At 40.4% G+C, this 144179-nt stretch overlaps 3 protein-coding genes and 1 non-coding gene across 6 annotated transcripts; 3 read left to right on the forward strand and 1 right to left on the reverse strand.

Moving 5' to 3' along the window:
* Positions 1 to 490: 490 nt before the first annotated feature.
* GEMIN5 (gem nuclear organelle associated protein 5) lies at positions 491 to 54052 on the reverse strand. 2 transcript variants are annotated; one of them, XM_064366554.1, is made up of 28 exons: positions 53887 to 54052; positions 52935 to 53095; positions 51763 to 51944; positions 48060 to 48211; positions 47462 to 47578; positions 45353 to 45485; positions 44418 to 44583; positions 43226 to 43438; positions 42176 to 42261; positions 39403 to 39485; positions 37414 to 37550; positions 35358 to 35431; positions 34457 to 34638; positions 29640 to 29779; positions 28470 to 28641; positions 24521 to 24748; positions 22314 to 22427; positions 21514 to 21636; positions 19428 to 19523; positions 18888 to 19025; positions 16800 to 16947; positions 12940 to 13059; positions 11884 to 12094; positions 9823 to 10074; positions 7040 to 7202; positions 5851 to 6352; positions 1911 to 2007; positions 491 to 1320 (listed from the first exon to the last, which is right to left on the reverse strand). In XM_064366554.1, the coding sequence occupies exons 1-28, from the start codon at positions 54050 to 54052 to the stop codon at positions 1153 to 1155; spliced, it is 4524 nt and encodes a 1507-aa protein (XP_064222624.1). In that variant the 3' UTR covers positions 491 to 1152. The 2 variants fall into 2 exon arrangements, with proteins under 2 accessions (XP_064222624.1, XP_064222623.1); XM_064366553.1 differs by having other exon boundaries at positions 47462 to 47581.
* Positions 15790 to 15893, forward strand: LOC135270673 (small nucleolar RNA U13). The gene has a single exon (XR_010338815.1). It is a non-coding gene; the product is annotated as a small nucleolar RNA U13 (small nucleolar RNA).
* Positions 54053 to 55938: 1886 nt separating the features above from the next.
* On the forward strand, positions 55939 to 78099 carry MRPL22 (mitochondrial ribosomal protein L22). Of its 2 annotated transcripts, none has more exons than XM_012449937.2 (7): positions 55939 to 55998; positions 56077 to 56125; positions 64321 to 64456; positions 69257 to 69322; positions 70010 to 70087; positions 72286 to 72355; positions 77808 to 78099. In XM_012449937.2, exons 1-7 carry the CDS (start codon positions 55971 to 55973, stop codon positions 78017 to 78019), a joined length of 639 nt encoding a protein of 212 aa, XP_012305360.1. In that variant the 5' UTR covers positions 55939 to 55970; the 3' UTR covers positions 78020 to 78099. The 2 variants fall into 2 exon arrangements, with proteins under 2 accessions (XP_012305360.1, XP_012312296.1); XM_012456873.2 differs by having other exon boundaries at positions 64339 to 64456.
* A 43779-nt stretch (positions 78100 to 121878) lies between these two features.
* Positions 121879 to 125508, forward strand: KIF4B (kinesin family member 4B). Its single transcript, XM_012450435.3, is given in 3 exon segments — positions 121879 to 122863; positions 122866 to 123494; positions 123496 to 125508. Coding segments are annotated over 3 exon segments (3624 nt in total). The 5' UTR covers positions 121879 to 121881.
* Positions 125509 to 144179: the final 18671 nt, after the last annotated feature.

Here is a 144179-nt window from a genome sequence, read left to right on the forward strand (position 1 = left end):
TGGAGTCTAATAATCCAAAGGTTATCTATGCAAAATCAGGAATATGCATTTTTCTCTAAAGAGTATCCGTGGCTTTAATCTGATTCTCAAAAGGATCCTATGATCCAAGAAAGTTTAAGAACCATTAAAACAGTAATTTATTCCTAAGCTATTTCACTGCCATCAATCCATTTCTTTTTTTTTTTTTTTTTTTTTTTTTTTGAGACGGAGTCTCGCTCTTGTTACCCAGGCTGGAGTGCAATGGCGCGATCTCGGCTCACCGCAACCTCCGCCTCCTGGGTTCAGGCAATTCTCCTGCCTCAGCCTCCTGAGTAGCTGGGATTACAGGCACGCGCCACCGTGCCCAGCTAATTTTTTTGTATTAGTAGAGACGGGGTTTCACAATGTTGACCAGGATGGTCTCGATCTCTCGACCTCGTGATCCACCCGCCTCGGCCTCCCAAAGTGCTGGGATTACAGGCTTGAGCCACCGCGCCCGGCCTAGTCCATTTCTTATAAAACTGAAGGGAAAACACATATTTGAATCACTTCTTCCAAAGCTTTAGTAAGTGATCTGTTCAAATAAGCAATTACATAAAACAAAAAAACCAAATTTCCAACCTAAAATTCAGACAGGAGAGTCAACATGATGGTTAAGGCCTATTTCATATTCAAACTTCAATCTATGAAAGAGTAGAGGGGGAAGGTTCTCTTCTTTCAAATTAAATATTATAAAAACAATTTAAAAAAGATAGTCATAAAATGCAGCAACTCCATCTCAAGCATGACATGTTTCTGATCAGATGAAGTATTTATAAAGGTAACTTGTGTTTTAAGCACATGACATTTTGGGTGATGACAGAAGTTTCTCCTCTTTGGGTGAAACCTGCATAAGGCTTCAGAGATGACCAACACTCTGCAGGTGTTTGTTCTGAGTAACTACTGCTAGTTTTTCATGATCTTCCCACCAGGAGGAGACTACAATTGAATCTAAAGTCAGATCCACTGTGTCTATTGTTAGGTAGAGTTGATTCAGACTTAACCCTCATTTGTATTCTTTTGGATTACTGCAAAAACATCAGGGACCAGAGTGAATGTCTGGTGAGGTGTAACTGCAGAAGTGAAAGGTGTCAAACATTTTCAATTTGGCAGTTTCTTCAAGGTTGTGAAAATTCACGTGCAGAAGGTCTGGCAGTGCCTTTCGTAAGTTTTAGTGTTGCCGTATTTCTGAAGGAGCTCTTGGGCCTGCTGCTGCATTTCCTGGCTCAGACAGTCAGGAAAGTGGGACCTGATGAGAAGCAAGACGAGGCAGCACTCCAGCACATCTGGGAAGGGCCAGGCCTGAAAGATGACAAGAGGATGAATAAGGAAACGTTTGCAAAAGAGCAACAAACACCTGTTCAGAAGGCACCAGTAACTCAGGTTCACCTATAGACACTTCTTGGACACAGCTGAGCCAGTTCTCTCCTAAGGCAATGTCCTTTCTCTTCAACAGTTACTCCAAGGAGAGACGACACTCAAAACTGGGATGGCTACTGGGATGTCCTTCTCAATGGCACAATCTTTTTCTACAGCCCTATGTAACTCAACCCTTAAAAATGGTGCTTCTATTACTATTTGGGCCCACAACCAGAAAGACCTGTCCATCTGTAAGCTATCTAACACGTGGCACCAATTTAAATTTTATTTACCTATTAAATGTATTTGGTTTCTCTGAAGACTGAGGTATAAAACTGCTTGTGTGATCAATAATGCTACTCTCACAAAACATTTCAGCTAACCAAAGTAATTGGATTCTGTATTTTTAAGCATACGAATGGGTAGACATTTTAGAAACTGAACAGAGAGGTAGATGACCTATAAGAATGTGGCATACTCAAGTGATAACACAAAAAGTAATGCTTTACCAAGTGAACTGCTTTAACTCTTACCTTAACACTCTCAGGAAATTTCGCCATTCTCTCATTTGCCTCTGTAAGCCTTTTGGTTAATTCAGGCAGAGAAAGTGGCTCGTTTTTCTCTTCTTTACTAGTGAAAAAAATAAAAGGTCTAAGTCGTATGTCTTGCTCTGGGTAACATTTTTCTCCTATTGTTTTTACTGTGGTAATATATATGTAACATAAAATTTACCATCTTAGCCATTTAAAAATACATAGTCCAGTGGTTTTATTATTTTTATTTTTAAAGATGGGGTTTCACCATGATGGCCAGGCTGGTCTCGAACTCCTGACCTCAGGTGATCCACCCACCTCGGCCTCCCAAAGTGCTTGGATTACAGGCGTCAGCCACCACGTCCGGCAGTCCAGTGGTTTTAAACACATTCGTAATGTTGTGAAAAACAGCCCCACCATCCATTTCCAAAACTCCTGTTTTGTAACAAAATCTGAAATTTTACACCCATTAAACAGTAACTTTCCATTCTGCTTCCCCAGCTCATCAACCTCATTCTACTTTCTGTCTCTATGATTTTAAATATATACATATTTTTGAGATGGAGTTTCGCTCTGTTGCCCAGGCTAGCATGCAGTGGCACAATCTCAGCTCACTGTAACCTCTGCCTACCGGGTTCAAGCGATTCTCCTGCCTCAGCCTCCTGAGTCGCTAGGATTATAGGTGCCTGTCACCACGCCCATCTAATTTTTGTATTTTTAGTAGAGACAGGGTTTTACCATATTTGTCAGGCTGGTCTCGAACTCCTGACCTTGTGATCTGCCTGCCTCGGCCTCCCAAAATGCTGGGAATATAGGCGTGAGCCACCGGATTTTGAGTACCTCATGTAAGTGGAATTGTACAGTGTTGTCTTTTTGTGACTGGTTTATTTCACTCAGCATAATGTCCTTCCTTTGTAAGGCTGAATGACATTCCATTGTATGTGGCATCTGCCACATTTTGCTTAGCTATTCATCTGTCAGTGGATACTTAGGTTGCTCCCATATTTTGGGTATTATGAGTAATGCTGCTATGAACATAGGCATGCACATATTTCAGAACATATTTCAGACCCTGCTTTCAATTCTTTTGAGTGTATACCCAGATGTGGAAGTACTGGATCCTATGGTAATTCTATCTTAAATTTCTTGAGGAACTGTTGCCAGATGGTTTTCCACAGTGGCTGCATCATTTTGCATTCCCACCAACAGGGCACAGGGTTCCACTTTCTCTGCATCCTCCCCAACACTTGTCTGTTTCTTTGACAGTAGCCTAATGGCTATGAAGTGCTATTTCACTGTAGTTTTCATTTGCATTCCCCTAATGATCAGATGTTGAGCATCATTTTCTGTGTTTACTGGCTTTTTACAGAAATGTCTATTCAAGTCCTTTGCCCACCCTTTAATTAGGTTATCTTTTATTATATACCTGGGTAACTTTTGTCTGTTATTTAAAAAAAATTTTTTAAATTTAAACTTCTGCCCGTGACATAGCCCTCAGGAGGTCCTGAGAACATGTGCCCCTGCCTGGGTAACTTTTATCTCATTTTATAAATAAAATTCCCTTGTCACCTGGGTTTTTAAAAATTCAATTTTTTTTTTTTTTTTTTTTTGTAGAGACAGGGTCTTACTGTCAACCAGGCTGGTGTGAGTGGCATGATCATATCTCACTACAGCCTCGAACTCCTGGGCTCAGGTGATCCTCCCATCTCAGCCTCCTGAGTTGCTGGGACTACAAATGCATACCACCACACCCAGCTAATTTAAAAAAATTAATTTTTCTAGAGACAGGGTCTCAATATGTTGCCTAGGATGAACTTGAGCTCCTGGTCTCAAGTGATCCTCCTGCCTCAGCCTCCTAAGTAGCTGGGAATACAGGTGTGAGCCACCATGCCTTGCTCTGCCACCTAGCTCTGTATCTCTCATCTTTAAATACAGAAACCAACTGGGCATGGTAGGTCATGCCTGTAATCCCAGCACTTTGGGAGGCTGAGGTGGAAGGATCATTTGAGGCCAAGAGTTCAAGACTAGCCTGGCAACATAGTAAGACCCCATCCCTAGAAAAAAATTTTAATAAACTTAGCTGGGTGTGGTGGCACACGCTACTTGGGAGGTTGAGGTGAGAGGATTGCTTGAGCCTTGGAATTTTAAGGCTGCAGTGAGCTATGGTTATGTGACTATACTCCAGCCTGGGTGACAGAGTAAGAACTGTCTTCAAAAAAAAAAAAAAAAAAAAGCACACCTAAAAAACTGCCTAGAGTATAGAGTAACTTACTATAGAAGTGACTCAAATCTGACTCATGGATTTCAATGGGAGTATTTTTGGAGGGGCTTCAAAGCTTCTTAGTTTAATTTTTTTTAAAGTTAGTAATAACAGCTGTAAGTTTATTGATTATAATAGTTACGATGTTCTACGCCCTGTACTAAGGGATATAATCAATGTAAAATGCATTCAGCATAATAGCCAAGTCATAAGCACCTGTACTCCCACCTACTCGGGAGGCTGAGGCAGAGCAGTTATTTGAACCTGGGAAGCAGAGGTTGCAGTGAGCTGAGATTGTGCCACTGCACTCCAGCCTGGGTGACAGAGCAAAACTCCATCTCAAAACAAAACAAAACAAAAATTGTTACTCACTATAAACCTCAGCAAAGTACGCTGTAAGAAAGCAAATCCAGCTCCATAGTGATTGGTGACTGGATCCTTCCACCTGGCCTCTACTTTCTTTTCTTTCTTTTTTTTTTGACAGAGTCTTGTTCTTTCGCCCAGGCTGGAGTGCAGCAGTGTGTTCTCGGCTCACTGCAGCTTCTGCCTCCAATGGAAGTGATTAGGAAGTGACAGGATTCCGATTATTTGGGACTTTTCTCAGTCCAATGGCAAGTTTTGCATACTACCCTTTGGGTGTTTTGTTATAGTATAGAACCATTGAAAAACAATGTTTTTCATTAATGATGTAGTAATGCAACTTCACATTTTATATGATTGATTTTTTGGGGGGCATCTACTGAGCACGCAATGGTAAGATTTTAATCTATTAATACTAACAATATATGTAATTGTGTGTCATTCTCAAAACCACCAAAGGTAGGAGCTGGTATCGTCATTTGTAGATGAGGAAACTAAAGCTCAGAGACATTAAGAAACTTGCCTGAGTTCACTTAACAGGGTCAGGGTTAGAATTTACATCTGACCCCTAAAGCCTGCGCCTTAGTTATTACATTTTGCTGCTTTCAAGTGACTTGATCAGTAGCACCATGTACTAATTCTGACCTAATTACACGAGAATTCAACAGGGTTATTTTTCTTTTTTTAATTTTTTTGGAGACAGGGTCTTGCTTTGTCACCCGGGATGTAGTACAGGTGTGCAACCATAGCTCACTGCTGTAGACTTGACCTCCTGGGCTTAAGTGATCCTTCTGCCTTAGCCGCCTAAGTGGCTGGGACTACAGGGTACGTGCCACCACACCTGGCTTTTTCTTTTTTAGATGCAGTCTTGCTCTGTTCTCTGGGCTGCATTGGTATGATCTTGGCTCACTGCAACCTCTGCTGCCCAGGTTCAAGACCTCAGCCTCCCAAGTAGCTGGGATTATAGGCCCGTGCCACCACACCCAGCCAATGTTTGTATTTTTAGTAGAGACAGGGTTTCACCATGTTGGCCAGGCTGGTCTTGAACTCCTGACCTCAAGTAATACACCCACCTGGGCCTCTCAAAGTGCTGGGATTACAGGCATGATCCACTGCGCTTGGCCTGTTTTTTTTTTTTTTTTTTTTTTTTTTTTTTGTAGAGACAGGGTCTTGCTTTGTTGCCCAGGCTGGCCGTGAACTCCTCAGCCAAGTGATCCTCCTGCTTCAGCCTCCCAAAGTGCTGGGATTACAGGCGTGAGTCCCTGTTCCTAGCCAGCAGGGTTATTTTTCATTCTGTCTTGTACTTGCCTCAGTACTTACCACTGGCTCTGAGAACTGGAGAGGGGCTGCTCTGCTTCTAGGTCCGGTTCACTCTTATCAGGACCATTTGCTGTGGATTTACAGAGTTGACTCTTCTGGTGTTGGCGGATCATTTCTGCCAAGGTCTCTTGGACTTCAGCAACAGTTCTCTGTGAGTTTTGGAGACTGGCATGCTTTTCTGAAAGGAGCGCCTTAAATGTGCTCAGTATTCGCTCACCTTCTTCTGTGAGTCTCAAGTCTAGTTCTGAAGGCCTGCTTGGCTCTGGCTGAGAAGTTTCAGGGCCAGTTTCTTCAGTGCTGATAGTGTCTAACTGCTGGCTTGGCTCAACAGAGAGTGTGCTGTGACCAGGCCTCACCCAGACACTGGAATTTGGGCAAGGCCTGGAGAGAGACCACCAGAATTCATAGAGATGCCCATAAAGAAAAAAGGCCTCCAAACTTTTGAAAGCTGGTATGGCAGGGGATTGATGGTCACCCAATTTGTCTTTTAGGTGGTCACAGCCTAGGAAAAGAAGAAAAAGATTTTGGGTCGTGTATTTCTCTAGTTGCCAGAAATCTAGCTTCCTGCCCTTATGTTCTACTTCTTATCACCCAAGAAGCAGACTCCAAGAAAAAAGGTAATGGTGTGATCCACAGGGCCACATGCCTTTCCACCAAGAGACAACTGGAGGCTAAACATTTCCTGGCTTGGGATAATGTTCTCATTTCTACATCCTGGGAGTCATTCAAAGCATGACAGAGTATTCCATTTGTTCTACTGAAGACTCTGGGGCCACACTGAGGTAAGATCACACTGTCTCTCTGAAAAATCACAATGATTTTGTTCAGTGACTGACTGCAGCTCAAGGAATGTCTATCTTTTTGCTGTTCTTTTCTGTTCTTACTATTCCTATTTCTCTTTCCCTTAAACTGACTGTGTGGAAAGTGGACAGGAGGCACTGAGGGGGTAGGGCCAGGTAAAGGAAAACAGTGTGGTTGCTCTTAAGAGTGTGGGTAAGAGAATTCAAACTTTTTACTAAAATGACACAGCTGGCCAGTCCCCATCTTTTTTTTTTTCTTTTTCTTTTTATTAGCTATACTGCATTAGTCTCCATCTGTCAATAATCTAGGTATTCTCAGTGCCATACCACTAGTGGTGGTGATGCTGTCCATTAAAGTGTGTGCCTCAGGCAGGGGAGGAGTCATTTACCGTCAGGGAGAAAGGCTGAGTACACTTCCTGCATGATGGTGAAGCTCCCTGAGTCATAGCTCCGGACCACTGCCCGAAGGAGCGCCTGCACAGCCTCGTCCCAGGAGGCCATCTGCTGGCTCAGCACTGCCAGGGTCAAGTCATGGCAAATGTGAATCAGGAGCTGGAGGGAGAAGCCAGAGTCTGAGTTAAACATCCTCCCATAGTAGGTGCCGAGGATGCCACTAAACTGTTCCTGTTAACCACAGATGGAAACAAGTACACACAATTCACACTTACGAAAGTTCCTCATCTCCACCACCCATTTTTGTTTGCCCCATCAGAAACTCTCATGTCTGGCTGCACAGCAACACACACATGCCGCTGTTAAAGTCTGTTCACACTGAGGAAACACCTTTACATTTGCATTTAATTAAAATAAAAAGTGAGTTTCTAGAACTAAAAGCTATAATTAAAAACAAAATAAATGCTAGGTGCAGTGGTTCACACCTATAATCCCAGCACTTTGGGAGGCCGAGGTGGATGGATCACCTGAGGCCAGGAGTTCAAGACCAGCCTGGCCAACATGGTGAAAGTCTGTCTCTACAAAAATCCAAAAATTAGGTGAGCATGGTGGCATGCATCTGTAATCCCAGGTACTTGGGAAGCTCAGGCAGAAGAATCACTTGAACCTGGGAAGCGGAGGTTGCAGGGAGCCAAGATCGTGCCATTGCACTCCAGCCTGGACGACAGAGTGAGACTCTGTCTCAAAAAATGAATAAATTAAATAAATAATTAAAACAAAGCTTGGAGTATAACTAAGAAAAATGTGATCAATTTTAAGTATGTAGTTTGATAAATTCTGAGAAACACATATAGTTCCATAACTACCAGCAAAATCAAGACAACATTTTCATCAACTGAAGATACTCCCACTGGCTCCTCTGCAGGCGATCCCCTGGCCCCACCCCAATGGCAACCACTGAGCTGGTTGTTTTGTCACTTTAATTTTGCCTTTTCCAGAATTCATATAAATGGAACCACAGAGTATATGGTGTTTTGTGTCTTTAATGCTTTCGAGATTCACTGATATTATTTGTGTGCCAGCAATTTGTTCCTTTTTACTTTATTTTTCTTGACACAGGGTCTCATTCTATTACCCAGGCTGGAGTGCAGTGGTGCCATCTTGGCTCACTGCAGGCTCTGCCTCCCAGATTTGAATGATCCTCCTGCCTTAGCCATCTGAGTAGCTGTGATTACAGGCTTGCACCACCACACTCGGATAATTTTTGTATTTTTAGTAGAGATGGGGTTTTGTCATGTTGCCCAGGCTGGTCTCGAACCCTTGAGCTTAAGTGATCCACCCGTTTTGGCCTCCCAAAGCGCTGGGATTACAGGTGTGAACCACCAAGGCTGGCGCTTTTTATTGTTAAACAGTATATGGTATTTCATTGTACAGACACAATACAGTTTGTATATCCATTCAATAGTTGATGGACATTTGGGTTGTTTCCAGTTTTGGGCTATTGTGCTAGGCTAAGCTGCTGTAAACCATTTGTGTACAAGTCTTTGTGTGGCCATCTGATTTTACTTTTCTAGTGGAATATCTGGGTAGTAGAGCTGCTGGGACATTTGGCATGTGCATGTTTAACTTAATAAGAAACTGCCTGGCTGAACACAGTGGCTCACGCTTATAATCCCAGCACTTTGGGAGGCCAAGGCAGGTGGATGACCTGAGGTCAGAAGTTCAAGACTAGCCTGGCCAACATAGTGAAACTCTGGCTCTACTAAAAATACAAAAAATATTAGCTGGGTATGGTGGTGTATGCGTGTAATCCCAGCTACTTGGGAGGCCGAGGCAGAAGAATCGCTTGAACCTGGGAGGCAGAGGTTACAGTGAGCAGAGATCGCACCATTGCATTCCAGCCTGGTCGAAAGAGTGAAACTCCGCCTCAAAACAAACAAACAAACAAACAACAAAAAACAAAGAAATTGTCTGTTTTTCAAAGTATATACCATTTGAGAGGTCTTGGTCCTCATAAATCTAACGTTGCCCCATTTTAAAATGAGGGAAAGAACTATGCCAGGCATAGTGGTTCATGCCTGTAATCCCAGTATTTTGGGAGGCTGGGGTGGGAGGACTGCTTGAGGAGTTCGAGACCAGCCTGGGTAACAGTGAGACCTAGTCTCTACAAAGAAAAAAAAAAAAAGTAGTAGGTATATTCATAAGACAGATACAGCAGTTAATATAAATCAGCTGATCTCTTTATATCAACATGGATAGATTTTTACAAACAATAGCTTCTGAAATAAGCAAGCTGAAAAATAATACATGTAGTACTGACACAGGAGTTACCTTTGGTGAGCTAAGGAAGCAGTGAAGGGCTGAGGAAGGGAACAAGAAGGACTTCAACTTTACTGTACTGTTTTATTTTAAAAAGTCCTCAAATCAAAATACAAAATGAAACCAGAAAACTCTACAAAGTAAAAATGACAAAATGTGAACATCTATAAATTCTGGTTAATGGGTATTATATTATTCTGATTTTCTATATTTTTTTGACTTTTTTTTTTTTTTTTTAAGGGAATACTGGCTGGGCGTGGTGGCACATGCCTGTAATCACAGCTACTTGGGAGGCTGAGGCAGGAGAATCACTTAAACCTGGGAGGTGGCAGTTGCAGTAAGCCAAGATCACACCACTGCACTCCAGCTTGGGTGACAGAGCAAGACTCTGTACACTCAAAACAAAACACATGGATTAAGGAAGTCTTATTAATGTCAAAAGCTGGTACAGATGGCATACCTGTTTGGAGGGCGTGTTATTTGTAGCAGATGGGTACTTGATGTTCTGCAGCTTCTGAAAGGCTTCCTGATACTGCTCAGGGGTGTGAAGGTTGAAGATGCTCTTCCACACTGCAGTCACCCTCTCCACGAAAGGCCCTTCGGTGCCTGTGGTCCAAGTGTGATAAGAGGAGGAGCTTTTGCCCTCTGAAAGCTGCTTTTCCTCTAGATGCCTGAACAGTAGCTCCAGAAGGCAAAACACCAATCTCTGACCCTGCAACGGAACAGCAAGGAAGAGAAACTGTTATACAGGGAAAGCACTTGGATGATCTCGAGAGCTCTCTAGAGTCCTTCAAAGTATTTCCCTTTTTATCTGCAGCAACCAAAGCACATTAGTGAGTCATGCATGAGAAGGGATAAAAGAGGCATTCTGACGGACATTTCCCAGGTCCCTTTTAGGGAAATCTATCCTTGGAGCTCTAAAAACCATTTTTCTAGCATGGAATCCCAACTATAGCCCTATCCACTATGATTTAAGCCATACATAGACCAGCCACTTAAGACTTGTAGCCTAGTTTGAAAAAACATGGGCTGGGCTCATCAGGTTCTTTCTCCCTGCCCAAACTTTGGACTCAGGAATAAAAGCATAATGGGCCAAAGGTGCTGGAACAGACAAGCTTTGTAGATCCAAGAGCTGGTACAGGCATTAGGGGCCATGTCCAAATAGGTTTAATAGAGTAAATCAGCTGGGAGAGAAGAAAACAGAAGCATAGAGAGAAGCCCTAGAAAATCTATTTTCACTAGATTTTTAGTTGCCATAAGATTCCTTGTATACCCCTATAACAACATCTTCTCAGTTAAGCTTGGAAGGGTCTATGTTCCACATAGCCAGTATAGCCCTTATCAGAATATTTAGCATGTGCTTATCAGAATATTTAGCATATGCTTATTAGGTTTTCTTGCATTGTTAAGGATGCTGTTTAAGAGAAAAAATAAAATGTTAAACAGTCATTCTGGAAACTTTTTTTGGTTGTGGATAAATTAAAATCTCTCTAGACTTGGTCATTTTATAAATAATGCTCAGTGGCATTATCTTTTAGGGTGTCCTATTTTTGCCTCCATTTTTATTCTGCTCTTCCCAGAAAGCTACCTCCCCATGTACCATGTTCCTTGGGCTCTAAATATTCAGCTAAAAACCATCTTTAGGCCCTGTACTCTGCTAGGGAACAAAGAACTTAAAAAAAACTCGTCAACATCTGATAAAGTTATCTAAAATGAATCAAATGTTTACATGTTTTGGAAACTAGGCAAGAATGCTAATGCTTTAATCTGTTTTGATGTGTCAAAAAGGCAGTGGTAAGTTACTCATTATTAACCAGATGGGAACCAAAAAAATTTAAGAAATAAGACATTTCTATTTCCCCACACTTTTCTCTTTGTTTTCTAGAGACAGATTCTCACTCTGTCGCCCAGGCTGCAGTGCAGTGGCATGATCGTGGCTCAGTGCAATTTCTGCCTCCTGGGTTCAAGTGATTCCCCTGCCTCAGCCTCTCAAGTAGCCAGGATTACAGACATGTGCCACCATTCCTGGTTAACTTTTGTATTTTTAATAGAGACGAGATTTTGCCATGTTGGCCAGGCTGATCTTGAATTCCTGACCTCAAGTGATCTGCTGTGCCTGGCCCAGTTTTTCCTATAGCTTATAGTTAACAGGGGTGTTACAGGTAGAGTTCCACGATTTCTGTTAGAGGCCAAACATTCTCTCTTCAAGGAAGATAGTGCTGATAATATCAATGAAGAAACCCCAGACTGCCAACCCAAGGCCTGGGCTGACTAAAATCTTCACAGGTGTTTTGTACAAACAGATTAAGCAATGGGAATTACTGTGAATGACCATACTATCTCTTACTCCGAATATGGCAACTAACAAGCCATAGTACTTCAGTGGAATAGCATGGCCAGGGCTTGCTGGGCCTGCCAAATTGGCACAGCTTGTGCAACTGGGTTATTAACTTGGATTTGACTAGAAAAGGATTTGGGACACTTCGGACTTATATACTAGGAGATAAGATAACAGACTGACCTGTAGACTTGCATGCAGCTTCAGGGCTTCCTGGGCTCCCACCCAGTTGTTGGCTAGAAGCAGCTCTTGGGCACATCTGAGAGTCAGGGAAGCAGACAACTCATCCTCTCCTACGATGCCAGCCAACTCTGCAGCCGTTCTAAGTGATGCTGCATCCCCCTTTTTGGCCAAAACTTTGGCTGCATCATAGGCAGAAGTGGCCCCTAAATAGCTATAATATGAATAAAAATGTGAACAAAATGTCATAAACAGATCTTTTATTCCCACTCCCTAGAGGATGCAATCGTTTCTTTCTGTCCACTTTGCTGCATGTGCCTTCCTGTGGTCCCAGGTATGTCACTGCCCCTGGTTGTTGCTGTGAAGGCTGAGGCCGACACAGCTCAGCAGAGTGTATGAGAAACAGTATCATACAGGTTAAGGACATAAGGAAAATGAGAGGGAATGACTCCTCTTTGGGTTCAGTTCAGCATGGGCTGAGGTTCCTTTATTTGATGTTATAAGAGATCATTAGAAAAATGCGTACTTTCTGAATCTGCTACTGAGGTTTCTTGAACAGCTATGGTGATTTTTTTTTTTTTTTGAGACAGTCTTACTTTTGTCGCCCAGGCTAGAGAGCAGTGGCGCGATCTCGGCTCACTGCAACCTCTGCCTCCCAAGTTCAAGTGATTCTCCTGCCTCAGCTTCCCAAGTAGCTGGGATTACAGGCATACGCTGCCACACCTGGCTAATTTTTGTATTTTTAGTAGAGATGGGGTTTCACCATGTTGGTCAGGCTGGTCTTGAACTCCTGACCTTGTTATCCGCTCACCCTGGCCTCCCAAAGTGCTGGGATTACAGGCATGAGCCACCAGGCCCAGCCAGTTATGGCGATTTCTATAAATAAATCAGGAGGTAGTTCCTGATGAGTCTTATGAAACTGGCTTGAATATACATATCTTTTCAATAGTTTCTTGCTGCTTCACCTCCACCTCTAAACTTATTACTTGTATTCTTGTCCTGCTCTTCTTGGCAGAAGCTCTTCTATGTTGGATGCATCCCTCCTCTCCTCAGGCTTACCATTTGGCTGCTACGGCATAATGGCCATCTCTTTCTAGGACGGTTCCCCAGCTGAGGTACAAGTCCTTCAGGACTGGGTCCTCTGGGCGCAGCCGGGCCTTGGCAACTGCAATAGCTTCCCTAAAGGTAAGAACAGACACTTTAGCCACTCTGAAAAGGCTCCTCTGTGTATGGCCCTAGTAGTGGCTGCAAGACAGGACCAACTATCCCTTTTGCGTTGTCTTTATTGTTCCAACTTCCTTTAAAAAACTGCACTTGCATTATATAGACAAATGAAAAACATATGCTGCGTTTGTTTCCTCACTTAGATCAGCAGTTCTTAAACTGTGGCATGCGGATTCCTAGGGGTCCTCAAGACCCTTTCAGGGTATTCATGAGGTTAAAACTATTTTTTAACAATGCTAAGAGTAAGTTATGTGCCATTTTTTTTTTTTTTTTGAGCTGGAGTCTTGCTCTGTTGCCCAGGCTGGAGTGCAGTGGTACAATCTCAGCCCACTGCAACCTCTGCCTCCCGGGTTCAGGTGATTCTCCTGCCTCAGTCTCCTAAGTAGCTGAGACTACAGGCGTGCGCCACCACACCTGGCTAATTTTTGTATTTTCAGTAGAGACAGGGTTTCACTGTGTTAGCCAGGATGGTCTTGATCTCCTGACCTTCTGATCTGCCTGCCGCGGCCTCCCAAAGTGCTAGGATTACAGGCATGAGCCACCGTGTCTGGCTGTGCCTTTTTATTTAAAATAAAAAAACCTGTGTTGACATTTGCAGTGATTGTGCAAAAGCAATGGTTGGTAAATTCTGGCATTTAAAAAAGAAGGCAGTGGCTCTTACAGTGGAAAAAAAGGATGAATGCACTCGACAAAGTAGTAAAAATTACTAATTTTACTAAATCCCTCAAGTCCAAAACACGTTAACATTCTGTGTGACAAATGGGAAGAACATTTTGTGTTCTCTGCTGCATTCCAAAGTAGGACGATTGTCTCTAAGAAGCACCTGTATTAATGAATTGCAAGCTACACTGGCTGCTTTTTCCACAGAACCTCATTTCTTCTTTAAAAAAAAAAAAAAGACTAACGTAAATAACAGTTACTCAGTGTGGGGTATCTGTCAGATGTTTTTCTCAAAAGAAAAAAAAAATGAACAAAGTAGGCCTACCACTTCAGAAAAAACAACCAACAGTATTTGTTACTAATGACAAAATGAGTTTTCTAGCAAAAATTAGAATTTTAGAAATCTTGTACCTACCACTTGTGAGCTTGACATTTTCCCTTAAGTTAGAATTTTTCTGATGAGACTGATGGTGATAATAAGGAACATGATACTTTAGGGTATTTTATAATGAGATATGTTAACATTCGGAAGATCTGTACAACTCAGTAAATGAATATTTTTCAAATGACATACAACTGCTGAGGTGTAGCCAACATAAAGCTGTAGCTGGAAAAAAGTGTTTTATTAGATGAAAGTGATCTAGAGAGAGCAATATCTTGAAAGTATTTTGGGACTTCTATTTCCAACCATGATGGAATAACTGGGACCAGACCTACCTTCCTGCCATAAAACTAAAAAACTGGACAAAATATCTGAAACAACTGTTTTCAGACTCTGCAGGCAGCACAGGACTGTTATCCCTAAGAGAACAGAAACTAACAACGTGAGCCCTATCTTGGCACTGGCTTTCTGCCTAAAGCCATTTTCCTAAGGAAAACCCAAGCAAAACCTCAGCAGTCTCTGACTTGAGCAGAGGAAACAACGGAAATCTGAGGGGCAGGATACTAGGAAGGAGGAAGCTGTCCAGACAAAGATATCCACAACTCTGCCTGGGGATCCCAGTGAGTCTTTGGCCAAATTCAAAGCCATATGTACAGGAAACTCCTTAAGTCTAAACAAAGAATGACTATGGAATTGTAAGCTGAACAATTCCCAGACATTACTCAGGACTTGGAGACATCTGAGTTTGGATTTGTTGAATGCATAAGGCATTCCATAAAGATACCAGAATGTAGGAGGTCCAAACTAATTCTAGAATATGATAAACTTGCCCTGACAAAGTATAAAAACAAGCCATGAAAAGATCAAGCTGATGCCCAACTTTACTACTTGCCAAAACAAAGTTCAATACTCTCTATAGGAAGACAACAAAAGCAAAGCAGGGTAGAACAAAAAGAAAATCTTGACCAAGTGCGGTGGCTCATGCCTGTAATCCCAGCACCTTGGGAGGCTGAGGCAGGAGGATCGCTTGAGCCCAGGAGTTGGAAATCAGTTTGGTCAACACAGTAAGACTCCGTCTCTACAAAAAACTAAAAAATTAGCTGGACGTGGTGGCACGTACCTCCTGAGTAGTCCCAGTTACTCAGGGGGCTGAGGCAGGAGGACTGCTTGATCCCAGGAGGTCAAGGCTACAGTGAGCTGTGACTGTGTCACTGCACTCCAGCCCGGGCAACAGAACAAGACCCTGTCTCAGGCAAAGAAAAAAAAAAAAAGAAAATCTCACCAAAGCACATCATATCAAATTACTGAAGAATTATTGATGGAGAAAAAGTCCTAAACATAGCCAAATAAAAAATACAAAATAACAGAGATAAAATCAATGCAATAGCCAAGTCAAACACAATGCAAGCCAAGACAATGAAATGACATCTTTGAAGTGCTGAAAGAGAAAAAACTTCCAGTCTAGAATCCTATACCCCGTGAAATAATCTCGAAGTGAAATTATAGACTTTTATAGAAAAAAAAAAAGTTGAAGTTCTTCAGGTGAAGGAATTGACAGCAACTGAAAACTTGGACCTACATAAAGAATGAAAAGTGCTGAAACAATAAGCTTGTAGGTAAATGTAAAAAAATGTTTAAAGAAGATCCTTTTGTAGTTCATGAGTATGATGATTGGGTGTTCACACGCTTGTGTGAGATGTGCCACCCTTGGACCTTGTTACGACGTTGGCACATTACCCATCTGACTTGGACTTGGAAAAAAAATATATTAAAAAAAAAATTTATGAAAAATGTTTAAAGAGCCTGTGAGGCAGAGGTTGCAGTAAGCTATGATCTTACCGCTGTATTCCAGCCTGGGCAAAAGAGCAAGACCTTGTCTGACGAAAAAAAAAGCATCAACTGTTTAAAGCAAAAATACTAATAGTGTAATGTGTGGTTATAACATGTATCTAATATACCAAATACATGAGGAAAGGAGAAAGAATGGAGGAAAAAGTATACTATTATATATAAAAAGCGATATAATATTATTTGGAAACAAACTGACAAATTAAAATACTCTACTAAAAATACAAAAATTAGCTGGGCGTGGTGGCATGAACCTGTAGTTCCAGCTACTCAGGAGGCTGAGGCAGCGGAATCGCTTGAACCCAGGAGGTGGAGGTTACAGTGAGACAAGATTGAGCCACTGCACTCCAGCCTGGGCAACAGAGTGAGACCCTGTCTCAAAAAAAAAAAAAAAAAAAAAAAAATTACTCAGGCTGCCAGACATAGTGGCTCACACCCATAATCGCATAATCCCAGCTCTTAGGGAGGCAGAGACTGGTCTTGAACTCGGGCTCAAGCGATCTGTCCACTTCGGCCTCCCAAAGTGCTGGGATTACAGGCATGAGCCACGGTACCTGGCCAATGTTATATATTTCCAAAAGAAAAGTTAAACTTGAGAGTACATGAAAAGTTTTTGGGGTGTCTGGCAAGATTCAATTTCCCTTCAAAGCTGGGAATTAAAAAGGGAGTTCCTCTTGTAACAATTCATTAAGCTGTTCTTTTGTTTTATGCTATTTCTTCTATTTATGTTACTTTAACAATAGAGAAGTTTAGATCATTTTCACATTATGTCCAAGTATTATCCCAACTCTAAGACCACACAGACCTGTAAAAATGGTTTGACTTGAGCAGCGCCACAGCTTCATACACTTTGTGGATGGAAAGTAGGTGAGAAGCAGCCTTGACATACTGATCCTGAAAACATAGCTGTTTGGCAAAAGCTTCCACAGCCCAGAGCCACACGTGGTAGCCAGCTGAAAAAATAAAAGATAGTGGTTAAAAAAAAGTTGAAGAAAAAGTAAAAACAAAACCAAGTACATCTGGGTTGAAAAAGCCTTGTTTTCAGTCAATGCATGCAGCCGAACATTTAGATACCAATTCAGCTACCATTATGGATCATCTGCTTCATCTACACATTCTGAAACACCAACTGTTTGATTATGTAACACAAACAAAACAGTACAAAGTTGAAAAGATACAGAAAGCAATGTGTGAGCACAGTTAGATAAATTCCAGTAATCAGAATTGATGAGCCAAAGGTAATATGCTTACATGCTTTTTTTCTTTTGAGACAGAGTCTCACTCTATCGCCAGGCTGGAGTGCAGTGGCGCGATCCCGGCTCACTGCAACTTTCGTTTTCCGGTTTCAAGCAATTCTCCTGCCTCAGCCTCCCGAGTAGCTGGGACAACAGGCACACACCACCACGCCCGGCTAATTTTTTACACTTTTAGTAGAGACGGGGTTTCACCATGTTGGTCAGGATGGTCTCGATCTCTTGACCTCGTGATCTGCCCGCCTCAGCCTCCCAAAGTGCTGGGATTACAGGCGTGAGCCACCGCGCCCGGCCTTTTTAAATTTTTTTATTGCTGAGGTCGTGCCCTGTCGCCCAGACTGGGTACCGTGGTGTGATCATAGCTCACTGAAGCCTTGAAATTCTGGGCTCAAATGATTCTACCGCCTCAGCCTCCCAAGTAGCTGGGACCAGAGGCACATGCCACCACACCCGGCTAATTATTATTATTATTTTTAGAGATGGAGTCTGGCTGTGTTGCCCAGGCTGGTCTTGAACTCTCTGGTTCAAGCGATTCTCCTGCCTCGGCCTCCCAAAGTGTTGGGATTACAGGCCTAACCCACCAACGCCCGGCCTCTTTTTTCTTTTCTTTTCTTTGAGACAGGGTCTTGCTCTGTTGTTGAGGCTGGAGCACAGCAGCACAATCATGACTCACTGCAGCCTTAACCTCCCTGGGCTCAGGTGATCCTCCCACCACAGCCTCCAAAGTATCTGGGAGTGCAGGTACATGCCACTATGCCCAGGTAAGTTTTGTATTTTCTGTAGAGATGGGATTTTGTCATGTTGCCCAGGCTGGTCTCAAACTCCCAGGCTCAAGCAACCTGCCCACCTTGGCTTCCTGAAATGCTGGGATTATAGGCATGAGTTACTGCACCCAGCCTTTTTTTTTTTTTTTTTTTAAAAGAGACAAGGTCTCATGATGTCAGGACAGAGTACAGTGGCTATTCACAGGCACAATTAACAGTACCCTATGGGTTTGAACACCTAGCGTTAAGCAATCCTCCTGCCTCAGCCTCCTGAGCAGCTGAGGACTTCAGACTTGTGCCATTGCATCTTTAAAATTTATTAGACATGGCCAAATTGTCCTTTGAGAAATTCTCACCAATTACGCTTTTGCCATTTAAGTGTCAGTGACCTGCCTTTGTTTTAAAGGGGTTGGGTTGATTTATTAGTTTGTCTATTGCTGCAAACAGGATTAGCTTTGTGCCTATTCGTAAGTGATTCTTTTTTTTTTGAGATGAAGTCTTGCTCTGTCACACAGGCTGGAGTGCAGTGGCACAATCTTGGCTCACCACAACCTCCTTCTCCAGGGTTCAAGTGATTCTCTTGCCTCAGCCTCCGCTATAGGATTACAGGCATCTGCCACCATGCCTGGCTAATTTCTGCATTTTAAGTAGAGACACGTTTTCACTACATTGGCCAGGCTGGTCTTAAGCTCCTGACCTCAAGTGATCCGCCCACTGCGGCCTCCCAAAGAGCTGGGATTACAGGCGTGAGCCATCATGCCCGGCCTTCGAGAGATTTCAAGCTTAAGACTGATACTGCTAAGAACCATCTTGAGTGGATGTATCCTAGAGATGATGGAGCTGCTGTTGAAAAGAATAAACAAACAAAAACCATACCCGCTGGTGCCATAGCCACAAGGTTGTCTGTCAGCTCCCCTCTTTCTGCTGCAGTCTGGAGAACACCTTTGAGGTCTCCTTTCCAAAGCATAAGCTGGTGAAATAACTCAGGGTGGCCATTTTCTAAGTGACCTTTTCCTGTTTGAAAGAGAGATAAAGTTTGGAAGGTGTTTCAGAAACATCTGTCACTGACTTGTAGAAAAACAAAGGCAAGACAGAAGAGAAAGTGAGCTCCTAAAATATGCAGTCACTCTCTGATGGGTTTGTCACCTACCAGAGTGATTACAATGGGACCTGAAGCCCACTCGGTCACTGTGCACTCACTCACCTTCACTTGCACTCAGAGTGAATGCCGTATGTTTAGGATTCTATGATGATGCAAGGGACATATCAACATGTAAGTCAGGGAGCTCAAAACCTAGTTAGTTGACATGTAAAACTAACCATTATATAATATCAGAGGATTGTAGCTGTAAAAAAGGTGCACACAAAATTTAAGTATACAGATGGATGAGATTATGCTGACTGGATTTGCCTCACCTTCAATATCAATCATTCTGTACAGGGTAGCCCTGTCTGTGAAAAGCCCCAGATGAAATCTTTCCTCAAGATCAGCAGACACATCTTCATTCAGCTCTGTTAATTTAAAAAGGCAAAAAAAAATCAGATGAAGTCATTACATAGGTTACAGTTTTCTGTCCAATAACGTCTGAATATATGTCTGGAACACCCACTTCAGACACTGAGAGAATCAGAGCTCTAACAGAGACTCCTGCAGTTATGAAGGGAGCAATACACAAAAACACTTAAAATGTTAAAAGTGAACCCGATCAGCACGTATTTAAGTGCTGTAAAAAACAAGCAAAGGGCCAGGTGTGGTGGCTCAAGCCTATAATCTCAGCACTTTGGGAGGCCAAGGCAGGCGGATCACCTGAGACTGGGAGTTCAAGACCAGCCTGACAAACATGGAGAAACCCTGTCCTTACTAAGAATACAAAATTAGCTGGGCATGGTGGCGCATGCCTGTAATCCCAGCTACTCTGGAGGCTGAGGCAGGAGAATCATTTGAACCTGGGAGGCGGAGTTTGTAGTGAGCCAAGATTGTGCCATTGCATTCCAGCCTGGGCAACAATAGCCAAACTTTGTCTCATAAAAAAAAAAAAGAAAAAATAAAAGGCCAGGCAAGGTGGTTCATGCCTGTAATCCCAGCACTTTGGGAGGCCGAGGTGGGCGGATCATGAGATCAATAGATTGAGACCATCCTGGCCAACATAGTGAAAGCCTGCCTCTACTAAAATACAAAAATTAGCTGGGAGTGGTGGAGCGCGCCTGTAGTCCCAGCTACTCAGGAGGCTGAGGCAGGAGAATTGCTTGAAGCTGGGAAGCAGAGGTTGCAGTGAGCCAAGATCACACCACCGCACTCCAGCCTGGTGCCTGGCGAAAGAGCAAGACTCTGTCTCAAAAAAAAAAGCAAAATGAAATTAATAAGTAAATGAAAGTCCTTAGTATTCACTGGGACTTACTACAAGAGGATTCAATATTCATCCTTTGCTTTAAAAATAAAGTCAACTGAGAAAGTAAGGAAAATAACGTGAAACTATAAGGTTAACTATGTAAGTTATAGGAAGTCATCACAAAGCTCCAAAGAGAAGTCTATGTATACAATAAAAGCATAAAACATCTCCAGCAAGACACAAGAAACTGATAATAGTCTGATCATGTAATACAGACAAAACAGTACAAAATTAAAAGGAAATAAAGAAATGGAAGCCCAGGATAGTGACTACCCTTGTTAGGGTGAGGGGAGACAGTAAGTGGGAGGGAGGATGGTCCTTCCATTCCCGGGGAGGAGAGACAGGACTGGGAGGGAGATTTACTTTGAAAAAAATTTTAAAAAATTGGCCCAGGCTGGCCTTGAAGTGATCCTTCTGCTTCAGCCCCTTGAACATCTGGGATAACAGGCACTGTGCCTGGTGAGATTTACTTTCTTTTTATACTGTTTCAATTTCATTTTATTGTGTGCATCCCTTTTCCACATGTCAACTTCAAATTAAAAAAATAAAGTTGCTCAAATATCAAGAGTGGGAATTAAATGAAGATATTAAGAAACAAAAATAAGAAAACCCTTCAAAACAAAACTTCTAAAGCAAAAGTTTCCATCAAAAGTTTTTTTTAAGGAACTGCCATATTATGTGTGTGTGTGTATATATATCTATATATAGTATATATATTCTTATGTATATTTCCAATAAGGAAAAAAAATTTTTCTCCACAAGGATATTGTACAACAGGGAAAAATAGTTGAAGGAATTTATTCGTGCTGAGATATTTAAGCCAACATACCAATTCTGGCACACAGATGGCTGGGAGCAACTAGATTTAGAATGAAAGCAGAATACTACATCTCAAAGGCATGGCAGTACTGATAGTGGGTCACAATGGGGACTTTGGCAGCAGGGTGTTGGGGTGCAGGGATGTGGAGGGAAGGGAAGGCTGGAAAAGAACATACAAATACAGAAAACAATTTTAGACATTTCTCTGGGCATTCATTCAATAAATAAGTAAACATCTCTTATATGCCAGTCCCAGAAGACTATGGACGGGCCAAGGAAGTACATTTTTGTACCTTTGGAGTGCTTTGCCATTGCTAATACCAAACAGTCCTGATGAAGCTCCTCTTTGGATCTGTGGTCCAGGCTTGTACTCAGGGGAAGCATGGAACGAGCTTTTCTCTTCTTGACTAAGGTTTCTGAAATGTAATGAAAGTACACACTATCTGAAGGAGAGCTGATCAGAAACATAAAACGGGAATGCCTATTGTGTGAATGTAACCTACTGGCAGGATGCCACGGGCACAGAAAGTTCCCCCTCCTAATAAAGAAGCTTCCAAAATAAATTTGCTGGGGACATTGTTCACAATATACACAAAAATGCTCTTGCTAACATTATTAACAACTGCAAAACATTTCATCAAGTGCTAAAAAAATTCAAGGGTGTGACCCAAAATGGAAGGCCGGGTGCAGTGGCTCATGCCTATAATCCCAGCACTTTGGGAGGCTGAGGTGGGCGGATCACTTGAAGCCAGGAGTTCGAGACCAGCCTGGCCAACATGGTGAAACGCCATCTCTACTAAAAATACAAAAATTAGCTGGGAATGGTGGTGGGCACCTGTAATCCCAGCTACTCAGGAGGCCGAGGCAGGAGGTGGAGTTTGTAGTGAGCCAAGAGCATACCACTGCACTCCAGCCTGGGCGAAGGGAGTAAAAAGCCCGTCTTAAAAGAAAAGAAAAAAGAAACATAATCAGAAAACCTACAAATACTGTAAACCTAAAAAAAGAAACAAGAAACCACACTGCTTTTTGACAGTAGCATGTAACATTTAGGCTGCTTTAACAAAATACTGTATTTTAATTACTAGATACCAACCTGGCTTCTCTTTAGGTGATTCCTTTTTCAGTAAAATGACTTTGTTATTAATGGTGACTTTTGACTTTTCAAAGCTTGAGGAAATTGGAGTGCAGATAACTGGTTCCCTAGAAACTACATCATGGGGGAAAAAAGAAAAAAATGTTGAGGATAAAAAAAATACAGAATTTCAGTTTTTAAAAATTTAGAGCCATTCCAAGCTCAGCAATGCAATCAATTCATCTATTACCAAAACTTTTGAGATAATACACATTAGAAAGGAAGTAGGGGTAGTTTTCCCTTCCCCACCTCACAAACTAGGTGTTTTCAGGAATCTGTGAGTCTATTACTTTGTTTTTTTTTTGTTGTTGTTTTTTGAAATAAAGTCTTACTCTGTTGCCCAGGTTGGAATTCAGTGGTGCAATCTTGGCTCACTGCAACTTTTGCCTCCCAGGTTCAAGCAATTCTCCTGCCTCAGCCTCCCCAGTAGCTGGCGAAAACCACCACGCCCAGCTAATTTGTATTTTTAGTAGAGACGAGGTTTCGCCACCTTGGCCAGGGTGGTTGGTCTCAAACTCCTGACCTCAAGTGATCCATCCGCCTCAGCCTCCCAAAGTACTGGGATTACAGGCATGAGTCACCTTACCCGGCTTACTTTGAACTTTTTTTTTTTGGTTAGCGATAAGGTATAACTCTGTTGCTCAGGCTGAAGTGCAGTGGTGTGAACACAGTCACTGAGGCCTTAATCTCCTGAGCTCAGGTGATTCTCCCCTCCTCAGCCTCCCAGAGTGGCTAGGACTATAGGCACAAGCCATTATGCTTGGTAATTTTTATATTTTTTTGTGGAGGTGGGGGTTCCCTATGTTGCCTAGGCTAGTCTCAAGCTCCTGGGCTGAAGCAAGTCTCCTTACTTGGCCTCCCACAGTGCTGGGATTACAGGCATGAACCACCATGCCCGCCTTACTCTGAACTTTGACTAAGGAAAAAGCTTCTAACCCTCCACAACTTTATACCATAAGCCAAGAAGTTTCTACACTTTGCTCAAGCGACAAAGCACTTTTTACATTTTCAGGTCATAAAGTACTAATTGCATATTTAATTATACTAACAAAGAGTAACTTTATAATAATAAAGAATATTAGATGTATGCAATATAGTGTCACAATCCTGAGCACAGGAACTTTTTAAAAACCACTTGTTGATCCATGTTTTGTATAGCCATTTTGTGAAAGAAAGGCTCTTTAAAAAAAAAAAAAAAAAAAAAAAGCCGGGTGTGGTGGCTCATGCCTGTAATCCCAGCACTCTGGGAAGCCGAGGCAGGCGGCTGGGACTAGAGGTATGTGCCACTGTGCCCAACTAGAAAAAGCATTCCGATGGGCCAAAATAATAAACCTATTAGGCTTTTTGCTCTTTATTTACCCCAACTATGTGTCTAACAGCAATCCCTTGGGATAGAGAGCAACTGGGATGCCTTGTATCATATATACTAGACATTTTAATTCTGTCACATCAATATATTCTGTTTTAGAATTAAGCATGAGTCATTGCTTCTACTTATACTGTTTGCTATTTAATCATTTATTTTAACAGGGACCAGGTATTTAAGGTAAATGTACAAAATTTTAAAAGTGCCAAAATTTTTATCTAATAACAGTTTTTTTGGTCTTTAAACTAGAAATAGATTATCATAAATTAGTGATGGAACGCTGTTTTGTGAGAAATCTGAGAACCACCACTATAGCTTACCTCACCAGAAAAACCTAGTAAGCACTTACACATTTTTTTCTGTGAGAAGACAGAAAGCCAGGTATAAACTCCAGGTAAGAGGAGTGAGAGCTTGCAAGTTCCCACAGTGGTGGTAGCTTCTAGGTCAGACATTGTAAGATACAGTGGTTTCTTTCAATAAATGTGGCTAATGATGTCATACTATTAAAACTTTTCTCATGTAATTTCCTATGTACACAACTATCTCAGCTTCACTTTGTCCCACGGTTTTACCTTGCCCAAGTTGAATAAGAAGTTTCCTCTATAGAAGTTTACTATTTCCAACCCAAACATCCACTAGAACCCCTTTAAAACTTCAAAGATGTTTATTTTAGAGACTTGAATAAAGCTTGAAAAAAAATAAAATGGGAAGGTCTGAGATAGCAAAGTTTCAAACTGAGTAAGGACCTAGCTTAGTTTCCTAGACATGAGATCCTAGTGATACACAGGGTTCTGCCACGTACCCGCTGGAGCCAGGCCACAGGGTAATTCTGGCTCCCGTGCTTCCTCCTCCCCTTCTTGGTCTGACACACCATTCTCAACAGGTCCCGAGTTCTCCTTCATGCTTTCTTCTTCATTCCCATCTATCGATTCCAGCTTTACAAGAGTTCTCAAGGTGGGCTTTTTCTTCTTTTTGGGCTTTGGCTTAGGTTGAGAGAGTCGTTTTTTCTCTAATTCGATACTTTTTTTGCCTACAGGAATCAAAATAAAGAAGGAAAGACTAAAATGTACATTCCTGGTTAAAAGCACTCTAAAGGTAAACTCCAATACCTCACTACTCTTTAATAGCATTTTTACCCTTTCCCTTCATTCCCAATGAACTTTTAGAGTTATATTATCATAATATTAACCAAACTCTTTTGAGATTTCATTAAATCATAAACATTATGCCCAATGGCACCCAAATACTTCAGTGTGTATCTTATGAACAAGGATATGCTCTAATATCACCACAGTACAACTATGGAAATCAGGAAATTAACATAATACATTACTGTCATCTACTCCGTACACTCTACTTAAGTTCTGCCAATTTTACCCAGATGTCGTTTATAGCGAAAGGAATCAATTCAGGATCACACAGTACACTTGGTTGTCATGGCTTTCTGCTTCCCTTCAGCCTGGAACAGTTAGTTTTTTTTTTTTTTTTGAGACAGAGTTTCACTCTTGTTACACAGGCTGGAGTGCAATGGCGCGATCTTGGCTCACCGCAACCTCCGCCTCCTGGGTTCAGGCAATTCTGGAACAGTTACTTGCATGGTTTTTCTTTGACTTTCATAATTTGGAACTTTGGAAGATTACAGGACAGTTATTTTGTCCAATTTCCCTCAATTTAGGTCTGCCAGACATTTTTCACTACCAGATTTAGGGTACGCATCTTTAGCTGGAATGCACATTAGTGCTGCTATGTTCATCCAGGGCAATCTATGAGGTAGCAGCTTATTTTTATTTGTCCCATTTGGTTTACTTTGACCACTTGATTAAGGGAGTGTCTTACAGGTTAGTCCCTAAAAGGGTATTTCTCCTGTTTAACTACTAAGTATTTGCATCTACTAGCTTTAGTATTCACTGATGTTTCTTGATTAAAAACTGTTACCATGATGACTGCCAAATGGTGAATTTTTTTCTTTTGAGACAGGTTCTTGCTCTGTTGCCTAGGCTGGAGTGCAGTGGCAGAATCTCAGCTCACTGCAGCCTTACCTGACCTCCCAGGCTTATGCAATCCTCCTGCCTCGGTCTTCCGAATAGCTGGGACTACAAGTGTGCAACACCATGCCTGGGTAATTTTTGTATTTTTTTTTTTTTTTTTTTTTTTGCAGATATGGGGTTTTGTCATGTTGGTCAGGCTGGTCTCAAACTCCTGAGCTCAAGTGATCAGCTTGCCTCCCAAAGTGCTAGGATTACAGGCATGAGCTACTGTGCCTGGCCCAAAGTGTGAACTTCCAATTCCAACATTTCACTCTACATTCATTAGTTGGCATTATACCACAGGGAAGAGCTTGTGTTTCTCTCCATTTATTTAGGCACTCATTTATTTATTATATCAGTCTGGACTCATTAATTCCTCCAATACTGTTATATTTACTTTTTAAAGGTTTTTACATTAACATTTTAAGGTTTTTATCCTTTGCTTATTTTAAAATCATCTTTGAGATGTAATATAAAATATATCTACCTTTTTTTTTTTTTTTTTTTCTGAGACGGAGTTTCGCCCTTGTTACCCAGGCTGGAGTGCAATGGCGCGATCTTGGCTCACTGCAACCTCCGCCTCCTGGGTTCAAGCAATTCTCCTGCCTCAGCCTCCCGAGTAGCTGGGACCACAGGCGTGCACCACCATGTCCAGCTAATTTTTGTATTTTTTAGTAGAGACGAGGTTTCACCTTGTTGACCAGGATGGTCTCGATCTCTTGACCTAGTGATCTACCCGCCTTGGCCTCCCAAAGTGCTGGGATTATAGGTGTGAGCCATCGCGCCCAGCCCCATACCCACTTTTTAATACTTTGATGAGTTGTGACAGATGTATGCAGTCATATAACCTACCCACCACCACAATTACTTTTGCACCAATCTAATATTTCCATCAAACCTCTTTGTGGTAAGATATACCTCCTGCTTGAGCCCTAGTAATCACTAATCTGCTCTTATTGTGGTTTAGTTTTGCCTACTGAAGAATTTCACATACTCTGGGCGCAGTGGCTAATGCCTGTAATCCCAGCACTTTGGGAGGCCAAGGCAGGCAGATCACCTGAGGCTGGGAGTTCAATACCAGCCTGGCCAACATGGTAATCTCTATCTCTACTAAAAACACAAAAAATTAGTTGGGCATGAGGCATACATCAGTAGTCACAGCTACTTAGGAAGCCAAGGAAGGAGAATTACTTGAACCTGGGCGGCAGAGGTTGCATTGAGCCAAGAGTGTGCCACTGCTCTCCAGCCTGGGTGAGAGTGAGACTCTGTCTGAAAAAAAAAACAAAAAACAAAAAACAAAAGAATTTCACATCAACAGAATTATACAGTATGTAGTCTCTTGTGCCTGGCTGCTTCTGCTTGGCATAATGTTTTATCGAGATTCATCCATTTCGTTCTTTATTAGCTGTTATCTTCTTTTTATTGCTAGGTAGAAGTCTACTGTAGGGATACACCACAATTAATTCATTTATCTGATGACAGACATTTGGACTGTTACCAGTTTTTAGTGATCAAACATAAAGCTACTATGAGCATTCTTTTACAAGTCTTTACGTGGACATATCATTTCATTTCTTTGGGTGTGAATTTCTAGTTGTTTAATATATTCTTTTATTTAAAATTAAAAAAAATTTTATTTCACAGAAACAGTGTCTCCCTATATTGCCCAGGCTAGTCCTGATCTCCTGGGCTTAAGCCATCTTCCTGCCTCAGTATCCCAAAGTGTTGAGATTATAGGAGTAAGCCACCATGTTTGGCCAATTTTTCCTATTTACTTTTATTTTGTAATTTTTGGTACAGATGAGATCTCGCTGTTTGTCAGGCTGGTCTCAAACTCCTGGCCTCAAATGATTCTCTAGCCTTGGCCTCCCAAAGTGCTGGGATTATAGACATGAGCCATGTGTCCAGCAGTTGCTTAATATATTTTGTCTAGTTTTCTGGTTGCTTATGGCATGTCTGATACCAATAAATCTTTCTTAGCTAGAAATGGAATTTTCCTCTTATTTCTTTTCAACTACTGTCTCAGATTTGGTCAGTGGGAACCTCTTCAAGCTGTCTCTTTTGTCCTTTTGACATGTCTCCTTAAGTCTTTGAGTACTGCCTTTTTCTCTAGCATAAGAACATTTCAGTTTCAGTTTGTGTTTTTCCTGTCCCAGCCTGGAACCAGCCATTTCTCCAAGAAGCCATGGACACTTTTAATGGAGAATGACATTTAGAAACCATGATCTGGGCTGGGCACAGTGGCTCATGCCTGTAATCCCAGCACTTTGGGAGGCTGGTGGGTAGATCACTTGAGGCTAGGGGTTTGAGACCAGCTTGGCCAACATGTCGAGATTCTATCTCTACTAAAAATACAAAAAAATTAGCCGGGCATGGTGGTGTGCACCTGTAGTCCCAGCTACTAGGGAGGCTGAGGCACAAGAATCGGTTTAACCCAGGAAGCGGAGGCTGCAGTGGATCAAAATTGTGCCACTGCACTCCAGTCTGGGCAACAGAGCAAGACTCTGTCTAAAAAAAGAAACCAAGATCTGAGTGCTAGGTATGCTCTTTCCTATTGTAGGTGGTGCTGTCTCAAGCCCTCGTGGCTGCCTTCTTGCTTAGGCTCGGACCCATGCCATACTGACACTAATGTCCTGCACAAATGTATTCCTTGCTCAATCCTGATGAACTCAATTATTAAAAGAGGGAGAAAAATAATTAGATAAGCCCTAGGTTCTGACTGACCTTGAGGAGGCCGGGAATGATCTTGCATGGAAGTGAGCCACTTGTACACACAAAAGTCATCTGCCCCTGAATAGATGCAGTCTGGATCCAAAGGAGACCACGCCACACAAAGCAGTCGACCTCGATGTCCTCGGAAATTACACAGGGGTTCTTCCCGGAGAGTATCCCACACCTAAACCCAAAAGTACAACCGAATAGACATTTTCTGGATATTCTATTGTTTGGGGGTATGTTTTCTAATTAAAAAATCTGTGGCTTCTTATTTCCTCATGTGATTTGGAGTTTTCTCTTAGAAGCTCAATTTCAGGAGAGTCCTATTTCCTGTGGGAGGCTTCTGTGCTCTGAGATGTACAGGCATTCCTATGGCGATGATTTTGAATGAGCTTCTACTGGTGTCCTATGGATTTCACTGTCTCAAACCTACACTGTATGTTAACTTTTGGGCTTGAGATTCTGGTATTATGAAGAAAATAGCCCATAACTAGTCCGGAAATTACAGTTCTAATTTCTCTTAGGTTATTCTGTTGTCTCCAATTCCTTGAGCAATTGGCCAATTTCCTTTCTATTTCTTGAATTATTCTGAACTCAGTTTCACAGAAGGCAGCAATTTGCGGCTCCTAGCTTTGCGCAGTTAGCTCAGTTACAACTCAACACTGAGAGACAGAAATATCACAGATGTTAGGCCTCCAGCTCCTAATGTCTATTCTAGTTCTGATATCCAGAAGTCCTCTCTCATAGATCTGGCTTGGCATTTCATCTTTATTTTTTTAGAACTTGGAGGTTTCTAACTTACCAATTTATTATTAAAAATGTTGTGATTTTTAGCCACCATTTCAGTGTCTGAACAGAAGAGGTACTTTGTACATCATGTTAGTCCACCATACTGATAGTGAATCAGAAAGAAATCTGTCAAAATGTTAGAGTTAGCTAGTTCCTACTGATACTTTTCCCTTCATCTAAGAAAAAAAAAAAAAAACCCAATCCAGTCTTAGCCTGCTAAAGGCCCAGCTATGTGGAATGAAACTAAAATGCCTCTTAGAGCCCAGAATATCTCCTTCTGTAGATGATGATAATGGGGGAGGGAAAATCTGTTCACAACTAGGGGAAAAGAAGAAAGAGTTTGTTAGAGAATATAGTGAAGGACCCACAGGGACAAGGACACAATAGTACCTGGGCTGTACCATCATAGGAAGCAGATACCAGCCTTCCATCATGATGTGGGCTCCACGCCACACTTGTAATCTTGGCTGTATGCCCTGAGAGAGTCCGGTAGGGCTCTGTAATGGTCACTGGAGACTCAGGGCTGCGCTCTAAAAGGCAAGGGAAATATGTCACTGCTAACAGTAACAAAAAACAAAACAAGCAAAAAGCATAACCAGGAAGGCATGCACATGGCAAGAATCAAGATTTTGCCATACACTTTCAAGGCGATTTTTTTTTTTTTGAGACAAAGTTTCCCTCTTGTTGCCCAGGCTGGAGTGCAACGGCACAATCTCAGCTCACTGCAGACTCCGCTTCCTGGGTTCAAACGTTTCTCCTGCCTCAGCCTCCTGAGTCTAGGTGATTTTTAGCAGGCAACACTGTTAGTTACTAAGAGTGTGGGCACATCCATAGTACTTAGCATATAAAAGATTACCACAAGACGTGTTAGCTCTCATTATCACTTACAGGATATTCTAGCTATAATGTATAATCTGAATATAGAAATGAGAAAATACCAGACAAATGCAAAATGAGAAAGCATCTACAAAATGAGTGCCTATCTTCCTCAAAAATGTCATGTAAGATTAAAAAAAGGCTGGCTTGGCCAGTCATGTTGGCTCATGCCTGTAATCCCAGAACTTTGGGAGGCTAGGGCAGGCAAATTGCTTGAGTTCAAGAGTTCAAGATCAGCCTGATGAAACCCTGACTCTACAAAAAATACAAAAATTAACCAGAGGTGTTGGCATACACCTATGGTCCCAGCTATGTGGAAGGCTGAGATAGGCAGATTGCTTGAGCCTCGGAGTCAGAGGTTGCAGTGAGCTGAGATCGTGCCACTGCACTCCAGCCTGGGTCACAGAGTGAGACCCTGTCTCAAAAAAAAAAAAAGGAAAAGGAACACACACACACACACACACACACACACACACACACACACACACACAGCCTAGCCAGGCGCGGTGCTGTGCGCCTGTAGTCGCAGCTACTCGGGAGGCTGAGGTGGGAGAATGGCTTAAGCCCAGGAGGAGTTGGAGGCTGTGGTGAGCTATGACTGCACCACGCACCACTGCATTCCAGCCTGGACAACACAGTGAGACCCAGTTTCTAATAAATAAATAAATATATAAATAAATAATTCTTAAAAGGCTGAGAAATTATTATAGATGAAAGGAGACTAAAGAGACATGACAACCAAATGAAAACAGGTCATCCTGCGTTGGAATCTGCACTGGAGAAAAAAAAAAATCACTATTAAGGACATTATTGGATCAACTGACACAACTAGAATATGGGTGTCAGATTATTTTACCTTTTTTTTTTTTAAAAAAAAAAAAAAAGAGATTAGGTCTTACTTTGTGGCTAAGGGTGAAGTACAGTGACACAATTATAGCTAACTGCATGCAGCCTCCAACTCCTGGGCCCAAGGGATCCTCCCACCTCAGCCTGTGAGTAACTGGGCCATCATGTTCAGCTAATTTTTTTTTTTTTTGAGACAGAGTTGTGCTCTTGTTGCCCAGGCTGGAGTGCAGGCTCACTGCAACCTCCACCTCCCAGGTTCAAGCGATTCTCCTGCCTCAGCCTCCTGAGTAGCTAAGATTACAGGCATGTGCCATCACGTCCAGCTAATTTTGTATTTTTAGTAGAGACAGGGTTTCTCCATGTTGGTCAGTCTGATCTCAAGCTCCCGACCTCAGGTGATCCGTCCGCCTTGGCTCCCCAAGTGCTGGGATTACAGACGTGAGCTACCATGCCCGCATGTCCAGCTAATTTTTAAAACTTTTGTAGAGCTGGGGTTTTGCTACATTGCTCAGGATGGTCCTGAACTCCTGGCTTCAAGTGATTTTCTTGCCATGGCCTCCTAAAGTGTTGGGATTACAGGCATGAGCCACCATGCCTAGCCTAAACTATTTGTTTAAATTGACAAATAATAGTTACATATATTTTTGGGGAAAGATTAAACTATCGTATATTAAGTTATACCAACAAACTGATAATGGGTAGGAAAAACTACGTAAACATATGCACACAGAATAAAGCTAATGTGACAACACATTAAAAAACTGTTGAATCTATTAATAGGAAAAAGTATATGAGATTTCTTTGTACAATTCTTGTAACTTTCCTCTAAGTCTCACTTTTTCAAAATAAAGAAGGTAAAAATTAAATGAATGGATTCTGGCAGTTTTCTTCCCTTCTCTATTATTTAGTAGATGTGATGTAAAGTGGATGATTAATTTGGAATCCCAATAATAATCATAAGATCAGAATCAGCTAACATACGTTTATTAGTTAGACACTGTCTATTATTTACCATTTACACGGTCTATTATTTACCAGAAAAATGTATCTATATTTTAATACTTTTTCCATATTGCTTTTAATTCAGGAGAGTCACTACTAGAACCAAAAATATTTTTTCTTGTTACAAATAAGATTCTTAGAAAACTAATGGAAGGGCCAGGTACAATGGCTCACACCTGTAATCCCAGCACTTTAGGAGGCCGAGGTGGGTGAATCACAAGATCAGGAGTTTGAGACCAGCCTGGGCAACATGGTGAAACCTCGTCTCTACTAAAAGTACAAAAATTAGCTGGGCATGGTGGCATGTGCGTGTAATCCTAGCTACTCAGGAGGGTGAGGCAGGAGAACTGCTAGAACCAGGACCCAGGGGCGGAGGTTGCAGAGAGCCGAGACAGCGCCATTGCACTCCAGCCTGGATGACAGGTGAGACTTTGTCTCAAAAAAATAAAAATAAAAAAGTTACTGGAAGTAAATTCTAGAGAAGTGAAGATGTCAACTACTTTCACTATGGCTGAGAGCATGTTTTATAGCACTCTGAAAACAGTTCAGTATCGGATTATAATTTCTTCATATTAGGAAAAAAGTAATCCCACTTCATTCATATTTAAAAATGGCTCTTCTGACCACCTACTATGGTTTTCCCAGGTGCCGAAGGGGCCTCAATGAAATTTAAGATTCCTTATGGAGGCCGGGCGCGGTGGCTCAAGCCTGTAATCCCAGCACTTTGGGAGGCCGAGGCGGGCGGATCACGAGGTCAAGAGATCGAGACCATCCTGGTCAACATGGTGAAACCCCGTCTCTACTAAAAATACAAAAAATTAGCTGGGCATAGTGGCGCGTGCCTGAAATCCTAGCTACTCAGGAGGTTGAGGCAGGAGAATTGCCTGAACCCAGGAGGCGGAGGTTGCGGTGAGCCGAGATCGTGCCATTGCACTCCAGCCTGGGTAACAAGAGCGAAACTCGGTCTCAAAAAAAAAAAAAAAGATTCCTTATGGAATAAATCATACCCATATGGAAGTTAACTCACTAGGCGTGGAATAGCACTTGCTAGAACACATACAGACTCTGCAATTAGATACTCTGAGGTTGAATCTAGGCTCTATCATATATTAGCGACGATACTTGCTTGAATAGCTAAGTTTTCTGGGCCTCAGTTTAATCTTGGGAAAATGAGGATAACAATACCTATCACCCTCACAGGATTTATGAGGATCAGGTGCAATCAAACACAGGAATGAGGTATGTGTCCTGTGTTTGTGTTTAACACTCAAAAACTGCTGGAGGGAGTATTAAATGGCATAATGTTTTTAGAGAGCTGCTTAGCAATAACTATAAAAAAAACTACATCCTTTTACCTAGCAATTCCACTTCTAGAATTTTCTGTATGAAAATTATTCATGTTCATGAAGATATATGTATAAGGCAGTTTATTGTAATAGTACTTAAATTGTAAAAAAATGTAAATAATTTGAATGTCATTTAATTGTGAAATGGATAAATTATGGTATGTCCATATAATGGAATAAACAGATAATTAAAAAAAAAATTTTTTTTTTGTAGAGGAAGGGTCTCGCTACATTGCCCAGGCTGGTCTCAAACTCGTGGTCTCAAGCTATCTTTCCACTATGGTCTCCCAAAGGGCCAGGATTACAGGCATGAGCCACTGTGCCTGGCCGACAGATATCTGTTAATAACAGCAAGATTGATCTTTAATGTACTGACACAAAAAGATGTCCATGATAAATATTGTAAATTTAGAGGAAAAAACTGCAAACAGTATATATTATATACAGTGATTTCTTTTCAGCTAGGGACAGAAGATTATTCTTTCATACAAGTACACAGAGGTGAAAACCTATTAATATATACTAACATATATACATATGTAGGCTAGGACTTTATTATAAAATCTAGAGAAAATATGCAGCAAACCAATAACACTGGTTATTGAATGATGAGATTTTAGGGGAAAATCTCATTTTTTTTTCCGCTCTTTTTTGAGATAGGGTGTGCTGTGTCACCCAGGCTAGGGTGCAGTGGTACAAATAGAGCTCACCGCAGCCTCAAACTCTTAGGATCAAAGATCCTCCCAGTTCAGCCCCCCAAGTAGCTGGGACTACAGGTGTGCACTTCTAACCTGGCTAATTTGTTTTTTTATTTTTAATTTTTTGTAGAGACTAAGCCTCACCGTTTAAAATAGGCTGGTCTCAAAATTCTGGCCACAAGTAATCTTGCTGTGGCCTCCCAAAGTGCTGGGATTACAGGCGTGAGCAATTGTGCCTGGCCAACTCCGTTTTCTGTTACCATTTTTGTTACGTTCAAAAGGATTTTAAAATAAGATGAATCTATTACTTCGAAACAGAAAAAACAGTAAGAATAATACTTATTTTAATGTCAAAAATAAAGTAAAAAGGGACAAAGATTAGAATGGAAAGTAGCTGAACACACAGTATCATATCCAGTATGAAAGAAACCAAAGTTACCTATGACAGTCTTCAGGTTGTGCACATAAATGACTGCATTGTTGGAGCCAGAGGCCATCAGATAGCTCAGCTCTGGCTGGCTGCCATGCTCATGATGCCAGCTAATGGTATTTACAAGCTTGTGATGCTGTTGGATAGTACAGATCAGTTTCAAGTTGGGAACCTGAAATATTTCTATTGTTCTGGAATAAGAAACACATCAAAACAAGAAAGATGGATGATCAAATTATAAGTTAGAATGCAAACAGTAGCTCCCTCACTCCATCAGCCAAGGAAAGATAAGGTAGAACAGGATAACCCTCTCTCTCACTGCAAAGGTTATTCTCTCATTAAAAAAGTCAAGTATAAAAAGTTATTCTCCAAAAAGCATATTTAGCTTTTAAAAATTCTAACAATATCCTAAATATTCTTTATTTTAAAAAATGAAACTTTTTAAAATTTCAACTTTCCACACTACCTCAGTGTAACAATCTCCTAACATTCTAACAATGCTTGATGAAATTGTGTTCATCAGGCATTAATGACAAATAATCACAGGGAGAAGCTAAAAGAATTAACAAATCAATGGCTGAATTAGGACTGTGTTACTATGATTAACATTGGACAGGGCATAGACCTAGAAAGCATTTCTGACTAGGCTTACTTTAAAAAAAATGGAGTGAGATTTAGGCAGTTCAACATGCGAGATGACCATTTTGTGAGGCACAAGACAGACAAAATACAGTGTAGCCAAATACTCTCAATGGACTGCACTTCTGGATCAGCAGAGGATATCAAGAATCATTGAAAATGCCAAATACAACTGGGCCTCCCCAGCTAATATTACAGATGGCATTAGTCAGCTTGTGATCAAATACATGTGCATTTGCAAACTTTTTATCTTAAAGAAGCAAATACATACCCATCTTCATTGCCAAGAGCCATGAATTTGCCATCTGCTTTCCAACTGATCTCTGTGTGTATAGGCAATTTGTACTAGAAAGCAAAACAAACCAATCTTGACTCTAAACATATCTCACAAATCAACAATGACAGCATGAGAAAAAAAAAATCCCTAGAGTTAAAAAAAGTTCTAATTATACAACAGCTATTCTTGTAAATAATCTACATAATTACTCAAAGGATAACTAAGAACAAGCATTCTAATTCTCATTTCCTAACTGGGCCAAAAAAAAAATAATAATAAGAAAAAAAACCCCAAGGCCAATAAGCACTAAATGTTTAAAATGCTTAACCTGGTGAAACATATTTAATTAAACTGATCTGTGCCCATCGGCTTGAACAACATGGGAACCATGGTCTTAAACAAAAACTATATACACTCTCTTTGTTTTTTATCCCTTCAAAGCTTCTTTCCCTAAATCATTCCCCTCTCATATCTATATGCTGGTGTTCCCTGAATCATTCTCCTCTTATATCTATATGCTGCCTGGGCCCTCTTCTCATTTGTCTCTTTAGTCCACATCATGCATACCCTCAGCTTCTTCATTTATCATTATTGTGAAGGGATTCCAAATTTCTATTTCCAGCACAAACTCCTAGTATGAACCTCTGATCCATATATTCAAGTGCCAATTAATTAAAAGAGTCTTAGAACAGGAATCTTGTCTCTTTTATTCACTGCTGAATGTTAATGTTTAGATAAAATTTAAGACAATGAGGGAATATGATCAATCAATATAATTCAATTTATAATTAAATATTACTTTTACACTAGCCATACAAAAGTAATGAGCAATAATATAAAAATGCTCATTTGGGCTGCGTATGGTGGCTTATGCCTATAAGCCCAGCACTTTGGGAGGCTGAGGTGGGTGGATCACTTGAGAGCACAGCCTGGCCACCATGGTGAAACCCTGTTTCTAATAAAAGCACAAAAATTAGCCAGGCTTGGCATACACCTGTAATCCCAGCTACTTGGGTGGCTGAGACATGAGAATCACTTGAATCCAGGAAGCAGAGGCTGCAGTGAGCTGAGATTGCATCACTGCACTCCAGCCTGGGTGACAGAACGAGGCTCTCTCTCAAAAAATAAATAAATAAATAAATAAATAAATAAATAAATAAAAATACTCATTTGAAAGGGTAAGGAGGCCAAAACGGGTGGATCAACTGAGCTCAGAAGTTAGAGACCAGCCTGGCCAACATGGCGAAACCCTGTCTCTACTTAAAAATACAAAAATTAGCTGGGCGTGGTGGCCCAAGCCTGTAGTCCCAGCTACTTGGGAAGCTGAGGCAGGAGACTTGCAAGAACCTGAGAGGAAGAGGTTGCAGTGAGCCGATTGTGCCACTGCATTCCAGCCTGGGTGACAGAGTAAGACTCTGTCTCAAAAAAGAAAGGGCAATGACATCTCAACATTTAAGGTCTGACTTTAAAAGACAGTTCTGGTGCATACTGACAGAATGATAATGCAAACATGATTATATGTGGGAATCTGGGTAAAGGATATAAGCAAATTATGTGTATTATTTTTGCAGCTTTGTGTAAATCTAAAATAATTTTACTAGAAAATTAAAAATAAAGTGACAATTTTGTCTTGAGTAAAGCACCATGCAGTTGCATTTGGACACTATATTATTGTTATTTTTACCACAGTATCACTTTGGTGAAAGTGGTTGGCCTGAAAAGAATGCTTTATACCTAAGACCTGAAAAGTTTATAATAAATCATTACTGCAATTGAGACAAACCTTTTCTGTTTCAGTAGTTCTTTTCGTTTTTTGCCTCATACCCACTGTCTGAGAGGTACTTCTTTGTTTTAGTCAAGGATAAAGACTCCTAAGATATATGTTATAACTCATAAATTCACACACAGCCTTATAAGAACGTTTAAGAAAACTGACTTAGTATGATGATGGTGACCTCTAATAAAGGCATTTATTTTTCAAGATGGGAAACCCAGAGGGATCTGTGATGTAGAAAGATCAAGAAAAGACCTCAGGAATACAAGAACTCACTTTGATTGAATTGCTGTCCCTGATGAGTTTGTTGATGTCAAAGGCCTCTCCACTAAGCTTCCAAGGGTTATGCTGTAAGACAATTCCTTCTCCTCCACAGCTGTATAAAGCAAGGGAAGGTCTGTCTCCTTCTCCTCCTGTATGAAACAAGAAAAGAAACCTTATCAGTTTTGTACTTCACCAGCTTAACTATTTGTTAGTATAGTATGACCATATCATACTATGAGATGTTTTAAAGGAATTATATATTTGAGGCCAGGCACGGTGGTTCATGCCTGTAACACCGGCACTTTGGGAGGCCAAGGTGGGGTGGATCATCTGAGGTCAGGAGTTCGAGAACAGCCTGGCCAACATGGCGAAACCCCGTCTCTACTAAAAATACAAAAATTAGCTGGGCCTAATGGCTCACGCCTGTAATCCCCAGCTACTCAGGAGGCTGAGGCAGGAGAATTGATTGAAGCCAGGAGGCAGAAGTTGCACTGAACTGAGATCATGCCATTGCACTCTAGCCTTGAGACTCTGTCTCAAAAAAAAAAATTATATATTTGAAACATTCTAATACATCGGAATAAATGTATTAGATTCTTTTTTTCCATCTGAACTGTTCTTTCCATCTGAACAGTTGTTGAGAGCAGAAGTAAAAAAGGTATACTACTGTAATTCTAGGCTAATTTATATGATGCAACATATTTGCTTTAAACATTCTTCTGGCATTCTTAATAGTAGGGGTCCAAAAGCTGGAATCAAAAACAAACATAGATGTTCTGAAAGCAAGGCTTTTGAGACTTTGCTTATTCTTTCAGAAATGAGTACTCTTCGGGAATTACATAGCACAGTAGGATTTTCTATGTCTTATTAAAAGGAGCTGTCGTCAAAGCAGTGATTTCCTTAGTATCACAACAATCCTCTTGTTAATTTTTAAGAAGCAAACAGTGATTCTGGTGGGTTTCTCCAAAAGCAAGTTTTACTTTTACCACTGCTAGATCACAAATCAAATATCTCATAAATATGTGTTGAATAAATGAACTACAAATTCCAGTGCTACTCGAGTTCTGAAAATTTACACTACTTCTCTATGTAATGCAATTCCTATAGAAATTTACAATTGTTTCATCATAGATGGTTAAGAAAAGCTTATCAGAGACTTTTGATGAATATACTTATTTAAAAAGCTAATAGAAAAGACTCATTACTTTAGGAATAAGAAAAAGAAAGACACCAGGCGTGGTGGCTCATGCCTACAATCCCAACACTATGGGAGGCCGAGGCAGGTGGATCATGAGGTTGAGAGATCGAGACTATCCTGGCCAACATGGTGAAACCCTGTTTCTACTAAAAAATACAAAAATTAGCTGGGCGTGGTGGTGCATGCCTGTAGTCTCAGCTACTTGGGAGGCTGAGGCAGGAGAATCGTTTGAACTCGGGAGATGGAGGTTGCAGTGAGCTGAGATCACGCCACTGCACTCCAGCCTGGCAACAGAGTGAGACTCCGTCTCAAAAAAAAAAAAAAAAAAGACTGATGGGCTAGAAGAGGGAAAGGGGCAGAATGCTGAATTAAAGGCAAGAGATCATTTCAGAAACTTTAAGTTTGCTTTTACGGTGGGTGAAAACAGATATTACTCTGTTGGTATACTGAAGTAACATTCTTATTCTGACAAAATTAAAAAGTGACAGTAAGTTTTAGTGAAGAATATTAGACTGGGTATCAGGACCCAGAATGATAACTATACACACAATGAAAAATTTCAGCTAAAATAAAGAAACAATGCTTTAGTGAGTTTGGAGCTTATTATGGGTAAATGTTTTCTCCCAGCAATTGTGATTTATTACCTACCACTACTGCCTTCATGAACCCCTGGAGACATAAGTAGTCCACATAAGCAGTCAGTGCACTAGACCAGTTATGACTCTCCATCTTTAATATTTTAAGATTAAACTGAAAGAAAGAGAATATTCTCATATTTGTTAAAGAATTTCTCAGACACTTACCAAGTGACATTGAGGGTACTAGTGGCCCCCAGGCTAAAGTATATACAGTCTTCTTATGATATGTGCTAGAAATCTGTGGAGGCCTTTAGAAGAGGGGGAGAGAAAACAACAGAGATTTAAACAAAAAGGCATAGTGAAAAAACAGACCATCTTTTTCTAAAAGGTCCCCATTATAAATGTAACTACCAATAATTGGAGAAAAATCATTCAACAATATCTTGCTCCAGATAGCTGATTGTAAAGAAGCAGTTAATTATTATGTAATATTTACATTTAAATATTTAAATATCAAATAATATTTACTATCAAAATGATTAAGTCCCAAACATATTTTATCCCCCTAAAAATGTTACTCTTACCCATCTAGCTAGAACATATATTATCACCACCCAAATGTATTCACTTTATAGTCATGCAAAAGATAAGAAGTCATTTTAGACTTTGTGCCATTAACATCACATTTCTTAAACTGAGACAAGGTTTCAGGGTAGAGATATTTTCAGTTTGTGATTGTCTTTTAAAGGCACACTCTTAAGAGTATTTTTGAAGGTTGCTGTGGTCATAGTGATCAAATAATGATATTATTGTGGTGTGACATGCTAGTAAAGAATGCCTAACTTTGTAGGGAAAACAATCAGAAAGCACTGTTATTGAGTGATTGATTGAGATGGAGTCTTGCTCTGTCACCAGACTGAAGTGCAGTGGCACGATCTCAGCTCACTGCAACCTCTGCCTCCCTGGTTCAAGTGATTCTTCTGCCTCAGTCTCCCGAGTAGCTGGGACTACAGGCCCATGCCACCACACCCGGCTAGTTTTTTGTATTTTAATAGAGATGGGGTTTCACAATGTTGGCCGGGATGGTCTCGAGCTCCTGACCTTGTGATCCTCCTGCCTCGGCCTCCCAAAGTGCTGGGATTACAGGCGTGAGCTGCTGCATCCTGCCCCTGTTATTTCTTTTAACATAAATTATCATACATTCTTTGTATGATTTTAGAATTCCAGAGCCTATGAATAATTAGTGGCTGACTTACTTCCACTTATCTGATAAAGTTATAGTGATCATTCTAGAGAATGAACCAAAATTTCTAAAATAAATTTATACTTTATAAACAGGCCAATTTATACTTTAGCCTATTTCTAAAATAAACAGAATAAGCAGTTCTGGCAAAATGCCGCCTAATGATTGCTCTAGAGCAATACCCACCCCTCCCTGGCTATTACATGGCTTTTGTACTGTTAGTGTGAATATTCAGCTCATAACAGCCAGGAGGTAATAATTTGATAGAATTAGCAATTTCATAACAATACAGGGCTATTTAACAGTTTTAGCTGATTAAAAACAGTGTATTTTAAATAAATCTTTAAAACAGTATTTCTTTTTGAAAGTTAAGGAGAACAGTCAACTGCACATAGGTTCTACATAAGTACTTCAAGAACTGCATATAAAAAGAACAGCTCTGGCAAGGTGCAGTGGCTCACGCCTGTAATCCCAGCACTCTGGGAGGCCAAGGGGGGCAGATCACCTGAGGTCGGGAGTTCAACACGACCATGACCAACATGGAGAAACCCCATCTCTACTAAAAATACAAAATTAGCTGGGCGTGGTGGCACATGCCTGTAACCGCAGCTACTCAGGAGGCTGAGGCAGGAGAGTTGCTTGAATCTGGAAGGTGGAGGTTGTGGTGAGGACAGCTTTGCAGTATCATAAATGATTTTCACTCAGAACTGAATGATCTAAGACAGAGGTTGCCCAATCTTTTCCGTAAATATTTCAGGCTTTCTGAGCCACGTGGTCCCTGCCACAACTACTCTACTCTGCTGTGGTAGTACAAAAGCAGCCAGACAGAATGTAAATAAAGGAGTGTAGCCATGTCCCAATAAAACTTTACTTATAGACACTAAAATCTGAATTTTATTTAATCGTCATATGTCATAAGATACTGTTTTGATTTTTCTCCAGCCACTTAAAAAGGTAAAACCATTCTTAATTTGTGGACCATGGTTCACCAATGCCTGGTCTAGAATGGTGTTGTCCCATAAGGTAGCCACTAGTCACAGATGGCTCTTGTGCATTTAAAATGGGGCTGGCGTGACTGAGGAACTGAATTTCTAATTTTATTTCATTTTAATCACTTTAAGTATAAATAGCCACACATGGCTACCAAACTGAACAATACAGGTTTGGATTCTAATCAAGCCTCTACAGCAGCAGTGTATAATAGATACACAATGTAAGCTATATATATGAACTGTATATGTAACCTAAGTTTTCTAGTAGCAACATTTAAATAAAGCAAAAGAACTGAAATTTTAATAATGTATATTATTTAACTCAGCACACCGCAAGTATTATTTAAAATGCAATTAAAATAAAATATTTAATGAGATTAAAAAAATTTTTTTTTAAATATTAAGACTCGGAACTCTGGTGTGTATTTTACACTTACAGCACATCTCAGTTTAGACTTGGCCCCTTTCAAGTGCTCAGTAATCACCTGTGGTTAATGACTACTATTAACGGACAGTGTAGCTCTAGACATAACTTCCAGTTCATACAAAATGCAGGCAACATGGAAATGTGTTAGAAGCTACCACAAGGAGATAACTGACAAGTCCAAAATGTGGAACAGTCTACCAAGCAACTGATTTGTAGTCTTCAAATTGAAAACGCAATGTTAGGAAAAGGATAAAGTGAGGCATTATTCTAGAGCAGGGGTGTCCAATCTTTTGGCTTCCCTGAGCCACAATGGAAGAAGAATTACCCATTTCTTACTTGTTGGAGTAGGTGTCATACAATCCTACTTTTCCATCATCAGTTCCAAAAGCTAAGCAACCTTCCTTGGTTGGGTGCCAGCAGAGCTACAAAAAAAAAGAGTTTCCAAGTGAGAATATAAGAAATGGGGTATATAGTTAAGGGAATCCTTACATTACCCTTTAAGCATCTAAAGGGAAAACTTTCTTGCTCTGATTTCTTCATTATTTAAAGGAGAAAAAGGGATATTAAAAATAAAGTCAATGTCATCTGTAATCTTTCATCCAAAAAACCGACTGCAGATTTTGTATCTCTCTTTCTAGACATTTTTGTGAATAAACTTAGATATACACAATTGAAAAAACCAAATGGGTTCAAATATGTAAATTATGTGCATTATACACTGTCGAGTGGGAATAAAAGATTCCGGAAGAATTTGGAAATACAGTTCTATTAATATTAAATAGTTTACAACATTTGAAAAGATATATCATAAACCGTCCACAGTGGTTCTCTGGGTTGTGTAAGTAGGGTACTGGAGTGAAGGGTAGGAAAAAAATGTTTGCTTTCTCCTTGTTTGTGTTGTTTGGTTTTCTTTTTAAATCACAAAAATTTATTACTTTTAGATTCAATAGCCAAAAGTATCATTTTAGAGAAAACCAAAAAAATTACATACTGTTTTGTAACCTGCATTCCATGTTTTATAACTGACATGTTTCATAAATCATTTATAATACTTTTCCACATCAAGGAAGAATCTATTATTTTCAATAATCTGATGCCATTCCAACATGTGGTTATAACTTAACATATTCTTTATGAACATACAGTTAGGCCATTTCTAATTTCTTACTATTAGAAAAAATGCTGAGATGAACAAAACCTTAATAAACTCTGAATTTGGAGAATAATGGGTTTGCTTACAGGGTCCTTCTGCTTTCCTAGTTTCAAACTTCATTGAAAATACTTTAAAACGTTTTATTCTCAACGGAGCTCATTTAAATGAACAGGCATAAAAGAGAACTATTTGAAAAAAAAAATTCAAAACAAGCTCAAAAAAGAAATCCTTACCGCTGTAACCTTGGACTTGACACCTTGCCAAAAACTTTTCACATCATAGTTGTTCTTTATGGAGAGTGTATTCCATACACGGATCATGCCATCCCCAACACCTATGGCCAAAGAGCCTATGTCCACAGGAGAGAAAGCCAGGCTGTATGCAAACCCACCAAGGGAAGGCAGGGTCCAGCAGCAATCCAGGGTGGCCATGTCCCAACATTTTACCTGCAAAGATTAATAGTAAGGGCCTAAACATAAAAGAGAACAGAGAAATAGGAAAAAGAAACAGATACGGGATAGGCTCAAAGAGTGGGTAAGGATATTGTATGTCTTCCAGTAGGAACTGAAGAAAGCACTGCTAAGAAAAAAAAAATCAGTAATAAATTATGTTGCTTAAAAGGATCTTAATATATATTTATTCCCAAAGATTTCAAGTGAATTCAGGATTATACAATTAATAAACCAGAACCCACACCTCCTGTCTCCAAGTTCAGTGACCTTTCCATTCTATTATAGTACTGGTAACCTCCTCATTTGGCAAACTCTAAGGAAGAAGATGGCCTCAGCACAGTGGAAAAATCAAAGAACTGCTCTCTCAAAAGGCAGAACATCTTATACCCAAGGAAGGAGGAGTGGTAAGTTTTTAGTTTAAGAGACAGGCTTGGGAGAAAACGAAGGCTACCAAATAAGCCTAGCTTAATTGCAAAACAGTAAGGTAATAGACTTTCAAATAAAGTCAATTCTCTTGGAAAGATTTCTATTCTGCTACATAAACTGCAGACTAGGATAAACTATAGCATAAGGACTTAACATAGGGTGTCCAATCTTTTGGCTTCTTGGGGCCACACTGAAAGCAGAATTGTCTTGGGCCACACGTAAAATACACTAACACTAACAATAGCTGATGAGCTTGAAACCATCCTAAGCTGTGGATTGGACAAGCTTGACCTAACACATCTTTCCATTGGCAAAATTACCCTTCTTTATTATGTCTGCTCTAACAAAAAAGCATTTTGGTGGGTCTTCACATTCTCCCTACATCTGAACTATTGATATATTCCATGCTGATCTATAGCAGTAACTCTAAAACTGGAGTAACGGTTGGGGTATTACTACTTGATAGGTGGTTTGAAAAAGCCCTCTAATCCCACCCAGGTTGTAAACTGATGCTCTACAATGCTGAGTGAAAATAAGCAGTTCTTACATCTCTATCCATTGATGTAGAAAGTAGTAGCTGTTTGTCATCCTCTGTTTGTAAAGGACATAAATTAAACACAATTCTTGAATGATTTTGCCCTTCTGATGAAGCACTAAAGAGGGTGTATTTCCGTCTCCAAGACTGAGTGAGATCCCATTGCAACAGTTCACCTCTATGAAGGGAAAACATAAGCATTAGTTCTTTTACAAACAATCTGAAAACAAGTGACTGCTGAATCACAGAGTCTAGGCTCATAGCTGCAAAATGATTTATTGTCTTTTAAGGAGAGAAAAATTGCATATTCTGAAATATACACAAAATATCTCTGGGAAGGCTGGGTACGGTAGCTCATATCTGTGATCCCAGCACTTTGGGAGCCTGAGGCAGGAGGATCGCTTGAAGCCCAGATCTCAAGTCCAGCCTGGGCAACAAAGTGAGCCCCTATCTCTACAAACAATTAAAAAATTAGCTGGGCATGGTGGTGCACAGTTACTTGGGAAGCTGAGGTGGGAGAATTACTTGAGCTCAGGAGGTTGAGGCTGCAGTGAGCTGTGTTTGCACAACTGCACTCCAGTCTGGGTGACAGAGCAAGACCCTGACAGAGAAAGACTCCTCTTTTTACATATGAAAAGACTGAAGCTCAGAAAAATAAAGGGACCTGCTCAAGAATACAAGGTAGCAAGTGGCAAAGTGATTCTGAAATTTAGTTCTGACTTCAGAGTCCATACTCCTAACTGCTAGACTATACTTATTTGATCTTTTCACAGCTCTGTTAGTTGACAGCACAGGCATTGGTCTTAAAATTTTTCCATTTTAAATGGCCCATCTTAATACAAGCTTTGGCCATTACTTTCTGCATCTACAAAGAGAAACCTAGGAGTCTTTGAGACTAAATAGAAAAACAAAATATATCTAAGAAAGCACGACCCAAAAAGACTTACCCAAAACAGCTAGATATCAGCTGTGATGGCTGATTGCTGGGCCAATGGAGTGTCAACCAAAGGCGCTCTTTAACAGTTGGGTCTATACCCCCTCCTCTTCTCTTCAGAAAGGGCAATTTCAAAATCATCACCCCTGCAGATTAAAAGAAGGCCAATGGGCACTCAAGACAGTGAAACTAAATGCATGAAGTCACCAGCAGTTCACAATACTCAAATCTGTGCTGTAAAAGCTTGTTAGTTTGGTTACGTAGAATTCAGATCTCATTCTCCTATGGTTGTTTTTAATAGTTATAATGTTAACCATTATAAATAGTGGTTAATACTAGTCTAGCTACATTCAGGTCAAACAAGCTTCCATAGGTTATCTTGACAACCTCAACATATTAGGAGTATTTTTCTTGTCTGGGAAAATGAGTTCCCAAATAAAACTGAGAATCCAGGTAGTCACACAGCTCAGTTGTATACCCAAAAGTATTACAGTGACATAACTCCAAACTGAAAAGGATAGAGGTTGAGACTACTATTTCTAGTTGGCAAGAAATCCAACAAAGAAGAAAAATTTGGCAGTCAACATGCTGTGCTGGGGAGTACATCCACCTGACACGCTTCTAATCACTGTTTTTTAAGCTGTATTATGCATCAGAACCACAGGTGGAACTTTAAAAAATACATACGTCAGGGCCTAACTCCTAGAGATTCTGACTCTGTAGATCTGAGGTGGGGGACAAGAACTCACATTTTTTTAAAAACTCTCCAGCTGATTCAGCTGCACAATCACAATTGAAGGCCATTATACTACACATCTCTAAGCCTAGAGGTTCCCCTTCTGGAGGGATCCTCAGCCTCATGTTCCTACTTGGAGTTTTGCTGCAGTATGTACAAAAGTAGTCTATAAATCTTAAAAAAGTTCTGTCTTCCAAAATTATACCATTAGTTACCTGCCACTGATGAAGCCTGGACTACAGGCCAAGCACAGTGATACTTGCTTTACATGCACTAATGCATTTGGGTAAATATAAAACTATCATGGTTTAAAATAAAGTGGGAAGCATATCTATGTTCATAGTACATTATTTAGAATAGTAAAACATGGAAGCAACCCAAATGTCCATAAGTGGATGAGTGAGTAAGCAAAATGTGGGACATACATACAATGGAATACTATTCAGCCTTAGAAAGGAAGGATATGCTGACATATGCTACAAAATCAATGAACTTTGGGGATATACGCTAAGTGAAGTAAGCCAATCACAAAAAGACACACCATACGGACAATTTCACTCAAAGGAAATACCCAGAATAGTCAAAATCATAGTCATAGAGCAGAAAGCAGAATGATGGTTGCCAGGGCCTGGGGGAGGAGGGAATGTAGAGTAGAATTCTGGAGATGAATGGTATGACAGTTGTACTTTATGAGTGTACTTAATACCACTTAAATGTACATTTAAAAGTGATAAAGATGGCAAATGTTACTTTCCACCATAGCTTAAAAAACTGGGGAAAAAATAAAATGAAGAAAGAGAAGCCCTCTAGAAAGAGAAACACAAGATTTTTACTATAAAGGTTATATTCTATAATATACTACAAATATTCACTCTGCCTAGAGTTTCTCTCAATTTTTAAACTTAAAAAGTTCTGTTCAAAGAGAAGTTTGGGAAAGCTAAATGACTGAGGGGCTCTATAATTTGGATAAACTGAGCTTTTACACATAATTCTATGCTGAGTGTATGTAATTTATTCTGCATTTGTGCATTAAAAGCTCTAACTCTTGAGATCTTTCCCATTTTCCTGGCCTAGGCCAGACCATGTTCTAATATTCCTGTTCTTACTACAAATAACCTGCTCTCCATGCCAAACAGTGACCCTTTTATAAAGCAAGGGGTCCTTGTCTTCTCCTGGAATGCATGGGAAACATTCATCTCTAACGCCCGATGTTGGGAGAATAGAGATCCAGCCCAGGCTCAAATGAGGAAGCAGAATTCTAGACCAAAAAGTAAAGAACTGCTCTCAGAAAGATGACACACCCTCAGGACAATAGGACAGAAGAAAAAAACCTCTATTTCCACCAGATCAACATAGGTTACATCACAAAAGAAACATCAATCTTACCTCTGCCTCTCGAACAGCTCCAGATTCTAATGGTTTGATCTTTGCTCCCAGTGGCTAAGTAGCAGCCATTTGTTACTGGTGCTTGTGCTATAGCATTCCCGTTGGTAATTTCAGGGTCTTCTATGAGAGAGATGGCAATTTTGTTTTTGATTTGCATTAAACATCCACTTACAAAAAAAATTTAGTTTGCAAGAGTTCCCAAAATGTAGCTATCTCTTTCATAGGTCTGAACTATAAAATTTGAAGTTTTAGGTATAATTAAAGTGATATAATTTGGCCATGTGCAGTGGCTCGCGCCTGTAATCCCAGCACTTTGGGAGGCTAAGGTGGGTGGATCACTTGAGGTCGGGAGTTTGAGACCATCCTGACCAACATGGAGAAACCCCATCTCTACTAAAAAAGCCAGGCACCATGGCACATGCCTGTAACCCCAGCTACTCAGGAGACTGAGGTTGCAGTAAGCCGAGATCGTGCCATTGCACTCCAGCCTGGGCAACAAGAGCGAAACTCCCTGTCAAAAAATAAAATAAAATAAAATGATGTAATTCTACTCGCTGTTCTTCAGGTCTAAAGAGTACTGAACTTAAACCATCTCTACCTGAAGTTTCCTCTTGGTTTATGGATAAACAATCTTCACCAGGCAGGGGACACCAGGCTATGGAGTGGATTTCATCATCATGGCCTCGAAGCCTATGAATAACTTCTCCTTTCTTACTGATGTCAATTATAACCACTATGCCATCCTTGTACCTAAAAAACAAGTTAGAAATATTACTCAAAAAATGAAGACAGAACAGGGTCTCTAGTAAACATTTTGGCTTAGAGTTATCATTGGTGCATTCCTTAAAGTTAGGTGCATTCAGGGTGGCAGAGGAGGAAAGAGGACAAAAAATAATTTTGTTTTTTCCTTTTTTAAAAGTGCTCATCTTAGGCTTCTTGGTTTTGTTAAAACCCTCCTCTCTATGATCAAACCCTTGGCACTAGGTAATACTGTGTATGTTGCCTGGTACAAAGCTCACAGTGGAGCATGATTTTGTTCTAAGGGAACTTCCATAGTTTTTGCTAGGTATGTGCCATGCCAGGCTATTTTTTTGTAGAAATGGGGTTTCACCATGTTGCTCATGGCTGGTCTCGAACTCCTGGGCTCAAGCAATTCACCTGCCTTGGCCTCCCAAAGTGATGGGATTACAGGTGTGAGCCACCACACCAGGCCAACTATTCTAATTGGGATAACTGTGTCCTAATCCATTGGAAAATCATCTTTATTTTATAAGTGATACTACTTTTTAAACTGTAACTTAACAAAAGTTGCAGAATTCTATACTCTAGACCTCCATATTCCAAGGTTGTCATTTTATGAATCAGAAGAAACTGAGAAATTTTAATAGCTTTTTGAAAATAAATTATTTCAGATACATAAAAAAGTAATCTACCACCCTGCCTAAGAAAAATAATTACCAGTAGAGCTGAAGTCCTCTGTACATTCTACCTCAATCAAACCTCTCTCTTTGCCAGATCTCGTCTTCTCTTCTATTACCAGAGGTCAAACACTATTTGTGAATTGTGTATTATATCATTCCTAGCCTTTCTTTGTATATATTACTAAATAAGATACAGATTTTATATGTTTTAAAACTTCATATAAATGCTATCATCTATTTTCCTGCAGCTTGTTTTTCTCACTCATTCTGTTTGTGAGTCATCCATGCTGATACACGTAACTCTACTTTCTGGCCAATCATTACACTATTGTATTAGTACCTCACTGTGTGAATATACCAAAGTTTATTCATTTTCCTTTTGAAGGGCTTCCATATTTTACAACAAAAAAATACTCTTAATGTTCATGTATACATCTAAGACAATTTCAGATTTGATGTCTTGTAATTAAACTGCCAGGATGTTAAGATATATGCATCTTTATTAGAAAGTACAAGCTGGGTGCAGTGGCTCCAGCCTGTAATCCCAGGACTTTCAGAAGCTGAGGTGGACAGATCACAAGGTCAAGAGATCGAGACCATCCTGACCAACATCCTGAAACCTTGTCTCTACTAAAAACACCAAAATTAGCCAGGCGTGGTGGTGCTCGCCCGTAGTCCCAGCTACTCGGGAGGCTGAGGCAGGAGAATTGCTTGACCCCGGGAGATGGAGGTTGCACTGAGCCAAGATCACGCCACTGTACTCCAGCCTGGTGACAGAGCGAGACACTGTCTCAAAAAAACCCCACAAAACTGCATTCTACAAAGTGGTTTTACCTATTCACACTTCCTATACATTAGAGCATTTGACAGGGAAAAATACCAGTACAGCTTTATTTTTGAAAAAAGAAAAATAAATACTAGAGTATTCCAATCTTTGAAGACCAGTACTTTGAAAACCACCAAGTTATGCAATCTAATTGTTAACAGATCAAGCTATTTAGAAATCTGAATCAAACTTTCTGGGAATACTACTCTTCTGAAGATCCTCGCCTGACCCCTGCCTACTACCTTTCTGTTCATTTCCTCTAGCACCCCTACTGCCAACACTGCTCCCACTTCACAAGACTGCCGATCCAGTCCCCTTCCGTTTTCACTATCACTTACCAACACCTGTCTTTCTATATTTCCCCTCACCCCATGCAGCACAGCTTTCATGATCCATCACTATCATCAACCTTTTTTTTTAAGAGTCTCGCTCTATCACCCAGGCTGAAGTGCAGTGGTGCAATCTTGGCTCACTGCAACCTCTGCCTTCCAGGTTCAAGAGGTCCTTCTGCCTCACCCTCCTGAGTAGCTGGGATTACAGGTATGCGCCACAACACTTGGCTAATTTTTTTTTTTTTTTTGAGATAGAGTTTCACTCTTGTTGCCTAGGCTGGAGTGCAATAGTGCATCTAGGCTCACTGCAACCTCTGCCTCCCGGGGTCAAGTGATTCTCCAGCCTCAGCTTCCCAAATAGCTGGGATTACAGGTTTGCGCCATCATGCCCGGCTAATTTTGTAGTTTTAGTAAAGATAGGGTCTCTCCACATTGGTCAGGCTGGTCTTGAACTCCCGACCTCAGGTCACCCACTAACCCTGGCCTCCCAAAATGCTGGGATTACAGGTTTGAGCCACTGCGCCTGGCCTTATTATCAACTTTAAAAAATATCATTACAGCCCCTGAATCCTCCCTCAAGAGTATTTACTCCATAAAGCCCCAAACCTGGCTGAATCCAACCATCTCCTTTCTCAAACAGTTTGGGTTTACTTAATTATGGCCACAATTCTTTGTTTGGCACAACAGTGAACACTGGGCCTACAATTTCCCTTAGTACATTCATTTTCCTATTCTCTTTGACTGTTTTCATACCTTCTTCCCATATCCAGTTTTGACCCCATGCTGAATTTGATTCTACCACTCTCACTTATGTCTCATTGAGAAAATCAGAAATCCCAAAATGGAATACCCTGTTCTTCCAAATACATTTACAAACCTACCTGCACCTATTTCTATATTCCCAGTTGTTCTTTCTTCTTGTCATCTGAATCCAGTCCCCTCTTGACTTTTCACCATCATTCCTGCAACAAGCTCTCCCTCTTTTCAAGCCTTACTTCCATCAGCATAAAAACAGGTCCCTGGCATCTCCCATTTAATACTCCCTTAACCCCATCTATCCCCTCTGGCTTCATGTCTATGCACACTTTTACAACAAACTTCGTGAAAGGGTTGTTTCTTTGTATACCTCTATTACCTTAGCCCCCAGTCTTTCAAATTCACTCCAATCAGAATTTCGCCTTCAACATTCTAGAGAAATTGCTTAAGTCTTCAAATTAGAGAAAATGGACATCTTTCAGTGAGAAGTACATGAACGGTGAAGGAAAGGGGAATGTCCATCCTGGTAGCTCATGTGAAACAACCTTGTTGATCAATGAGGAAACGGATCCCAACGTCACATTGCTTTCCCAATCTAGAGGGAGCGCTCAGAATCAGACAAACCGAGCAAAGTCATCTGACACCTGGGAGTTCATGTTATATCAAAAGGCAGCACAGAAAGCGAAAAAGGTGAAAGAGGACACTTCTGACATTTGAAGGTTGACTACAGGAGTTGGACACGAAGAACCAAGAAAGTACAGTACCATGGAAAACCAAGGAAACAAAAACAGAGTGGCAGAGACAGTAAGGACCTGGAGGAATAAATAATGCTAAGGAGTCAGGGGGACTGGTTAACAACTGTAGATGGTTTTCTTTGAGGAATAAAAGGACAGGAGAAGGTAAAGAAAATGCAAAACATGATCATACACAAACAAAAATCTTCAGTACGGATGGCACAGTACTTACCCAATGGCTACTAAATCTTCATGATGAGGTGAACAAGTAAGACAGAAAATTGTCCTGGGTTCTATAAAGAGGTGCTGGCTGTCATTTCTGTTAAACCAGTAACAGAAAACTACTCCTTTTTCATCCCCAGATACTATTAAGTCCTTTACTCGAGGAGACCAATGTAATGTTGATATCGTATGCTTTAAAACAAAACAAAAATTTGTTATTGTCAATGCTAAAGTTTTACTTAATTTTTAACTTGTATCACAACCCAGCATAATGCTATGTACATACATTAAAAGTAGTTAATACTTAGTAGTATGTGTAGAGCAACATGATATTAACAAAATAGTGGGAAGATTTAGACTACAGGGGATCAAATAATCATACATTTTTTTTTAATAGCTTAATGCAAAGTTCTTACAAAGATTAAGTGGGTTTTTCTTTTCCCTTGTTCTCTCAAAAGGCAGGTATATCAAGTAACTATCTAGTTTAGAAATGAGTTTAATTCACTCATTTACAGTCTCTATCAGAAGTCTATTTATATCAATAACCAGAGGGTAATTGTTGTTGTTGTTGTTTTTTGAGATGGAGTCTCACCCAGGCTGGAGTGCACAGCGTGATCTCAGCTCACTGCAACCTCTGCCGCCGAGGTTCAAGCAATTCTCCTGACTTAGTCTCCTGAGTAGCTGGGATTACAGGTGTTTGCCAGAGCACCTGGCTAATTTTTCTATTTTTAGTAGAGATGGGGTTTCACCATGTTGGTCAGGATGGTCTTGAACTCGTGACCTTGTGATCCATCTGCCTAGGCCTCCCAAAGTGCTGGGATTCCAGGCATGAGCCACCGTGCCTGGCAGAGGGTAACTGTTTTAGACTTCTTGGGCCATACCATGCCTGTTGCAACTACTCAATTCTTACAGCATTAAAGCAGTCATAGACAATACTTAAATGAATTAGTGTGGTTCTATTCTAATAAAACCTATTTGCAAAAATAGGCACAGAGCAGTTTGCCAACCTCTGGTTTGTATGCATCTCCTTTCAAAAAAAGTTGAGACAGCTTACAATATAGAGTCTTATCTAATTAATGAACACAATTATAAGTTACTTTGCACAGATGAGCTAGCTTGAAACCCAAGAACTCTCAGCACAGACATATAAAAACGGTCTGAGAAATCAGTAAGCCATGGTACCTGATGGAGTGCATGTTCTGTCACAACTGTTTTTGTCTCTACATCCCATATTTTCACAGTCCCATCGTCGGAGCTGGTGGCACAGAGGTTGTACTGACCAGGGTGATGAGAAAATGTGAAGCCAGAGACCCTCTCGGTGTGTCCCACCAACTCTCCTATGACTTCAAGTAAAACCAGATGTTAGATTAATCGAAGTGCTATCCAAGTTTCCTGGCAGAATCATACTGTTGTTGGATGATGAGTGAGCAGATACTTTGGAGTTACTTAACCCATGGTATAACCGAAATACCGACGGACTCACAATCAGAACTCCCAAGTGCTGATATTATTGGCTGTGCCACGTGACTTCGAACAAGTCTTTTTGAGCCTCAGCTTCTCAACTGTGAAATGAATGTTGATATACCTTGCTGTGCTTAGTTCAGAGGCTGGAAAGCAGCTCAAATAATGTGATAGCGACTCTTATTTAGATCTGGCCAGAATAAATTACCTGACACATCATATCCCAAGGCACAATCAAAGCCTAGTTTGGAGCCTGAAAACATCTGGCTCAACCCATTCATCTTAATGAATGTCACACGTCGAAGGATCATGCATAGGGCCTGCAGCTGTAGTCAAGCCCCCAACCTCAGGAAGGCTCCCGAGGGGCTGGCGTGCACCGGGCTGGGCGGGGGAGCCCTATAAATGGTCGGGACTGTACAGGGATAACTTTTCAGTCACCAAGCGGTCCCACGTGGAAGCTCCAGAAGGCGGGACCACTCGGCCACAGCATGCTGTGTAGCTCATTCTGGGGACCAGAAGCAACTCAAGTTTAGTGAATGTGGGCTGACTTTTCTCCTAGTCTGGACCTCAGTTTCCCTAGCTGTAGAAAACAGGTTGGCTGGAGGCGTCCACTCGGCGCCCCTGGGGAGCGTGGAAAGGGCAGGAAGGCTCGGGACCAAGGGTGGTGAGTTACCTCGAAACGGAGGTGTCCCAGGACTCTTCCCTGCGCCCGGGCCCACGCGGACAAGGAAGACGGAGGTCCGTGCGGCGAAGCCAAAGAGGCCCCCGGGCACGGCATCGCTGCAGCGGGCGCAGTACCAGTTGGGGGAGGGCGGCAGCGTCCGCGGCTCCTGCCCCATAATTACAGGTCGTTGGAGCCAAGAGAAGCAGCTAAGAGAGACCGCTCGCAGCCTCACGCTTAAGCCGAGCGGGTGTGGGGGGGCGGGGTAAACTCCGAGCCCCGCCTTCTAGGGCAGTCGCTACGGTGCGCGCCGAGGCCCAACTAGCACCGCGCGTTCCGTGCTCGCTGCCGCCGGGCTGGGAGGGGCCTGACCGCGTGCGCTGCGCTGGCCCTACGTACCTAGCCCGCCGGAGGAGGTCCGCCCCAACCCTGGCTGGGGTTGGGTGTTGCTTGAGCACAGCCCAGAGGTTAAGCATTTCACTTTCCACAGGAAGGCACAAAATTAGAGGATTAGACTAGTGGAACCACCGCCCCACACTACCAGTTTACTCTTTGGACTTGTTCAACTACTACGCGTTCACTGTTTTTTGAACGCTCTGTGCCAGGGCATTTCGCTAGTTGTGGAGGTGTTTTAAAGGTATGCACAAGGAAACACTTAACAAAAATATGGAGCCCGGAGGACAGGCTGGAGTGAGCTGTGATTGTGGCACTACACTCAAACCTAGGCAACAGAGTGAAACCCTGTCTCAAAAAAATAAACAAAAATATGAAAGTACAAATCTGGAATTAAAAAGGGAAAGAACAGTTTCTGCAACTGGGTGGAAATTCTGGCTCTGGGTTCTGGGCATTCAAAGATGAAAGAGAAGCAAATGGAGTGACTCGATTTGCTTGATTAAGAGCTCTGTGAAGGAACCTGTATGTGGTAAATGGTGTGAAAGAAAGTTTCCTTCCAACTAAAAAATGCTAAAATGCTCAGATTGTGCACTACTTGTGTGTTGCTTATTTGCATTGGGTATCTGGCACTCCTGCGTATGTAGCAAACCGAAATCTGAACTACCCGTCATTAATACAGAGAGGTCAAATACATATATTTGGCTACATCTAGGGGCACGAGCTTTGGAGACACGCTAGCTGCAGATTGATCACTGGTTTGCCGGTTGTTAGCTGAGAGACTTTAACCTATCCTAAATATGTTTCCTCATTTGAAGAAGGAAAATGATAATCCATGCCTTGTTGGATTGCTGTGAGGAATAAATGAGATTTGGTGAAATACCTGCCGGATATATGGCAATAAATGCCCGATGAATATAAACTCATTTCCTGGAGGTCAACCAGATTAGTAGGGATTAGGACAGCATACATCATATTCGAACTATTTGCTGTTTAAAAGAGATTTTAGGCTAGGCTTGGTAGCTCACATCTGTAATCCCAGCACTTTGGGAGGCAGAGGAGGGTGGATCATTTGAGCCCAGGAATTCGAGATCAGCCTGGGCAATTTGACGAAACCTAGTCTCTACAAAAAATACAAAAATTAGTCAGGTGTGGTGACGTGCACCTGTAGTCTTAGCTAACTGGGAGGCTGAGGTGGAAGGGTGGCTTGAGCACGGGAGGTCGAGGCTGCAGTGAGACTAGGTCATTGCCACCGCACACCAGCCTGAGCGAGAGAGAGATCCTGTCTCAATAAAATGAAATAAAATAGCTTTCACACGATTTCAACTGATCTTTATAGCATGCTTGTGCCCTGGAGTTAGTTATTTCTGAGAAGAAAACTGAGGGCCACCAGATTACGTGGCTTGTTCACGGATTCTGTTCCCCTACGCCTTTCGAGTTTGTGAGTTCGGGCTTCACAATTTTTCTGAATCCAGGTGAATTTTCGGAAGCCCACGCGCTTTCGAACTTTATTAATTCATTCATTCCCAAGCCAGGCTCGCCTGATCACACCTTGAGTGGTGGCGCTTTGCTCGCGATCTTCGTGACAGCACTGCAGGTGTAGGTAGTGCCGCGGGGAGAACCCCACAGGAATTCCCGAGTATTGCGCATGCGTGCTGTCTAGAAGGCGCTTGAACTCGGAGGCTTCCGTAGCGGGAGGGCGAAAGATGGCGGCGGCAGTACTGGATCAGCTGGGTAAGGATTTCTTAGTGCTTAACTGGCAGAGGGGAGTCCGCATGGAATCTGAGTTGACGGCTTGTGTTCATGTTGCAGGTGCGTTGTGGATACAGAACCTGAGGAGCCGGGGGAAGCTGGCCTTGGGGTAAGTCTCTCGCTTCGGAGTTTCAGAAGGGCCCAAGGCCTCTTCAGTATTCTGCCAGTTGGTAACTGAGCGCCTTTGTGCCTGCTTTAGGCTCTGGGGCTACTGAGGCGAACGAGACAGCCTGAGTCTCTGCTTTGTTACCCTGTTTTTCGCCACCTTATTGCATAAGCCCTGCAGGGATCAGGGGTACCCATTACCTAAGGGCCATTGTAAATGCGTTTTCTGAACGTGTACTGTGATCTTTCCGGACAAGGTTAGACTATTCCATCTCCATATGGAAGCGTCCAGCTTTTCTAGTTATCCCTCTGGTTACTTGCTTGCGTGGACTGGGACTGTGTTGTGGACAGCCGTGGTTTACATCGTACCTGACATTGTGTTTAGCGCTTTATATGCCTTAACTCGTTCTCATAACATTCTACGAGTAGGTACTGCTATACCCATTTCTCAGACAAGGAAATTGAAGCCCCCAAGCGTAACATAACTTGCCTACTGCCACTCAGTTGAAGGAACTTTTGAAGCTTTATACTGTACTCTCTAGATCATTCTGTAGCCTTGGGACAAAAGCATTCTTTAAATGTTAGGGTAAGTAGTCGCTGTTGCTCCCCAAAAATTAATTTTAAAAAAATCAGTATTTGAAAATTGATAATCTGATTGTAAATTTTCTGTTCTGTGCATTTGTTAGCATTTATTTTGGTTTAGTTCATAGGCTTTGGAGACGGATGAGTTATATATGAATCCACTTTTTAACTTATTTTGGAAAAGTTACTTATTTATTTATTCATTTTTGCCCATCTCCCCTCCCGCCACGTTATTTACTCTTTATAAGCTTCAGTTATCACTTATATGATATGAGAGTAATATTAGTAACTATCTCTTAGGTTTTAAAAAAGTTTAAAATTTTTATTTACTTATTTTTTGAGATGAGGTCTTACTAAGTTGCCCAGGCTGATCTCAAACTTAAGGACTGAAACGATCCTCTTGCTTCAGCCTCCTGAAGTGCTGGGATTATAGGCACATGCCATGCATGTAGCTCTAATAGATTTTTAAAATGAGGTTTAAACAAGATAATGCATATGAAGTATTTAGTATATTTATGGCATATGATAATCCCACTCTGAATTCCAGTAGCCACTAATGTTTCTATTATTTTAAATTATTACTGAGTTCTGAATTATATTTAACTCTTTTCTAGGTTCTTGAGTCCTAGGGGGATAAAGAGGTGGGCTAAAGAAGAAAATAGGAAGCACTAGCTCTTAGGATTTGTCTATATGCTTCCTAGATAATCTTCTATCACTCTGCCCCCAACCATGCTGATTTACTTACTTTTTCTGAATATACTGTGCACTTATATGCTTCTTGGCTTTTCCTCCTATGCCATCACATCTTGTCCATAGCAGCAGTCCTACCCATTATTCAAACCTCTGTTCAGATGTTTCCCCTTCAGGAAGTTTTCTTAAGTCTCTCTAAAACGGAAAGAAATTAGTTTTTCCTTCCTTTTAGCATGCGTGCCTTCTATAATGTCTTCATGTATTTGTGTGTATGCCCTTTACTAGCTTGTGTATCTTGGAGAGGTAGGGGCATTTATTTGTTGTTGTAGCTCCAGCATAAGGTCTTACACAAGTTAAATGTTTTGATATTGAGTTGAATTGTCTTGCACCAACTTATATTAAGAAGCTCTGAGCAAGAAACTTAAGCTGTTTGCCTTTAGTCTTCCTCTATGTCTTGATAAAAGAGTGTTGGATTTTGCTAGATAATCTCTAAGGCTATTTGCAGTTCTGAAATTACTACATAATTTTGTGAATCCTTATTTTGGATTTTCTGGTGGGGAAAATGACCATAAGAAAACTAAGTAGAAAGGTATAAATAATGTTCTTGATAACCTTGTAAAATCTTAGTGTATAATCTAATTCAATGATTAGAAACTTTTTTTCCCTTTTTTTAGGAGACAAGGTCTTGCTCTGTGCCCAGACTGAAGTACAGTGCTATGATTATAGCTCACTGCAGCCTCAAACTCCTGGGCTCCCACCTGAGCTTCCTGAGTAGCTGAACTGCAGATGCATGCTACCACACCTGGCTAATTTTTTAATTTTTTCCTAGAGACAGAGATCTTGCTATGTTGATCAGGCTGGTCTCTAACTCCTAGGCTCAAGTGATCCTCCTGCCCTGGCCTCCTAAAGTGATAGAATTACAGGCATGAGCTGCCTGGCCAGTGATGGGAAACTTAATTGTATATAGGCCCCAGACTAGAAATGAATAAACTAAGGGAAGTTGTCTATGTAAAATGAGAGAGTGGAGGGCCTATGGCAGTCAGTAGAGTGTATTCCTCATCTTAAAACATTCAATTGGGTTAAGAAAAGTGCTGCTGACCAAATAAAACATTTCTACAGAATATATATAATCTTCTTTTAAAATTTCTTTTTTCGTTTTTCAAAGACAGCATCTTGCTGTGTCACCCAGGCTGGAGTACGGTGTCATGATCATAGCTCACTGCAGCCTTGATTCAACCTATCCTGCCACCTCAGCCTCCAAGTAGCTGGGATCACAGGCGTGTACCATTACACCTATTTTTTTTAGTTTTGGTAAAGATGAAGTCCTGTTACATTACCCAGGCTGGTCTGGAACTCCTGGGCTCAAGTAATCTCCTACCTCAGTCTCCCAAAGTGCTGGGATTACTCTGCAGGCTATATTTGTTAGCTGACTGACAGTTTTCAGTTTTTGAATTCCATGTCTCCTATTTTACTGATGCATGCATTTGAGAAGTTTTGTGACTTACTGAAGGTTACATAGTTAAATGTCAAAGTGAGGATCTAAACAAAATATTTTCTGGGACTACAGGTGCACGCTGCCACACCTGGCTAATTTTTGTATTTTTAGTAGAGATGGAGTTTCACCATGTTGGCCAAGCTGGTTTCAAACTCCTGGGCTCAAGTAATCTGCCCACCTCGGCCTCCCAAAGTGCTGGGATTACAGGTGTGAACCACTATGCCCAGCCAAAAAATAACTTTTTTAAGAGATAGAGTCTCACTGTGTTGTGCAGGCTGGACTCGAACTCTTGGGCTCAAGTGATCCTCCCACCTCAGGCTTCCAAGTCTCTGGGATTATAGATGTGAACCATCATGGCTGGCTGTACCACCCTTTAAACTGGGCATATCCTCTTCAGCTTTCCTCAGTTTCCAACCATGTGTAAAATTTTGGCCTATTTACACTCAGTCCTCTTACCTTACCTGTCTCTGTATTCTTTCATTCGTTCTACAAATATGTATTTAGTACATATTTGAGCATCTGAGCAAACAGCATTCTGTACAGATAGAACAGTAAGTGCAACAGCTCCAAGAAACCATAGCTGGTGTTGTCAGGAACAATGAGGGAAAAGAGAGGGATAGTGATAGGAGATGAGGTCAGAGAGGAAGGAGGAGTCATCAGTCATATAGAGCCTTATTATTTATTGTATACTTTGGCTTTTATTCTGAATGAGATGGGAAACTATTGTAAGGTTTTGAGTGTAGGGGTAATATGGTCTTACTGATGTTTATGAGTTGTTCTTTCTGGCTGCTGTGTTGAGAGTAGACTGGGATGGGGGTGGGGAGGAATGATGGAAGCAGAGACCATTGGATATTTCAGGTGTGAGATCATGGTAGCTTGGATTAGGGAGGCCAGGAGGGTAAGTGAATAGTTAGATTCTGGCAGTATGTTAACCACAGATGACAGATTTTGTTGATGAATTGATATGAGGTATGAGAAAGAAGGGTGACACCAAAGTTTATGAGCTGAGCAACTGGAAGGGTTACCATTTACTGAGCTAGAAAGACTTCCAGAAGGGCAGGTTTGGGGAGTATATTAGTAGCCCAGTTTTGGGTTTGTTAAATCTGAGCTGTCCAATAAGCATCCAGGTGGAGATATGAGTAGGCAGTTGGGTATATGAGTTTAGAGTTCAGGGAATGGCTGTAAATTTGGGAGTCATCAATGCATGGATAATGTTTAAAGCTGCAAAGCTGGTTGACTTCACCAAGGGAATGAGTGTAGATAGAAAGAGTCTGAGGATTGATTACTGCATGAGGCAGCCAACATTTACAGACCAGGGAGGAAGACAAGGAAACAACAAAGGAGACTGTGTGGGTGTGGCCAGAGAGGGGAGAAGAAAACCCCAAGTGTCCTGGAACCCAATTAAAGAAAGTGTCTCAAGGAAGAGCAAGTGGCCAGAGATACTTAGGTCACTCTCAGATAAGGATTGATAATTAGAATTAGAATTAGAATTTGTCTGTATTTTCTATTTTAAGGTTGCTTCATTTTGTTTTAATTGATTCCAGCAATTGGCCAGGAGAAAGCACATAGGAACTTTTGATTTAATATTCTGTACTTCTAAATTAAGTAACCCATTTGGAATAATACTTTAATTTAATTTGATTATAGTAGTTTGGTGTTTGCTTGATAATTCAGTTTATGAATTGTTTGAGTTCTGAAAGTATTAAGAATTCAGAAAGCTTTGGCACTATTAATTCATCGTGTGTTTATGAAGCATCATATTTAATTCACCAAATGTGCATTGAAGATTTGAAGAGCGCATACTGTGCTAGGCGGGTACAGCAGGTATGGGCCTAATTCAAGAAATCTTTCAGATTGGTTTGTAGTCAAGGAGTTCATGTTTCTGTCATGCTGTCAGTGACGAGGTTAGAGATAGAATTAAAGTTAGGAGGGACCCTATAGATGATATAGTCCAATTCCTCTTTTCACAAAGAAACCAAAGTCCAAAGAGGTGGCAAACATAGTGTACCCTACTCACGGATTACAACTACATAGAAACACAAACGTTTATGATTATAAACTTGAGAAGAAAGTTTGAAATTGTATATATAAAGCTTACAGTTCACAGGACTTATTTGGAGGGTAGGGACAGGAGAGATTAACTGTTAAAGGGCCTAATTATATTTTATTTTTATAAAATAAATTTTTTTAATACCCTTAAAAAAATGGACTAAGTGGCTCACGCTTGGAATCCTAGCACTTTGGGAAGCTGAGGCGGGCAGATCACATGAGGTCAGGAGTTTGAGACTAGCTTGGCTAACACGGTGAAACCCCATCTCTACTAAAAATACAAAAATTAGCTGGATGTGGTGGCCTGTAATCCCTGTAATCCCAGCTATTTTGGAGGCTGAGGTGGAAGAATTGCTTGAACCCAGGAGGCGGAGGTTGCAGTGAGCCGAGATCGTGCCATTGCACTCCAGCCTGGGTGACAAAAGCGAAATTCTGTCTCAAAAAACAAAACAAAACCCCCCAAAAACCCAGAGGCAAGGTCTTGCTGTGTTGCCTAGGCTGATCTTGAATTCCTGGCCTCAAACGATCCTACTATCATGGCCTCCCAAAGTGTTGGCATTGCAGGCGTGAGCCACCATACTTGGTCAAAGGACCTAATTTAAAAATAACACTAGCCATCAGTGTTTATCATGGGCTAGACATCGTATGATGCACTATATTAATTATTAATTAAGAATTAAGTAGTTATTATCCTCCTCATTCCATAAGTAATAATACCTAAAATTTATTGAGCCCTTTGTCAGGTTAAGTATTTTACTTGCATTTGAGCTTGTTTAGAAGGCTATGAGGTAATTACTATTATTCTATTTACTGATGGGAATACTGAGACCCAGAAAGTTTTTTGACTTCCCCAAGGCCATTCACCTAGTAAATTAGAGTTAGGATTTAGACCCAGGTCTGCTTGACTCTATAGCCTCAGCTCTCATCACCTGGCTTACAATTTCATTAGGAAAATACGCCTGCATACATCATGTATCCTAATTTTGTGCTTTTCAGTTAAGACATTGGAACCTAAATGTGGATGGCAAAGGTACAGATTTTGTTAGGTATTTTGATGGCACTAATCTTGATATTAGGATATGAGGTAGTGAACTTGAGGTAAAAATGATACACTAGAAGAATAGATTTGTTTGAGTCTTTTGTCTAAATTGCTTGAAGACTAAAAACAAAGGCTTTGTTTGCCAGGTAAATCATCCAAGTTGCATATTTGTATGAGAATATGCCAATATACAACCACTTTGAGCATGTAAGTCTGAGTTAAATGTTTACTCAGTATCCACATACCAGACATTGTTCTTAGTGCTGGAATACAAAGAATGTCAGACTTGTCCTTTAAATGCTCAACATCTGTACACTTGGTACAAGAACTCATTCTGTTATAGCAACTTATGATAGTACAGTAATCCAAGTCATTGCTGTATGGCTAGCAAGAACAAAGTATTAAGACAATGAGAGAATCAATATCAGAGAAGGGATCAGGTGATATTTCATAATGAAGTGATATTTGAGCTAGAACTTAAAACAGGATAAGCAGTTCATTCAGGAGATAATAAGGCAGGAGAAAACAATTTGAGTAAAGGCTTGTTCAGGGAAGAAGGAACATCTCTATGGCTAGGCCATAAGGGCAGGTTGGGTCTAGATTATGAAAGGCCTTCTATGTCTTGCTAAAGAGTTTGGACTCTGTATTGTGGGCAGTTGGGAAATACCAAAGTTTGCTGTGTCAACTTTTTATTTGGATATACCTAGACATATACAAAAGTAGACAATATGGTGAACCTCCATGTATCTGTCACCCAACTTCAACATTTACTACTTATGGCCAATCTTATCTGTAACCTCTACTCTCCCTCATCATATTTTCAAACACTCTCCCTCAGGTTCAAGTGACTTTCCTGCCTCAGCCTCCTGAGTAGCTGGGATTACAGACATGTGCCACCACGCCCAGCTAATTTTGTATTTTTAGTAGAGATTTCTCCATGTTGGTCAGGCTGGTCTCAAACTCCCGACATCAGGTTATCTGCCCGACCCAGTAACATTCATTTTAATTTACTGCTACAGGGTTTGCTCACTATCCCATCCACTGTTATTTATTGACTATATATTCTAATTAGATTGGAGAAGAGGTAAAGCATTTGAGAACTATTTCAGGGGAGGCATCTGTAAGACTTGGTAACTAGCTCTGGCAGGATGAAAATGATTGGGAAGTTCAAGATAAACTCTAACACACCATTCAAGAATTATTTTATTTAATGATATAGGGAAGTAGCAGATGCTGGGGAAGTAGCAGAAGATGGGAACGGTAGAATGACTAGTTGTACATTATTAAAGCAGATGAATTGTTGGGGAAGAGGTCAAGGAATAATGAATTTGGGATTTTCATCATCAACTCTCAGTCCATTAGTTTAGCGTTTAAAGACAACCACTCTAGCCTCAATGACCTTTCCGATATTTTCCGATACCTAACAAATTCTGACTCAGTCACACCTCTCCCCTTACTTCTCAACTTTGTACCTCTGCGTAGATGATATATTTGTTGTTGCCCCATTCCTCTGACGATTAGTATATTAGTCCATTTCACACTGCTATAAAGATACTACCTGAGGCTGAGTAACTCATAAACAAAAGAGATTTCATCGACTCATAGTTCTGCATGGCTGGGGATTCCTCAGGAGACTTACAATCATGGCGGAGGCGAAGGGGAAGCAGCACCTTTTTCACAAGGCAACAGGAGAGAGAGACAACGTAGGGAAACTCCCGCTTTTAAACCATTCAGATCTCTTGAGAACTCCCTCACTATTATGAGAACAGCATGGGGGAGACTTCCTCAATGATCCAGTGACCTCCCACCAGGTCCCTCCCTCAACAAGTATAGATTACAATTGAAGATGAAATTTGCAGGGCACATGGAGCCAAACCATGTCAATTAGGATGTTGTTCAAGATTCACCTGAAGTCACCTCTGAAATCCTCTGCTGTTTCCTGTACCTTAGTTATGTGGGTTTATATTGTCTTTTAATTGTTTTGTGTATTTGTCTTAGTTACTCAACAAAGTTGGGCAATCTTACGGGTCAGATCAGAGAGCTATTATGTCTTCTCTAAATCTTTGTTAGGAGTGGTTGACTTAAGAAGACAGTATTATTGGCCAGTCAGGGCAAGAAATCTTGAGTTAATATCTATTAACTGTTTGACTTATGTGTGTTTACTTTGTCTCTTGTTATCCTCCAATAAACTGGCTCTTTGTGGTGTTTAAAAGTAGTCTCTATTAATGAGTTCCTCTAGAATATTTCCACTTGTGATCCTTAAATTGTTTTCATCAAAATGGAGCTGATAATGGTTCAGAAGATATGTAAACTCTACAAAAAGGTTGTGTCTATTGTTTTATAGGCTTCTTTCATTTCACAGTGTTTTACCTCAATCATATATCCACACAAGTGCTGCTCTTGACATTTCTCGAAAATGGGAGAAGAAGAATAAAATTGTTTATCCACCACAACTGCCTGGAGAGCCTCGGAGACCAGCAGTAAGTTTGTGGGCAGAACTAATCTCTTAATTCTGGTAGTGCTCTTACTCTTAAAGTGATTAGTAATGATTTATTATTCTGTGTTAAAAAGATAAAAATTATATAACAGTTGGCTCTAATTGACATAGAAGATGCAATAGATTTATCTCTTCGATAGTTGTAAAAGATTGTAATTCTTTACTTAATTGTTTGTCTTTACTTAACCTCCTGGATAGGGACCTTAACTCTAAAACTAAGCTAAGAGTTTAAGACATACTGATTTTTGACTCTGAGTGGCTTGCTCATGAGTTCTTAATGATGGAGCATGTGGAGTTGGCAAGAATGACTTACTATTGACCAGTGTTTAAATTATGTATATGATTTGCTAGTGCTATATATTTGAGTATAGACACACTGTTTTTTTTTTTTTTTCTTTTTGCGATTTGAAGTTAATCTTTGGGTTCCTACTGGAGATTTATCTTTATCTGCACAGAATAAACAAATAGCATTTCAACTTCTGTGTTTTGTCAGGCCATCACAACTTGAAAGATTTGTCAGTCTAGGCTATTAAGTTTGACCTCATTTTGTTTATTTATTTTGTTTTTATTATTATTATTATTATTTTGAGACAGAGTCTTGCTCTGTCACCCAGGATGGAGTGTAGTGGCGTGATCTTGGCTCACTGCAACCTCCACCTCCCAAGTTCAAGTGATTTTCCTGTCTCAGCCTCCTGAGTAGCTGGGATTACAGACGCCCACCATGCCACCCAACTAATTTTTCTATTTTTAGTAGAGACAGGGTTTTGCCATGTTGGCCTGCTGGTCTCCATTTTCTAATTAACCAAAATTTACTAAATGAAATGTTACATAATTGCACAAATACCGTAAATAAAAAATTTCCTGTAACTAATGAACTTTTTTTGCTTCTTACCTGAGCTCTTTGAAATCAGGTATTAATTGAAAATTATAATAGTATTTGTCAAGTCCAGAACCTAACAGCACAATTATGTTGTGTGGTCCTAATATTTTTAGATATTAAGAAAATGTACTTTAGGATATACTCCAAGTGGCAAAATTCATAGTTGATAGTATGTCATCTGCTTAACTCTAGCAAATGATGAACACTATCAATCCAGTAATTTGTGTGTTGTATTTAATAAACTATTTTGATTAACTTTTTTGTATTATTTATTTTTCTATACAAGTGCCTGTGGGAAGACATTTGATTTAATTTTATATAGGTATTTTGGAAAACCTTAATTTCTCTATTTTGCACAAATTTTATTTCAGTAATCCTTTGGGGGACAGATTGTGATATTTGGGAAATACTGAACATTTTCTGACTTCAAATAGTATTTAGTAAATTAATATTGGTTCGTCAGTTGTACCTGTTATGGCTGGGAAGGCTAATATCCTTCATAAATATCTAACTTAACTGGAAATAATTTATTCACTGACCATATAGTTCATAATACTGTGCTATAATGTACAATGTCTCCCAGACTTTACAATGTGCTAGCTACAGCCATTATTAAAATTAGTTTTATCTCTAGCTGAAAAGAAGGCCAGATGATATCTACCATTCGACCTAATTGTGATCTTCTGCATTAGAATATATAGTCAATAAATAACAGTGGATGGGATAGTGAACAAACCCTGTAGCAGTAAATTAAAATGAATGTTACTGGGCTGGGCAGATAACCTGATGTTGGGAGTTTGAGACCAGCCTGACCAACATGGAGAATCCCCATCTCTATTACAAATACAAAATTAGCTGGGCATGGTAGCACATGCCTGTAATCCCAGCTACTCGGGAGGCTGAGGCAGGAAAGTCCTTTGAACCTGGGAGGCAGAGGTTGTGGTGAGCGGAGATTATGCCATTGCACCCCAGCCTGGGCAACAAGAGCAAAACTCTGTCTCAAAAATAAAAAAAATAAAAAATAAAAAAAAGAATGTTACCAATTTAGAGTTGTTTTAGGCTACTCCTAATATTCTTAAGACTAACTTCCTAGTTTAGCTAGCACCAATTTCCAAAGAATATAGATTCTTATGTAGATTTTATCTTATGTGGGGCTTCATGTAAAGAAAATGAGCCAGAGAGAAATTAAAGGGCTTTCTTTATGATAGTTACACCTTGTTAATTCGGGTTTGAGTTTACTTTTGCAATGTCTTTGAAAAAAGCTATGTTAAATAAATGAAAAGTGTAATAAGACTATGTCAGAACTCTTTGAGCTACCATTTCTTATTTTTCCTCTTTTTCTTCACTCTCCCAACAACCATTTCTATATAAGACATATTTCTAATTTATGGATTAATCAGCATATTGGTAATAATACATTAATGTGAATCTGAATCTCATAAAACTCTTGTAAGAATTTTTTTTTTTTTTTTTTGAGACAGAGTCTAGCTCTGTTGCCCAGGCTGGAATAGCATGATCTTGCTTCACTGCAGCCTCCACCTCTGGGCTCCAGTAATTCTTGTGCCTCACCTTCCCGAGTAGCTGGGATTACAGGTGTATGCCACCACACCTGGCTAATTTTTGTATATTTAGTAGAGATGGGGTTTCTCTATGTGCCCAGGATGGTCTGCAATTCCTAGCATCAAGTGATCCACCCACCTTGGCCTACCAAAGTCCTGGGATTATAGGCGTGAGCCATTGCACCTGGCCTAGAACATTTTTTTTTTTTTTTTTTTGAGACAGGATCTCACTCTGTTGCCCAGGCTAGAGTGCAGTTGTGCAGTCATGGCTTACTATAGCCTTGACCTCCTGGGCTCAAGAGATCTTCCCACCTCAGCCTCCCAAGTAGCTGGGACTGCAGGTACGTGATACCATGCCCAGCTAATTTTTATATTTTTAGTAGAGATGAGTTTTTGTCACGTTGCCCAGGCTGGTCTCAAACTTCTGGGCTCAAATGATCTGCCTGCCTTGGCTGGCCTTCCAAAGTGCTGGGATTACAGGCATGAGCCACAGCACCTGGCCAGAACTTTTATTAGGTAACACTTTTTCCTCATTCGAATTATTATATGCATTTAAAAATAAATTGATTTATTCAAAAGTTATTGATTTAGACATTTCATAATTTACACATACATTTACTTCATTTGAATAACTATTTTATGTATCCTATCCTCACTGTATCTAATTTACTGTATAGGTCAGTTAATGGCAGAGATATATAACTAGGCCTTCTGACTTCTAACTTTGTTACTTTATCTATTTGCCTGATACTTATGTACTGAGGCTTTGTCTAGTTTATCTTTAGAAAGTGCCCTTAGACATTTCACCTGCCCAAAGTAAATGCTGAGGTTTGTTTTTAGTTTTAGAAGAGGATGATTGAGTAACTTTCACCTTTCTTGTAAACACTTCATTCCATTTTGCCATCCTCTGGTCAGGAGTATAATTTTTTATATTTATAAAATTTGAGGGTAATCATACAAAATTAAGGCTTAAAGATATCCTGCCACAAGAATGCACAAATTAAAGGGTCTCTTCTATGTGAAAGATTTCATCGAGTGGATTAATTTTTGCAGATTATTATTATCAGTCATGACAGTTCTTTCCTCTGCCTTGCTCCCCGGGACTTACTGCTGAAAATGTAATTAGGCTATTGCTACAGTTTCAGGCTGTCTGCTTCTTTTACAACTGAAAAGAACTCTGCCACATATTAAAAGATGACCGCTTGAGAAAACTCTGCTCTTTCTGAGACAGAGGTTGAAAATTTCCAGCAGGAGTCAAGAGTGTTAGAAAGTTTTGTATTTTTAGTAGAGACGGATTTTAGTAGAAGTGGGTTTAGAAAGTTTTGAAACCTCCTTGCTATAGTTTCCCATAACACATGTTTTCTGATTTTTTTTGAAGTGGCAGTATGGTATAGTAGTGGGAAGAAAGTGGGTTTTAGAGTCAATAGGGGAACTTTTGAAAGTAGATGTGCTAGACATTGTATCAAGTATATCATCCTTCTCTGTTCTTTAAATTCCAACTTTGTCTCTTGCAAACCTGTGGTCTTAGACAAGTCACTTGATTTCTCTGATTTTTGGTTTGTATATAAAATATTTCCCTTCTCAACTCATAGAGTTAGACTAAATGAAATAGTGAATGTGAAAAGTGCTTTTTGAACTATACATTATAATTAAACAGGACATATGTACCCCTTTAGGAGATAATAAAAGCTAATACTTGCTGAGAAGTTACCATGTGCCAGGCACTATAAACTAATTTCTTGAAATAGGTTATTTTATTTCCTTCTAATTATTGTTTTAAGAGGTAGATACCATTATCTTTCTTTTACAGAAGAGGTTAACTAGCTTGCTCAAGATTATGTAGCTAGTCTATGGCAGAGTTAGGACTGAAATCCAGGCAGTCTGATTTTAGAACCTGTTCTTGACCGAACACCTAGAATATTGCCTTTTCACATGAAAACACTTATTTTGTCCATTTTGCCATTTTTCTCCTCATTAATGAACTTTTTTTTTCTTGTACTTTTTCTTTAGTTCTTTTAATCAGCTAAATTGTTTCAAGATATTTTCATTTAAATCTTTTAGTATTTCTCTGGACAAAAATGTTGCGGGTGTTGACACAAACCAGCCATTGTACAGTTTCTGTTTCTCCCTTAGTAATCTTTTAACATAGTGAGACTTGGGAAAAATACAACTTTGTGTAGGGGAAAATAATCTTTAAATTCTTAGTAATATTTCTATTTCTTGTGACAGCATTTTCTTTAGGCCTAGAAAGTGAAAACTTTAATTTTTAACAGTATATGTTACTGTCATTTTGCGATAAACCTGCTAAAATTTTTTTTCTGTTCTTTGTTTTCCTATTTGTAAGGAAATCTACCACTGTCGAAGACAAATAAAATACAGCAAAGATAAGATGTGGTATTTGGCAAAATTGGTAAGCTACAGTGACTATTACCATATGATAATTTATGAAAGAAGCTATGAATTCCCCTCCCCACACCTCACCCCAGGCTTTGAAAAATAAAAAAGATTTATGAGGAATATGATACACTTGGTAGGTAATCAAAAGAATGATTGTTCAGAGATGTATGATTTTCCTTGATTTTCACCTTTTTCTGAGAAACTAAATCATATTGGATAGATAGATACTAAAACAAAGGCATCAGGAGTTTGGCTATAACCAGAGAATCTAGGGAACCTGCTTATTTATCTGTAAACTTGATTCAACCTATTTTTAAAATGTTGCTTTTAAGTTTTTTTCCCTAGGAAATGAAATTTATAGATGAGGAAAGACAAAAGCAGCAAATATACATGTAATACATTTATCCTATAGGAGAAGGAGATGCCTTTAATGCCTAGTCTAGTTGTTACCAACCTGTGGTCTTTCTCTGTCATGTTTGTTGACTTTTAATGTTATTGAAACTATTACAGTCTAAGTTTTATGGCTAAAATGTTTGTTTCATTTTGACTTACAGAGAATAGTGTCTTCTCTCAAGCTTTTCTTCTCTTTGGGTTCAGTTCAGTGTTTTTACAAGTTATTCAAATTATGTAAGGCGGTCATGGAAAACATTGACTTTGTAAACTGATTTATTTTCTTTTGTCTCCCACCTTTTAATTCTAGATACGAGGAATGTCTATTGACCAGGCTTTGGCTCAGTTGGAATTCAGTGACAAAAAAGGGGCCAAAATAATTAAAGAGGTAAACTTATAAGATTGGGTGTGGTAGGGAATGGGGAACTGGGGAATGCAGCTGACTTGCAGTTATTAGTAAGCTTAGCCTAAATCATGAATTCCCTGAATTTTCTGTTGTAAATACATACTTTATATCATACAGATTTAGGGTGCTCAGTTTATTAAATGTTCATATACCTTAGGAATGTTTTGTGCTTTAGACATTTATTTCCTGAGATGCTTTTATTTCCACCAGATATTTATCTATTTTTTACTCTTTATGATGTGATAAATCTTATTTTTAATGATTTGGGGCTTGGTGCATATATATGTATACATATATGTATGCATTTGTGTGTATATATGTATGTTTGTGTATGTATATTACTTGTTTATTTCTTTATTTCTTTGAGCAAGGCTGAACTTCAAGGTATATTTTTTAGAAGATTTTTTTTTCCCCGTAAAGGAGAGTTTTTATAACTAAATGATTTTGTAACTAAATGGAAAGAGCCCTGGACTGGAACTCAAGAGACTTGCACTCTAGTCCTTTCTCTGATATTTTTCTTTTGACCGTGGGCAAGACAAGTAACCAGTTTCTATTTTTCTGACCTAAACTATGTGGGATTGGATTAGATGATCCCTAAAGCTCCTTCCAACTCTAAATGTAGCTAATTCACTAGATACAAATGTGCTATGGTAATTGTGATGACTCATTGTAGGAACATGAATATTCTTTTTTTATTACATATATATTTTTATTTTTTAATATTCTTGTTTCAAAAAACTGTATTGATTATTGTTCCTTACCGTCTATGGATATCAGCATTATTTTCTATATTTTCAGTTAATTCTCACCTAAAGTCAGTTCTAACCTTTCAGTTTAATAGTAATAGTTAAATAGTTGAGATTGATAGATTCAGACTTCTAAAAGGTTCCTTTGTAATGCTGTGGTTTTACTATATTTAATTCAATTCAGAATGCATTTACAGGTATTTGTTGTATACCCAGCCTTGTACTACATTCTTTATCTTTTAAGGAGTAAAAGATCTGGTTTCTGTTACTTCTGACAATTGTCCTATTTTTACAAAAATGTGTTCTGGAGAAAGTTAATTCAAAATACTTATGGAGAGTAAATCTGATAATTAACCTCTCCAAGGAAATTACTATATTAGGTGTGATTTTCTCTACTTGTCTGATGTTAATGGTTACTTTGCATCCAAAGTTTAAGAATTTTTATTTTATTCTAGTTTTTAATTAGATTTTTGTTTTTTAGAGGCAGGGTCTCACTCCATTGCCCAGGGCTACAGTACAGTGGCACGATCACAGATCACTACAGCTTTAAATTCCTGAGCTCAAGGGATCTTCCTCCTTCAGTTTCCCAAATAGCTGGAACTGCAGGTGTGCACCACCACGTCCAGCAATTATTTTTTACTTTTGTAGAGATGAGCTGGTCTTGAACTCCTGGCCTCAAGCATTTCTCCTGCCTCAGCCTCCCAAACTGCTGGGATTATAGACATGAGCCACCATGCCTGGCTAAGACTTTTCAGTAAGATTAAGCTATTGAGTTTCATGAACTTTTTGTTTGTTTTTTAAGCTAGGGTCTCTGTTGCCCAGGCTGGAGTGCAGTGGTGCAATCTTGGCTCACTGCAACCTCCACCTCCTGGGTTCAAGTGGTCCTCCAGCCTCAGCCTTCCAAGTAGCTGAGATTAGAAGTATGTGCCACTACGCCTGGCTGATTTTTGTATTTTTAGTAGAGGCAGGGTTTTGACATGTTGACCAGGGTGGTCTCAAACTCCTGGCATCATGTGATCTGCCCATCTTGGCCTCCCAAAGTGCTGGGATCACGGAGGTATGAGCCACCGCATCTGGCCTTGGGAACTTTTTGACAAGTTTCCGATTCAAAGTCATAATGTTCCTTATCAAGGGTATTGCTTACAAGTGGTGCTATCTCTTCTTAGAGCTTACACATGTCATTTAAAACTTAGTAGGTTGGGCTGTGTTCTATGCATTTACTTTTTTTTTTTTTTTTTGCATTTACAATTCTTGGTCTGAGGAAAGAAAGCTCCCTTCTCCTTTGTACTCGTATCATTTGACATGCTCTTTTTAAAATTGACTATGGAAGCATGTGATTAGCAATCATAGTACAGAGATAATGAGAGATGAGAAACATAATTCCATCTTACTTTAGGGTTAGCCATATAAGTGCTTTTCTTTTTCTTATTTAAGGTTCTCTTAGAAGCACAAGATATGGCAGTGAGAGACCACAATGTGGAATTCAGGTCCAATTTATACATAGGTAAGATTTTTAGTATTCTTAGCATTAGAAAATGTCTTCCAATAGTAATGCCATATTTTAAATCTAACAACATTCTTTAATGTCTAACTCCTCAGGGCTTGGTTTGTCAGTGAAAATTGCTAGAAATGGCTTATTCTTCAGCTGTATGCATTTCAATTTTAATTAGTTATACATGACAATAACTGTACTGTTTTACCTGTTCTGTAATGAGATTGAGATTATAAAGCTAATTGCTAATAATTACTAAATAATAGATACCAAGACTGGTACATAGAGTGGTCCTTTAATTGTAATATAACAAATAGTATAACATGTTTTTAAAGTTTTCAACCAGAAGGAGGTAAATAAAGGATCACAGGTGCATTTTAAAAATCTTTACTTATAATGTGCCAAGCCAGTGCCTAATCCATAAAGGTGTCCTGTAATTTAACCTTCCAGTTATCAAAATGGAAGATCTGTTGAACTATAAAAGCCAAGGGGCCTTGGAAGGCTCAGATGACCCAGATGTGTTTGTTTCACTTTGTTATTACATCCTGAAGCATTGGCTCTGCTTTTTCATGGTTGTTCCACATCAAATTAAATTAATATAAGTTAAAATGCTTTGGGAAGCATGATGTGCTGTACAAACGTAGGGAATCTTTTTGCTGCAGACCTTCACATAGTTCTTTTCCGAGAAGGAGATAAATGTTTATTAGAAAGCTCTCTTGCCCCTTCCCAACACCATGGGAAAGTGGAGCAGTGGTTGGAGTTACTGTTTTCTTCTCACTACAGCAGCAATTACTCCTAACCTCAGCAGTTTTACAATCGAACGAAGATGTTGATGTTGAAGCAACATTTTCTCAAACTGCCGTACCTACATATAAGCATTATTTTACTTAAAGCTGTTTTAAATTCAAGATATGGGGAGGCCGGGCGCAGTGGCTTATGCCTGTAACCCCAGCACTTTGGGAGGCTGAGGCTGGCAGATCATCTGAGGTTGGGAGTTTGAGACCAGCCTGACCAACATGGAGAAACCCTATCTCTACTAAAAATACAAAATTAGCCGGGCACGATGGCACATGCCTGTAATCCCAGCTACTCCAGAGACTGAGGCAGGAGAATTGCTTGAACTCGGGAGAGGCAGAGGTTGTGGTGAGTTGAGACTGCCATTATACTCCATCCTGGGCAACAGGAGTGAAACTCCATCAGAAAAGAAAAAGAGAAAAGAAAAGAAAAGATGTGGGGAACAGCTGCTCTCCAGTTGGGGGAGAAAGGGCTGAATCATTACAAGGGGAACTAGTTGTATTTTACAATTTTTCAATATTTAGAGTAAAAAAACATTTAAATTCTACTTTTTCACATAGCGTCTCTGCTGGTTATGTTAAAATGTCAATTCAGCTCACCTGGAATTGATGCTGGCCACCACACCTCCTTCTGAAATTCAGATTAGTTGATTTTCAATTGAAATACCTTGTTTTAAAGCTGAATCTTGTATAATTTTATTCTGATACATGCAGAGATGCAGAGGGAAATTAAAACGACAACTCAGAAGATGCAAGGCCATAGTAGTTAAACATAAGCATTTTCTTTTTCTTTCTTTCTTTTTTTTTTTTGAGATGGAGTCTCGCTTTATCACCCAGGCTGGAGTGCAGTGGCGCGATCTTGGCTCACTGCAACCTCTGCCTCCTGGATTCAAGAGATTCTCCTGCCTCAGCCTCCTGAGTAGCTGGGACTACAGGCACTTGCCACCCATGCCTGGCAAATTTTTTTTTTTTTTTCTGAGACAGAGTCTCACTCTGTCGCCTAGGCTGGAGTGCAGTGGCGTGATCTTGGTTCACTGCAGCCTCTACCTCCCTGGTTAAAGTAATTCCCCTGCCTCAGCCTCCTGAGTAGTTGGGATTACAGGCACAGGCCACCAGGCCCAGCTGATTTTTTTGTATGTTGGTAGAGATGGGGTTTCATCATGTTAGCCAATCTGGTTTTCAACTCCTGACCTCAGACAATCCACCTGCCTCGGCCTCCCAAAGTACTGGAATTACAGGCGTGAGCCACCGTGCCCAGCCAGTCATAAGCATTTTCTTTTGGGAACATTATGAATAAATAATACTGGGGAGGGCTTAGAATCATTGGAAGGGATGAGGAGCAAGACCATTTGCTTAAAACCTCTTAGTGATTTTTCCTGCTCTGTGACTCTGAATATCGTATCAGATTTAATTGATTTTATGCAGTTTCACAGGAGTATGAGATTCTTAGCTGATAGACTTTGTAGTGAACTTCAGATCCAAATGAAATATGATTTGTCTTTAAACCTTTTTAAATAACTATCTTTAAATCCTTTTCAATAATTATAGTAAAGAGAGATAGGATAAAGAGCTTAATCCTTTTGTTCCAAATGAAGGAGCAGGGTCCACTGTTGCCATTAAGCAAAAATATGCTTAACCAATCCTACATAAATGGCCCTTTATTTTATCTTATTTTACTTTTAGATATGATGAATTGCTCTGTCACCTAGGCTGGAGTGCAGTGGTGTGATCACAGCTCACTGCAGCTTTGAATTCCTGGTCTCAAGTCATCCTCCTGCCTCAGCCTCCTGAGTAGTTGGGACTACAGGCACATGCTGGCATACCTAGCTAATTAAAAATTTTTTTTTATAGAAACAGAGGTCTCATTTAGATGCCTATGCTGGTCTTGAACTCCTGGCTTGAAGCAATCCTCTTGCCTCAGCCTCCCAAAGTGTTGGGCTTACAGGGATGAGCTACATCGCCTAACCCTTTAATCCAGAGTTCTTATGCACATTTTTGCTGAAAAATCTCTGCCCTACCTATACTCTCTTTTCATCTACTTCTGTGTTGATCACTTTTCTTAAGTAAGGTTAGCAAGTTTGAATTTATGATTTAAAAAATTTTTATTTACTAAGTATTTGAATGCCTAATTCCATAACCAAAAGAGATGAGTATCCTCAGGAAGAGTATGATGTATCAGACATTTTATCCTGTATTTGCCAAGCTTCTTCAGTAAGAATTATCTTGAGGTTGTTATTTAAAATATAGATTCCCAGGCCTTGGCACAGACCCACTGGATTTGAAACCCCAGTGGAGAGGCCTGGGAAGCTGTTTATTTAATAAATACACTGTTGATTCTTACCCATAAAATATGGGAAACTGATTTATCTTATTGTGTTCTTGGAAAAGGCCTAGACATTTCATTCCATAGACTTCTCTTAGAGTTTTGAAAGACTAGTTACTTATTGGATACTATTTTAGTTCAGCAATGGTTCTTTCAGTACCTCGAAATAAGAATAGGCATTTTAAAGAAGTGCTTTTTCGATAGCTTGTATTCTCATTATATGGTAATTCTTTCAAATGCCTGTCATTGGTCTAAAGCTAATACCTGGTATTACATGACCACGGATTTAGAAAGTTCATTTCCTTTTTAAACTTATGATGACTAATGATGCTGTGAATAGGCCTTGACAAGTGGACATGGACCAATAAAATGTCACTGCCTAGTGATTCATGGCATCTAAAGTGAATCACTTTAGGGAAAGCGATCGTCTGACTTTGTAGATCAGTCTTATTGGCTAAGAGTGATGAAGGTGGGAGGGGAGGGCTTCCTTTTTTTTTTTTTTCTGAGACAAAGTCTTGCTATGTTGCCAGGCTGGAGTGCAGTGGCACGATCTTGGCTCACTGCAACTTCCAACTCCCTGGTTCAAACAATTATCCTGCCTCAGCCTCCTGAGTAACTGAGATTACAGGCATGTGCCACCATGCCCAGCTAACTTTTGTATTTTTAGTAGAGATGGGGTTTCACCATGTTGGCCAGGATAGTCTCAATCTCCTGACCTTGTGATCTGCTCGCCTTGGCCTCCTAAAGTGCTGGGATTACAGGCGTGAGCCCGTGCCTGGCCAAGGGAGGGCTTCTGATGTTACAATTTCAAGATTTGTATTTACCTAAATACTACTAATAGGAAATATTTGCTATGTGTATATATACACACTTATTTATTTATTTTGAGATGGAGTCTTACTCTGCACCCAGGCTGGAGTACAGTGGTGCGATCTCAGCTCGCTGCAACCTCTGCGCCTCTGGGTTCAAGCAATTTTTGTGCCTCAGCCTCCTGAATAGCTGAGGCTACCAGCATGTGTCACCATGCCCAGCTAATTTTTATTTTTTTAGTAGAGATTGGGTTTCACTATGTTGGCCAGGCTGGTCTCCAACTCCTGACCTCAGGTGATCCACCTGCCTTGGCTTCCCAAAATGCTGGGATTACAGGCATGAGCCACTGCACCTGGCCTGAAAATATGCAGTATTTTAAGTTCATTACACCTGTTAGGCATTATCTGTAGAAAAACACAGCTTTTTCTCATTTTTGAGATAACTTAATGTATTCTTTCATTCAAAAAGTATTTGAGTACTTTCTGTTTGCATACTGTCCACATTAAATAGGTTGTATCTTTTGTGTCATTTTAAAACATTTAGCACTTGTAGTTCTTTGACAATAGTATTTCTTTGGAAGAATATATACATTGTTCTTCTGAATTATAATAATACCATATATACCATTAATATTATATGTACTTGAAAAACTTTGAAACTTATTTCAGAATTTGAGCAGATTTACCAGAGATCTCTGTATTGAAAAAATGATATTAATTACCAGGTGATGTATTTCAAGATCATTTCTTTTTCTATGGATCGTGAACTTTTGGGGCAATACAAAAAGAGTACAGTTTGGTTGAGGAGGTGACTTTTACAGGTGAAGCACAGATGCTTATAAAGACAGCATATGATTTGAGACCAAAAAGGGTAATACAGACAAATGGTATTGTTGGAGTAGAAAAGAAAAGGTCAATTTGGGTTAGAATAGTTATAGAGACTTTCTAGAAAAAGATTGGCATTTGAAGATAGGCTTTTGGGAATCTGGAAGCATGTCCAGGAGAAGAGCAGATTTTTAAAGCAGGGTAGCCATACATGCAAATGCACATAGGTTGGAATAAGCAATAATAGTATAATAGTGTGGTACAATGAGGAAAACAGTGTGAAGGAAGTAGGAGTTTGTCCTAGAGTAGATAAAATGGGAAGGGTAGATTGGGCCTATATTCCAGAGAACTGAACATGGCAGGCTGTGCATTTGGTTCAAACTATGTCAAAGAGGTTTGGGTAAGAGATTGTGTTTTAAAACTACTAATGGTAAGCAGTAGTTTTGAAATTGTGCTCTGTGGAGTGTCTAGGAGTGGGACAGTTGATACCTTGGTCACCACTATATCCTTGGAGCCCAGGATAGAGCCTGCTACCCAGTAGGAACTCAGAAATGTTTGTTGAGTGACTGGCATAGTTTTGGGTCTTTCTTGGCCTGTTTCGGTGAGCTCAGGTAATCTCAGAATCCAGTCAAGGAAAGGACAGAAATTGCTCAGCTGATCAGGCTTGTTGATAATACTCACTTCCTGTAATTCTCTTTTTCTTCCTTGTCTAGCTGAGTCCACCTCAGGGCGAGGCCAGTGCCTGAAACGCATCCGCTACCATGGCAGAGGTTACTATGGGATCATGGAGAAGGTTTATTGCCATTATTTTGTGAAGTTGGTGGAAGGTCCCCCACCTCCACCTGAGCCACCAAAGACGGCAGTTGACCATGCCAAAGAGTATATTCAGCATCTTCGCAGCCGGACCATCGTTCACACTCTGTGATGGGGAGATTCAGACTCCACAGTGTATATATTTTGCCATTTATTTTCTAAAAATAAAAATTGAAGACAAATGCTTTTTAAGATTTGTCACTGAATTATTGAAACAGTATATAACTGCTAGTATGAATGTTTATAAGGCTTTGCCCATCTCTTTTGAGCCCCTGGGCACATTTGTCTGCATTTGTGACTTGGAAGGGGAGATCAGCTTTTTTTTTTAGTATCGAACATAATAGAATTTATAAGTAATACCATAAAGCAGACAAAAAGAGGCATACATATTGAAAAGAGTACACAAAATCATGATGCATAGGACTGTCTACTAGGTAATTCAATCAAATAAGCAAAAGATCTATCAGAACTAATAAAAATTATGTATAAGTTGAAATTTTCTGCATTCAAACATCAACTGCCAAAACTTGACTAAAAATATAAAGCTAACAAGATACAATTCAAAATGAAAATAAAGCAAAAATATAAAATACTAGAAATTATTTTAACAAGGGATACATAAGACCTGTATGAAGAAACTTCAAAACTGTAATGAGAAAATTCTAGGAAGACTAGAATGAATGGAAACAGAACTTACAAATTGATAAATGTTATCAAGTAAAGATATCAGTTTCCTCTTAAAATTTATATATTTAACTCACTTCCAGTTAAAGTACCAATAGGATTTTTTTTTTTTTTTTTGATGGCTGTAATTTAAAAAGTTGGTAAGGGATCATATAAGATGTTCAATTAGCTAGCTAGGAACAGGCGGAGGGCAAATCAAGCACTAAGAGATGTCTCAAAGGAAACAGAGTGATGAATAAGGTTACTGTCTCCATGTACCAGCCAAGAACATCTTATGGGATATTCAGTGTTTCTTAATAGTCAAAGGCAGGAAATAGAATGGAGAGAGACAAGGACATATTGACGCTGTTTTTTCTAGAAGTATTGTAGTATTGTACTGGGGGCAGAAGTTTTAACAACTAATTAAAATATAATTAATATTATAATAAATATGTGTTAATAGATCAAAAAAGCATCATGATAATACATGAACAGGGTTTTAAATATCCCTAACAGGGTCCCAGGTAGAAGAGTGATGAAGATAGTCCTGGAAGGTGAGCCACTGTGTGCAAAGATGCAAAGCCTGAGAAAGCCTGTTGCAGATTAGATCTCTGTTGCTGGAATTCATGACTGTAAATGGTAGGGCGAAGCTGGAAATGCAGATCAGGTCTAACTTACGAAGTGCTTTCTTGCTATTCTAACAAAGTATGTTTCAAATATATGTGTGTATGGGTGTGGGAGGCTGTATGTATGCATAATGTATGAACAAAAACTTAAAATGCACAGTCTTTTAAAAATGCCACCAGGCAACTTGTGCCAATCTTTTAAAAATTGTGAATGTTCTATATATTTTTAAGATAATACATGTTATCTCACTTTTGAACAGACATGCTCTAAGGAGTAGGAAATACGTTGTTTTACCAAGAGATTTTTTTTAAATTGTATTTTAGGCTCTGGTGTACATGTGCACGTCCAGCATCCTGCAGGATTGTTGCATAGGTACATACATGCCATGGTGGTTTGCTGTCTCCATCCTCCTGGCTCTGCCCCTCCCCACCCCCCCCCCCAGTCACCTACATCAGGCATTTCTCCCAGTGGGTTTTATCCCTCCCCGCCCACCCCCCTGCTGTCCCTCCCCTCCCCTCCATCCCCTCACCTAGCCCAGTGAATGTTGTTTTCTTCCCTTGCCCAAGTGTTCTCATTGTTCATCACCCACCTGTGAATGAAAATGTGGTGTTTGGTTTTCTGTTCTTGTGTAAGTTTGCTGAGAATGATGGTTTCTAGATTCATCCATGTCTCTACAAAGGACACGAACTCATCTTTTTTTATGGCTGCATAGTATTCCATGGTGTATATGTGCCACATTTTCTTTGTCCAGTCTATCATTGATGGGCATTTGGGTTGGTTCCAGGTCTTTGCTATATAAACAGTGCCACAACGAACATATGTGTGCATGTGTCTTTATAATAGAGCTATTTATAATCCTTTGGGTATATATCTGGTAATGGGATTGCTGGGTCAAATGGAATTTCTATTTCTAGGTCCTTGAGGAATCTAGAAATTCCTGTCTTCCATAATGATTGAACTAATTTACACTCCCACCAACAGCGTAAAAGTGTTCTTTTTTCTCCACATCCTCTCCAGCATCTGTTGTCTCCAGATTTTTTTAATGATCGCCATTCTAACTGGCATGAGATGGTATCTCATTGTGGTTTTGATTTGCATATCTCTAATGACAAATGATGATGAGCATTTTTTCATGTTTGTTGGCCTCATATATGTCTTCTTTTGAAAAGTGTCTGTTCATATCCTTCTCCCACTTTTGAATGGGTTTGTTTTTTTTTCTTGCAAATCTGCTTTAGTTTTTTGTAGATTCTGGATATTAGCCCTTTGTCAGATGGGAAGATTGCAAAAATTTTTTCCCATTCTGTTGGTTGCTGGTTCACACTAATGATTGTTTCTTTTGCTGTGCAGAAGCTCTTAAGTTTAATTAGATCCCATTTGTCTATTTTGGCTTTTGTTGCCATTGCTTTTGATATTTTAGTCATGAAGTCATTGCCTGTGCCTATGTCCTGAATGATTTTGCCTAGATTTTCTTCTAGGGTTTTTATGGTGTTAGGTCTTATGTTTAAGTCTTTAATCCATCTGGAGTTAATTTTTGTATAAGGTGTAAGGAAGGGGTCCAGTTTCAGCTTCCTGCATATGGCTAGCCAGTTTTCCCAACACCACTTATTAAACAGGGAATCCTGTCCCCATTGCTTGTTTTTGTCAGGTTTGTCAAAGATTAGATGGTTGTAGATGTGTGGCATTACTGAGGCCTCTGTTGTGTTCCATTGGTCTATATCTCTGTTTTGATACCAGTACCATGCTGTTTTGATTACTGTAGCCTTGTAGTATAGTTTGAAGTCAGGTAGCGTGATGCCTCCAGCTTTGTTCTTTTTTGCTTAGGATTATCTTGGTTATGCCAACTCTCTTTTGGTTCCATATGAAGTTTAAAGTGTTTTTTTCCAGTTCTGTGAAGAAGGTCCATGGTAGCTTGATGGGGATAGTATTGAATCTATAAATTACTTTGGGCAGTATGGCCATTTTCACAATATTGATTCTTCCTAACCATGAGCATTGAGTTTTTCCATCTGTTCGTGTCCTCTCCTATTCTTTGAGCAGTGGTTTGTAGTTCTCCTTGAAGAGATCTTTTACATCATTTGTTAGTTGTATTCCTAGATATTTTATTCTCTTTGTAGCAATTGTAAATGGGAATTCACTCATGACTTTGCTCTCTGTTTGTCTGTTGTTGCTGTATAGGAATACGTATGATTTCTGCACATTGATTTTTTATCCTGGGACTTTGCCCAAGTTGCTTATCAGCTTAAGGTAGTTTTGGGCTGAGACAATGGGGTCTTTTAAATATATGATCATGTCATCTGCAAATAGGGACAATTTAACTTCTTCTTTTCCTAATTGAATGCCCTTTATTTCTTTTTCTTGTCTAATTACTCTGGCTAGAACTTCCAATACTATATTGAACAGGAGTGGTGAGAGAAGGCATACTTGTCTAGTGCCAGTTTTTAAAGGGAATGCTTCTAGTTTTTGCCCGTTTAGTATGATATTGGCTGTGGGTTTGTCATAAATAGCTTTTATTATTTTGAGATACATTCCATCGATACCTAGTTTATTGAGAGTTTTTAGCATAAAGTGCTGTTGAATTTTGTTGAAGGCCTTCTCTGCATCTATTGAGATAATCATGTGGTTTTTGTCTTTGGTTTTGTTTATGTGGTGGATTACATTTATAGATTTGCATATGTTGAACCAGACTTACATCCCCAGGATGAAGCCTACTTGATTGTGGTGGATAAACTTTTTGATGTGCTGTTGGATTTGGTTTGCTGGTATTTTAATGAAGATTTCTGCATCAATGTTCATCATGGATATTGGCCTGTAGTTTTCTTTTTTAGTTGTGTCTCTGCCAGGTATTGGTATCAGGATGCTATTGATCTCATAGAGTTAGGGAGGATTCCCTCATTTTATATTGTTTGGAATAGTTTCAACAGGAATGGTACCAGCTTCTCTTTGTACATCTGGTGGAATTCAGCTGTGAACCCATCTGGACCTGGACTTTTTTGGTTGGTAGGCTATTAATTGTTGCCTCGACTTCAGACCTTGTTATTGGTCTATTCAGGGTTTCAACTTCCTCCTTGCTTAGTCTTGGGAGTGTGCAAGTGTCCAGGAATTTATCTGTTTCTTCCAGATTTACTGGTTTATGTTCATAGAGCTGTTTATAGTAATCTCTGATAGTAGCTTGTATTTCTGAGGAATCAATGATGATCTCCCCTTTATAATTTTGTATTGCATCTTTTTGATTCTTCTCTCTTTTCTTATTTATTAGTCTAGCTAGCAGTCTGTCAATTTTGTTGATCTTTCCAAAAAAGCAGCTCCTAGATTTATTGACTTTTTGAAGGGATTTTTGTGTCTCTGCCTCCTTCAGTTCTGCTCTGATCTTAGTTATTTCCTGTCTTCTGCTTGCTTTTGAGTTTTTTTGATCTTGCTCCTCTAGCTCTTTCAATTTTGATGATAGGGTGTCGATTTTAGGTCTTTCCTTGTTTCTCATGTGGGCATTTATTGCTATAAATTTCCCTCTAGACACTGCTTTAAATGTGTCCTAGAGATTCTGGTATGTTGTGTCTTCATTCTCATTGGTTTTGAAGAACGTTTTTATTTCTGCCTTCATTTCATTGTTTATCCATTTGTCATCCAGGAGCAGTTTGTTCAGTTTCCATGTAATTGTGCAGTTTTGAGTACTTTTCTTAATCCTGAATTCTAATTGATTGTGCTGTGGTCTGAGAGACTGTTTGTTATAATTTCTGTTCTTTTGCATTTGTTAAGGAGTGATTTACTTCCAATTATCTGATCAATTTTAGAGTAAGTGTGATGTGGTACTGAGAAGAATGTGTGTTCTGTGGTTTTGGGGTGGAGTGTCCTGCAAGGTCTGTTAGGTCCGGTTGGTCCAGATCTGCATTCAAGTCCTGGATATCCTTGTTGACTTTCTGTCTTGTTGATCTGTCCAATATTGTCAGTGTAGTGTTAAAGTCTCCCACTATTGTCGTGTGGGAGTCTAAGTCTCTTTGTAGGTCGTTAAGAACTTGCTTTATGTATCTGTGTTCTCCTGCATTTGGTGCATATATATTTAGGATAGTTAGCTCTTCTTGTTGCATTGATCCTTTTACCATTATGTAATGCCCTTCTTTGTCTCTTTTGATCTTTGTTGGTTTAAAGTCCATTTTTTCAGAGACTAGGATTGCTACCCCTGCTTTTTTTTGCTCTCCATTTGCTTGGTAGCTCTTCTTCCATCCCTTTATTTAGAGTCTATGTGAGTCTTTGCATGTGAGATGGGTCTCCTAAATACAGCACACTGTTGGGTCTTGACTTTTTATCCAGTTTGCCAGTCTGTGTCTTTTGATTGGGGCATTTAGGCCATTTACATTTAGGGTTAATATTGTTATGTTTGAATTTGATCCTGCCATTTTGTTACTGGCTGGTTGTTTTGTCCGTTAGTTGATGTGGTTTCTTCATTGCATTGTTGTTTTTTACTATGTGGTACGTTTTTGCAGTGGCTGGTACTGGTTGTTCCTTTCCATGTTTAGTACTTCCTTCAGGAGTTCTTGTAAGGCAGGTCTTGTAGCGACAAAATCTCTCAGCAATTGCTTGTCCATTAAGGATTTTATTTCTCCTTCACTTATGAAGCTTAGTTTGGCCAGATATGCAATTCCGGGTTGAAAGTTCTTTTCTTTAAGGATGTTGAATATTGGCCCCCACTCCCTTTTAGCTTGTAGAGTTTCTGCGGAGAGATCTGCTGTGAGTCTGATGGGCTTCCCTTTGTGGGTGACTCGACCTTTCTCTCTGGCTGCCCTTAGGATTTTTTCCTTCATTTCAACCCTGGTAAATCTGACGATTATGTGCCTTGGGGTTGCTCTTCTTGAGGAATATCTTTGTGGTGTTCTCTGTATTTCCTGGACTTGAATATTGGCCTGCCTTGCTAGGTTGGGGAAGTTCTCCTGGATAATATCCTGAAGAGTATTTTCCAGCTTGGATTCATTCTCTTCGTCACATTCAGGTATGCCAATCAAGCATAGATTAGGTCTTTTCCCATAACCCCATAATTCTTGGAGGCTTTGTTCATTTCTTTTCACTCTTTTTTCTCTAATCTTGCCTTCTCATTTTATTTCATTGATTTGATCTTCAGTCTCTGATATCCTTTCTTCTGCTTGATTGATTTGGCTGTTGAAACTTGTGCATGCCTCGTGAAGTTCTCATGCTGTGTTTTTCAGCTCCATCAAGTAATTTATGTTCTTATCTAAGCTGGTTATTCTAGTTAGCATTTCGTCTAACCTTTTTTCAAGGTTCTTAGTTTCTTTGCATTGGGTTAGAACATGATCTTTTAACTCAGAGAAGTTTATTATTCACCTTCTGAAGCCTGCTTCTGTCAATTCATCAAACTCATTCTCTGTCTTATGTTGTTCCCTTGATGGTGAGGAGTTGTGATCCCTAGGAGGGGAAAAGGTGTTCTGGTCTTTGAAGGTTTCATCCTTTTTGTGCTATTTTTTTCCCATCTTCATGGATTTATCTCCTTTTGATCTTTGAAGTTGGTAATTTTGGGAGGAATCTCTGAGTGGACGTCCTTTCTGTTGAGGTTGGAGCTATATCTTTTTTGGCCTGTAGAGGCACTGCTGGGCTACCTCGGATTCAGTCAGGTAGCTGGGTGGGTGGTCTTCCCCTGGGGTTTGTTTGCAGGTGAAATTGGCCCCGCCTTCCCAATGGCATCTCTCCTTCCCTGAGCTCGATCTTCCTGGTTGGGTCAAACTGGTGTATTCGCTGCCAAGCTCTCTGGCACTTAGGCTTCAGTTTGAGTTTTGTGGGGGGTGATGGGGCCTGCCAGGCCTTATGACCTGTTTCCCTGCTTTCAACTCTGCCTCTTTCTGTGGGATGGGTTGTTCTGCCTGCTGGCATTAGTCCAAACTTCTGCCCAGGTGCGGCCAACAACTTATGGTACCAGGCAGGAGCGGTGGCTCAGATTTGCATCGACAACCCATGGTGCCCCTCAGTCTGGCAGGGTTCTCCTGGACCGTGGGTTGCAGGAGGGATGAGGTAAGCACAGGATCCAAATCGGAGCACTGAGTGGGTGAAGTCCCCCGACCCTCCGAGTGACTGCATGTTCCAGGTGGGGACACATCCCGCCCTATCTTGGTTCATTCTCCCTGGGCGGCTCTTGCCCTGCTTTGGCTCCTCCCTTGGGCTATTTTCAGAGTCCTCCCAGTCCCCTTGGAAATGAACCTGGCACCTCACTTGGAATCGTGAAATCCTGTAGCCCTCTGCGTCTCATTTGCTGGGAGCTGCATTCCAGTGTTGCCTCCTCTTGGCCATCTTGGCGCCGCCTCCCTCGAAATCAGCTTTAAACATAGTAACAGACTATAATTCTCTTCTTTCTTTTTTGAGATAAAGTCTTGCTCTGTCGTCCAGACTGGAGTGCAGTGGTGCGATCTCGGCTCACTGCAACCTCCGTCTCCCGGGTTCTGGCAATTCTCTTGCCTTAGCCTCCCGAGTAGCTGGGACTTCAGGTGTGTGCTACCACACCTTGCTAATTTTTTTGTTTTTTTAGTAAAGATGGGGTTTTGCAGACTGATCTCGAACTCCTGACCTCAGGTGATCCGCCCACGTCGGCCTCCCTAAGTGCTGGGATTATAGGCATGAGCCACCGCACCCGGCTAGCAGATTATATTTCAGGAGGCTTTTTGAGTAACTTTGAAAGGGAATGTTAACTTTCCAGCTAGTGTCCTACAGGTGGCTATTTTTATACTGTACTTGAATAGATGTTATGAGGTAAGAAAATTGTTTTTATTTCACTGAATTTTCTCTTGGGACCATGGGAAGTTAGTGTGGCTGCATGTTGTTTCATTACAGTATTTTAGGGCATTCAGTGGTACTGTTTTTTCTTTCACTGTTGGCACAGGCCTGTAAGTGAAGGATTATATTTTCCTTTACTGTTTTAGCAGTAACTTGAAATTACAGAAGTTTATTAGATATACGAAAATAAAACTCCAAAAACCTTTAACTTTGAAAATTTTCTTTTGGTTAAGTAAAGCCTGTTTTTATTTTTTCTTCCAACAGTGCTTTATATTGTTTCGATAGTCTTGTTTAGGATTTATTTATTTTTTATGGTAAATTCAATTACTGAGAGAGGAATTGAACCAATCTCAGCATTGCATTCTAAAATAAGGCAGTAGGTGGCACTCACCTCTTGTTAGCAGAAAATGGTTAGAAATGGTTAGTTTCAAATTAGAGTGTTCAACACTGCTTCCACTAGCCTTCATTCTAAAAGAAGCACTCTTGGCCGGGTGCGGTGGCTCTCGCCTATAATCCCAGCACTTTGGGAGGCCGAGGCGGGTGGATCACGAGGTCAGGAGATCGAGATCATCCTGGTCAACATGGTGAAACCCCGTCTCTACTAAAAGTACAAAAATTAGCTGGGCATGGTGGCGTGCACCTGTAGTCCCAGCTACTCGGGAGGCTGAGGCAGGAGAATTGCTTGAACCCAGGAGGTGGAGGTTACCGTGAGCCGAGATTGCGCCATTGCACTCCAGCCTGGGTAACAAGAGTGAAACTCCATCTCAAAAAAAAAAAAAAAAAGAAGCGCTCTTTGTCCACAGCCCTAGTCCAATGTTTGTCAAACTTTTGTATGCAAAAGAAGAATTGAGGATGCTTGCTTGTTAATGCAGACTTCTGGTCCTCACCCCAATGATTCAATCACTAGGTCTTATGAGAGGCTGGTTTCAGAAATCTATGTTATAAACAACCATTTCTGGGTAATTCTGTTGTAGGGGACTACACTTTGAGAATATGGCTCTAGGAGAATGAAGAATGTAGTTTTAGTGCCATGTTATAAGATGGCATTAATAATAATTACTGGTTTACTGGGAACTTGTTATTTGCAAGCTCTGTACTAGTATTTTACATAGTTCTTCACAACATCCTGCAAATGTAAGTATTGTTTTGCCACTTTACAAAGGAAGAAACCAAAGCACACAGAATTCAAATAACGATCAGAAGTCACACAGCATGTAAATATTGGAGCTATGATTTAAACTAGGTTTCTAAAGTACCCGGTTCTGCATACCTAATGAGTATACAGCTGGGTTTTTGTGTCTCTCCAGTTAACCTAATGCATGGATAAAAGGCATCAGGGCTTAGTGGAATAAACTAAGGTTTAGGACAGATTCATTCTGGGTCCTAAGCTGTTACAGCATGGAGTCATGGAAATAACACTGGAATGTTAAAAGGTGACCTTCATTCTAGTCTGTGCATTCTCATTAGCCAGAAAGAAGACTAGATAGGTCCTTCCCTTGCTGGCCTCCATTTCATTCATTTATGAAACAAGAGACTCAGTGTTCTCTGTAGACAACCTTTTTCAGAATCACTTGAAGAATTTGTTTAAAAATGCAAATTCCTGGGCTCTACTCTCAGACTAAATGAATCAGAAGCTTTGGTGTGGGAGACCATGGAACCTGCACTTTTAATAAATGCCCCAGTGATTTGCATGTTGGAGAATCACCACACCAGGTCACTGTGCTCTCATTTGGTGGGGATGCTCCATGATTCTCAGTCATGGAGTTGTGACTTCCTTGGGTGTGACTAAAATAAGCCACGTGGTGCGATGGACATCACAAATATAAATTATGTAAATGAAGGCACTGCTTCACTTACATTTGAAGCAGAAGGCTATAAAAGCTATTTTGAAGGAGATAAGGAGAAAACAGGATTCTAAATGAAGAAAATTTGCTTGTGATTGCAAGTTAAGCCTTCATTTGGAGTGCTTCTAGTATGTTATAAAAAGTAATAATTAATCTGTGTCACTGACTATACCTGGTACTATTCTAAGCACTTTATATACATTATCTCAATGAATTTTTCCCACTGTGACTATGGTACAGAGTACATCTGGTAGTTTTCATGGCTAAGAGTGTACTTTCTAACGTCAATGAACATTGTAGTCCCAACTTGAAGTTTCACTTTGCGTGTTCAGTGATGTGGTTTGGCTCTGTGTTCCCACCCAAATCTCATCTCAAATTGTAATCCTGATGTGTCGAGGGAGGGACCTGTAATCCCCACCTAAAACAGAGGGAGGTGATTGGATCACGGGTGTAGTGTACTCTGTGTGTTCTCCTGACACTGAGTGACTTCTCATGAGATCTGATGGCTTTATAAGTGTTTGAAAGTTCCCTCTTCACTCAATGTCTTGCCTGCTGCCATGTAAGATGTGCCTACTTCACCTTCTGCCATGATTGTAAGTTTCCTGACATCTCACCAGCCATGCGGAACTATGACTCAATTAAACATCTTTTCTTTATAAATTACCAGTCTTGAGTATTTCTTTATAGTGGTGTGAAAACAGACTAATACATTCAGAAACCATTGTCTGTCATTCTTAAAGGCAGTCTCTGAATACTTGTAATTTCCTTCTTTTTCAAAGAATTACTGTAGACTCAAACTTTCATTGGAGTGTAGCACATTCAGAAAGTACACCAATTGCAAGTATATGGCACAATTTATGATCAGCTGATGAACATGTGCAAATAACCCCCATCAGGACAAGAAATAGAACGTGAATAGCAATCCTGAAGCCCCTACCTGCCCCTCCCAGTCACTACCCTGTCTCTCCTCTCAAAAAGTAATCATGATAGATTTTTTTTAAAAAGGGTCAGCTTTTGTTTTTTCAACTCAATGTAATTTATTGGGCAACTATTATATACCTGGTACTGAAGATATAGTCAGTGAACAGAGTAAATACGACCCCTGCTTGTGGAGCTCACGCTGATGGGAAAGACAACTGTACATCAGTCATTGCAAGTGTTTATTGTGCTGAGTCAATGGACTCAGAGGGACAGGGGCTCTGAAAAATAGTTACTGCTTCTTTGGGATTTACTTAAAGAGATACAAGCAGGAGAAAGGGTAAAAACAAATATATGGATCAATAAAGAACTATGATATCAAATGTCGACTTAAGGGATTTTATTTTATTCCTATTTTTTTAAGACAGGGTCTTGATCTGTTGCCCAGGCTTGAGTTCAGTGGCATGATCATGGCTGGCTGTAGCCTCAGTCTCCCAAGTAGCTGGGACAATAAGTGTGCACCACCACACATGACTAATTTTTGCATTTTTTGTAGAGATCGGGTTTTGTCATGTTGCTCTGGGTGGTCTCAAATTTCTGGGCTCAAGTGATCCTCCCACCTTGGCCTTCCAAAGTGCTGGGATTATAGGTGTGAGCCACTGCACCCAGCCTATTACAAATACTTTGAATGAAAACAAGGAAATATTGGTGTTTTTTTTTTGAGAAAATGTGCAAGTCTTCTGAAGATCATTTGTAAATTCCATGTGTCCACAGTGGACCCCAATATAAGAAATACTGATTTAAATGATTTATCTGTTTGTCTGTTTATTTAAATAGTCACAGTTCTTTACTCTTTTCATATATGGATACTCTTTGCAATGTGACTTTGTATCTCTTTTTATTAAGAGGCAGAGTCTTTGAATGTGGGCTGGTTTGTTATTTATTTGTCCAAGAGAAAGTAGCAGAAGTTTTCCAGTTTTCAGTCTAGGCCTCAGAGGCCTTACTTGCTTCCTCTTTTTTTCCTGGACCTTTGCTTTTGCTGTGCAAACAAACCCAAGCTAACCTGCTGGAGGACAAGAGACCACGTGAAAGAGAGCAATTAGTCCCGCACTGACAGCCAGCCAGCTCATAAATGTGAGTGAGCCCAGCCTACAACAGAGCTGCTTACCCCATGAAAAACTGGCTGTCGAAGCATGAATGAGCCCAGTTGAGATGAGAAAACCCACTATAAACTGACTTACAGAGTCGTGAACAATAATAACTGCTTATTATTTAAGCCATTGAGATTTGGGGTAGTTTGTTACACAGTAATAGCTGTGATAAATATTTCAAACTTTGCACCCTATGGAAAATAGCTATCCTTTTTAAACGGCTGTAAGAATTTATGAAATTGATTCTTGGGTTATCATATAGGAACCTTAATAGATTCTTCAAAATAGAAACTGTATAGATAACTTTTTAAAATCATACTGCCTTAAAACTAGAAATTTGTTCCTTTTTAAAAAAAGTTTATAATTCAAGCTACTTGATAATTGAACACTCCTAACTCTTGGTTCTTTGGGGGAAAAAGGATCATTAAGATGGACATGACCTATGAATTCAATCAAATACAAATGAAACAATTAGGTGTGGGAAAAGGGCATACAAAGAAGATTAAGAATCCTATGTAGTTAAAAAAAAAAAAAATTCTTTGTAGAAATGTGCTCTATTCATAGCCAACCTAGAAGTACATTTCTCAGAATCCCCTTCTCTGTGGGGTTGTGGGTTAGAATTGGCTGAAAGATGAATAAGATCTCGGAGTTGGAAGCGATGCTCTCACAATCATTTTGGCATTCTGATACCTGTTGTCGTGGTAACTCAGTCAAAGACACCAGAGACCACCACAAATACAACTCTAGTTGATCAAGTTGGGTTTATTACTTGTTGCAGCGAGGGAAAACATACTCCATGGGGCTCATTGAGCTGTGGGGTGTCTTAATAAGAGGTGTTAGAACCTATTATAGGATTCGGGCATTGAGTTTTTTGCCGGGGGGCTAAGGAAACAGATTTTTTTTTCCAGATTGGATGCTGTCAGCAGGTGCAACTCTATGATGATCTCAAATTTTATAAATAGGGCAAACGAGAGTGAAACAAAAAAGAGGGTAAGTGGTAAAGAATTAACAGTTACTCATTTTGGCCACGAGAGAGGAATGTTTTCCATTTTGTGAGGGGCACAGTGAACTTATTTTTGTCTGAGCTTAGGCAAAATGGTGGTGTGAACTCGCCTTATCTCACTGAACCATGATCCCAGAGTAAGCTTGTCTGGCTTTGATATTCTGTGGCATGGTGACATTGCCCAACAGAGGGCAGCATGGCCTAGCTGTGAGGGCCTGGCCAGCTTCTGAATGTCAAGGGCTGCTCTTTTCTCTTTCTCAGATGCAAGAGACGGGAATTATTGAATAAGCTGATTTATTGTTTCTGCCACAGGTATCACCATACTTAAAGTGAAGCTCTGGTGTTTCCCGCTAAATTCAGGTACAAGGCAAGTATGCTGACCTTCCATGATCATTTAATATTTTCTGAAAGTTTAGCCGAAGCAGTAAAACAAGTGAAATAAGAGAAAAATCTTTAGAAAGGAGGAGGCAAATTATTACTTACATATAATTGCCTATCTAGCAACCCAATAAAGTCAACAGAAAAAATATTAGAAGTAAGTAGAATTCAATAAGGCAGTTAGTTACAAAATCAATATGCAAAAATCAATACATATCTTTTTTTTTTTTTTTTAAGAGACAGGGGTCTCACTGTTTCTGTTGCTCAGGCTCAAAATCCTGGGCTCAAACCCTCCCACTTCAGCCTCCCAAGTAGCTGGGACTACAGGTACGTGCCACTGTGCCCAGTTAATGCTTATCTTTCAAAATCAACAAATCATCAGAAAAGATAATTTTTAAAAAGTATTAAAAATAGAAACTAAAATATAAAATACCTAGGAATAAACTTACTTACATAAGTAGTCAGGACCCATAGAAATAAACTGTAAAACTTTACTGAGGGATTTAAAAGAAGACTTGAATAAATGGTAGGGCATATCCATTCTTGAATGGCATAACTCAAGAATTCAACCACTTCAATTCTAATAAAAATGTCAAAAGTATATATATATTTTAACTAGACAATATAATTCTAAAGTCACCTGGAAGCTTAATAAAGGGATGAAGAAATTTTGGAAGATTGAGGAGTGACTTACACTGCTACAAAGAAAGGTTTATTATTAAAGCAGCATGATTCTTATGTAGCCTCCCAGATAGGCTCAAGTATATAGATTTGATATAGGATAAAGGTGGAATTGAAATATATTAACACTTCTGCTGAGGATATAGCTGTGAAGCTCATCATTCTCACCCTAACAATGAAAATGACAGGTAAATGACAAAATCATTACTTTTGTTGAACCCGTGAGAAACAATAGCTTCTGAGGCAACCAAGTAAGCTAATTCAAAAGAGAGACAGGTTCCTCCAAGGAGAGATGGGCTAAGCAAACTGTCTTAACTCTGTCAGAGCACAACAAGAGGGGCCACCACTTTTCAAGTGGATTAGAAGAAATCAGGGAAATTGTTAAATGCTGTCAAAGTCCATGTGTGGGTTAGTGGGCATTTGTTTTATTATTGTCCATGACACTGTGCAGCCTTCTGTGTATATGCCATATTTTAAAGTAGGGGCAAAAAAGGCAAATTTGGAGTCCAAAGGCAATTTCCTGCATTTTACACACAGGGGAATTTAGGCACGGAAAGCCTGGGTCTATTGGTGAAGATCAATTACTCCTGTTTCCCAGTTCCATTTTCTATTCCCTATCCAATGCTCTACCAACAAAGGCAGCCACATGATTTAGCGTAAGTTAACACACTCTGAACTTTTAAAATCAAGGCCAATTTAAAAGAACTTCAGTTGCAAATATGCGATGTTTAATAAAAATGAACACATATGATTTTTATAAAGCCAAGGCAGAAGCCATACAGAAAAAGATTAACATCTTAAGAGTATTAAGAGATATATCTGGATGATAAGATTATAGGCAAACTTTAGTTTTACTTTGTGTGCTTTTCTGTATTTTTGATGTTTTCTAAGTGAAATATATATTACCTAGGTAATTTGAAAAAATAGTAAAATTAAAAATAAATATCACTTTGAGTACTGTGAGCAGAACCAGGAATGGAAGAATGCAGCTAACACAGGAGAAATACATGCTTTTGGCTACCATCATTACCTTGAGTTTTCACATAAAACCTTAAGTTTTATAGATGGAGAGAAAAACCAAGAGAAAGCAATTGATTAAGTGGCATTAAGTGGATGGTGGTGAAAATATGACCACACTAGCATGTTGAAATATGATGAAATTGTGGCACAGGCCATCCTTGGATGTACAGGTTGTAACCTGAGCAGGACTGTCTTCTGACTCAGCCCTGCTCATCACGGATATTAAGAGTCTGAAGAATGCTTGGCACAGAACACAATAGGAAGTCTTGGTAAAGTCACAGAAGCAAGAGAAGACCTTATACCCTCCACCCAGTGATTTAAAGTGGAAGAGGAAAGAGCAGTCTCTTGGACTTTATGCTTAAGCCTCACCTGGCTTTATTACTTTGATATGTGACTAGTTCCTTCTTTCTTTTTCTCTTCTTCTTTTTTTTTTTTTTCGAAACAAAGTCTTGCTCTGTCACCCAGGCTGGAGTGCAGTGGAGTGATCTTGGCTCACTGCAACCTCTGCCTTTTGGGTTCAAGCAATTCTCCTGCCTCAGCCTCCCAAGTAACTGGGACTACAGGAGTGTGCCACCACACCGGATAATTTTGTATTTTTTAGTAGAGAGGATGTTTCACTATGTTGACTGGGCTGGTCTCAAATTCCTGACCTCAGGTGATCCACCCGCCTCAGCCTCCCAAAATGCTGGGATTACAGGCATGAGCCACCGCAGCCAGCCTAGTTAATTATTTATATCCAAATTCCCTGCTCTGATAAGATAGTGCAAAGTGAGAGTGTTAAATGTAGCTTTTCCCTTAATGACTTGTTTTCCCACAAGCTAACAGTGTTGATTGTGTTAATGGAGAGGATTTGCAAGCCCATGACTAAGTGAAATATACAGGTGTCTGTATTCCTAAAACCTTAGCTTGATTTTTACTCCCCTTGCTGCCCTCTTCTCTAATATTTTACTGTGCTGTTACAACGCTCCAGTGGCCTTCCACAGGTGTCAGGATAAAGTTTAAACTTCTTATCTTACAAAGCCCTGCTTTTCATTCTAGCATCAATGCTCATTACTACATACTTCAACTATACCGAATGAGCTCTGAATACCTATGGCTTGTTATTTCATGTCTCTGGGCATTTACAGTCTTGCTAATATTACCAAATGCCTACTATGTGCCCGGCACTCTGCTAAATGTATGCTCTTCCTCCTCATGACAATCCTTTCTTGTTGGCTTGAACACTTGAATATTGTTTACATTTAACACATGAGAAACCTGATGTTCAAAGAAATTAAATAATTTGTCTAAGGTCACACAGCTAGTAAGCAGCAGAGCCAGAATTTAAACCCAGGTTTGACTCCAAAGTCTGAATTCTTTTTCAAAAAGAATCTGTGGCAATAAGTCCATTTACATCGTTGTGCAGCCATCCACTCTAGAAATTTTAAATCTTCCCCATCTGAAACTCTGCATCCATTAAACAATAACTCCTCATATCCCCTCCCAAGAACCCCTGCCCACCACCACTCTACTTCTGTCTGTGTATTTGACTACTGTAGGTGCCTGCTATAAATGGAAATGTACAATATTTGTCCTCTTGTGACTGGCTTATTTCATTTGGTGTAATGTCTTCAAGATTCATCCATCTCATGGCATGTGTCAGAATTTCCTTCCTTCTTTCTTTCTTTTTTTCTTTGAGGCAGACCTCCCTCTGTCACCCAGGCTGGAGTGCAGTGGCACAATCTTGGCTCACTGCAACCTCCTCCTCCCTGGTTCAAGTGATTCTCCTGCCTCAGCCTTGTGAATAGCTGGGATTACAGATGTCCACCACCATGCCTGGCTAATTTTTGTATTTTTAGCAGAGATGGGGTTTCACCATGTTGGCCAGGCAGGTTTCTAACTCTTGACCTCAAGTGATCCACCTGCCTCAGCCTCCCAAAGTGCTGGGATTAGAGGTGTGAGTCACTGCACTCGGCCCAGAATTTCTCTTTTAAAGTTGAAAAATATTCCATTTTATTTGTATTCTACATTATCCATTCATCTGCTGATGGACATCTAGGTTGCTTCTACCTTTTGGTTGTTGTGAATGTTGTTGCCATGAACATGGGTGTGCAAATACCTTTTTGAGTCACTGCTTTCACTTCTTTTTAGTATTTACTCAGAAGTGGAATTGCTGAGTCATGTGATAATTCTGTGTTTAATTCTTTTGAGGAACCTCCATACTGTTTTCGTGGTGGCTGCACCATTTAATATTCCCACTAGCAATGCACTAAGGTTCCAATTCCTCCACAATCTCGACAGTGCTTTGTGTGTGTGTATATATATAATACATATGTATATGTATGTGTTTATTTTATTTTATTATTATTATTTTTTGAGACAGAGTGTCTCTCTGTTGCCCAGGCTGGCGTGCAATGGTGTGATCTCAGCTCACTGCAACCTCTGCCTCCCGAGTTCAAGGGATTCTCCTGTCTCAACCTCCTGAGTAGCTGGGATTATAGGTGCACACCACCAGCCCAACTAATTTTTGTATTTTTAGTAGCCATGGGGTTTCAACATGTTGGTTAGGTTGGTCTTGAACTCTTGACCTTGTGATCCACCTGCCTCGGCCTCCCAAAGTGTAGGGATTACAGGTGTGAGCCACTGCACTCAGCCTGTAGTTAGTTAGTTATATTTTTTTACTAGCCATCCTAATGGGTGTGAAGTGGTATTTCACTGTGATTAACACTAGTGCATTTTCCTAGTGATTAGTGATGTTGAGCATCTTTTCACATGAAAGCCTAAATTCCTAACCTCTGCTTCTTTGGAAACTTAATGAAATTTAACTTTTACCAAAGTAATACATGTACATAATGATATGGTCTGGCTCCGTGTCCCCACCCAAATCTCATCTTGAATTGTACTCCCATAATTCCCACGTGTTGTGGGAGGGATCCAGTGGGAGATAATTTGAATCATGCGGGTGGTTTCCCCCATACTGTTCTCGTGGTAGTGAATAAGTCTCACGAGATCTGATGGTCTTATCAGGCTTTTGCATCTTCCTCATTTTTCTCTTGCCGCTGCCATGTAAGTGTCTTTCACCTCCCACTATGAGTCTGAGGCCTCCCCAGCCATGTGGAACTGTAAGTCCAATTAAACCTCTTTTTCTTCCCAGTCTTGGGTACGTCTTTATCAGCAGTGTGAAAACGGACTAATACACATAGTTAACAAAATCAGATGCTACTAACGGATTTATAGAGAAAAGTAGTAGCACCCATTCCCCACCCCACACTAGCACCTGGTGTCCCTAATACTGAGGTAGTGTGTCAGGTGCCATTCTTTATTGTACTTATGCAACTTTTCTTATAATAATGGAAAAACAGCTATTTCCTACAGCCATACTACTATCAAAGAGAAAAATAGAAAGGCTGCCTGTTTCAAGGAAATTGGAAGAGCTCATTTAAAGTAAAATGATTTATTTTGAGGCCAGGTGCGGTTGCTCACACCTGTAATTGCAGCACTTTGGGAGGCCAAGGTGGGTGGATCAGGTGAGGACAGGAGTTCAAGATCAGCTTGGCCAATATGACGAAACCCTGTCTCTACTACAAATACAAAAATTAGCCAGGTGTTGTGGCACACCGCTGTAGTCCCAGCTACTTGGGAGGCTGAGGCAGGAGAATTGCTTGAACCAGGGGTGGGGTGGAGGGGGGGTGAAGGTTTCAGTCAGCTGAGATTGAGCCACTGCACTCCAGCCTGGATGACAGAGCAAGACTCCATCTCAAAAAAAGAAAAAAAAAAAGATTTCTTTTGAAACCGTTTCAAACTCACACACAAACTGTAAGAACAATATATAGAACTTTGGCATTCTTTTGAGCTACCAGTGCCATTAAAGTTTTGCTAATAGTTCCAGTAACATTCCAATGGCAAAGGATCCTATCCAACGTTTCATCAGCATTGCAGCCAGTTGTCCTTTTCTCTAGTTTCTTCCAACCTGGCAGTGTTCCTCAGCCTTTTGCTGGCTTTCATGGCCTAGGCATGGGTAAAGATTATAGACCAGTCATTTTGTGGAATCTTCCTCTATTTGGTCTTGTCCTGTTTCCTCCTGGTTAGACCTAGGGTATGCATTTTGGCAAGAATGTCACGAAGCTGTATTTTTTTCATTGCAACCCACTGGGTAGCACATGATGTCTTCTGGTTGCTGGTTTTTTCACTCAATCACTTATTAGGCTGGCATCTCCCTGGTGTCTCTACTGTAAAATTACTCTTTACTCTCTTTGTAATTAGTAAGGATCTTGTGAGGAGAGACTTTGAGACTCTGTAAATATCTATTTCCTCATCAACCTTTCACTCACTAGAGTTTTAGCATCCATTGCTTTTTCTTGACTGAATTACTACTATGATGGTTGCCAAATGTTGATTTTCTGTTATCATTCCATCTTCATCTGTTAGCTGTCTTTCTACTATGAAGAAAAGCTTTCTTCTCTCATGTATTTATTCATTTATTCTTATCAATATGGATTCATGGGTGCTTTATTTAATGGATTAGAATCTGTTACTGTCATTATTTTAATGCTAGAAATTTCCCATATTTGGCCAGTAGGTGGCACTTCAAGCTAGTTCCTGTGTCCTTTTTATGTTTCTCCATCATTGAGCACTCTCTTACTTTATGACATAAGAAGATGTTCCAGGCTTATCTTACTCATTCTCTGGAGTCAGTGACTTGAATAGAGCAAATTTATTTGTAGAAATAGGACTATCCCAAATGTTTAAAATGCAAAAGCAGTGTGTTATCCAGTCTGCTTCATGTGCCTACACTACCACTGAGTCACCCAGGTTTGAGATTTCACCCCTGCATTGCTGCCAGATTTGTTACATATCAACCCCAACAGAAGAGGCGTGCATTTTATAGGCAATTAGCTGTGAACTTGAGCATTCATGAAGGAGGACACAGAAAGGAATGAACAGTGATCTTCGTTGCAGAATTGTTTGGTTTCCTCCTTCAGACACTCAAGAAGCTGCCAGCATAGGAGTTCAGTCTAGAGAGTAAACAGTTTTTACATATTTCAATTTAATGGTAATAGAAGCAAAACTACTGTGGTGAAAAGACATCGGGTTTAGACTACACCATATGGACCTGAGAGGTGTTCATCACTGTAGCCTCTAATGGCTGAACGCAAAATAGCCCACATTTCTGCACTGATGGAGAATTAGCTACTGATTGCCAGGAAACACCCATTGTAGCAGCTCTTCAGCCATGTAATTTAAAATAATTACTAATTAAATGAAAATAAAATAGAGTCCATAATAACAATAATAGTCACTGTAGCATTGGTCATTACCCAAGTACTGTTTGTTGGAGTGTTACCTAGGGGAACATCGCTTGTAGAAGGGTGGAAGAACTGTGGAAGGAGCTGGGGGCTTTATTATTACCACTGAGGTAGGGAATCAGGACCACTCCAGAGTGCTTGGCAACCATAGTCCTAATTTGATATTCCATCTATATTGACAATCTCATGTCGTTTCAAGGAATTTGTTCACTAATACAAAAGGCAACATGCCATTAAAAACCAAGGAACAGGAACAGCTGTGTGGCGCTTGTCAACAGATTTATATCATTGCAGGAAACAACTCAAGCAATTACCTTGTCTTTGACAAGCATCACTCTTATCCCTATCTCAGGAAAAGTGAGGTCCTTTTGCGAGAGGGCATTTGAATGTATATGACCAACATTAAGTAGTTATGACAGGACATATGGAATAGTGTACTTGGAGCCAGTTTCAGATCACTGTCCAGAGGCCTGTCTGTGTACCTAACAAAGTAAAAGGTGGAGGCTACCTGGTTAAAGGAAGGCTTTCTGTTTTCATTGTTTGGGTGACCGAAAATACATGCATTTCTTTATATATTCATTCACCCAACAAATGTTTGAGTGCTACTATGCACCAGATATTGTACTAGGTGCTGGAAATATTAAGATAGGCATGGTTGCAGACCTCAGGAATCTGACAGTCCACTGGCTAGGGAGGAATATACAAATATAGACATGTAAAAAGTACCATGGAGGAAAAGAAGAGAGTACTTGGGAGGATAGCAGAGGGACTCTTTCAGCAATGTGGCATCTGTGATGGGCCCTTTGAGGAAGTGCCATTTTTGCTGAGGCCTCAAGTCAAAGGAGAGATTAGCCAGGCAATGGATTAGGGAAGAATGTTCCAGGCAAAGGCAGTGCCATGGGCAAAGGCCCCAGATGAAGGTGAACCTAGTTCACTGGAGAAACTAAAGCAGAGTGTATGGAGAAGCATGAAAACACAGAGTGGGGAGGATGTGGCACAAAGTACCAATAGGTCAACCAACTTCAGGGACAGGTCATCTTGGAGAGGAGTCCAGATTTCACTCTAAGTGTTAAGGGAATCTTTGAAGTTGGAGAGTGGGAGTGCCTTGTTGATGTCTGTAAAAGCTCAGCCTGGTCGCTGGTGGACAACGGCCTGTGGGGAGTGGGGCCTGAGTGATGCCCAGAAACCAGGGAGCAGGCCATTTAAGAATTCAGATAAAGGACCACTGTCCCTTGGACCAGGAAGATGGTAGGGGATGATAGGAAGCAGACTGACTGGAAATTCGTTTAGGCAGTAGCACTGACTGGGGGTGGTCAGGAGTGGGAAGGTATCAGGGCAGGTTCCCTGACCTCTGGCTTGAGCATAGCATGAACGGATGTGCAGTATGCTGAGGTGGGAAGCACCAGAGGACAGCTAGATCTGGAGATTCAAACACTCAGATTTGTTTATTGTGGTGAAATGAACATGACATAAAATTTGCAATTTTAGGCCAGATGCAGTGGGTTACATCTGTAATCCCAGCACTTTGGGAGGCTGAGGCAGGAGGATCACTTGAGCTGGAAGTTCAAGACCAGCCTGGGCAACATAGTGAGACCCCCATATCTACAAAAAAAAAAAAAAAAAAGAAAGAAAAAGAAAAAAAAAAGGAAAGGGAAAACATTTTTTAACCATTTCTAAGTGTACAGTTCTGTTGCATTTGTTGTGCTTCCATCATTGACTGTCCATCTCTAGAACTTTCCTATCTTTCCTAACTGAAACTCTGTACCCATTAAATAACTCCTCATTCCCCTTCTCCCTCTATCCCCTGGCAACCACATTCTACTTTCTGTTTCTATGAACTTGGCTGCTTAAATGCCCTATAGAAGAGGAATCATACATTGTTTTATGTCTCACTCATTTCACTTAGCATAGTGTCCTCAGGGTTCCTCCTGGTTATAGCATGTGACAGGATTTCCTTCCTTTTAAAGACTGCGTAATGTTTCATTGCATGTACATATCACATTTTTTCTTATTTACTCATCCATAAATGGACTTTTGGTTGCTGCCACCTCTTGGTTATTGTGAATAGTGCTGCTTGAATATGGGTGTGTGAACATGTGTTTGATCCCCTGCTTTCACTTCTTTTTTTTTTTTTTTTTTTTGAAACGTTGTCTCGTTCTGCCACCCAGGCTGGAGTGCAATGGTGCAATCTCGGCTCACTGCAACCTCTGCCTCCTGAGTTCAAGTGATTCTCCTGCCTCAGCCTCCTGAGTAGCTGGGACTACAGGTGCCCACCACCACGCCAGGCTAATTTTTGTATTTTTATTTATTTATTTTTGAGACGGAGTTTTGCTCTTGTTACCCAGGCTGGAGTGATCTCGGCTCACCGCAACCTCTGCCTCCTGGGTTCAGGCAATTCTCCTGTCTCAGCCTCCTGAGTAGCTGGGATTACAGGCACGCGCCACCATGCCCAGCTAATTTTTTGTATTTTTAGTAGAGATGGGGTTTCACCATGTTGGCCAGGATGGTCTCGATCTCTTGACCTCGTGATCCACCCGCCTCGGCCTCCCAAAGTGCTGGGATTACAGGCGTGAGCCACCGCGCCCGGCCCTATTTTATTTTTTAAATTTTATTGCATTTTAGGTTTTGGGGTACATGTGAAGAACATGCAAGATTGTTGCATAGGTGCATACATGGCAGTGTGATTTGCTGCCTTCCTCCCCTTCACCTATCTCTGGCATTTCTCCCCATGCTATCTCTCCCTAACTCCCCACCCCCGCTGTCCCTCCCCTATTTCCCCCCAACAGACCCCAGTGTGTAGTGCTCCCCTCCCTGTGTCCATGTGTTCCCATTGTTCAACACCCGCCTATGAGTGAGAACATGTGGTGTTTGATTTTGTGTTCTTGTGTCAGTTTGCTGAGAATGATGGTTTCCAGGTTCATCCATGTCCCTACAAAGGATACGAATTTTTGTATTTTTAGTAGAGACGGGGTTTCACCATGTTGGCCAGGCTGGTCTCAAGCTTCTGACCTTGTGATCTGCCAGCCTTGGCTTCCCAAAGTGCTAAGATTACAGGCATGAGCCACTGTGCCTGGCCCCTGCTTTCACTTATTTTGGGCATTTGCCCAGAACTGGGATTGCTGAATTATATGTAATTCTATGCTTAATTTTTTTTTTCTTTTTTAAGACGGGGTTTCACCATGTTGGTAAGGCTGGTCTTGAACCCCCGACCTCAGGTGATCCACCTGCCTTGGCCTCCAAAGTGCTTGGATTACAGGCGTGAACCACTATGCTTAATTTTTAAATTTAATTTAGTTTAAAAAATTGACAAATAGGCCAGGCGCAGTGGTTCATGCCTGTAATCCCAGCACTTTGGGAGGCTGAGGTGGGCAGATCATGAGGTCAAGAGATCAAGACCATCCTGGCCAACATGGTGAAACCCCACCTCTACTAAAAAATACAAAAATTAGCTGGGCATGATGGTGCATGCCTGTAGTCCCAGCTACTCGGGAGGCTGAGGTAGGAGAATCACTTGAACCTGGGAGGCAGAGGTAGCAGTGAGCTGAGATCACACCAGTGCACTCTAGCCTGGTGACAGAGTGAGACTCCCTCTAAAAAAAATTGAAAAATAATAATTTTGTATATACTTATGTAGCACAATGTGATGTTTTCTTATATGTGTACATTATGAGTGATTAAATCAAGCTAATTTATACATCCATCGTCTCACATATTTATTTTTGTGTGTGTGGTATAAACATTTAAAACCTACTCACTTAGCAATTTAAAAATATGTTACATTATTTTTAAAAATTTTTAAATTTTTTTTCAAGACAGAGTCTCGCTTTGTCTCCTAGGTTGGAGTGCAGTGGTGTGATATCGGCTCACTGCAACTTCTGCTTCCTGAATTCAAGCAATTCTCCTGCCTCAGCCTCCTGAGTAGCTGGGATTACAGGTGCATGCCACCACACCCAGCCAATTTTTATATTTTTAGTAGAAATGGGGTTTCACCATGTTGGTCAGGCTGGTCTTGAACTCCTGACCTCAAGTGATCCGCCCGCCTCAGCCTCCCAAAATGCTGGGATTACAGGCATGAGCCATTGTAATTAACTCCAGCCACGTTACATTAACTATAGTCACCATGGTGTGCAATAGATCTCAAAAACTTATTCTTCCTGTCAGGCTGAAACTTTGTACCCTTTGACCATCTATGCATCTATGTTTAATTTTTTGAGGAATCACCACACCATTTTCCACAGTGTTGTACCATTTTATATTTCCACTAGCAGTGCACAAGTATTCTATTTTCTCCACCTTGTTGCCAACACTTAGAATTCTGTTTTTCTTTAATAATCATCCTAACACATGTAAAGTGGTACCTCATTGTAATAAAACACTAAAATTTTTAGTTATTAAATTTAAGATGCCCGATAGTCACAGTTGGATATTTCAGCCAGGATTTCAGAAGAAAGGTGTTCTGGTCAGTTTGAATTCCATCAATGAAGGCATGCAGAGAACTCTCACGAATAACTCATCGTGGCCAGGCTCAGTAGCTCACGCCTGTAATCCCAACACTTTGGGAGGCTGAGGCTGATGGATCACTTGAGCCCAGGAGTTTGAGGATAGCCAGGGCAACATGGCAAAAACTCATCTCTACAGAAAATACAAAAGTTAGCCAGGCCTGGTGGCATGTGCCGGTAGTTCAGGAGGCTGAGGTGGGAGGATCACTTGAGTCTAGGAGGTTGAGGCTGCAGTGAGCTGAGATGGCACCACTGCACTCCAGCCTGGGTGACAGAGTGAGATCCTGTCTCTAAAATAAAATAAAATAAAAATAATTAAATACCTAACTCATCATGGTGGACCTCCCATGTGTGTTCTTAAGACTGCCTACTCCTACCAGTGTGCCCACTATTTGAGGATGTAAATATTTGGGTATTGAAGTTCATTTCTGGTAAACAAATAACATTTTGCACCAGGTTTTCCCCTTTCTAATCCATGTTGTTCTCACTCCTGTGGAAATTAATGAAGAATAATTAAATGTAAGTTAAAGTGGTGAAAAGCTTCAGAAAGTAAGAGTTTATTGTCATTTTCTTGGTAGGTATATCTAGCTGAAGTCAGGTAGCTTTGATAATCTTTTAGAGTGAATGGAAAGCATTTTTGTTTGTTTTTCCTTTTTTTCATAACAAAGAAGATGCAGTTTTAAAGTGTTTTTCAATTTCTCTCTGAGCTTTCTTTCATTCTCTGATTTCTTTGCTCCTCAATGGGATAATATAAACCAATTTTCTGTTGTCTATTACTCATCAAAGCTGTCGATTTACCTTGAACAGAACATAGAGAAGGATGTTATTAAAATAAAACAATTTCCAATTGAGCTGCTAATAAATGCTGAAATGCATCCACATTTCTCCTATTGATTATCTCCTGCCAACAAAGGCAAACACAAGCTTGTACGGCATGCCACCCGTGGAAATGAAAGATTTAATTAGTTGAAAAGTGAATGAGCTGGAAGATCTATTGCATTTGGTCAACAAGCAATTGTTATTCATAATTGGCTGTTTATAATGTCCTTGCTTATTGAGCCTTTTTCACTTAAAAAATTCCCTACAGTGCATTAAGATGAACACAGTCGTTAGTAAATTTTCCCCTGTGCATTTTATAAGCTCAGGGTTGTGGACTAGAATGAGCCTTGTCAGGCCATAAATCAGGTGTAATAGGACATCTTGAAATTGGGAATGAGCAAGCAAAAGCAGGGAGATAGTTTCCTCTCCATCTAGGCCCATGTCCAAAGGCTGAAAGTGGAAAAAGAGGCACTAGTGGAAGAGAGGTAAGAAGAGGCCGTAAACTCAGGGAGTGGGATTCTTTAGCACTCACTAGCTCTGCAGGTGCCTGCATTTAAAATTTAGTGTCTGGTAAATGGACTGATATTTAGTGAGGAGAGTATATTACAGTCAGTATTCACTTCACCAGGAGGTTTTCAGACACCTCTCAAGTTTCCTGCTCTTCAAGACACAGTGGGGAAAAGAAAGATGGATAAAACTGTTGCCTATGGCAGTCACGTGCCACTTAACCTACACAAATTTTCCTTCTTGGAATCCCAAGCAAGTCATGAACCTTTGAAGGCTTTGGTATCCTCGTTCACACAACGGGGATATCAACTGCACCGTTCTAATCCATTTGCTGTGAGGATAAAATGAGACAATGTAGGTAAAGCTTTTAGCACAGTGACTGGGAACATGTAAGCCCTAAATGACTGTCAGCTATTAACAATAACAATTCACCTTCCACATCTGTAGGCTCTTGAGCAGAAGACAATATTTCCTCTAGTTCTTATATTTCCCATAGCATCTTGCTCAGTATCTTATACTTCTGCTCTCCATAAAATTTTTTGAATGAAAGGAAATGTCAATCTCTCAATCTTGAGGTTCTTAGAGATTTACATAGGAGTTGACAATTGTTCAACAAATATGTATATAAAATCTGATTTTCTTTTTTTTTAGGAGACAGGGTTTCACTTTGTCTCCCAGGCTGGAGTGCAGTGGTCCCATCTTGGTTCACAGCAGCCTTGACTTCTCAGGCTCAAGGGATCCTCCTACCTCAGCCTCTCAAGTAGCTGGGACTAAAGGTGCATGTCATCATGCCCAGTTAATTAAAAAAAATTTGTCTCATTTTGTCTTTCTGATTACAAAAGAAGTGACAGCTTGTCTTTGGCAGAGACAGTGAAAATGATGGTCAAGAGGGCAGGTGTGTGGGAGCCAGACTGCCTGGGTACACATTTCTTTTCTCCCTACCAATAGAACAATTGGATTTTAGAGGAATACATAAATTCATACACATACAACACTTGGAACAGTGCCTAGAACATAGCATGTACTCAATAAATATCAACTAACATTGAACAAAAACAACAAAAAATAAGAGACCACTCATTCTCAGGATCTTGAGATAACTTCTAAGAAACACTTATTGAGACCATACTATGTGAATGACAGAGTGCTAGGCATTGTGGGACATATATTAATAGCCCACTGATTGAACTCTTAGTGCCATCAGGCACTGTGGTCACCGCTTTTCACATATTGTCTCATTTAATTTACACAACAATCCTATGAGGTAGGCATATTATTATCCCCTATTTTTGAGATAAGAAAACAGGACCAGAGATGCTTGGTAACTTCTCCAAGGTCATACAAGTGGTAAATGACAGAGCTAAGATTCAAACACAGGCATCTTTGATTCCAGTATTAACCTTTATGCACACCCTTAGAAGCCTGATATTAAGATCAGGCAGCCCAGATGAAAGAGACAAGCATGATCTAAGCGAGGTGGGAGAGCTGGCAGAGGAGAAAAAAACCAGACAATTGTAATACATTTGCTCCATGCTGTAACTGTGACTCTTATAATTAGGCCTCAGACTCTTTCTTAACACAGTGATTTGGACATTTGAATAAAGCTGGCACATGAGATGAAACCCTTCTGCCATTCCTAGCACAAGGCTGCATATTAAATAGAGACTCAAGAAACTCAGAGGGATTCTCTTCAACCCTGATTCTTCATGTCATATTACACTACATTTATGTGGCACCAGAATATTGAGGCTACATTTTTTTTTTTTGAGACAGAGTTTCATTCTTCTTGCCCAGGCTGGAGTGCAATAGTGTGATCTTAGCTCACTGCAACCTCCGCCTTCCAGGTGGGAGTCAAACTCCTGACCTTATGTTGGCCAGGCTGGTGTCAAACTCCTGACCTTAGGTGATCCACCTACCTCAGCCTCCCAAAGTGCTGGGATTGCAGGCATGAGCCACCGTGCCCGGCTGAGACTAGATGTTTTTTAATATCTGGCCCCTGTTAGTCACCATTCCCATATAAAAACACTATAGTATGATATGTTAGTTCTTGTTTCTCAAGTGTAATCTTGAATCAAATGGAACAGATAAACAATACCAATGAAAATATCTTTTGCAGACACTGGCAGGATTTATCCTTTTGGAAATGAGGAGATAAAAGATGCGTAAATGTTTAATTTTTACTTTGAATGTTAATGTAACCATTGAGCACACTTGGTCCCCAAGCAAAGTAATTGCTACAAAATAAGACTAAATAGCACACAGTCTATATTGAACTGTTGTCTGTCGAATTAGCCACCCTTCCGCATGAGCTCATGGTAGAAGCCGACCTCTGTAGACAAGTTTGATGAGCAGCTGTGCTGCATTAAGGGCACTGGAAGGCTCCTTGGAAAACCTGAGACCCTGATCCTCTAGGTTCAGGTTGGTTCTTGGCGTGCCGTGGAGTGAAAGTCATTTGTGCAGTGAAGGTTCCCTCTCCCCTGGGGAGGACATCCAAAGCTCGACTCAGAAGTCCCAGGGTAAGCCTGGCCAACATGATGAAATGCCGTCTCTACAAAAAATACAAAAATTAGCTGGGCATGATTGTGTGTGTCTGTAGTCTCAGCTACTGGGGGCTGAGGTAGAAGGATCAATTGAGTCTGGGAGGTTGAGGCTGCAGTGAGCCGTGATCACACCACTGCACTCCAGCCTGGGCAACAGAACCAGACTCTGTCTCAAAAAGAAAAACAGATCCTAATGTTGAGGCTAGCTTCCCCTGTCCCTAGCTGTGCAACATTTAAAAGTCAAAGCCTCTCTGAGCTTTGCTTGGTTTATCTGCAAAACAAAATTGTGGCCAATAGCTATACATATACACACACACACACACACACACACACACACATATATATACACACACACACACAATTTTTTAAAATTTGTATTTTTTAATTGTGGTAAAATACCTATAACCTAAAATGTATCATTTTAACCATTTTTAAGTTCACAGTTCAGTAGGCTAACAATTGTATTTAAGTATAATTTAACTGTACCAATATTACCCCCACTAGCCTGGCAGAATCATAGTGAGGGTCAGCTGAGAAGGATACGAAAATGCTTTGTAAGGTAAAATGTCCTTTGCAGATATCAGTTGCTATAGTGGGCATGACCCCATCCTCTTTCTGTTTTCCCATCTGGGGCTTGAACTTCAGATCCCTTCAGTTCTAACATTCTGTGGAAATGTTGCTTCCTACGTGGCAGAGATTTCCATTTCAACAGGGATTCAGGCTTTACACCAAAAGCCTGGCGTTTTCTCTAGTGAAACATCAGTATAATCATATACATAGCAGTTTGGTTACTTTTCTTGTTACCCTATGGAGGAAGCCATTGGTAAATTCTTTCTGGATTGTTGGTGATCCTGGTGTATCTCCATCACTATATCTATTTATTTATTCAAAAATATCCAGTCACTTCTAATTGCTAGGCCCTGTTTGAGGTCCTGAAAGTACAGTCTTGAATAAAAGAGACAAACCCCTGTCCTCATGGAGCTTACCTTTCCTTGGGGAAGGCAGGCAACAAAGTAGATATAAAATATCTAGTATGAAGTTCAGCTTGCAACTAAAGTCTTTTAGTCTCTCTCTGGTGCTTTGAAACAAATGGGGCTTTCAGGAACTGCTGATAAAGGATAAAGATGCCAGCTGAGAGGCTGAGGTGGGAGGACTGCTTGAGGCTAGAATTTGGAGATGAGCCTGGGCAACATAGCAAGACCCCTTCTCTACAAAAAATTAAAAAATTTGCTGGATGTGGTGGTGCACACCTGTAGTTCTAGCTGCTTGGGAGGCTGAGGTGGGAGGATTGTTTGAGCCTGGGAGGTGGAGGCTGCAATCAGCCATGATTGTGCCATTGTACTTCAGACAGAGTGAGACCCTGTTTCAAAAAAAAAAAAAAAGATGTTGAATTATTTTTGAAACAGGACTGTGAAATTTGGTAAACAACCTTGTTAACAAAAAGAGGAGATAAACATTTCTTGAAGTTTTCTGGTGTACCAGGCACCCAAATTACCATAATTCATTTATAATTTTGCATTCATTTGGATATTGGTCTAACTGCTTTACTAGAGAACAAAATAATAGAGCCTTTAATGAGGCAGAAGTTAATTTTTCTCTCAGATACATAAACTCTGAGCTAGTGGGTGGTGCTGCAGCGCAGAGCAGCAATATTCCCCAGGTCATTCTAGAACCTGGGCACATTGTATTCAGCTGCTGCACTGTGTATGTCCCAGAGCGCTGCCACAGTCCACAGGGTCAAAGATGATGCACACCATTCTTGATAATCCTGTTACATCCAGCAGGAAGAGCAAAGGGAAGTGAAGGCATGCCTCCTAGTCTTAAGGGCATGGCCTCAGAGTTATAGACATTCTTTATGTTTCATTAACTGTAAGGTTGCCAGATTTGGCATATAAAAATACAGGACACCCAGTTAAATTTGAATTTCAATAACCATATGTTTTTGTCCAAATGGAGCATATTTATACTAAAAAATTATTTGGCTGGGCATGGTGGCTCACGCCTGTAATCTCAGCACTTTGGGAGACCGAGGCAGGTGGATCACTTGAGGTTAGGAGTTCGAGACCAACATGGTGAAACCCTGTCGCAACTGAAAATACAAAAATTGGCCTGGCGTGGTCGCATGTGCCTGCTGTAATCCCAACTAGTTGGGAGGCTGAGGCATGAGAATTGGCTTGAATGCAGGAGGTGGGGGTTGCAGTGAGCCGAGATTGCGCTACTGAACTCCAGCCTGGGCGACAGAGCTAAAAAAAAAAAAAAAAAAAATTGGACTTTTAATTTGGGACATACTTGTACTAAAAGATTATTAGTTGTTTATCTGAAATTCAAATTTAACCCTGCATTTTAACTGGTAACCCTGATTGGCCAGAATCTGGTCACATGGCCAAAATGGGCAGGCCAAGATAGGAGGATCACTTGAGGTTAGGAGTTGGAGACCAGCCTGGTCAACGTGGCAAAACCCCATCTCTACTAAAAACACAAAAAGTAGCCAGGTGTGCTGCCACACACCTGTAATCCCAGCTACCTGGGAGGCTGAGGCAGGAGAATTGCTTGAATCGGGAGGCAGAGGTTGCAGTGAGCCCAGACTGCACCACTGCATTCCAGCCTGGGAGACAGAGGGAGACTCCATGCCAAAAAAAAAAAAAAAGAAGAAGAAGAAGAAGAAGAAGTGTAAACTCTAGAAGAGGGAAGTGACTTTTCTTCTTTGTGATCCTCAGGCCCCGGGGTTGTAAAGAAAAGAGGCTATGGAATCATGAGGGATTCATACCTGGTTCTGAATCTATTTGCCAGCTGAGCTTGTTTTTTTGTATCTGTAAGGTGGGACCACAGCACAGCCACTTCACATAATTGCTGAAAGCATTAAAAGCAAAAATGCACTTTAATCTAGAAACCTCTGATTCATTTCCCTTTCTTCTGCATGAACAAGGCAGCCATGGCCGAGTGCCTGCTTCTTCCACTCTGCACCTGCAATATCACTTTGAGCAGCTCTGAAATTCTCCCCTATCTTCTCCAAGCATAAGGGAAAAAGATTCATAAATAGGAATATGATAAATCAGTTTCAATACTCATTGCCATGGCTACTACATAAAGTACCAGAATCAGTTTCGAAAAAGGAGATAATTTGTTGTAAAGATGTATGCAGTTCAGAACTCCAATGCCGAGGGTGAAGACCATTGGGGGAGATAGTTCAATTTTGTTCCTGTCCCCTGAGGACCCTGTGCCCAGGTAAAAGTTGCTATTTGGACTGCTGAACTCCAATCAAAATCAGTCACATTTTTGACCCTCTTGACCCTCTGAAGCCAAGAGGATAAACATTGAATTATTGAGATTTCCTCATCATCTGCTAGGGAGAAGACATAATCCCTAGCTCATTGATTGAGTAGGTTTTGTTTAGAGTGGATGTGAGGTGGGTATAGGCAGAAAATTGGCCTGTCAAGGAGAGAATAGCTAAAGGCCAGCACAATAGCAAAGTGGGAAGTCAGGGTAGGCATCGAAAGGTGAATTCTCTCCACCCTGTGCTTTGGGAATTGATCCCCTATCTGTAAAACGAGTAGCTATCACCTATGTGCCTATGAGAAATCTCCTGGAGGAGATTCAGTTTTTATGTACTATCCAGAATAGGTAAATCCATAGAGACAGAAAGTAGCTTAGTGGTTTTGAGAGGCTGGGGAGAAGGGGCAGTGGGGATCAATGACCCGATGGGGCTTCCTTCAAGGGTGATGAAAAGGTTTTGGAACTAGATAGAAGTGGTGGTTGCACCACATTGTGAGTGTACTAAATGCCACAGAATTATACCATTTAAAATGGTGAATTTTATGTTATGTGAATTTTATCTCGAAAAATAGAAACTAAAAATAAATGAAACCCTCTCTCAGATCCCTTTCAACAACACTGATGCTGTCAAGGCAGCCTCTGGAAAGATAAAGGTCATGGCTGGGCTCTGACCCTGGTGCAATGCCCATGCCTAAGTGTTGTGGGAATGTGGGAGTCCTCACTCCCTCTGACCTGCTCCTCTTTGTAACCCTTGTGGAAGAAGCCACAGGGCTGCCTGCACCAAAGCCAAGTGCTTAAGAGCATGGGTTTTCTGGGGGCCTTAACCTAAGTGTGAATCCTGACCATGCCACTGTTGATGGTATGAATCTGGATGTTACAGAACCTCTCTGAGCCTCAGTTTCTTCACTTGTCAAGTGGGGATGAGAATATCATGCTTTTGTTAGCATGAACTAAATTTGTAAAGCATTTAACACAATGCAGGGAGTATTACTCCCATTCAGTAAATGGTAGTGGCTATTATAAATAATAATTCTGTTATCTGTTGTATCTGCCTGAGCATAGTATTGATTGCCAAGATCCAGAGGTAGCAAGAAGTTTTGCCTTCAGCTAAATCCTTTAAACAGAATCCCAAAGCCCAACAGCCTATTGCAGGGTGGGAGGAGTAGAGACTTGGCAATACTTAAAGATATTATTGTCTTAGTTTTTTTTTTTTTTTTGGAAAGATCAAATAAATACCATACTTCTTCCCTGTCTAAGTGAGTCTTAAACCAGCTGAAAAATAAGACAACGAGCAGCTGCTTAGGCAGCAGATATGGGAAGCTGGGCCCTGGGCATCATGCACTACAAATTTAGTGGCTTCAAGCAGAAGTTGTTAGGAGCATGGGCTTTGGAGACCTAACGCCCATGGGGATTAAAGCCTGTGGTTTTCTTTCTTTTTACCTTTTTTTTTTTTTTTTTGAGATGGAGTCTCACTCTGTCACCCAGGCTGAAGTGCAGTGGCACGATCTTGGCTCATTGCAACCTCTGCCTCCAGGTTCAAGTGATTCTCCTGCCTCAGCCTCTCGAGTAGCCCAGCTAATTTTTTGTATTTTGTGAAATGGGGTTTCACCATGTTGACCAGGCTGATCTCGAGCTCCTAACCTCAGGTGATCCACCTGCCTCGGCCTCCCAAAGTGTTGGGATTATACGCTTGTGCCTCTGCATCCAGCCAAGCCTGTGGTTTTCACAGAAGCACCACCTATATCATGTTTGCCACACCAACTAATTGACCTCCAAGTCCACAAAAACAAAGCTCTAGATCTGCAGAAGTTTTCCCAGAAATCTGACAGTGTGCCCACCCACCTGAAACAAGGACTGCCTGACCAAATGCATTATGGGACAGCCATGGCGCTGAACTGTGGGAGGGACCATCTACTGCCTGATCTGTTCTGCATTCTTGTTCTTGTAGGGTAATAGGTGATTAAGATCATCAGTACCAAAAATAATTTCAGAAAGTGCTAAGTTCAATGCAGGCTATAAAGCAAGGTATGTGATAGTGGGGGCTTACCTCCTAGAAAGAGTGGTTAGGAAAGACCTCTCTGAGGAGGCATTTGAGCTAAGATGTGAAGAATGAGAAAGAAGTGGCTATTCTGGGGAGTGAGAGGTAGCAGGGATGAGTATTCCAGGCAGAGGGAGGACCAAAGGCCCCAACGCGGGAGAGAGTGAGTGTGAATATTCAAGTAAGCTAGTAGAGTAATGACATGTAAAATTTGAGGCTCAGCCAAATGCAAGACTTCCCACCCATTGCACAAAGATCGAGGTTTTATTTCTGATTCATCCATGGTGTACAGCTGGGGCATCACTTCCCACGTGTGCAGCCTTGGGCATATCACCTTGCCTCTCATGGTTTCTCCTTCCCTGCCTTGCCTGGCTGCCAGCATTGGGAGAGGATCAGATGTGGGTAAAGGCACTTTGAAAATATGAAATGCTGTACATTTTCCAGGTGGTATCATTATTTGAAAACATGGTACCTATGATTAGGGATTTGGACTTTGAATTCAGCAAGTAGCTTGCTGATCAAATTTTCTGAGGAGAGCTGCAGTCACCCCAGCTCAGAGCTCAAAAATGCCTGTCTCAGGCTTTTCAAAGCAAATTGATAAGAATTAAATAAAGGTAGCTGCAGTGATGTGAAAGCTGTGTTTTATGGGGGTTGAATTCCAACTTTCTTGCCTACTGAGACTCTCTGTATACATGATTTGGTGGGAACAACCCCCCTGTTTGGGTGTTTTGGTGCTGATGAAACTATCTTGGAGTCAGGTCACTGTGTGTGTGTGTGAGATAGAGAGAGAAAGAAAGAAAGAGGGAGATTTTACATTGCAATAGAATATTTCAGAAAAGTACTTCTGCTCAGATATTTTAAGCATCCCACTGCTGCCAGAACTGACGTGAATGAACATTATACACATACATTGTGCATAGTGAAATTGCACCCAGGCACATATAAATGACAGTAACAGAGCATTCTTTTTTTTTTTTCAACATCCTTTCTTGATGAAAACTTTTTTTTTTTTTAATTATACTTTAAGTTCTGGGATACATGTGCAGAACTTGCAGGTTTGTTACATAGGTATATACGTGCCATGGTGGTTTGCTGCACCCATCAACCCATTATCTACATTAGGTGTTTCTCCTAATGCTATCACTCCCCTAGCCCCCCACCCCCAACAGGCCCCAGTGTGTGATGTTCCTGTCCCTGTGTCCATGTGTTCTCATTTTTCAACTCCCACTTATGAGTGAGAACATGCAGTGTTTCATTTTCTGTTTCTGTCTTAGTGTGCTGAGAATGATGGTTTCTAGCTTCATCCGTGTCCCTGCAAAGAACATGAACTCACCAATTTTTATGGCTGCATAGTATTCCATGGTATATATGTGCCACATTTTCTTTATCTAGTCTGTCATTCATGGGCATTTGGGTTGGTTCCAAGTTTTTGCTATTGTGAATAGTGCTGCAATAAACATATGTGTGCATGTGTCTTTACAGAATAATTTATAATCCTTTGGGTATACACCCAATAATGGGATTGCTGGGTCAAATGGTATTTCTGGTTTTAGATTAATATTTATCCATCCACTCAACAGATATTTATTGAGCATTTACTATGAGCAATTTGCTGAGATAAACATGCCCTCAAGTGGGTATGTATTTCTGTTGGTTGGACCCTTGGTCTCTGTCTCTCAGTTTCTCTTGGTCTCTTTCTCTTGTTCTCCCCCGCCCCCTTCATTTATGGATTTGCCTCACTGGAATCAGGTTCTGTTCAACTAGTGGGGCTTCCATGATTGAAGCTTGGGGCATATCAAATGGAACAGCTAATGGTGCCTTTTTTTTTTCCAAGGCAGGTTATCAATTATGAATGGCCAGGCAATTGCAGATCAAAAGAGTCCGATTTCCCCAAATGATGTAGTAGATTTTAGAATGAGATGAAATGAAATGGAGCTAAAAGCCATTTTTAAAAAGAAGGCTGAGGGATTTGGAGCTGGAGATACGAAGCTCAGGATCAAGGAGCATTCTTGCTTGGGTTTCAGAGTCTTGGACAGCTTGTGCACAAACCAGAGGGCTGGCAGCTGGAATGACCGGGATGCCTAGGTGCTGGGAAAGTTAGCAGGCTAGTGGTTGTGTGAATGGGCTGTTGCAGTTTAAAGAGTGATACTGACTTAAGGTCAGCAGCCAGACTACTTTCTTTCTCTGCCTCAGCTCCTGTTGCAATCTCTATGCCATCTATGTGGCCTGGGCCTTGTGATTTTCAGAGATGAGAGTGCTGCTGGGAAGATTCCCTGGACAGCCTCTAGGAGAAAGAGTTATCCTTGCTGCTTTCCTGGGTTTGCTCATCCAGGGGGATTGTGATTATTCTCTCCATCTCTGTCTCTGTTCTCTATGTATATTTATATATCTCTCTATCTCTGTCTTTCTGTTTCACTCTCTCTCTCTCTCTCTGTCTGTCTCTCTCAGACAACTCCCCACCATCTGCTGCAATAGCTTCATTTCCCAGCACACCTAGAAACCCACACATTCTCAACTATAGAGAAAAGGAGGAAACCCCATGAAAGCACATTGGGCCAATTAGTGAGTGAAATTGACTGATGACTATAATTTTTATGAATTCAAAAAGTTACCAAATAATATATGTTCAACATAGAAAAATTAGAAAATATAGGTAAACAAACAAGCAAATGAAAATCATTCAGTGTAAAAGGAATTTTTAGATTAAATACTAGTTTAAAAATATCAGAAGAGAAATCTATGAATGAAAACCAAATATTCAAATACTTCAGAAGGGCATGAAATAAAAAGTGAGATCCTCTGTTGCTTGACCCCCAAATCCCCTTCCCTTGAGACAAAAAATTCCAGAAATTTACTCTACCTGCACAAATATATGTCTCACATACTCTACCTGCACAAATGTAGATTCCAAATAGCTTTCCATGATAGCACATACCGATGAGTTGTAAGTATGGCAGATATGCCTTAGTTATTGAGTGCATATTATGAGTACTGTGTTAATTTGTGAATATCATGAATTATGAATACTATTATTATGAATACATATTAATTTGTGAATATCTCTGGAATGCATATTGAAGCAACAAAGAGAAGAAAAAAAAGGACAGTACTACTGGGAAATGATACTTCATTATTTAGAATTTATCACATTTGTGCTATCTTTGTGGAAGGATGTGACAAATTAGTTAATTTGTCTTTTCTCTAAGCTGACCACTCCCATCACACAAATCTTATGTGCAGTCTGAATCACAGCCTGTCTTTGATGTCAGCAGTGATGCAATCTGCAAACCTACATGGCATTTGGACTCGTTGTGTTCAAGGACACAGAGCAAGAGCAGAGTTGCTTTCCTGGGGCCTGGATGATGCCCGTCATGAGAGGAGGTGTTCAGGGAATGGGCCATGCTTACTAGTGTTAAGCATTGATGGACAAAGGGGCCCATGTATTTTTTAACAAACAGATTTTTTTGTGTCACGTGGGGTCTTCTAAAATGGGGAACTCAGAGCAGGGCCCCTCCTACCTAGCTCTGTGGGTGTGACTCTACATGGGCATGACCATAACTGGTTGTTAAAATATTGAACTATGTTCACACAATTGGTAATAGATGCTGCTTTGCCTCCCAAATGATCTCTCCCCATGACTCCCCCTACCCCGGCCCTCCCCAGAAACCACCTCTCAGGTCCTCATGATCCAGCAACTGAAAGGTTAATGCCGAGAACAGCAAATGGCCTCTAGAACGTGACTCCAGAGCTGTTGCTGTGCCTATTCTTATTGGCACAGAAGGGATGGAGGATGTGCTGATCAGGTTGCTACATATTTGTATTATTACCCCTGCTTATGAGTAAATAATCAGTGAAAACTATGCCCTTGTTTCTCTAAAGACAGTTTTGTGTCAGAGACCACTGATGATATAAAAAAAAAAGACAGGTACTATGAGAAAACAAAGCCCAGGTGACAAACTGGGATGCTATAGGTCACATCCATTTCATCAGGTGGCGCATTGAGAGCCATCTTGACCCATCTGGTTTTTCCAGAACAAGCATCTTTGGCAGGAACCCAGCAGTAAACCAACTGGAGTCATAAGGGATAATTACCTTGCAACCGTTGATTGCCACATTATCTCAGGAGCGATGCTTAGGATCCTGAAAACACCCTGCCTGGAGCCAGGAGCAAAACATTTAGAAAGACATGGAGTTGGTACCATTCTTCCTCTTTGTCTACAACTCCAATAGATACGTCCCTTTTCCCCTTTAAGAAATGTGGCATTTAGGGCATTTAATTTAATTGGGTGGATTGGGTAGAAGTAGAATAAGTTGCTTTTCGCTGTCCTTAATTCTGCTAGGTAACCAGGGACCAATTGGAACAAAACCAAATCTGATTTATCAAAGATAACATCTGTTAGCATGTTTTCTTCTTCCAGCCTTTTTTCTATGTACATAAATATAAATAAATAGCTATACTTTTACAAAATTGAAATTATTATGTTTTATATAGTTTGTATTTTTTTTTTTTTTTTTTTTTTTAGACGGAGTTTCGCTCTTGTTACCCAGGCTGGAGTGCAGTGGCACAATCTCAGCCCACCGCAACCTCCACCTCCTGGTTTCAGGCAATTCTCCTGCCTCAGCCTCCTGAATAGCTGGGACTACAGGCGTGCACCACCATGACCAGCTAATTTTTTGTATTTTTAGTAGAGACGGGGTTTCACCATGTTGACCAGGATGATCTCGATCTCTTGACCTCGTGATCCACCCACCTCGGCCTCCCAAAGTGCTGGGATTACAGGCGTGAGCCACCGCGCCTGGCTATAGTTTGTATTTTATTGTTTATACTTAATATTCTATGGAAAGCAATGGCCAAATTGTTAAGTATTCTTCCAGGACAGGATATTTAATGTTTATATAATGTTTTGTCACAGGGCTACATCAACATTTATTTAACACTTTTATTTTGGACATTTAGGGAATTTTCAATTTCTTGCTAATATAAGTAACAGTATGATGAATAGTCACATCTTTTCACACATCCTTTCCTTAGAATGAGGAGTCTCAGCTTCAGAGATACTCATTTTTAGTTAATATGCCAACTCTTCATCTTAGTTGCCACCATTAGGTTTAATTTCCCCCACAGCATTTTTGTGGTCTCTGGACTAAGTATCTCTTGGATTATCTCTGAACTCTCAGAAGCTTTATAGAAATAATCTGAAAGCTGACCAGCAGCTCTAGTTCCTGGGCACATCTGATTTACTGTTTCCCAGACACGGGGTAGATATCGGCCATTGCCGATGGCTCGGTAGTTTGTATGTGTAGTATAAACATCTGCTAGGAGACGGAATCTTTCTTCTCTTGGCCTACTGCTATCCTACTCCTCTCCTCTCTTTTATTCATTCCCCTTACTGCCCCCACCCCAGACAGATTGGCATAACCTGAGTCAGATACTCACATCTGGCTGGGCACAGTGGCTCACGCCTGTAATCCCAGCACTTTGGAAGGCTGAGTGGGTGGATCACAAGGTCAAGAGACCAAGACCATCCTGGCCAACATGGTGAAACCCTGTTTCTACTAAAAATACAAAAATTAGCTGGGCGTGGTGGTGCATGCCTGTAGTCTCAGCTACTAAGGAGGCTGAGGCATGAGAATTGCTTGAACCCAGGAGGTGGAGGTTGCAGTGAGCCGAGATCACGCCACTGCACTCCAGCCTGGCACCTGGTGATGGAGCAAGACTCTGTCTCAAAAAAAAAAAAAAATGATACTCACATCTGGATCCATAAACCATAGTCCAGATAAGGTGGGTTACACTGAAGAAATATAGCAACTTTTACAACCCTATGCAAAATGGGAAGAAGAAATTCTTAGAAATTAGTGACTGGGAAAACAAGGCCACAGGGTCCAAAAACAATTGGGTTTGATAAGGCAGGGTTCTAATCTACAGTCTGCCAGAAACTTGCTGAGCCACTCAATCTCCTTTGCTAGGACTCAATGTGCTCCTCTTTGAAATGATACAGTTGGCCAGGCATGGTAGTGGATACATGTAATCCCAGCACTTTGGGAGGTGGAGGTTGGAGGATCCCTTAAGTTCAGGAGTTTAAGACCAGCCCAGGCAATATGGTAAATGCCTGTCTCTGCCAAAAACAAACAAACAAACATATGAATAGAAATTAGCCAGGCATGATGACATGCATCTGTTGTCCCAGCTACTTGGGCAGCTGAGGTGGGATGGATGATCATTTGAGCCTGGGAGGTCGAGGCTGCAGTGAGCCATGTTCAATGCCACTGCACTCCAGCCTGGGTGACAAAGTGAGACCCTGTCTAAAAAAATAAAAATAAAAAAGAAGAAGACACAGTTGGCCTGATTGATGATTCCCAGATTCCCTCTAGGTTCCTCAGTTTGTTAGTGGTACTGCTGAGCCTCCAAACTAGGGCTTCTCTCTCGTGACGTATCTCCTCCAGCTCGCAGCCTTCTGCAGTCCTTGCTGTTCTTTATGATGAGGTCCCTGGCTTCCACCTCTGCTCCATCAGGCCAGAATGAAGACATTGACCTTTGCAGTTAACTTCCAAGAATGATGTGTGTGTTTCTTGCTTTATGCTGTAGGTGAAATATGAGTAAATGGGATTTGGAGTAATCATTTTTCCCCTCTGACTCTGTGATTGCATTATAATTCCAGAACTCTTTTTCCTTTATGTGAGATATTGGAAAGCCCTTAAAAGTCATTTAGTCCAGGAGTTCTTAACCTGGATTCTGTGAACTTCTGAGGTCTGAGAACACACTGAAATTACAGGAAGAATGTGTGTATATACATTTTTGAATCTGTGAAGGAGATCAATTTTTAAGGGCAGCTTATTTTTAACTGAGATACAATTAAGGTCTTAAAATATACAGATTAAATATTCAATTTATTAAGTTTCCACAAATATATAACTTGAGCATCCATCATCCAAAAGAGGACCTAAAACATTTTCATCACACCCAAGGGGCACCCCTTGTGTCACTTTCTAGTCAATCCTCCCCTGCCCCCATACACCAGCAACCACTTTCTGACTTCTATTTAATATTACCATAGTTTATTTTTTCTTGTTTTAGAATTTCATATGAATGGAATCATACAGATTTTGCTTTTTGGTCTTGCATATTTGCTCAACATTTTTTTTTTAAAGACTTACATTTTTAAGATCAGTTTTAGATTCACAGCAAAATTAAGAGGGAGGTAGAGAGATTTCCCACATGCCTCCTTCCCCCAGACATGCATAGCTTCCCCTGTTACAAACATCCAGAACCAGAATGGTACATTTGTGATAATTAAGGAACCTACATTGACACATCCTTATCATTCAAAGCCAATAGTTTACATTAGGGTTCACTCTTAGTCTTGTACATTCTAAGATTTGGACAAATATAAAATGACATATATTCACCATTATAGTATCATACAAAGTAGTTTCACTGCCCTAAAAATCCTCTGTACACTGCCTGTTCATCCTTCCCTCCCCGTAATCCTTAGCAACCACTAATCTTTTTACTGTCTTCAGAGTTTTGCCTTTTCCGGAATGTCATATAGCTAGAATCACACAGTATGTAGCCTTCTTAGTATGGCTTCTTTCACTGAGGAATAGACATTGAAGTTTCTTCTATGTCTTTTTATGGCTTGAGTGGCTCATTTCTTTTTAGTGCTGAATACTATTCTGTTGTTTGGATGTACTGAAATTTGTCTATTTACCTGATGTCCTTCAACATCTTTCTTGCTTCCAAGTTTTGACAATAAAGTTGCCGTAAACATCCACATGCAGGTTTTTGTGGGGACATAATTCCCTTGGGTAAATACTAAGGAGTGTGATAGCTGGATCATATGGTAAGAGTATGTAACATTGTGTAGGAAACTAGCAAACTACCTTCCCAAGTGGCTATACCATTTTGCATTCCCATCAGCAATAAATGAGATTACTGCTGCTCCATATCCTTGCCAGCATTTGGTGTTGTCAGTGTTCCAGATTTTGGCCACTCTAGTAGGTGTGTAGGGGTATCTTATTGTTTTTTTTCTTTTATTTATTTATTTATTTATTTATTTATTGTGTCCCCAAGCTGGAGTGCAGTGATGCAATCTCAGCTCACTGTAACCTCCACCTCCTGGGTTCAAGCAGTTCTCCTACCTCAGCCTCCCGAGTAGCTGGGACTACAGGCATGCACCACTATGCCCAGCTAATTTTTGTATTTTTAGTAGAGACAAGGTTTCACCATGTTGGCCAGGATGGTCTCGATCTCTTGACCTCGTGATCCACCCGTCTTGGCCTCCCAAAGTGCTGGGATTACAGGTGTGAGTCACCGCACACGGCCCTTATTGTTTTAATTTACATTTTTCTGACCAAATATGATGTGGAACATCTTTTCAGGTGCTTATTTGCCATGTTTATATTTTCTTTTATGACATGTCTGTTAAAGCCTTTGGTCCATTTTAAAATCAGGTCATTTATTTAGTTATTTATTGTTGCATTTTAAGAGTTATTTGTGTATTTTGGATAACATGTCTTTATCAGATGTGTCTTTTGCAAATATTTTCCCTCAGTCTATGGCTTGCCTTCTTATTCCGTTGACAGTTTTGTTTGAAGAGTAGGAGTTATTAATTTTAATGAAACTTATTAAGGACATATTTCATGGATTGTAGCTTTGCTGTTATATCTAAAAAGTCATCATCATATCTAAGTTCATTTGGTTTTCTCCTGTTTTATTTTCTAGGAGTTTAATGGTTTTATATTTTCCAGTTAGGACTATGATCCATTTTGAGGGAATTGTTAAGGCTGTAAGGTCTGATTGTAGATTCTTCTTCTCTTTTCTTCTTCTTTCTTCTTCTTCTTCTTCTTCTTCTTCTTCTTCTTCTTCTTCTTCTTCTTCTTCTTCTTCTTCTTCTTCTTCTTCCTCCTCCTCCTCCTCCTTCTCCTCCTCCTCCTTCTTCTTCCTTTTTCTTCTTTCTTCTCCTTCTCCTTCTTCTTCCTCCTTCCCCTTCCCATTCCTCCTCCTCCTCCTCTTTCTTCTTTCTTCCTCTTTTTTGCATGCAGAAGTTCAGTTGTTCCAGTATAATTTGTTGAAAAAACTATCTTTGTTTCATTGTATTGCCTTTGCTCCTTTGGAAAAGAACAAATTGACTATATTATGTGGGTCTATTTGCTGTATCTATATTGTCTCTCTATTCTAATACATTGATCTATTTATCTATTATTTTGCCAATACCACATTGTCTTGATTACTGTAGTTTTACAGTAAGTCTCGAAGTTGGGTAGTGTCAGTCTTATGACTTTATTCTTCTCCTCCAATATTATGTTTGCTATTGTATTTTTTTTTTGCCTTTCTATATAAACTTTAGAGTCAGTTTGTCAATAGCCACAAAATAACTTGCTGGAATTTTTATTTGAATTGCATTGAATGGATAGATCAATTTGGGAAGAACTGATATCTTTATGATTTTCAGTCTTCCTATCCATGAACATAAAATATCTCTCTATTTATTTAGTTCTCCTTTGATCTTGTGTATCAGAGTTTTGTAGTTTTCCATATGTAGATCTTATACATATTTTGTTAGATTTATACCTATTTCATTTTTTAAGTGCTAATGTAAGTGGTATTGTGCTTTCAATTTCAAATATCACTTATTCACTGTTGGTATATAGGAAACCAATTTACTTTTGTTTATTAACCTTGTAGCCTGAAACTTTATGCTATACTCACTTATTAGTTCTGGGACATTTTTCTCTTGTTGGTTAAAAAAATGTCTTGGCTTACCCTCCCCTTCTCACCTCGCGGGCCTGCACAAGCTGACGTGCATGCTCTGCCCTCTGGCCATCTGCAATGCAATTGGTTGGCATCTCAGATGGGTTTTGAAACTTAGCAGTTAAAGCTCCAGCTGGGACCAGGCGGTGGGAGACCCGGTAAAGGACGGAGAAGGGACATTTAGTTTGAGACGGTTATGAGATACGATCATGAAGGAAGAGGTGAAGGGAAATCCTGTAAGAGTGGCACTGTGTTGTCGCCCTCTGGTCCCCAAAGAGATTAGCGAGGGCTGCCAGATGTGCCTTTCCTTTGTGGCCGGGGAGCCTCAGGTGGTGGTTGGTACTGATAAATCCTTCACCTATGACTTTGTGTTTGACCCCTCTACTGAACAGGAAGAACTCTTCAATACAGCGGTGGTGCTGCTCATAAAAGGCATATTTAAAAGATATAATGCTATGGTCCTGGCTTATGGGCAGACTGGCTCTGGAAAAACCTATTCAATGAGAGGTGCATACACTACAGAGCAAGAGAATGATCCAACTGTTGGGGTTATTCCTAGAGTAATACAACTGCTCTTCAAAGAAATTGATAAAAAGAATGACTTTGAATTTACTCTGAAAGTGTCTTACTTAGAGATTTACAATGAAGAAATTTTGGATCTCCTGTTCCCATCTTGTGAAAAAGCTCAAATAAATATATGGGAGGATCCTAAGGAAGGCATAAAGATTGTGGGACTCACTGAGAAGACTGTTTTAGTTGCCTTGGATACTGTTTCCTGTTTGGAGCAGGGCAATAACTCTAGGACTGTGGCCTCCACAGCTATGAACTCCCAGTCATCCCTATCTCATGCCATCTTTACAATCCCTGTAGAGCAAAGAAAGAAAAGTGACAGGAATAGCAGCTTTCACTCCAAGCTGCATCTTGTAGACCTCGCTGGATCAGAAAGACACAAGAAAACCAAAGCTAAAGGGGATCATCTAAAAGAGGGTATTAATATTAACTGAGGCCTCCTATGCCTGGGAAATGTAATCAGTGCTCTTGGAGATGACAAAAAGGTTGGCTTTGTGCCCTACAGAGATTCCAAGTTGACTCGACTGCTTCAAGACTCTCTAGGAGGTAATAGCCATACTCTTATGATAGCCTGTGTGAGTCCTGCTGACTCCAATCTAGAGGAAACATTAAATACTCTTCGTTAAAGCAACAGGTACAACAGCTACAAGTCTTGTTGCTAGATGCCCATGGAGGTACCCTGCCTGGATCGAGAAATGTGGAACCATCAGAGAATCTATAATCCCTGATGGAGAAGAATCAGTCCCTGATAGAGGAGAATGAAAAATTAAGTTGTGGTCTGAGCGAGGCAGCTGGTCAGACAGCCCAGATGTTGGAGAGGATCATTTTGACAGAACAAGTGAATGAAAAAATGAATGCCAAGCTAGAAGAGCTCAGGCAGCATGCAGCCTGCAAACTGGATCTTCAAAAGCTAGTGGAGACTTTGGAAGAACAGGAATTGAAAGAAAATGTAGAGATAATTTGTAACCTGCAGCAACTGATTACCCAGTTATCGGATGAAACTGTTGCTTGCATGGCTGCAGCCATTGAAACTGTGGTGGAACAAGAAACTCAAGTGGAAATCACTGTAGAGATGAGCAGGTCTTCTGATGCTTTTACCACTCAGCATGCTCTCTGTCAAGCTCAGATGTCTAAGGAGCTGGTTGAGTTGAATAACGCCCTTGCACTGAAAGAGGCCCTACTTAGAAAGATGACTCAGAATGACAGCCAACTGCAGCCCATTCAGTTTCAATACCAGGATAATATTAAAAAATCTAGAGTTAGAAGTCATCCATCTACAAAAGGAAAAGGAAGAATTGGTTCTTGAACTTCAGACAGCAAAGAAGGATGTCAACCAAGCCAAGTTGAGTGAGTGCCACTGCAAACATCTCCAGGAGCTGGAGGGCCAAATAGCTGATCTGAAGAAGAAACTGAATGAGCAGTCCAAACTTCTGAAACTAAAGGAATCCACAGAGCGTACTGTCTCCAAACTGAACCAGGAGATACAGATGATGAAAAAACAGTGGGTACAGTTCATGCATTAAATGAAAGAGGATGCTGAGAAGTTTAGACAGTGGAAGCAGAAAAAAGACAAGGAAATAATACAATTAAAAGGACGAGATCATAAGAGGCAATATGAGCTGCTCAAACTTGAAAGAAACTTCAAGAAACAATCCAGTGTGCTCAGACATAAAACAGAGGAGGAAGCAGCTGCCAACAAGTGTCTCAAGGATGCTCTCCAGAAACAATGGGAGGCCACAGATAAGCAGAAACAGACTCAGAGCCATGGAATGGAAGGCATTGCAGCTCAAGTGAAGAACTGGCTTGGAAATGAAATTGAGATTATGGTCAGTACTGAGGAAGTCAAACACCATCTGAAAGACCTCCTTGAAGATAAAAAGATCCTGGCTCAGGATGTGGCTCACCTCAAAGGAAAAAGAGAATCTGGGGAGACTCCACTTCCTAAACTCCAGAGGCATACATTCTCTCTTACTGAAGTGTGTGGTCAAGTTTTGGAGTCAGAAGATTCTATTACAAATCAGATCAAAAGCCTAGAGACTGAAATGGAACTCAGGAGTGCTCAGATTGCTGACCTACAGCAGAAGCTGCTTGATGCAGAAAGTGAAGACAGGCCAAAACAATGCTGGGAGAATATTGTCACCATTCTGAAAGCCACGTGTGCACTGAAATATTTGATTGGAGAGCTGGTCTCCTCCAAAATACATGTCACCAAACTTGAAAACAGCCTGAGACACAGCAAGGCCTGCTGTGCTGACATGCAGAAGATGTTGTTTGAGGAATGAAATCATTTTGCTGAGATAGAGACAGAGTTACAAGCTCAGCTGGTCAGAATGGAGCAACAGCACCAAGAGAAGGTGCTGTACCTTTTCAGCTGGCTGGAGCAAAGCCAAATAGCAGAGAAACAGTTAGAGGAATCAGTCGGTGAAAAGGGAAAGCAGCTGCTGAGCTCACTGAAGTGTCAGGATGTAGAACTCGAGAAGATGTGAGAAGTGTGTGAGCAAAATCAGCAGCTTCTCTGAGAGAATGGAATCATCAAGCAGAAACTGACCCTTCTCCAGGTAGCCAGCAGACAGAAGCATCTTCCTAAGGATACCCTTCTATTTCCAGACTCTTCTTTTGAATATATCCCACCTAAGCCAAAACCTTCTCATGTTAGAAAAGTTGAGCTTCTTGAGCAAAGCATGGACATCGAGGATCTAAAATATTGTTCAGATTCTGTGAATGAGCATGAGGACGGTGATCGTGGTGCTGACAGTGATGAGGGGGATGATGAGGAATGAAAGCCAACAAAATTAGTTAAGGTGTCCAGGAAGAACATGCAAGGGTGTTCCTGCAAGGGCTGATGTGGGAACAAGCAGTGTGGGTGCAGGAAACAAAAGTCCGACTGTGGTGTGGGCTGTTGCTGTGACCCCACAAAGTGTCAGAACCACCAGCAAGGCAAGGATAGCTTGGACACTGTTGAATGGACCCAGGATTCTGAAGACTCCTTAAAACTGGAGGATCCTACTGAGGTGACCCCAGGATTGAGCTTCTTTAGCCCCATCTGTGCCACCCCCAACAGCAAGATCCTGAAAGAGATGTTCAACATAGAGCAGGTACTGTCAAAGAAGACTGCTCCAGCTCCCTTCCCTTTTCACCTCCCAGAGTTGAAAGGTGTAACAGAATACCAAGAAAATAAGGCTCCAGGGAAAAAAAGGAAATGAGCTCGAGCCAGCAACACCAGTTTCTTCTCTGCCTGCTCCCCTATGAAAGAAAAGGCCCACTGAAATTGGAGTCATGATCTCTACCCCAAGTCTGGCTTGGGAGTTGCTTTCAGGTTGCAGCCGAAGGGATTTTTAAGATGACTTCTCTGGATTTCAGGTTTCTTGCTGTTGAAAAAAGGAGCAAAGTGTTACTGGGAAGAAGATAACTTCTGTTGGATGTTGGCCCTCAGCCTCCAGCCCCAGATGACTGCTTTCTGTCCTCCAGAGGGGTGCTAGGCCACCTACTGAAGAGAGACCCAACTGACTTTCCTAATGACTCATCAGGAACTAGTCCTCACTATGTTCAAGTTCTCTCTTATCTGTGAGCAGTTCAGGTTGTCTCCTGATGGCGATGAAGCCAAGGCTTTCTTTTTCTTTTTCCTTTTTTTTTTTCTTGAGACAGAGTCTCACTCTGTCACCAAGCTGGAGTGCAGTGGCACTATCTCAGCTCACTGTAATGTCTGCTCCCAGGTTCAAGCAATTCTCCTGCCTCAGCCTCCTGAGTAGCTGGGATTACAGGCACGCACCACCACATCCAGCTAATTTCTGTATTTTTAGTAGGGACGGGGTTTCACCGTGTTGGCCAGGATGATCTCAATCTCTTGACCTTGTGATCTGCCCACCTCGGCCTCCCAAAGTGTTGGGATTACAGGCATGAAGCACCACACCTGGTGAGGCCAAGTCTTTCTTATCTTTTGGTTGTCTCTGCTTAATAGAGGAGCCTGGTTTAAGATGGAGGCCTGGCTCAGATCTTTCTCTCCACCTCAGGAATGGGGTTGTGATCTTTCCTGTCCTGACCCTCTCTGAATTTTAAGTGTTTCAATAGTACTCTCAATTGTCTGCCATGTTTTTGAAGTAAACGAATAATTTTTTAAATTTTAAGTAAGGAAATAAACCTTAGCCCATCTACTACTAAAAAAATTTCTTGTAGACTATCATGCCATCTGTGAATAAAGATAATTTTTTTTTTGTCATTGTTTTGTTTTTCAGATAGAGTCTCACTGTTGCCCAGGCTGGAGTGCAGGGATGTGATCTTGGCTCACTGCAACCTCTGCCTCTGGGCTTCAAGTGATTCTTGTGCCTCAACCTCCTGAGTAGCTGGGATTACAGGCTGATGCCACCATGCTTGGCTAATTTTTTGTATCTTTAGTAGAGATGAGATTTCACCATGTTGGCCAGGCTAGTCTTGAACTTCTGATCTCAAGTGCTCTGTTTGCCTCAGCCTCCCAAGGTGCTGGGATTATAGGTGTGAGACACTGTGCCTGGTTGTGAACAAAGACAGTTTTATTTCTTCCTTCCCAATGCGTATACTTATTTACTTTTCTTGTCTTATGACATGAGCTAGTATTATTAGCACAATGTTGAAAAGAAGTGGAAAGAGAGGACCTCCTTGACTTGTTCTGTATCTTAGTGAGAAAGCTTCCAATTAATCACCATTAAGTATGATGTTAGATGTAGGTTTTTTGTAGATATTCTTTATCAAGATAAGGAAGCTCAACTTTGTTTCTAGTCTACTGAGAGTTTTTTTTTTTTTAATCATAAATGGATATTAAAGTCAAATGCTTTTTCTGAATCATTGATATGATTGTTTAATTTTTATTTTTTAGCCTGATGAGGTGATAGATTATATTAATTTTTGAAAATTGAAGCAGACTTGCATTGCTGGGATAAATTCTAGTGGGTTATGGTATATAATTCTTCATTTTCTTTTCTTTCTTTCTTTTTTATTGTATTTTAAGTTTTGGGGTACATGCGAAGAACATGCAAAATTGTTGCAAAAGTACACACTTGGCAGTGTGATGTGCTGCCTTCCTCCCCTTCACCTATATCTGGCATTTCTCCCCATGCTATCTCTCTCCACCTACCCACCCCCCACTGTCCCTCCCCATTTCCCCCCAACAGACCCCAGTGTGTAGTGCTCCCCTCTCTGTGCCCATGTGTTCTCATTGTTCAACACCCACATATGAGTGAGAACATGCGGTGCTTGATTTTGTGTTCTTGTGTCAGTTTGCTGAGAATAATGGTTTCCAGGTTCATCCATGTCCCTAAAAGGACATGAACTCATCGTTTTTGATGGCTGCAAACTATTCTGTGGTGTATATGTGCCACATTTTACCTGTCCAGTCTATCATCGATGGGCATTTGGGTTGGTTCCAGGTCTTTGCTATTGTAAACTGTGCTGCAATGAACATTCGTGTGCATGTGTCCTTATAGTAGAATGATTTATAATTCTTTGGATATATATCCAGTAATAAGATTGCTGGGTCAAATGGAATTTCTATTTCTAGGTCCTTGAGGAATTGCTACACTGTCTTCCACAATGGTTGAACTAATTTACACTGCCACCAACAGTGCAAAAGTGTTCCTATTTCTCCACATCCTCTCCAGCATCTGTTGTCTCCAGATTTTTTAATGATCGCCATTATAACTGGCATGAGGTGGTATCTCAATGTAGTTTTGATTTGCAATTCTCTAATGACCAGTGATGATTAGAATTTTTTCATATGTTTGTTGGTCTCATGTATGTCTTCTGTGGTAAGTATCTGTTCATATCCTTTGACAACTTTTAAATGGGCTTGTTTGTTTTTTTCTTGTAAATCTGTTTTAGTTCTTTGTAAATTCTGGATATCAGTCCTTTGTCAGATGGGTAAACTGCAAAAACATTTTCCCATTCTGTTGGTTGCCAATTCACTCTAATGACTTTTTTTGCTGTGCAGAAGCTGTGGAGTTTGATTAGGCCCCATTTGTCTATTTTGGCTTTTGTTGCCAATGCTTTTGGTGCTTTGGTCATGAAGTCCTTGCCTATGCCTATGTTCTGAATGGTTTTGCCTAGATTTTCATCCATGGTTTTTATGGTATTAGGCCTTATGTTTAAGTCTTTAATCCATCTGGAGTTAATTTTAGTATAAGGTGTCAGGAAGGGGTCCACTTTCTGCTTTCTGAACATAGCTAGCCAATTTTCCCAACACCATTTATTAAACAGGGAATCCTTTCCCCATTGCTTGTTTTTGTCAGGTTTGTCAAAGATCGGATGGTTGTAGATATGTGGTGTTGGCTCCGAGGCCTCTGTTCTGTTCCATTGGTCTATATCTCTGTTTTGGTACCAGTACCATGCTGTTTTGATTACTGTAGCCTTGTAGCTCTGAATGAACAGCAGAGCTCACAGCTCAGCACTTGAGCTACTATAAAGGACAGACTGTCTCCTCCAGCAGCTCCCTGACCTCCGTATATCCAAAGAGTCACCTCACAAAGGAGAGATCAGACTGACATTTGGCGGGTATCCCTCTGGGACAAAGCAGAAGAAGAAACTGGCAGCAACCCTTACTGTTCTGCAGCTACTGCAGGTGATCCCCAGGCAAGCATGGCCTGGAGTGGACCTCAGCAGTCCTACAGCAGAGAGTCGAGACTGTTAGAAGGAAAACTAAGAAACAGAAATAACTCATCATCAACAAACAGGACATCCACTCAGAGATCCAATCAGAAAGTCAGCAACTACAAAGATGACAGGTGGATAAATACACAAAGATGGGAAGAAACCAGCATGAAAAGAATGAAAACACCCAAAACCAGAACCCCTCTCCTCCTACAAGGGATCACAACTCCTCACCAGCAAGGGAACAAGACAGGATGGAGAATGAGTGATGAAATGACAGAATCAGGCTTCAGAAGGTGGGTAATAAGAAACTTCCATAAGCTAAAAGAACATGTTCTAACCCAATGCAAACAAATTAAGAACCTTGAAAAAAGATTCCACGAAATGCTAATGAGAATGGACAAATTAGAGAGGAATATAAGTGAATTGATGGCGCTGAAAAATACAACATGAGAACTTCTCAAAGCATGCACAAGTTTCAACAGCCGAATTGACCAAGCAGAAGAAAGGATATCAGAGATTGAAGATCAACTCAATAAAATAAAATGAGATGGCAAGATTAGAGAAAACAGGGTAAAAAGGAATGAACAAAGTCAACAAGAAATATGGGACTATGTGAAAAGACCTAATCTACATTTGATAGGTGTACCTGAATGTGACGAAGAGAATGAATCCAAGCTGGAAAATATTCTTCAGGATATTATCCAGGAGAAGTTCCCCAACCTAGCCAGGCAGGCCAATATTCAAGTCCAGGAAATACAGAGAACACCACAAAGATATTCGTCAAGAAGAGCAACCCCAAGGCACATAATCATCAGATTTACCAGGGTTGAAATGAAGGAGAAAATGCTAAGGGCAGCCAGAGAGAAAGGTCGGGTTTCCCACAAAGGGAAGCCCATCAGACTCACAGCAGATCTATCAGCAGAAACCCTACAAGCCAGAAGAGAGTGGGTGCCAATATTCAACATACTTAAAGAAAAGAACTTTCAACCCAGAATTTCATATCCAGCCAAATTAATCTTCATAAGTGAAGGAAAAATAAAATCCTTTGTGAACAAGCAAGTACTCAGGATTTCATCACCACCAGATCTGCTATACAAGAGCTCCTGAAAGAGGCACTACACATAGAAAAGAACAACCAGTACCAGCCATTCCAAAAACATACCAAATGGTAAAGAGCATAAACACAATGAAAAATCTGCATCAACTAATGGGCAAAACAGCCAGCTAGCATGAAAATGGCAGTATCAAATTCACACATAACAATATTAACCCTAAATGTAAATGGACTAAATACCCCAATCAAAAGACACAGACTGGCAAATTGGATAAAAAGCCAAAACCCATTGGTGTGCTGTATCCAGGAAACCCATCTCACATGCAAGGATACACAAAGGCTCAAAATAAAGGAATGGAGGAACATTTACCAAGCAAATGGAGAGCAAAAAAAAGCAGGAGTTGCAATTCTCATCTCTGACAAAATATACTTTAAAGCAACAAAGATCAAAAGAGACAAAGAAGGACATTACATAATGGTAAAAGGATCAATGCAACAAGAAGAGCTAATGATCCTAAATATATCTGCACCCAATACAGGAGCACCCAGATACATAAAACAAGTTCTTAATGACTTACAAAGAGACTTAGACTCCCACACAATAACAGTGGGAGACTTTAACACCCCATTGTCAATATTAGACAAATCAACCAGGCAGAAAATTAACAGGATATCCAGGACTTGAACTCAGACCTGGACCAAGCAAACCTAATAGACATTTACAGAATTCTCCACCCCAAATCCACAGAATATACATTCTTCTCAGCACCACAACACACCTACTCTAAAATTGACCACATATTGGAAGTAAATCACTCCTCAGCAAATGCAAAAGAACAGAAATCATATCAAACAGTCTCTCAGACCACAGTACAATCAAGTTAGAACTCAGAATTCAGAAACAAACCCAGAACAGCACAACTTCATGGAAAATGAACAACTGGATCTTGTATGTTGACTGGATAAGCAATGCAATGAAGGCAGAAATAAAGATGTTCTTTGAAACCAATGAGAACGAAGACACCACATACCAGAATCTCTGGGACACATTTAGCGCAGTCTAGAGGAAAATATATAGCAATAAGTGCCCACATGAGAAGCAAGGAGAGATCTAAAATTGACACCCTATCATCAAAATTGAAAGAGCTAGAGGAGAAAGATAAAAAAAACTCAAAATCTAGCAGAAGACAAGAAATAACTAAGATCAGAGTAGAACTGAAGGAGATAGAGACACAAAAAACCCTTCAAAAAATCAACGAATCCAGGAGCTGGTTTTCTGAAAAGATCAACAAAATAGACAGACCACTAGCCAGATTAATAAAAAAGAAAAGAGAGAATAACCAAACAGATGCAATAAAAAATGATAAAGGGGATATCACCACAGATTCCACAGAAATTCAAACCATCATCAGAGATTATTACAAACAACTCTATGCACATAAACTAGGAAACCTAGAAGAAATGGATAAATTCCTGGACAGTTGCCTCCTCCCAAGCTTAAACCAGGAAGAAGTCAAAACACTGAATAGACCAATAGCAAGGTCTGAAGTTGAGTCAGCAATTAAGAGACTACCACCCAAAAAAAGCCTAGGTCCAGATGGGTTCACAGCAGAATTCTACCAGACATACAAAGAGGAACTGGTACCATTCCTTCTGAAACTATTCCAAATAATCCAAAAAGAGGGAATCCTTCTCAAATCATTTTATGAGACCAACATCATCCTGATACCAAAACAAGAAAAGAAAGCTATAGGCCAATATCCATGATGAACATAGATGCAAAAATCTTCAATAAAATACTGGCAAGCTGATTGCAACAGCACATCAAAAAGCTTATCCACCATGATCAAGTAGGATTCATCATAGGGATGCAAGGCTAGTTCAACATACTCAAGTCTATAAACGTAATTCACCATATAAACAGAACCAAAGACAAAAACCACATGATTATCTCAATTGATGCAGAGAAGGCCTTTGACAAAATTCAACAGCAGTTTATGCTAAAAACCCTCAATAAACTAGGTATTGATGGAACGTATCTCAAAATGATAAAAGCTATTTACGACAAACCAACAGCCAATATCATACTGAATGGGCAAAAACTGGAAGCATTCCCTTTGAAATCTGGCACTAGACAAGGATGCCCTCTCTACCACTCCTATTCAATATAGTACTGGAATATCAGGCAAGAGAAAGAAATAAAGGGTATTCAATTAGGAAAGGAGCAATCAGGCAAGAAAAAGAAATAAAGGGTATTCAATTAGGAAAGGAGGAAGTCAAATTTTCTCTATTTGCAGATGACATGATTGTATATCTAGAAGACCCCATCATCTCAGCCCCAAATCTCCTGAAACTGATAAGCAACTTCAGCAAAGTCTCAGGATACAAAATCAGTGTGCAAAATTCACAAGCATTCCTATACACCAATAACAGACTTAAAGAGAGCCATATCAAGAATGAACTGCCATTCACAATTGTTACAAAGAGAATAAAATACCTAGGAATACAACTAACAAGGAATGTAAAGGACCTCTTCAAGGAGAACTACAAACCACTGCTCAACAAAATAAGAGAGGATACAAACAGATGGAGAAACATTCCATGTTCATGGTTACGAAGAATCAATATCGTGAAAATGGCCATACTGCCCAAAGTAATTTACAGATTCAACACTATCCCCATCAAGCTACCAATGACCTTCTTCACAGAACTGGAAAAAACCACCTTAAACTTCATATGGAACCAAAAGAGAGCCCACATAGCCAAGTCAATTCTAAGCAAAAGAACAAAGTGGGAGGCACCACACTACATGACTTCAAACTGTACTACAAGGCTACAGTAATCAAAACAGCATGGTACTGGTATCAAAACAGAAATATAGACCAATGGAACAGAACAGAGGCCTCGGAGCCAACACAACACATCTACAACCATCCGATCTTTGACAAACCTGACAAAAACAAGCAATGGGGAAAGGATTCCCTGTTTAATAAATGGTGTTGAGAAAACTGGCTAGCCATGTGCTGAAAGCAGAAACTGAACCCCTTCCTGACACCTTACACTAAAATTAACTCCAGATGGATTAAAGACTTAAACATAAGACCTAACACCATAAAAACCCTAGAAGAAAAGCCAGGCAAAACCATTCAGAACATAGGCATAGTCAAGAACTATGAGGCCAAGAAACATATGAAAAAATGCTCATCATCACTGGTCATTAGAGAATTGCAAATCAAAACTACATTGAGATACCATCTCACGCCAGTTAGAATGGTGATCATTAAAAAATATGGAGACAACAGATGCTTTAGAGGATGTGGAGAAATAGGAACACTTTTACACTGTTGGTGGCAGTGTAAATTAGTTCAACCATTGTGGAAGACAGTGTGGCGATTCCTCAAGGACCTAGAAATAGAAATTCCATTTGACCCAGCAATCTCATTACTGGGTATCTATCCAAAGAATTATAAATCATTCTACTGTAAGGACACATACACACGAATGTTCATTGCAGCACAGTTTACAATAGCAAAGACCTGGAACCAACCCAAATGCCCATCGATGATATACTGGACAGGGAAAATGTGGCACATATACACCATGGAATATTATGCAGCCATCGAAAATGAGGAGTTCGTGTCCTTTGTAGGGACATGGATGAATCTGGAAACCATCATTCTCAGCAAACTGACACAAGAACAGAAAATCAAACACCGCATGTTCTCACTCATAGGTGGGTGTTGAACAATGAGAAGACAGGGACACAGGGAGGGGAGCAGTACACACTTGGGGCTGTTGGGGGGAAATAGGGAGGGACAGCGGGGGTGGGGAGTTGGGGAGTGATAGCATGGGGAGAAATGCCAGATATAGATGAAGGGGAGGAAGGCAGCCAATCACACTGCCACGTATGCACCTGTGCAACAATCTTGCATGTTCTTCACATGTACCCCAAACCTAAAATACAATTAAAAAAAAATATATTAGCAGAGAAAATCACTGAACCAAAATGGAAGACAGTAAAAAAGGAAGAGAGGTGTTACAGAACAACCAGAAAACAAGCAATAGAATGGCAGTACTAAATACTTACATATCAATAATAACACTGAATGTAAATGAACTCAATTCTCTAATTAAAGGGCATAAATTGGGTGAATAAATAAAGAAACAGGATACAACTATATCCTGCATTCAAGAAACCCACTTTGCTTATAAAAACACATATAGACTGAAAGTGAAGGGATAGAAAAAGTATTTGATGCAACTGAAAACCAAATGTTGAATAGACGTGGTGAGAGTAGGCATCCTTGCCTTGTTCTGTTATTATAGGGAAAACTTTATATTTTTGCAATTGAGTATAATGTTAGCTGTAGGTTTTACATATATGGCCTTTATTTTTATTTTCTTTGAGATAGGGTCTCTGTTGCCCAGGCTGCCGTGCAGTGGCACAATCTTGGCTCACTGCAACCTTTACCTGCCAGGTTCAAGCAATTCTCATGCCTCAGCCTCAGGAGTAGCTGGGATTACAGGTGCCTGTCACTGCATTTGGCCAATTTTTGTATTTTTAGTAGAGATGGGGTTTGGCCTCCCAAACTGTTGGAATTACAGGCATGAGCTACCCAGCCTGGTATATGGCCTTTGTTATATTGAGGCAATTTCCTTCTATTCCTGGTTTCTTGAGAATTTTTATCATAAAAGGACATTGGATTTTGTCAGACACTTTTCCTGAATTTGTTAAGATGATCATGTGATTTTTGTTCTTTATGCTGTTAATGTGGTGTATCACATTCATTGATTTTTATATGTTGAATCATTTATCCCAGGGATAAATCCTCCTTGATCATGGTGTATGATCCTTTTAACATGCTGTTGAATTTGGTCTAGTATACTTTGGTGGATTTTTTTTTCTGATTCAATTCCTTTATTAGTAATAGTTTTGTTCAGACTTTTTTTCATTAGAAATTATAAATTTTTATACTGATGTTGTTTACAATGATTAATTTTTTTTTATTTCCGCAGGTTACTGGGGAACAGGTTGTGTTTGGTAACATGAGTAAGTTCTTCAGTGGTGATTCGTGAGGTTTTGGTGCACCCATCATCCGAGCGGTATACACTGCACCCTATTTGTAGTCTTTTATCCCTCACCCCCTTCCCAGCATTTCTTCCGGAGTTTTCAAAGTCCATTGTGTCATTCTTATGACTTCTCATCCTTATAGCTTAACTCCCAATTGTCAGTGAGAACATACAATGTGTGATTTTCCATTTCTGGGTTACTTAGAGTAATAGTCTCTAATCTCATCCAGGTCACTGCAAATGCTATTAATTCATTCCTTTTTATGGCCGAGTGGTATTCCATTGTAAATATATACCACAGTTTCTTTCTTTTTTTTTTTTTTGAGATGGTATCTCACTCTATCACCCAGATTGGAGTGCAATGGCATGATATAGGTCCACTGCAACCTCTGCCTCCCAGGTTCAAGTGATTATCCTGCCTCAGCCTCCCGAGTAGCCAGGATTACAGGCATGGACTGCCACTTCTGGCTAATTTTTGTATTTTTAGTAGAGATGGGGTTTTGCCTTGCTGTCCAGGCTGGTCTTAAATTCCTGCCCTCAGGTGATCTGCCTATCTTAGTCTCCCAAAGTGCTGGGATTACAGGTGTGAGCCTGTCTTTGTTGGATTGGGTTAATTCAAAGGCCCTACCTTTGATCTCTGATTTTCTTTCTTCTACTTGTTCAGTTCTATTGCTGAAAATTTCCAGAGCATTTTGCATTTCCAGAAGTATATCCATTGTTTCCTGAAGTTTTGATTGCTTTTTATTTATGCCATCTATTTCCTTGAATATTTTTCCCTTTACTCCTTGTATCATTTTTTGGATTTCCTTACATTGGGCTTCACCTTTCTCTGGTGCCTCCCTGATTAGTTAATAACTAACTTCCTGAATTCTTTTTCAGGTAAATCAGGGACTTCTTGGTTTAGGTCCATTGCTGTTGAGCTAGTGTGTTTTTTTGGGGGGTTAAAGAACCTTGTTTTGTCATATTACCAGGGTTGGTTTTCTGGTTCCTTCTCATTTGGGTAGGCTCTGTCAGAGGGGAGGTCTAGGGCTGAAGGCCATTGTTCAGATTCTTTTGTCCCATGGGATGTTCCCTTGATGTAGTGATCTACCTCTTTTCCTAAGTGTTGGGAACCAGCCCAACCCCGTATGTATGTGCCCTTAATCCTGTTGGTGACAAGAGATTGAGAAAAGGAAATAAAGACAGAGACACAAGAGTAGAATTTACAGCATGGGTCCAGGGGACCAATGCAAGTGTTGGAACTGCATTGGCCCTGAGCTCTGGGCTCCAAACACTTTTATTATTTGCATAATCTCATTGAACTTATGAGTGTGGAAGGGGAGGGTGAAGGGGTAGGTAAGATGGGGGTGGGGGTGGGGGAGAGCACTTGAGATCCTTCTAAGATGTGCTAAACTAGTGCTCTGAGCATTTAACAGCACTTGAGATCCTTCTAAGACGTGCTAAACTAGTACTCTGAGTTTATCACCGATTGTTATTAGGGTGCGGCTGCATCAGAAATATAGTGGATGAGGAGTCACAGGGGTCTGATCATGCCCAATGCATCAAAGAGCCTTTATCTTCCAGGCATTGAGGACATAGAGCAATTAAAATCACTCCATATTCCGAGAACCTAAGCAGATCCTGAGGTGTTCCATGATCTCTGCCCTGCAAGGCTTTTCTCCTCCTTGCCAGCTCCCACCTGCAAAGACCCTCCTGGATCTTGTGAGCAGAGATTGCCTTCCTTCTCAGAGATCTTTGCATGAGCCCTCTTTACGAGGCCGTTATACAATCTCCATGTTAAGAAGGTATTCGTGGGACCAAAGCAGTATTCCCCGCTCTGCAACCACCCTGAGGTGTTCCTCGGCATTACTGCACTCTCAGATGGTCTTTACTTTAGGCCTCCTGTTTCCACTTGATTTCTAATTAACTGTACCAGTAATATAGTTTAGTTTGGTGTATAACTTCAGTATACTCTGAGCCAAGCAAACTTAGTCTCCTTGACGCACACTATGGATGTGGCTTCCTGAGAGCTGAGCTGTGGTGATTATTTCTCTTCTGAATCTAGACACCCAACAAGTCTACTGGCTCCAGGTTGGTACTGGGAGTTGTTTGCATAGAGTCCTGTGCTCTGAACTGTCTGTGGATCTCTCAGTCATGGATACCAGCACCTGTTCCATTGGAGGTAGCAGGGGTGTGAAATAGACTCTGTGAGGGTTCTTAGCTTTGGTGGTTTAATAAACTATTTTTGTGCCATCTGTTTCCAGGCAGTGGGCAAGCAGGGTTGAGAACTTGCCCAAGCCTACCCATCTTCCAGCTGTGAAAGCAAATATGGTTTTCCTTTTTCCCCTGCCTGTGGAGTCTGCATACCATTGCTACAAATTTCATCTGGAGATTTCCTTCTCCCTGTGGGCTTTTCCCAGTGCCTCTGGCCCCACCCCCTTGCCCAGAGGACTCCTGTGAGGCCAGACAAAAATGACTTGCTAGGAGACCCAGTGAGCTCCCAGGGCTTTTCCTGCTGCTTTCTTTACCCCTGTATTTCACTCAGCTCTCTAAATTGACTCAGCCACAGGTAAGATCAAAATCTTCTCCTGTAATCTAGGCCTTCAGTTTCCCCATTAGGAATGTGTGTTTGAGGGTTGAAAATCTCCCTTTCCCACTTCCACAGTTTGGGCACTTAGAGTATTTAGGTTGTCTCCCGGGTTCTGCAGAAGCAATCCCTTTCCTTCAGGGAGTCTGTGGGTCCTCTTGGGTCTCCTGATTTGTTCCTGAAGTCATTCTGGAGCAAAAATTCACAATGTGAGCCTCCACATGTTGCTCTGTTTGAGTTGGAGCTGCAATCTAGTCCTACCTCCTGTCTGTCATAATCCTCTCCATTTACAAAGATTTTAAATCCAGACTTTTTATTTATTCATGACTGAGTCATGAATACAACATACAACCTGGGTAGGTTGTATGTTTCTAGTTTATCCATTTCTTTTAAGTTATCCAGTTTCTTGGCATGTAATTGTTCATTGTACTCTCTTATGATTCCTTTTATTTCTGTGGCACTTGTTTTAATGTCTCCTCTTTTATTTCTAATTTTATTTATTTGAACCTTCTTTCTTTCCTTCTAAAGGTTTGTCAATTTTTGTTTATGCTGCTTTAATCATCTATCTAAACCATTCAAACTTTCTCTGTATCAGCAATAAGACTGTTTCACTTTCTTATCATTCATGTGTTTGCTGTAGTAGTATGTTTAATTTATTTCAAGTACTTTTCCTTTGCATTCACAACTTGGCTGTCTGGTATAAGAGGCCTAGATTTCTGCCTGTCTTGGCTTTTGATATGCCTTTCTCACTAAGTGTAAGTAATTCTAGCTTTTGACTTAAAGTGAGAGACATGCAACTCTTCCTTTCACTTGAACACTTGAAGGCCATTGTAGGGTTATTAATTAGCCTCTTTTAATATTACTGTTTCTCAGGGAATAGGATGCCCAAGAAGAGGGAGGGAGACAGGAATGGCTGGTTGGTGGAGTAGTCAGAACACACACAACATTTACTGATTAAGTTCACTGTCTTATTTGGGTTTGGTTAATGGCACCCCAAAACCATTACAATGGTAACATCCAGGGTCACTGATCACATATCACCATAATGGATATAATAAATAATGAAAGCTTAAAATATTGTGAGACTTACCAAAGTGTGACACAGAGACATGAAATGAGCACATGCTGTTAGAAAAACAGTGCCAATAAATTGCTTAGTGGGGGGGTTGCCACAAACTTTCAGTTTGTAAAAATGCAGTGTCTGCAAAGCACAATAAAGTGAAATGCAATAAAATGAGGTGTGCTTGAAATTAAAACCCAATCAAAAGAACACACTCATGATGGTGACAAATATTATTGTCATTAACACTTGAGTGCCTGGTAAGAGCAATGATCCATTTAATTGTGATACACACCATTTTAAAATCCTCGATTTTTGGCTTTAACTTTTCAATAGAGGATATCCTTCCCATGGATGTTTTATATATTTTTCTTGTTTGCTCTTTGTGGCATCTTATAATGAGCTTCCAGAGTTTGTGAGAAATTATTTTGGAATTATAATAGAAAACATGAAAATAACACATTTATCACAATTACTGCTGTTGGAATGAACAACCCAGAAGATATAAAGTGACATTTAAAAACATTAGTTTTCAAGAATATAAAGACAAGTATATCTGAATAGATTTTTTTCCACAATAGGTGGCTGCAAACTTTGTATAAACCTGGATGTTTATAGAGTAATAGCTGTGAATAAGTTTACCCATTGCTCAAAATAATGTGACATGATTTCAAAAAGTGTTTGCCAAGAATCTGTACTGTTATAGCTACTGTATTACATGTGTTCCCACTTGTCAGGATAGATGACCTTAGTTCATGTGATTTGCCCCAGTGAGAGAAGGAGAGTGTTATGTTTGTAACATACATGGAGTGTGTAACATATGTGCAGGAATAATTATTACTGTTATTATAATCAATGAGGTCACATAGCTAGTGCTTTGCAAAGCTGAGGTACAAACCCCAATCTGTCATTCTGAGTCTGATAGTAAGAAAAAATAACGTAATACTCAAACACTCTATAGTGAAATAAATAAATATATATGTATATATGTGTGTATACACACATACACACATATATTTAATTTTTGGTCTTAGTTTGGGCTGCTATAAGAAAAATAACAGAGCTTGGGTAGCTTAACCAACAGAACTTTATTTCTCACAGTTCTGGGGACTGGGAAGTCCAAGATCAAGGTGCCAGCAGATGTGGTATCTGGTATGGACTTACTTTCTGGGTTGCAGATGGCGGTTTTCTCATTGTGTCCTCACAGGCCAGAGAGGAGACAGACAGTGAGTTCTTGTGTCTCTTCTTACAACAGTACTAATCCCATTCATAAGGGCTCCACCCTCATCACCTAATCACCTTCTAATACCATCACATTGGGGATCAGAAGAATTTCAACATATGAGTTTTGGGGTAACACAAACATTCAGTCTATAACAAGTTTTATATTTGGTTTATGAAAGTTTCTTGTTGCTGTTAAGCTTTTTAAAATGTCTTTCTTCTCCGATTTCGCTGATTGATGGAACACAAAGAGAAGATCTTTTTGGATTTCATGGAATTACATGTTGTCAGAGAAGAATGTGCTTTCCTTTTTTTTTTTTTTTTGAGATGGAGTTTCCCTCTTGTTACCCAGGCTGGAGTGCAATGGTGTGATCTCGGCTCACCACAACCTCTGCCTCCTGGGTTCAGGCAATTCTCCTGCCTCAGCCTCCTGAGTAGCTGGGACTACAGGCTGCGCCACCACACCCATCTAATTTTTGTATTTTTAGTAGAGACGGGGTTTCACCATGTTGACCAGGATGGTCTCGATCACTTGACCTCATGATCCACCTGCTTTGGCCTCCCAAAGTGCTGGGATTATAGGTGTGAGCCACCGTGCCTGGCCATGCTTTTCTAACTCTCATGTGGCCCAACCCTTTTTATGTGACATATGGGAAAACTGAGGCCCAGAGAGGTTGAATCCTCACTCAAGGTCACTTTGTGGGTTAGTGCCAGAGCTGGGAATAACAGCCCAGTTTTCCAATGCCACAGAGCCCCTCTGGGAGGAGAAAAGAGCTGAATTTCATGTGAGGACCATGACCCCTGTAGCCTTCCACACTGCAGCTCGTCTGGGAGTGGGAAAAACTGCCAGAGGAGGCTCAGAGACCCTCAGCAGGGCTGAAGGCTACAACTGGGCTTCATACTATCAAATGTAAAAACCCACAGCAAGGGAGCAGAAGGCCCTGACTGGAAAGTAGCTACAGTAGGCAAATTTCAAGCATTTGTATGAATGCAATCATTGTCTAGTGACAGAATTATTAATGTCATAGGCTTTTTCTCTCTGTGCTCATTTGCCAGTCCTAGAAAGCCCTGCAGGACAAAGTACTCATGTTAGTTTCATCTCATCCATTTCCTCTACCTAAAATATTTGTTGCTTTCTCTCTCTCTGTACATCTTATGTACATCTCTTTCTCTCTCTCTGTAGCATAACCTAGCATGGAGTGGTAGGAGGAATTCTGATTAAATCTCAGAATAGTGGGAAGAAGAAAGTTTTTAGAGACAAACTACTTAGGTTTGAGACATAGCTCTGCCACTTCCTGGCTGTGATAACTTGGATGAGTCACTTACACCCTCTGAGCTGCTGTTTCCTTCGCTGGAAAATGGGATAATAATGGAATACATTGTTAGAATTAAATGAAATAACATGTGCAAAATTCTTGGCAAGGTGATAAGACATAATATGTTTTCAATGAATATTAACTACAGAAAAAAATATTGCTGTGATAAATGGGGAAAGTGATTTCCTCTCTCTGGAGCTTAGATTTAGCAAATGTAAGTAAAACAGTTGTAATAAAGACTCTTCCTGCTTGAATAGTCTATGATTCAGCCTTGCCTTTTACCCCATCTGTAATAACCCCTTCCTCACTGACTTCGTATTGCCCTGCATTTGGGCCTCTCTTGTGATGGCTCCTACTCTGATTATAATTATTTTCATCTGTACCCACTTGAGGGTATGTTTACCTCAGCAGCTTGCTCATAGTAAATGGTCAGTAAATATCTGTTGATTGCATGGATAATTGTTAATTTTCTGGTCCCATGCATCTCAGAGTGAGTAGCTGTGTTGTGCCTTTTAGAGCTGAGCATGGTGGCTCATGCCAGTAATATCAGCACTTTGGGAGGCTGAGGCAGGTGGATTGCTTGAGTAAGGAGTTCGAGACCAGCCTGGGTAACATGGTGAAACCCCATCTCTACTAAAAATACAGAATTTAGCTGGGTGTGATGGCAGGTACCTGTAGTCCAGCTACTCGGGAGGCTAAGGTGGGAGGATGGTTTGAGCCTGGGAGGTGGAGTTTGTAGTGAGCCAAAATCACACCACTGCACTCCAGCCTGAGCAACAGAAGGAGATCCTGTCTCTAAATAAATAAATAAATGTTATATTTATTCCTCACACTCCATCTCCTTCCCTCAGATTTTTTGAACAAAATTGCAGACATAATATAAAATTATCAAAAATCTTTGAGTGCACCTCTAAAAGAAAGGAAGTTTTCTTTTTAGACATATCTACAATGCCTTTATCATACCTAAAACACCCCAATAATTTCTTAATAACATTAAATATCCAGTGTTCATATTTCCCTGATTTATTTATATATGTTTACAATTCATTTATCTGAATCAGAACTCAAATAAGGTACATGCATTGCATTGGATTTGTTTGACATATCTCTTAAGTCTCTTTTGCATTGCTTTTTCTCCAATTCTGTCAGTGTTTTATTCATATATGTTGGGGCTCTGTTATTAGGTGTATATATATGTCTATAATTGTTATATATTCTAGATAGATGACCTAAAAATTATAAAATGTCCTTCTTTGTCTCTAGTAACCATTTTTTTCCCCACTGGTCTAGTTTTTGTAATATAGTATAACCATTCCAGCTCTCTTTTGGTAACTGTTTGTATAGTATATATATCTTTTCCAGTCTTTTTACTTTCAGCCTATTTGTGTTTTTGAATCTCAAATGCATCTCTTAGAGGCAGCATATGGTTGAATCATTTAAACTATCTATTCTGCCAATCTCTGCTTTTATTCTTAGAGATGAGGTCTTGCTATGTTGCCCATGCTGGAGTACAGTGGCTATTCCAGGGCACAATCACTGTACACTGTATTCCTGAACCTCTGGGCTTGAGTGATCCTCCTGCCTAAGCCTCCCAAGTAGCTGGGACTGCAGGTGCACCCTCCTGTGCCTGGCTCTGCTTTTTAATTAGAGTGCTTGATCCATTTCAATTAAATGTAATTACCAAGAAGGTAGATTTGTATCTGCAATTTTACTATTTGTTTTCTACATATCTATATATTTTTGTTCTTCTGTCTCTCAATTGCTGCCTCCTTTAGTTTTACATATAGATGTTCTACAAGTACCATTTAAATTACCGTGTTGTTTCTTTTTATATTTTTGAATTTTTTTGGTAGTGTCTCTGGAGATCACAATTAACATCTTAACTGATAACAATCTAGCTTGGATTAATACAAACTTAAATTCAATAGCATACAAAACTCTGCTCTTACATAGATCCATTCACTCTCTCCTGGAAGGGTTTGATTCCAAGCTCATGTGCATGGTTGTTGGCAAAAGTCAGGTCACTGGGGGCTGTTGTACTGAAAACCCTATTTCCTCACTGACTGTTAGTTGAAGGCTGCCTCAGTCTCTTGCAGTGTGGGCTTCTCTGGCATATGACATCTTGCTTCATCAAAGCCAATGAAAGAGTTTGCTAGAAAGACGGAAATTACCATCTTTTGTGATCTAATCAACCATGGAAGTGACATCCCATCATCTTTGCCATATTCTTTTGGTCAGAAGCATGTCACTAGGCAAAGTCCACACTCAAGAGAAGGGATGATTACACAAAAATGTAAGTGCTAGTGAAGAAAGTAAAAATATTTTACCCCCAAATATTTTTCTTTGATTTATTCTGGAGTGGTCCTGCAAAACTGTCTTTTGTGTGGGGAATTTGCATCTGTAGATCTGTAGAGATTCTGTATTAAGGCAGCCTGCCCTTCCCTTGTCCAGATCTAGGAAAGATGAACTGAGAGTCTGCTGTCTTTAGAAGTGTGAAAAGAAACATTTATCATCTATTCTGTCTGAGGTTTCATCTGCATAACAAGACCGTCTTTGCTAGCCAAGCCTCCTCTTCTCCCCATCTCATAATCTATCTTGCCACTAAAACTTGATTCATCAACATAACTTATTTTTGGCCATGGTCTGAACCCGCATTCTTTCTGTGACCTCAAGGTGGTATACAAGCTTCTGTACCTTATTGAGGGGTTTGATCTTCATTTCAAAGGCTTGCATGTATACATATTACATAAATTTGTATGCCCTTTTTCCTATTAATCTGTCTCATGTCAATAATTTTTGAAATGAGGAAACATTGGGGGCCATCTTATAAGTCTGCCTACCACAGAGGATATGATGTGTGTATGTGCATGCATGAGTATTAAATACCTACAATGTGCTATACACTTGTATTAATCTGTTCTCATGCTGCTAATAAAGACATACCGGAGACTGGGTAATTTATAAAGGAAAAAGGGTTAATTGACTCAGTGTTCTACATGGCTGAGAAGGCCTCATAATCATGTCAGAAGGCA

The sequence above is a fragment of the Aotus nancymaae genome, unplaced genomic scaffold (assembly GCF_030222135.1).
Source record: "Aotus nancymaae isolate 86718 unplaced genomic scaffold, 86718_ANA_hifiasm-v0.15.2.pri h1tg000064l_1, whole genome shotgun sequence".
Taxonomy (NCBI): Eukaryota; Metazoa; Chordata; class Mammalia; order Primates; family Aotidae; genus Aotus; species Aotus nancymaae.

What these genes read in the sequence shown, in the direction of transcription:
- GEMIN5 (XM_064366553.1), bottom strand. Translation starts at nt 54,052, where the DNA reads ATGGGGCAGGAGCCGCGGACGCTGCCGCCCTCCCCCAACTGGTACTGC. An exon ending in AGCTGCATGCAAGTCTACAG is followed by an intron (nt 10,075 to 11,883) that starts GTCAGTCTGTTA and finishes GTTCCGTTGCAG; the next exon opens with GGTCAGAGATTGGTGTTTTG. An exon ending in TCCAGTTCTCAGAGCCAGTG is followed by an intron (nt 2,008 to 5,850) that starts GTAAGTACTGAG and finishes TTTTTTCACTAG; the next exon opens with TAAAGAAGAGAAAAACGAGC.
- MRPL22 (XM_012449937.2), top strand. Translation starts at nt 55,971, where the DNA reads ATGGCGGCGGCAGTACTGGATCAGCTGG. An exon ending in GAGAGCCTCGGAGACCAGCA is followed by an intron (nt 64,457 to 69,256) that starts GTAAGTTTGTGG and finishes CCTATTTGTAAG; the next exon opens with GAAATCTACCACTGTCGAAG. An exon ending in GGGCCAAAATAATTAAAGAG is followed by an intron (nt 70,088 to 72,285) that starts GTAAACTTATAA and finishes TTCTTATTTAAG; the next exon opens with GTTCTCTTAGAAGCACAAGA.